This window comes from Acomys minous (genome assembly GCF_964271855.1).
Source record: "Acomys minous genome assembly, chromosome: 2".
Classification (NCBI taxonomy): Eukaryota; Metazoa; Chordata; class Mammalia; order Rodentia; family Muridae; genus Acomys; species Acomys minous.
This window is the reverse complement of record NC_140484.1, coordinates 38,265,357-38,409,535: the sequence shown is the minus strand read 5'-3', so window position 1 is coordinate 38,409,535 and position 144,179 is coordinate 38,265,357. Positions and strand designations below refer to the sequence as shown.

General features: G+C 42.3%; 1 protein-coding gene and 1 pseudogene across 3 annotated transcripts; one reads left to right on the top strand and one right to left on the bottom strand.

The window, feature by feature from the left end:
- Positions 1-11,610: 11,610 nt before the first annotated feature.
- On the top strand, positions 11,611-12,323 carry LOC311583355 (cell division cycle-associated protein 4-like; annotated as a pseudogene). The gene has a single exon. The product of its transcript is annotated as a cell division cycle-associated protein 4-like (transcript).
- A 29,552-nt stretch (positions 12,324-41,875) lies between these two features.
- On the bottom strand, positions 41,876-120,963 carry GDA (guanine deaminase). 2 transcript variants are annotated; one of them, XM_084771750.1, is made up of 14 exons: positions 120,696-120,963; positions 86,906-86,994; positions 81,642-81,813; positions 78,704-78,791; positions 76,660-76,765; positions 71,970-71,997; positions 69,127-69,234; positions 65,432-65,539; positions 63,184-63,281; positions 60,666-60,733; positions 50,836-50,982; positions 47,857-47,987; positions 46,543-46,570; positions 41,876-45,755 (listed from the first exon to the last, which is right to left on the bottom strand). In XM_084771750.1, the coding sequence occupies exons 1-14, from the start codon at positions 120,816-120,818 to the stop codon at positions 45,685-45,687; spliced, it is 1,365 nt and encodes a 454-aa protein (XP_084627876.1). In that variant the 5' UTR covers positions 120,819-120,963; the 3' UTR covers positions 41,876-45,684. The 2 variants fall into 2 exon arrangements, with proteins under 2 accessions (XP_084627876.1, XP_084627877.1); XM_084771751.1 differs by having other exon boundaries at positions 86,906-86,990; positions 120,696-120,956.
- Positions 120,964-144,179: the final 23,216 nt, after the last annotated feature.

Genomic DNA, 144,179 nt, shown 5'->3' with positions numbered 1-144,179 from the left:
AGAGAAATAGCACTACCAGATCAGGCCCAAACCTCAGAGCCCCACTGTACCTTAATCAGGTCTGCCAAGGCTGAATCTCTCAGTCCTGAGACAGTAAGAGCTGGAACATTAACAAATGACTTGGGGGAGTGGGAGAGGGATCCAGGACAGTAAACTGGGTTCCACTTCCTTGTTGAAAGTAGAACTGAAGTTTGATGGGAAAACATCTTCCAAGCCCTCGGGGGCCTCCCAGTTTCCCCACTTCTGCCCTGCCAGGAAGCCCTTTTTGGGTTCTTCCTTAGTACCACAGACACCTAGGCCACTAGTAAATACATAGTGGGTGACATCCGGGTTGCCATGCCAACTACCTGGGGGCACTGAGACAGGGTGGCACTCTGTGTAGCTGAGACTGAAGTCCAACCAAGCTCATTCTGTCACACCTAGTCACGAGACCTCCAGTCAAGTTGTGTGGACTTCCGTGTATAAGAGACCTTCAGGAGCGTGGCTGCTTTAGTCAACTGCGGGTTCCTCTGCGGATTTCAGTGTGGAATCCATTGCCATACTGTGTTCTACCCCCTACCTGTAGTACGTGTTGTTCTTGCAGGTGTGCTGAAATAACCTGAGAGATGAAAACCTGAGGAATGAAGGATTTATCTGGGCTGATAAGTTTCAGGGTGTGGCCAACCACAGTGAAGAAGACAGCCAGCAGCAGGAGTATGAGGCAGCTAGCCACATCGTGTCCACAGTCAGGAAGGAGAAAAAGGTGACTGTTGGTGCTCAGCCCATTTCCTCCCTTCTCTTCTGGACCCTCTCACCTTCAGGGCCCGCCTCCCCACTTTAAAGCTCCTGCAAACACCCATGTAGACACACACACAGAAGGTGATTCCATGGGGATCCTACACCAGCCAAGCTGTCAAGGAAGCTAAATACAACCACATCTCCATTGTTTCTTGCACTCTACCCTTCGTCATTCCAGGTTCAGCTGAAAGTGCCATAGAGTTCTGACAAAGCTCCCTCCAAGGTCATTCACAGGTCCCCAAAAATCTGAAACCAATTCCACCCCCAGAGGATTCATTCCCTTACAAACCCTGATGTGTTCATAACTTGAAGGGAACAATGCCATTAGCTTCTGATACTATTTTCTTTAGCACACAGTGCCCTGTAGGTTAACCAGCTAGACTCTGCAGTCAAATTGCCTGAGGGTATATCTATGACTTTAGAGTAAATACTTAATTTTCATTTTACCTGTATTATTATTATTACTTTTTTTTTTTTTTTTTTTGGTTTTCGAGACAGGGTTTCTCTGTGTAGTCTTGGCCATCCTGGACTCACTTTGTAGACCAGGCTGGCCTTGAACTCACAGCAATCCACCTGCCTCTGCCTCCCGAGTGCTGGGATTAAAGGCGTGCGCCACCACGCCTGGCTTTACCTGTATTATTAAACACATACATTTTTCCTTGTAGGGGTGAATGAGTTAAATTAATAATACACATAAAAAAGTTCGTCATTTTGTCTAACATTCTTGTGAATTCAAGTTTAGGTTTTTTGTTTGTTTGTTTTTTTACAGTTTTTTCTCAGTCCTCAAATAGTTCCTTAAGCAGCATAATTCCTGATCTATATATTATGGGTAGAGAAACAGTTAAGCCTATATAATAGCTCAGGATCTCTCCATTATCAGGCCCTCCTGGAGGGTTTATGACCAGTCTGATCCCACTCACTGTGTTCCAAATCACTGTGCTCAGTGCATGGTATTTATTAGTCACGACCAATTAGTCAGCAGATTTTATATAGATATTAAATGTATTTCTGTAGGCGGAGTGAGAACAAAGATGTATAGGGAGTGATATTTTCCTTCAAGACTTTAGAAATGGGCTTCCAGTATATTGCTCAAGCCAGCCTTAGACACTTGGATTAAAGTGGTCCTGCATCAGCCTCCTGAACAGCCAGGATACCTCATCTAGTTTTTTCAAAAAATCCTGTAACTTCACTGAGAAAACTAGATGTACATATTTGAGGAAGGAAGCATAATAACAAGTCACGAAACACAAATAAACAATGGGAATGAAATTCACTGTGAGTTCCAAAGACGAAGAGGAACTGCTCATAGTGGGCTAGAGTCGTCAACGAAGGAAGGCATCACAGAGGCCGGCATCATGCCTGCAGAGTAGGAGCTGTTAAAGTTTGAGTAGCAAATGTGTCCAGAGACTCACGTGTTACGGCATATACGCCCAGATGGTGGCGCTGTCTGGGAAGTAAAACTATCATGAAGGGAAGTAGGTCACTGGTGGGAGGTTCTTGGAATTATCTTGTCCCTGGCTCCTTCTAGTTTTCCTTTCTTTTTCTGTCCATAAGTTAGCAGTTGCCCCCTACACCTGCCCCTCCCCCCATTGCTTCTACCAGTGCAATGTGACTCAAGCACATGAGATCAAATGACCTTAAACTGAATTTTTGAAATCAAGAGTCAGTATAAATATCCTTCCTTTAAGATGTTCTCTCAAGCATTTGGTACAGCCACACGAAAGAAACAAACATAGGAGATTTATAAATTTTGCATGGCTGAAAAATTAGGCATATATTAACAAATAGGAAGAAGTAGCAGGATGGTTCATATTAGTAATTTAAAATCACCCAAACACGTGTATTGGCAGATAGATTTAAAGCAAAGCTGCTTTTGCAAAGCCTCACAATGCCTTTAACTTCAGGGCACGTTTGAACACAGTAAGACGTTAATGGCAGCCCTGACTGAGCCAGGCCACATCAGCTGCCTGAGGGCTGACAGGAATCTTGACACACAGGCCAAAATTCTGTCCTAAACAGCTTAAAGAATAAGTCCCTGGGGAGGATAAAAATGCACTACTGTTTCTCAATGTGTTTTGCATAATTATAACCTGAAAGTGTCTAAAAATGACAAGCTGCATATTACTAAAACAACCAAAGGCGTGGTTGCAATTAATTTTACATTAACCCTATGACTAAGCAAGCCCAAAGGTTTCCAAACGAGCCAAGGGAAGGAAAGCCAGTCATCATGGTTGAAAACAAGGCAAGACCTTAAAAACTCCACCAGAAATTTAAAGACAATAAAAAGCAACTTTATTGGGTGGCTTGCAGAATTGGGTTTTACTGAATGGATTCTTTTTCCAGACAGCCTGCCTGTAACAGTGGGGTAGCACTGTTCAAGTCGGATGCCAGCACATCTCTTACCTTCCAAGGCTATTTAACAAACATGGCTTTCTGCATGATTAGGACACTGCGTGGGTACCAGGGCACAGCAGGAAGGAAGAACCCTTCCCTGGGACTAATAATTTATAGCTTCTGATTTGAGTCCCAAGATACATACCTCCCTATGGAGTTGATTGCTCCATCTGGAATTCAGGGATCCCCATACTTTCTTCAAATACCCTAAAGTGATTTCTAGGCTTTCCTCAGTCCTTGTCCCCACATCTGACCTTTGGAGAAGAGATAGCATCACTGGTATGGAACCTTTCTAGCCTTGAGTTAACTAAAGACCTGCTGTCTCTGTGGTGGGGACAGAGTTCACAGGGGCAGGCTCAAGCATCCAGATTGCTCACATAGAGTACCTCAAGACTAATTCAGGACAGAATGTTCATGGATGGGCATCTGTGCTCTATCGTGAAACAGAGTCTGATTATGCCAAAGGCACACCTGAGGTGCTGGGTGATTAGAAAGTATGAGTGTCAGGGTACAGCACTTATCAGTTTGCTTTACGTACAAACTACAGACACTGACACAATACTTAGAAGTATTTGGGGATTATAACTAGTTGATATAAAGTGTGGGTTCCTTTTATCTTCTTTCCCTGGGACCTATCACTATTTGTAACGTATCCAGATACAGAGTTTGACTAAAAGCTAAAAAAAAGGACAGGGAAGCAGAAGTGCTCGGTTCACCTTCTTTTAAATTTTTGGTTATGAGCCTAGCCTTTACCGGCCGAGCCATCTCTCCAGCCCAGTTCATCTTCTCTTAATCCAGGACACAGGTGGAGCTTTCTGTGCTCTGTGCACACATGAGCATGGCTTTTGTTCTTCCTCCTCTTTAGTTTACCTTGTCACAACCTCAATTCTTCCTTGCATGGACTGGAAGACCTGTCAATGTCCCCCTTGGGCACTGCCCCAGTGGTCATCCTCAGGTGTCAGAAGATAAATCACATTCACTGAGGCTTACAAAGGCACAGCCCTCCTTCTATCAGGGTGGACTTGTGTATAACTGTCTCATGGTCTAAAGCAGCTCTGTGTTTTCCTTGTCCTTATTCCCAAAGCTGGCATTTAACGCCGTCTGCATTAGTTTACTTGCACAATACTATATTTGAGTATATGATCAGTGCTAATCTTTGCTTTCAATTCTTGATCTCCTAACCCCTCTTTTTTAAAATTAATATCTCTTACTTTAAATAGATAATAAGCCAAAATCAGTGGTAAAAATTTCTTATAGCTAAACATGTCTTACACTTAGAATGTCTGAGAGAAACTCCCATTCTGTGTCTCTCTCTTTTAAAGTATTTTAAAACTATATTTTAATATTTATTTTATCATAGTTACATATGTGTGTGAGGGTATATGTGCATGTATGTGTGTGCAGATGTCTATGGAGGTTAGAAGAGGGAATGCTTGAATCCCCTAGAGCTAGAGCTACAAATATTTATGAGATGACAGATGTGGGTGATAGGATCCAAATTACAATCCTCTGATAGAATATTTAGGGCTGAATACTCAACGCCATTTATTTTCAGTACTTTAACCATTGACTAAGGATGAGAATGACACTAATCTGTGGGTATGAGCAAAAATATTTAGAATGCAGTTTGATAGCATTCCTGTTTAATAAAACTACATTTGTAGTTCCCCACCTCCACCAGGTCCTATGACTTCTTGGGTCATGAGCTTTTGACCAGATTCACAATACTAGGCATGAATTGCCCTGCTGTGTAACAGCCCTCAGATTCAGTCAAAAGTGGTTTGTTATCTCCATAACCTTCAGGCCACTATGTACCTATGGGCATATTTTGCTTGGTAGGTTGGTATTGTGGTACACAGGGTCTAATGCTAGGTAATACCATGGATGTCTTTTCTGCCCCCTGAAGCCTGTTTGGCACTTTCCAGCACCATGATAACTCTCCAGAAGTTTCCTGGTTGGTTCCAGCTTGATTTTTAAGTTTTGAAACCAAAATATGTTTTGCATTCAGCAAATGGCTGTATTATCCAGGGTTCTCAAGAGCAACAGAATTTATGAAATGAAATATATATATATATTTCATATATATGTGTATATATATATATAAATGAAATATAAATATATATATATATATATAAAGGGGATTTACTAGAATAGTTTACAGACTGTGGTCCAGCAATGGCCGTCGACCACAGAAGGTTCAAGAATCTGTCCTTGTTCAGTCCACAGGGATGGATGTTTCAGCTGGTCTTCAGTGTATGTTGAAATATCTAAGAAGTAGGCTCTCCTGCCAGTGAAGGAATGGTCTTGCTGTCAAGATGAGGGTAAGTAGGCAAAGAGCAAAATATTTCTTCTTTTTTGTTGTTGCTGTTGTTATTATTTTTTAATTATTTTATTTTTGTAATATACATTTATATTATTACACATACATACAATAGATTATCTATGGCAAGAAGAACTGTCCATGTCCTTATGTAGGCTTCCAACAAAGGAGCGGCCCAGATTAAAGGTATGTGTCTCCCTACCTTAAAGATCTAGATTAGAAGTGGCTCTACCTATTTCAAATTAAGCGGTGGGTTGGAGGGAAGAATCCCTCTCAGGTATGCCCTCTAGTTTTGAAAAATTTAAAGGTAATTCCCAATGTAGTCAAGTTGACACTGAAGAACAGCCATCACAGGGCCCCTTCCAGAACAATGGGAATGCCAGGTATAGTGGTACATGATTTTAATCCTAGCGCTCAGGAGGCAGAGACAAAGGGATTCTATGAGTTTGAGGTCAGCCTAGTCTACATCGTGAGTTCCAGGCCAGAAAGAACTGCACAATGAGACCCTTAAAAAACCTAGAGCCAAGCTGGGCGTGGTGGCGCACGCCTTTAATCCCAGCACTCAGGAGGCAGAGGCAGGCGGATTGCTGTGAGTTCGAGGCCAGCCTGGTCTACAAAGTGAGTCCAGGACAGCCAAGGCTACACAGAGAAACCCTGTCTCGAAAAACCAACCAACCAAACAAACACCTAGAGCCTAGAGGGCCTCCCTGAGGAGTAACTTGTTGTAGAGGTATTCCATACCTAGCCCTGAGATTTTTTGTTTAATAACCATGTCTTCTGGGAACAGCACTGTGAATCCATGCAAAATATCTTCATTAAAACTATTATTATTATTATTATTATTATTATTATTATTATTATTATTATTATTATATTTTAAAATGAGGTTATAAATAGTGGGTTTCTATGTAAATACATAATACTTTATAATACATTCTTACTTTGGTTAACCCACTTCCCCCTGTCTGTCCTCTCTCCCACGCTCCCTCCCCTATCCCCACTTAAAGCTATGTAGTTTGGAGTAGATGGCTTCCTACTTCTAAATCTTAGTTGTTGTTGTTGTTGTTTTCTAGTTTCAAAATGAAAATAGTATATATGAGGAGGGTTGCTGGATATTTTAAGTAAGATTGCATTTAAGAAAATATTTTATGAGCCAAAAGCACCTTGTGAATTTCCTAGTTGATGCTTTTTGAAGGTCATTTGTTCTCAAGTCTCAACCAGATGGAGACAAAGAATTTTTAGGTAAAAAGAAAAAAAAAAGAAAAAACTTTGGAAAACTGTTGAGGATACAGTCTAGCAAAAATTAGGTGGACAAAATTCAGGATTATTCCCTAAGGCATTTCTATATCCTATTAAATAAGAACTCAAAGTACTCAGTAGCCATTGCTGTACACACAAAGGGAGACTCCAGCAGAGAGGAGACTTTCGTCTCTTTTATTCACAGCAGGCATCAAGGCAGATGCTCACTGTGGGTCTTCTGAATGAAATGACTTAGTATGTTTACAGAGATTACTGCCATGACTTGCAAGCTAGTTCCACAGAAAATTTACTCATAAGTTTACTAAAACTTTCAATTCCAATGAAAAAGGTCTTTCATTTGTTTACAGTCTGGGCCTCAATAATTAATAGTATTTATTTACTTAGGGTTTTTTTTTGTAAAATAGAGTCTTGCTTCATAATCCAAACTGGCCTCAAATTTGTGATCCTCTTGGCTAGTTCCCTAATGCTTAGATTACCATGTCTAGTTGATAAGTCATTTCAATTTTTTAGATATTTATTTAAGTCTGTCTCTGTCTCTGTCTCTGTCTCTGTCTCTATCTGTCTGTCTGTCTGTCTGTCTGTCTGTCTCTCTCTCTCTCTCTCTCTCTCTTTCTCTCTCTCTCTCTCTCTCTCTCTCTGTGTATGTGCAGGTGTGTGCAGAAGAAAAAGGACAACTTTCAGAAATAAGTTTTCTCCTTCCACCATAGTTTCTTACAACCCAATTCAAGTCAACAGATTTCACACTCTGGCACAATAAGTGATTTTAAGATGGAAGACAAAACTGAAACTCAAGGTACTGCAGCTCACACTGTGGCTTCTGAGCAGATCGTCTCTATATTAGATACTTTTCACTGTGAGCAAGACCTTAACAGAAACAACTCGAGCAAGAGATTTATTTTAGCATAGAGTTTCAGATGTATCAGTCCAAGATGGTGGACAAACATGACAGAGCTGAGTACCGCGTATCATGGTGGCTGGGAAGCAAAAGAAAAACAATAGAGAAGCCCAGGCTAGATACAGTCCCCAAGGACACACCCACAATTAGCTACTTCCTTCATGTAGGCCCCACCTCATTTCATCACTTCCTAGTAATGACATCATGTTCTGATTTCACCAAGGATCAGAGTCCTCATAATCTAATTGTCATTGAAACTGCATCACAGACTCTCTCAGATGTGTTTCACTAATCCCTTAGACACGCATTAATCCAATTAGCTTGACAACCAAAGTAACCATCAGAGGCCCCTACCTACAGTCAGGAGCACAGTTGCAAGATCAACTGCTTCTATTTTTTAAAGTAACTTACGTATACTTGCAGCTTTATTATGATTTAAAAATTTATTTATTTTTATTTTACGTATATGAATATCTTGCCTGCATGTATGTCTATGTACAATGATGTAGTGGCCTTGGAGCCCAGAAGTGGGCATCAGATCCACAGACAGTTGTTAGCCCTAATGTGGGTACTGGGGACCAAACCCAGGTCCTGTACAAGGACACTTGTAACTAAGTGCTCTCAGTTACTGAGTCATCTTTCCAACCTCCCCTTAACTCTTTTAAAAAGTTAATTTGTATGCACCATCTTCTTTGATTAGACTACAGTTCCCGAGAAATAGGCAGATGACACTATTTGGATGCTTTGAGGAAACTAAGACCTGTTGAAAGAAAGTAATTGAAGATCAGTAAGAAGGGGGAAAGATAAAAACTCAAAGGTGAGTCTCCTGAATCCTTACCTCATCTATGAACTCCACTGAGGTGAGCATCTGTCACAAAGACACTGCTTACTAGTTGCTTCTCTACCAAAAGATCTTTAAGTGTTAAAGCAAAAGTAAAGCCAAACACGAGAAACCCCAATGATTTGAATTAAGCCAAAGGCATTTTTAGTTAGTGTAATATTTCAAAAAAGAAAGACACTGTTTTTTGCTTGGGTTTTCTGAGTAACTGCCTTACCTTCATCCTATTGTTCATGCTTGAACAAAACCCCTGTTAATGGCTCCTGAAAGTTAACTGCCTGTGGCTGCTGCTCGTTCTCACTCTGTTGGGAAGTGTTCCTTGAATTACTAATGATTTATGGATAAATGATTTATTTTCTTTCCTTCTGAATATTCCCTGCATCCCAAACACATTATGGTAGGTACACTAAAAACTAAAGTCTATTAAAGAGAATGTTAACTTTCTTGAAGAAAAATAATCTAAAATTGTGTCCTCGGCTGGAATGGCAGCATCATGACAATAGTGAGGAAGAGATTCAAAAGGACTGTGTGGTCTCTAATTAAGGGTCATTGGACACCCCACTTGCAAGACCTTATTGCTTTCAGTTGCTTGAAACTCACTACCATCCGCGTACGGCGATCACACACTGACTTTCACAGATTATTCATGAGGTCACTAGAAAAGCAAGTGAAAAGTTTGCCTCTCAAAAATTTGAAATCAAAACTTATAAAAAGAAAACGTACATCATATATATGTGTCTGTGTATGTTATACATACATAATATATAAATTCTGCCCTACCCTGCTATCTATAACTGAGAAACTCGTATTCAGCTCAAGTTCCTCTTTAAGCTTAGGCATACTCTCTTAAAGAGGATCGTTCACTTTCCTGTGCTTCAGAAAGTAGACTTTTTGTGATCACGTGGTGCTCAACTAACCCATGTATCTTTTGTCCCTAAATCATCTCAGAGACACTGAGTTGTGAAACAACATGTAAAATATTCTCTTAAAATCTGAGCTCCATATGATGTTGTAGAGATTTGTAGTTTACGACGGCTGGAATGTGTCTCAGAGAGCAGGTGACACACTACGTCACTGTGCTTCATCATACAGATGGGGAAACAGAACCTGTCAAACACCACAGCGATGCAAGTTCCCGCATGTAGGAGTGAGAAGAGTAAGAATCCAAGCTCTCTCTTCTGATTTCAATCAGTGGTTCTTCCCATTTCAGTTTACCCTGTACCTTTTCACAGGGAAGAGATAAGAGCGTAATCCTGTAATATGTACAACCACAATTTTCAGTGAGTCTGGTATCCTTAAGTCCCCTAAAACTTTGTGAAAAATTTTTATCTTCATATTTTATAGCCTTTCTCTATGGAGAAGTCCTTTACGTCTAAAAACTCATTCATTTATATGCATATGTATTTGTTAAAAATATATACCAATAATATATATATATATTCCTCAACAAAAAATAAAAATAATTGTATGTGGTGATTATGTGATTTCCATGAATACTGGTTGGTTTAACATCTGAAAATCAATGATATAACACACTAAGTTGATAACATTAGCAAAAAAAGGACATGATCATCTCAATAGACACAGAAAGACAGCTCCGTGTAGTGGCACACTCTTATAATTTCAACACTTGGGAAGTGGAGGCAAGAGAAACAGGAGTTTCGAGGACAGCCTCAATGCATAGAAACAGGAGTTTCAAGGATACCCTCGACTGCATAGTAAATCTGAGGCCAGCTTGGGTTACATGAGACCATATGTCAAAATAAACAAGCAGAACAAAGCAACGGTTTTGTTTTGTTTAAAGAAGAAAAGGAAAAAGCCTGGAGAAAAATTAATTCTACTTCATGATAAAAATACTCAACCAACTAGAAATAGAGGGCAGCCTTCAAAGCCTGACTTGAAACACCCATAGTCAACTTACAAGCCAGTTATGCTCAGTGGCGAGAGACTAGATGCTTCCTGCTCAGATCGTAAGACATGTACACTTACCACTCCTCTGTATCTTTGTACTTTAACATATTTTGGGTCACTATGCATTATTTTTCTGGAGTTATGTGAGAAGTAGAAACAAAGACCCATCCAGATGGAAAGGTAGATGTGAAAAGACTTCATTCACAGATGTCATGATTCTGTATATAAGGGTTTCTAAAAAATATTATCATCTCAAACTGCCCACTTCAGATACATCACAAACCGCTAAAATCTAACCAGCTCAGCATGTTCCAGAATATAAAACCAATAAGCAAAACACGGTTGCATTTCTATACATTAATATGGAAAATATGAAAGTAAAATTTAAAGAAACATCCTATTTATCACAGCACCAAGTAGAATAAAATACCCAGAAATAAATTCAGCAGAGCAAGTGAAAAAATTATTGACAGAGGTGGAAGAAGAGATAAATAAATATAAGTTTATCCCATGTTCGCCCACCAGAAGGCTTGGTGTTAAAGTGGCAATGCCTTCCAGTGGATGTGGACTACAGGAAAGCTCGTCACACTTTCATATAACTTTTGGTCAGAAAGCCTAAAATTGACATGGATGCTCAAGGAGTCAGAAATACTCAAAACAATCTGGAAAAGGAATAAATTCAGAGAACTCAGACATCATAGTTCCTAAATTTACTGTAATTCAAAATCAAGATTGTGTGGTCCTAATATAAAAGCAGACAAAAAGATCAATGGAATAGCATGGGCGCTGACATTTAGGGCGAATTGATTCTTAGCGGGGGTGCCATACCATTCAATAGGTACAAGAAAATCTCTTAAGCAAATGGCAGACACACTTGCAAAAGAATGAAGCTGAACTTCTACCTTACTCTCTTAAAGCAAAATTACTCAAAATGGATTGTATACTAAAATGGTAGTGCTAAAAGTATGACTCTCTCCAAAAGAAAACACAGAAGTAAATACTAGTGACCTTAAAACAGCAAAGTACAAATGATAAAAGAAAATAAAAAGACTGTATTTCAATAAAATCAAGACTTTGGGGTTGAGGAGATGGTTCATCAGTAAAATTCGAATCGGCACTTGCGCCGCCATGCCAAGGGACCATGGTGATTCTGTGGGTGCTGACTGGTCCCGGTGCCCGATGGAGTGGTGGGCCTGCCTTGCAGCGCAGGACAGGATGTTTGCTAGAGGACGGAAGAGGAAATGTGGTGACCAGGAGGAAGGAGTCTGAGAGTTTTCCACTGTCCCTTCCTATAGCCTGCAGCGGCAGTCACTCCTGGATATGTCCCTGGTCAAGCTCCAACTCTACCACATGCTAGCGGAGCCCAACCTCTGCCTCTCAGTCCTCATCGCCAACACAGTCCTGCACATCCAGGAAGAGATGTGCCCGGATGGCGTGTGGCATGAGATGGCACCCAGAACGTAGAACTGGCACCAATTGACCTCCTGGTGTCCGCAGAGATCCTGTGTCAGCAACAGGAGCTGAGGGGAAAGCACCCCACTTCTGAACTGCAAGACGGTCCCTTACAAAGCTCAGTTTCTGAGCTTCCCAGAATCAGCTCAGCACAGAGGCAAAGGAACCCTCAGAGCAGCCTACGGGAGATAGACGACCCACAACAAAACCAGCGAACCTTCCAGAAGTCACTGGGCCAGATATTTGAGACCCTGAGGAGCAAAACAACCCAGCTCAGTGGAGGAGCTCTTCTCATATGTGGACCGTTCCTACTATGCCCCGGACACGGTGCTAAGGGGAGTGATGAGGGACAGCAAGCCCAGCCTCAGTCACAGCCTTCGGGGAGCTTTGCTGCAGCTGCTATGTCTCCCAGCTCCACTTACAAGTCTGACCTGGCTGAGCTGGACCATGTGGGAGAGATTTTGGTGGAAACCTGAGAGGAGGCCCTAGTGGGCCAAGGACAAGGCCACACTCCCCATGGAGCTCACTTGTACTGTGGCCCAGGGACAGACAAGCACTTGTCCCAAGAGGGACCCTGACTCTTCAGCCAGGGCCCCCATCTCTGTCTGACTGAAAATACCCCGGACAGATTTTCCTCTGTCAGTGTTACAGTCCTAGCTGTTCCTAGCCTAGTTCCCTGAGGAAGACAGAGAAGATGGCGTCTCCAGGAGTTGAGCTCTCTGAAGCCCTGGCCTTCATTTTCCAGTTGGTGTGAGGCTGGGATCACTGGAAGGTGGTGTGCCACAGCTGTGTCTAGTCCATTTTAAATTAGATAGGCGAACTTTCTAAAATTACGTTTTAAATGTTTTGGGCAATATTTTGTCTTATGGTATATATTTTTTAAAAATGTTTTATACTTTAGATTTTTTTCAGCTATTTTCATAAAATAATTTTTTTTTCTACAAACATCCTCTGCTGCAACATCAGAAACGTTTATAACCTAAATAATTACAACTGGTGTGTGTCATTTTTAAGATTTAAATAGAAAACTTTGGCACGGGGGTGGGGTGGTGCTAATAAGTCTGTACACTCCTGAGGTGGCAGTAAATGTAGCCAGCCAGGTGTTTACATGAGAGGCGGCTCCGTTTTGGTCTGCATTCTATTAGACTACTTCAGGTAAGAACCGCTGTTCCTCACTGGGTCTGCTCTGCCTGCACTGTCTTCCTAGGCTTCAGGGTGCAGGATGGTTTTATTTATGCCTATTTATATGTAAATGCCACTGAAGGCTAAGGTCACGTGTCTGGAAATAATACCAGCTCTTCAGAGATAGCTCTGTCAGGCAGTGCCTTAAGTAGGACTTGTCCTTGGCTATTACTGTCTGGTTCCTAGCACAGCACTGTGTGTGACAGGAGGACATGACATCTTGACAACACCCAATACTGGAGTGTGTGCATGGAGGCTGCTGGGTACCAGGCATGTTTGTACTTGAAAAGGGTGTGTGTCCCCACCCGTGACCTCAGTAGGAAATATTTGTGCTTGCTTGCTTTTAAAATGGCGCTCAAATACTTTAAGGTTAAAAACAATCTGACTCGGTATAATTTTAGGACCCCTCAATCCTGGGGTGGCCCCTATGCCATCTGCTTGGATCTCAAGGCCCTGTTACCTGATCACATGTCAGACTCCCCCCCCCCCCCCCGCATGCATGACTTCTGTTTCTCATGTGCTCTCTTTGGACTTCCCCACCTGAGCCCAAGAGGTTTTATTTTATATGTGTGTATATGACTATTCTTTAATATCAACAATGTAAACCTTACTTTATTAAAAGTATCCAGCAAAAAAAAAATATATAAAAGAGAACATCCATTTAATCCCCTGCACTCATGTGAAAAAAAAATGAGTCCCTTAATCCCAGCTCTTGGGAGGCAGAGGCAAGAGGACTCCCCAGGCTTGCTGGTCACCCTGTCCAGCCTGAGCAGGGACCTTGGGGTCCATTGACAAAGTCTGTCTCAAAACAAAAGGTGGACAGAGAAAGGTACCTGATCCCAGCCTCTGGCCTCCTCACACATAAGCATACACATGAACATGTACACACACATACATAGATACAAAACCTTTTATGCTTCATAGAATTCTATCAGAAGTAGGAGGACAACCCACTGAGTGGGGTATATTTGCAAATTATATATCTACTACAAGTCTGTATCCAACATATATTAAACCACTTAAAATTCACCCAGGAAAGAAATCATCAAGTATTTGTTATTGTTTGGAGACAGAATCCACTCTGCTGCCCAGGGTAACCTCAAACTCATGACTATCCTCCTGCCTCACTCTCTTCAGTACTGGGATTACAGGTGTAAGCCTGTAACGGACTTAGAAAACATTAATCTTTTAATTAGACAAAAGATTTGATCAGAAGTTTGTCCAAAAAGAAGATATGCAAATTCTCAATGAATGTATGAAAGATGATCACTATTATTACCATTAAGGAAATAAAAGTCAAACACAAAGTGATGCCAAATTCTAGCTGTAGGATGACTGGAATTAGGAAAACCCCCCACAGTAAGTGTTAGTGAGGGTTCCCGTGCAGGGTTCCCTAAGAGTACGTGAGTGTGAGCACTTTGGAGATAGTCTTGAGGTTTAGAGTTGAAGGATTTTGCTCATGGCTCTTTCTGAAAAGAGCTTAAACTGGCCCGAGAGCTGAACTAACAGAGCTAATGTGAGCTTTTGGAGCTGGGGTGTAGGATTTGTTACCCTTAGTTTTAGACACAACACCTGACAGTAGTTTCTGGCTGGATGCTGAGACAGTGATAGAAAGGTGACAGAGCAGAACCCAGCGCAATAGCACACAGCAGCAGGACAATGCAGTACAATAGTCTCTCTTACCCCAGGTTTCCTAGGGCATATGTGGGCTTTGATATGTCCATTTCCATGGTAACCAATGTAAAGCGTTCTTCTGAAGATTTATAAGCCATGTGAATTTCTTGTTCTGAGAACATCTACTCAGACAATTGAACCATTTTTTTGTTTGTTTGTTTTGGTTTTTGTTTTTCGAGACAGGGTTTCTCTGTGTAGCCTTGGCTGTCCTAGACTCGCTTTGTAGACCAGGCTGGCCTCAAACTCACAGCGATCCGCCTGCCTCTGCCTCCCAAGTGCTGGGATTAAAGGCGTGTGCCACCACGCCCGGCTAACATTTTTAATTTAATTACCTGATTTTTTTTTTTTTTGGTCATTTTTGAGTTCTTTGTATATTCTAGGTATCAGTCTGGTTAGCTTTGATCAGTCTGTGCTTTATTCTTGTGTTGAACTATGAAACACAGTTCCTATTTATACACAAATTAGCATATTTATGCATATATACATTAATTATATGTTAATATACAATTTAAAAACATTCAGGGAACTTTAACTCTCTTCTTAGAACCCTGCCTGATATTACCTCATTCAGGTGCCTGAACTTGACCACAGCACCAGAATACCTGTTGGTGTTGGAGTAAAGGGCCTTGGACTCTTATTGGAGGCTGGTAGGAATAAGGGCATGGAGAACAGAATGGAAGATAGGGAGAAATTTGAGGGTAAATGCCATCAGAAAGGTGAAAATATGGAAGACTTATTACCTCATCCATGTGGGAGTCATCTGCTGCACAGCCTTCTACAGTAGCTGTTCTCAGAGTGTGAAGCAGGACTCAAGGGCAGTAGGGGTGGGGCCAGGGAGTCTGGAAAGTCAAAACTCTAAGGAACGTTTCATTTTTGACTCGCATCATCAGCATACCAAGATTTCCAGAGATTACATGGCAAGTCAGATTCTGAATACCAGGACAGATACTGGGTACTATTTCTAACTCACACATCAAGGCAGCTAATGAAATGTTGGTAGCTTTTCTTTAGAAGATATGGTGGGTTCTTTTGTTGTTGTTGTTGTTCATTTGCTTTGTTTGTTTGTTTGCATGTTTGGTCTTTAGAGACTTTAGAGGCTTCTTTGTGTAGTCCTGGATGTCCTGGAACTCCCTCTGTAAACCAGGTTGGCCTCAAACTCACAGAGACTCCCCTTACTTCTGCCTCCCAAGTGCTGGAATTTAAGATGTGTACCACTACCACCCAGCTAAATATTTTTTAAAGAAGATTTTGTTTTAAGGGTCTGAAAATTAGCTCATTAATTAAGAGAAACTGTTGCTCTTGGAGAGGACCTACATTAAGTTCCCAGTACCCACATGGTAGCTCACAACTTCCTGTTACTCCACATCCAGGGAATCTGGTGCCTTCTTCTGGCCTCCATACATGCTGCATGCATGTACATACATGCAGGCAAAACATTCACAGACATTTTTTTTTAAAGATGTCCTTTAACATCCAGTGGATTTATTTCTAGTCTCAAATAAATTAATTAATAATTGAACGTTTTGTTTTCATCTCTAGTATAGTAACTATCTAGATATCATCTACATAACTACAACTCTGGGTCCTAAATAATAGTTAAGTGTGATAAGAGACCAAAGGTTTAGAAGCATTTAAACTTTGCTGTGCACAGGAGCCAACGTAGAAAGCATTTATTTATTTATTTATTTATTTATTTATTTATTTATTGCTTTTTTTCAAAACAGGGTTTCCCTGTGTAGCCTTGGCTGTCCTGGACTCACTTTGTAGACCAGGCTGGCCTCAAACTCACAGTGATCTGTCTGCCTCTGCCTCCCGAGTGCTGGGATTACAGGCGTGCGCCACCACATCCGGCTCGTAGAAAGCATTTAAAAATCACTGTTCTAGTATTCCCTGCCCATAGACCTTACATAATTGGCCTGCTGTACAACTGGGTATATGGAGATTTATTCTTAAATCTTTCAGGTAATTCTAATAAGCATCCAAAGTTGAGGACCACTGCTTTTTTGGCTTACTTAAGGCTTTTATTGGTTATCTACTTAAACATGGCTTAAACTCTTCTGTTGAGGTGATCAAACACCATGACCAAAACCAACTTATAGATGGAAGAGGTTTTTTTGGCTGACAGTCATGGAGAGAGAAGCCATAAGGGAAGAGGAGGCGTGGTAGCAGGTGGCCAGAGTGAGAGGCTGAGAGACTACATCTCAGTCATACACAGGGAGTGGAGAAAGCCAGCAGGAAGTGTATTGAGGCTATACACTCTCAAAACTTGACTTCAGTGACATATTTTCTCTAGCAAGCCATTACCTCATAAAGGTTCCACAAGCTCCCAAAATAGTAACCAACTGGGGGGGGGGGGGTCAAATGTTCAAACACATAAGCACACAGGGGACACTGCTCATTTAAACTACTACAGCAAGAGACAAGAATGTGAGTATAATCCTTCCGCAGCAAGTGGGAAGAGAAGTGGGATGAACAAAGAGTAGAGTCATCAACTTATTCCTGATGTGCAACTGCATGCGAGGGATATGTTACAGCTCTTAAAGCTATACAAAGGAATTCTCTTTTGCCCATCCTGTTGGGTTTATTAAAATACCACTGCATACATTAAAATGCTATGGCAAGGAGGGTTGGAGTAGTTCTGTGGGTATAAAGTGATAAGAATCTATACACTTAGCTCCAAAGAACAGGAACCAACCCAAAGAATCAGCAGGATACTGATGTGGCTCCAAAGGAGCCGGGTAAGGACCAGAGAAATGCGAGTGTGCCACTTCCTTTTGTCATTGATTCAACAAAACACCTGACAAACAACTGAATGAGAGGAAAGATATTTTGACTCACAGTTCAGAAGGGTTGAGCAGCATACAGCACTCCACGGCTTAGGGGTACGCCAGCTACTGTGCTATGAAGACTCAGGTAGCCCAGTGGAGAAGCTCACAGGGAGGGTTGCTGAAGACCAAGAACCAGCATTTACCTTCCAGCCACATAAGCGAAAAAGGACGCTACTGCCCCAGCCAGGCCTATCTGGTCCACCCAATATTTTGGCAGCCACAACCATCTTTAACTTCAGGTACAGATGATTTGATGCTCTTTGATGATGACTAATAGGCACTGCACTCCATATATGTACCAACCCATACAGGCATGCATACATATACAAATAATTTAAAATAAAATAAGAACTCCATAGTGTTCACTCGGTTTACAATTTTATGTGCGGTCATATTCAAAGCCATTTTAGGGTGTTAATGGCTAATGGGAAGCAAAATGTCATAACCCTACCAAAATGACTACAACCTTAGCTCAGATTCAAACCCCTTCAAAGACTTTGAGCTAAAATGCCCTGCAAATCCTATCCCAGGTCCTGGGCCCACATAAGCCTCTTGCTGTACCTCCGTCCTAACAGAATAGAGACTCTATTACCTATCTCGACAACGTGGACATTTATGCCCCCCCCCTTTGTCTTATAAGTCCCTCACTTTTGTTTCCTGGGATCACCTCCCAAATAAAGTTTCTACAGCTACGTTCTTCTCTTAGGCTGTCACTTTAGGTTCAATCCTAACAAACACAACATCGTGATTATCTTGGTTTGGTTTCACACATTCATAGCGCATTTTATTAAAAAATAATTAAGCTGAGTTGGGCAGGCATAGTGAAGCACAGCTATAATCCCAGCACTTGGGAGACAGAGGCAGACGAAGCTCTGTGAGTTTGAGGCCAGCCTTGTCTACATAGTGAGATCCAGGACAGTCGGGGCCACATAGTGGGACTCTATCTCAAACAGACAACCAAAGCAAAACCACACATGCAAAGAAAAACAAGCAACCGTGATGATGATGAGGATGATGGTGGTGGTGGTGGTGGTAATAATTCAATAAGTCAAGTAAATTAGGTTGCCCTTTACTGTTGGAGGAAGGTCCAACTGTGTTTTCAAATGCTGATTTCAGTGCCTTGAGACCTGATTGCTACCCTGCCGTGGGCATTGTTGTGAGTGTTGTACTATCTCCTGTAACCACGTGATGATGGGGAATGTTTCCCAATTATCCCTGATTGGCTAAATAAAGATGTTGAGGCCTATGACAGGGTAGAAGAGAAGGAGGTAGAGTTTTAGGTTCCTGGGCTTGGGTTCAAGAGAGGGAAGGGGAGGAAAAAAAAAAAAAAGCAGAAGAGGTAATAGGGGAGAGGAAGCCAGAGAGAGAGAGGAGTCAATATAAGACAAGATGACAATGAACAAGTGGCATTAAGGACAGACTGAGGGAGCAGAGATGCCCAGGTGTCATCAGATTGGCAAGCCATTGGCTTTTATGTGGGTTTTTAAGGGATTGGAATAGCTCAGAATCTGCCCAGCACAGAGCTTACAGCTTAATAATAATTCATACCTCTCTGTGTTAGTCATTGGGGAGCCAGCCGGTTAAAGGAAACTGCAGCTGTAATAATTTCCTGTATTGATTAATACAGGAGGAATAATTCTTCTTTCTACACTTTACCTGAGTAAATTTAGTTCAGCCTTATAGGGTTTTAATGTTGCTATTGTTTTTATGTCGCTGAAATTCCAACAGAATAGAGTTAGGAATTCTTCAAGGCTTCACCAAAATCATAGACATTACTAAAAGGGTTTTGGGTTTGACCTCATGGGTGTTGGTCAGCAGTTTTCAAGCCTGAACCTTTCTCACTCTCACAGCTGCCATTACAAAGCCTGTTTGAGATAACAGTTGCTCAGGACTTCAAGAGCAGATTCCCTGACAAGCTGACACTTGGCCAGCATGACTACCCTAGTCAGACTGTAGGAGAGCCAGGAAGAACCAATATTTGTTTTGTTTTGTTTGTGTAAGAATTAAAAAAAAAAAAACCCAACAGGTTTTGTAGACGTACTCTAGAGATTTCTTAGTTCTTTCCTGGAGCCACAGTCACCTCTTCCTTTAGCCTTTGGTTAGGTCATGAATCGTACCCTGAGTTCGATCTTTGGAAAACCTGCAGAGTGTGAAGGTTTTGGTGGTTGTTCTCAGTAAAGCACATTAATGTGTTCTGTTAACTGTACTCTGAGCCGGGCTGTGATGAATGAGGGCATGCATGTGTTTTCCAACAGGTTTTTCCCAGATGTTCACCAATGGCATAGAATCAGGTGTTTGGCATGAAAAATGTATATTTCCCAGGAAAGCAGCTATTTCTTTTCTTTTTTTCTTTTTCTTTTTTCTTTCTTATCTTTTCTTTTTTTTCTTTCTTTCTCTCTCTCTCTTTTTTTTATTTTTTATTTTTTGAGACAGGGTTTTTCTGCGTATCCTTGGCTGTCCGAGACTCACTTTATAGACCAGGCTGGCCTCGAACTCACAGCGATCCTGCCTCTGCCTCCTGAGTGCTGGGATTAAAGATGTGTACCACCATGCCCAGCTCAGAAGCAGCTATTTCTAGGGTGATCAACTCCTAACATTAATATCCCATGCTCCAAACATGCCAGGCTTCAGAATGTAAGACAGTTTGTCACACTAGATCAGTGGTTCTCAACTTGTGGCTTGAGACCCGTTTGACAATCCTCCATCTCCAAAAATATTTAAATTATGAGTCATAACAGTAGCAAAATTAAAGTTATGAAGTGGCAATGAAATAATTTTATAGTTGGGGGGGCAGTTACCACAACATGAGGAACTGTTTTAAACAGTCACAGCATTAGGAAGGTTGAGAACCACTGACCTAGATATTTCTCTTTCTAAGTTGATTCACAGGAGCCTAATAATCTTTGACATAGCTAGAAATCTACCCAGATCTCAGATAAATCCTAAATCATGGATAAGACAAGATTAGATACTGCAGTGAGTTTAAGAATTTCTAAGCTGGCCAAGGAAAAGGCGAGATGGTAATATTTCACAGAGAACTCGCTGAGGTAAGGATAACTAAGGAAAGAAATGTTTCACACCAGGATGCCATCCAAGGACAGTACAGAAAACAGGACCATCACAAGAAAGGGAAAGAGATCAGGGGACCCTCAGGAGAGAGGAGAATTGGAGGGGTGGCCCACATATCTAGGCAATGTCACTCAAAAAGAAAAGTGTCTGCCTCAGAAGGTACCAATGGGCTCTGCTATGTTGGACTGTGTGAGTGGAGGGAGTGTACTTACTGTGCCTTGCCCCTGCCAGCAAGCATGCTACCCCAGAGCTACACTCTCAGACCGTCTGCTGGGGGTTTACAGTATCTTCCATAGGACTAGCAGATGTCAGGTGCAGTTCCTCGGGATATGCGATGCAGGGCAGGCTCTGGGTGGCCACACGTGTGCTTCTTCTGGGGCATAATAAAGCAACAGCTGGAAAGCATTTGTGTCTGGCACGGACAGGCTTCTCCCACCAATCTCAGCCTGCTGTGGAGAAGTCAATGGCACAGAAGGCAATATGCAGGGCCCATCTCTGGCCTGCTTACGTTACTCGCACATTCATATTTCTGGCCACGGGGATCAGCGCATAGATTACTCCCTTTGCAACCCTGAAAATGAGAGCACTCCTCTACAGATGGCCTTCTGCCTCACGTCTTCCCTCTTCAAACGCCAGTGTGGTGAGCCTCTCATGTGACCTGAGGAGAAAATTTAACTGGAAGGAGATAGCAGGAGTAGGTTGGGGAGCAGAGTTAGTGATGGACAGTGAATATTTAGATGAACTGTTGGCATAACCTAAGGCAGGAAGATAAACTGAGATAAGACTTTTTTTTTTTTGGAACAAAATTGTTGTTCTGAGCTCAGGAGGAGCTATAGAAGAAAGCAGAAGCCAGAGCCTTCCCAAGGCAGAGATGGCTATTATAAAGCTTTTATTTTAACTCAGGCCCCATATCTAGTCCATCTGTCTTGTTTCTAGGAACTCTCCAATCTACACGGTGTCGGTGGGATGTGTTACCCAACTCTTACTAAGAAAACTCAGGATAAAGTCCTCATTCTTCACTTCCATTTCAGAAATGAAACCATGTGTTACTTCATTTAGCATCATCATTATAAAATGTATGAGGCTGGGGCTCTTCCTCATGAAAAGCAGTTTATTTAGCTTTTAGATCTGTAGGCTTAAGACTCACATCTAACCAATGGTCTTGCTGGCAGAGTCCCAAAGGTGTCTTAGAGCCATCTTGTATGGTATGTTGTATGCTCATGTTTCCATGTATGCTTGTATGTGTGTTCTGGGTCCTCCTCTTCTTCTTATAAAACTGCCAGTATTCAATCCTAGAGGCACCATAATCCATTTCCAATTCTAATCACCTCCTAAGTGCCTCAACTTGAAACACCACAGTGAGATTAATTCTATTGTCCTGATGCCTCACAATGGATGGGAGTTAATTTTCTATTCCTAAAGCCTTGGGGATGCAACAAACCATACCCAGTCTATAACACGGTCTGTGACCCACACTGGGTAATCAGGTGGGATGCTAGGACAAGCTCCATGGAAGCACAGCGTTCAGGGGCTCTAGTGCCCGTCACCACCTGTGTTAAGCAGAGCTGTTGCCAACAGGCTCAGCACTGACTGTTCTCAGTCTTGTTTTGACTGTGGTTGCCAACCGTCAGAGCACACTGGACCATGCCAGTATCTGGTTGTCACATTATTCAACAATCTTTGTTGTTAAAGCGGCTAACCTTAGGTTAGCCTAAACTGTTTGCAGTGAATACTCCTGATTAGGTTAAGCCCCTCCCCACATTTTGTCCAAAATTGTAAATGTCTACGTGTTTTCAGCAAATGCAGATCTGTCTTCACAATCTTAAAACACAGGCAGATCCGGTGTTTGTTCCCCAAAGACGAATTCTTTCCAAGGACTATTAATACTTGAAATGTAATGGCAATTCTTATTAGGATAATAGTGTGTTTGTCAAACTTTTCTTTTGGTGGACAGAAAATAATCCATGAATTAGAAATGTAAAAATATTTTTATTGACATACTGATATACAGTAATGTAAGGAAAGCAAAGCACTTGACATTGTTTCCAATTATTGTCACAGCAAGATGCCTCTGAAATTCATGTAATTGGGTTGAATGACACTGGTGATGAGTCTTCAGATACGGGCAGATCTGTCCCTGCACACTAAACCTTGCAGAAGCAAATCAATGTAACATGCTTTGTTTTGTTTCTGAGATTAGCGCTGGGTTCCAGCCCAATTAAACACTATGTTCAGATGTGCTCTCATTTACATTTTTTGCCTATGAAATACTTTCCAGTTCTGCCTGACTGCTAGCATCATTTAGAACTGTGGCTGTGTCAGTCACTTCTTAGGTGGGAGGACGCTCGTTGCCTTTGTACTTAGATGAAAGATTTGACTCAAAGGGTGATAATAAATCACACTTGACCTAGAAAAGAGAACATCACATCTTGCAAATGCAGTCTGCTTAGGTTGGGCAAAAGGTTTTTCTCCTCAGCCTGTTATAGCTTTCCCCGAGAACAGGATCTCAGGGGCACTGCGGGACACGGTTTTTCATCCTCGCCACTGATGAGTGAGTGTGTATGGATGATTGTGTATGCATCTGCCTTACCAATACTAATAGGATATCAATTATTTGTCTATTGTCAATAAAGAACAATTTACACTTTATATGTGATTATACAGAGCAAAAATGTGGGAGTAGAGAGCTTGCTTGGTGGTGGAAAGCACTCGTAGCCACATCACACGGCTTACAACTGTCTCCAACTCCAGTTCCAAGGGATCTGATGCCTCGTCTGACCTCCGTGGGCACCTGCACTCGCATGCACATACTCAAGATACAGATGTAATCAAAAATAAATATTTTTTAAAATGTGTGCCTGTGTCAAAGTACAGAGAAGCCCTGCCATTTTGAATCGGTTGGAGCCTGCAACATAGTTACTCAGTGCAAGCAACTAGCCATTCAGACAGCAAGGAAAAACAGAAACTTAAAACCCTCTGGACAACCTTGAGGGACATACTAAGTAAGATCTTGCAGAGGATGGTGTAGTTTGGGTTCACACCCAGAGAAGTTCACTTGGTTGCCTGGGTCACAGCTGGTCCCCAGTCACCAGACAAACAACGCAAATTTCCAGAATATGGGTCCATTAAGAATAGTAGCAGCTACTGAGGGAAATGGTCACAAGGCTTAGACAGAGCTCATAGCATCACGTCATGAATAAGATGAGGCTGCTGGCTGCCCACCCAGAGGGAGTATGGTCCTAGTGAAGATGCTCTTGGGACCAGGAGCTAGACAGTCCTTTCCTGAGCACATCTTGGGCTGGGCCAGCCATAGGTTGATGGGTAGAACAAGGGTTTTGGAAGGTAGGCTCACTAGATTAGCAGGCCCCAATCTCACGAAAAGGTATGGGAAACAAAATCCAGGCATGTGTGTGGCTTCACACCGGTGGAGGCCCTTGGTCATGTGACCACTGCTTTAATGAAGAAGCAGAGAACATACATAACACACAACTGTGGAGAAATCGATGTCATATCTACCTAGTGACAGACTAAATCTAGAGCAGTTGTTCTCAGCCTTTCATGGGGCTGCATAGCAGATATCCGGCAAATCAGATATTTACATTATGATTCATAACAGCAGACAGAATTACATTTATGAAGTAGCAAAGGTATAAGTTTATGGTCCGGGTCACCACAGCGTGCGGAACTGTATTAAAGGGTCACAGCATTAGGGAGGTTGAGAAGCCCTGCTTTAGATGCACATCGCTCTTCAGGAGCCTAGCTAAAGCACCAACCTCCCTCCCCGCTGCACCCCTCCCCGAAGTTTTCCATCCTGGGGAGCAGTGTCTATCTGGAGTCCTCTACTGATAAACTTAGCATTACTAGCTGTCAGTTGAAGGCTCGGTCAAGGGCTCCACCACATCTTCTCAGATCACACCAAACAAGGGCACATTTGAAGCCGAGAGGCAGGATGCTCCCACCACCCTGTACTTAACGGATCCTCTGATTTCAGCTTTAAGGCAGGAGAGAACTGCTCGAAAGGGAGTGCCTTGTTGTAAGCAGCAACCTTCCCGTGAGTCTTCAGGCCGATGGAGTTTAGCTGTAGTAATGTGATGTTGTCACTCCGAGGACCGAGTACAGAGCCTCAACTGGGATAGTTCGGAGACTGCATACATGGCTTCTTGCAGAGATAATTGGAAGGCCGGGCAGGGTAGTAAAGTGCTCCCCTCTCCCTCTCTCCTCTCTCTCTGCCCTGTCTCCCTTCCCTCACTAACAATACTAGTAGTTACTCATCTCTATGTACTTTCTCACAGGTTCTGTCTACACAGCCTCTTTAGCAATAAGCCTCTCCATCTAGACTTCTTACATCATGGCTTACGGCTTCCAAAAGCACTAAAGCACACACTTCCAGGCTTTCTCAAAGGCTTAGGCCCAGAGTCAGCACACCACTGCTGCTGAACTCTATTGGCTGAAGCAAACCCCAGGTGTGGCCCAGCTTCAGTGCCTTAGAGGAGCAGGCACGCACACTGCCTGCGTGTTGTCTTTGACTGACACGCCTAGCCATCTGTTTTCTATAAAATGAAATTACTATTGATTGACTCGCAGTCATCACCATTTTCAAATAATAACCACCAGTAGCAAAGTTTTTTTATATATATATAAAGATTTAAAAAGACATGAGGAATGCCCCCGCCCCCTTCTTTTCCCTCCCCAACCCTTAGGGCATTTGGGAGTTATAGACTTTATTTCACGTGCTTCTATTCACACCTTGGCCACTAGGTGGCACACTGGTTAAACATTATCTTCCCCTCCACGGAGTGAGCTGAAAAAAAAATGCCAGTTTTACATCTTGTAGCAAACATCAGTCATTCAATTTCAAATAATATTTTCCCTTAGCTCCTGGCCCACGTTTAATACTTTCTTTCAACTTAGTAAATTCTTTTCTAATAATGTATGTTGTTCTATAGTGAAATGAGTTAGATAAAATGAATTTCCCATGAGTGGAGGTGTGCAGGTGAAGTTTGCCACAGGAAAGTTGCTAAGAGAAAGATATTTTAACCATTTTTATGTCTATTTTCTGAAAATGAAAGAATTATTTTTGAATGTCTGAAGCACAACAGTTAATACTGTTATTTTACCCAAAGGTCAACAAACTGTGACCAGAGAGTGACGTGACAGCCATCTCTTTCTGTAGAGCCTTTTAGCTAAGAATGAGTTTAGACAATTAAGAACCACTTGGCACATGAAATTCAAATTTCAGTGGACTGCACTTGCCCGTCATCTCCATCTGCTTTTGTGCTGACGTCGAGGAGCTGAGTGGCTGGCCAGGGACCCTCTAAGGTTTTCACACGGATCAGAACCTACATCTACAGAACACAAAACATGAAGTCTCTGGCTCTTTACAGAGACACTTTGCAGGTCTCTAAGCAAACCTCAACCAAACCTTGCTAACTGCCCTACCAATGCCCCTCCCTTGGTCTAGGACCCGACCCAGTTGCTTAGCTTCTGTTGTCTGAGAAGCTGATATTCTTTTCTCTTATATGTTTGTGAAGATGAAGTGAGTCAGGTCCAGAAATGTCTGGAATGATGCTCTACACGTAGAATCAGCACGCACTGTGCTAGCTACTGCTATTGCCCCAGTCCTGGTTTTATTTTCATTTTAAAATGCACCTATCATATAATAAGCAATACGTAAGATCACTACAGATTTTGGATACTGAAAAAGATGCAAAAGGGAAGGCTGTGAAACGTAAATTGATTTCCCAATTCCTGCAGAGGTAACTGCTTCAGAAAACTGCCACCAGCTCCAGGGGCTCGTGCCCCGTGCACAGGCTTGCAGACTGTTGGCAATTACCACGGCAATTACAAAAATAGATTTGTGTCTGTGTGTAGAATAAATTCCCCAGAGCTGAACTGTAGGGTCAGAGGACACAAGTATCTTTAGTTTTTTTTTTTTAAACCATTATTAATTTCTCCCTCTCCATTTATTCCCATTGCTGTCTCAGTAGTAACAAACAAGCACACCTGTTTCATGCCAACATAAAATGGTGTGTGTGTGTGTGTGTGTGTGTGCGCGCGCATGTGCATGTGCCTGTGCGTGTGTGTGTGCATGTGCCTGTGCGTGTGTGCGTGCATGCGTGCATGCATGTGTGTGTGTGTTGCTGGGGATTGAACCTGTAGCTTCACACACGCATACTAGACAAGTGCTTGATTACTGTGGTATATTGCAAGGCCGCATGTGAAATTATTTCATGGGTTTGAGGAACTATAATTTAATTTCAATGGTTCTTATTACTAGCAAAGATGAACACCATTTCTTACGAAGATTCAACTGAGTTTCTTCTGTGAATGTACTGCTCCTATCCTTTGACTGATTTTAAAGAATAATTGAACATTTTCTGATACTTACAGATTTGATGAGTTGAGAAAATTACTCCTTTACAGGAGCTGTACTATTCTACTCCCCCAGATGATCAGATATTTGTTCATAATATTTGTGGTTTTGTTCTTTCAGACAGGACCACATTTTGTAGTTTAGGCCAGCCTGGAACTCACTATGTAGCCCAGGATAGCCTTAGACTTCATGATTCTTCTTCTGTCTCAGCCTTCTGTCTGAACACTGGGAGTATACTTGTGACTCATCATGCCTGGCCACTTACAATTTTTAAAAATCAGTTTAAATTTGACATAATGTTAATATTTTATGGATGTTTTCAAATTAGCATAAACTCTTGGATTATTCTCTTGACTTTGTTTCCATTTTGGGGGGCAGGGTCCTCACAATTTGGTGTGTAATTTGCCTATCCAATTACACTGCACAGTGCCAGGCGTGGTGGTGCACGCCTTTAATCCTAGCACTAGGGAGGCAGAGGCAGAGGCAGGTAGATTGCTGTGAGTTTGAGGCCAGTGTGGTCTACAAAGTGAGTCCAGGACATCCAAAGCTAACACAGAGAAACCCTTTCTCAAAAAACCAAAACCAAACCAAACCAAAAAAACAATTACACTGCACATAACCCTGAGTGGTAAATATCTCTCTCTCTCTCTCTCTCTCTCTCTCTCTCTCTCTCTCTCTCTCTCTCTCTCTCTCTCTCTCTCTCTCTCTCTCTCTGTGTGTGTGTGTGTGTGTGTGTGTGTGTTTCTCTGTGTGTGTTGTTTCTGGAACTGAACCTAGAACTCTGTGCACAGTAGGTAACCATTTTACTAATATGTTGAACCCCATTATAATATATTTTGTTTTGCCAGGAATGGTCGTGCATGTTAATCCTAATCCTAGCACTTGGGAAGAGGGAGACAGAGTCAGGCAGATCTCTGTGAGTTCAAGGCCAGCCTTGTCTATAAATTGAGTTCAGGACAGCCAAAGTTACACTGAGAATCCCTGTCTCAGAAAAACAAAATATTTTGTTTTATTTTTGTCAATACAGGGTCTTATTAAGACTAACTGGGATCTTGTGGCCTCCTTGCTCCTGCCTCCCTAAGTGCTGGCACTACAGGAGTGTGCTTCCATGTCCAGTATCAGAAAACATTTTGGCTAATATTTTCCTCCTTAAATATGCTGGCTTTTTGCTATAATTTTCAACGCCAGAATCTCCCAGAGGGACTCACAGAGACTAAGAGTGCTTGAAGCAGACATACACCACATGAGCACACTCTGGCAGGACCTGCTCGCTGAGAAGACATTTTTTTGTGGCAGTTAGAAGGCCCTCCCTAGCTTCAAAGGAAGCTGCTGCTCTGTTCCCAGTTGTCAGGATCCTATGCGCTACAGTCAACCTTAATGAAGCCGTGGCTGTGCAGCCTTCCTGAAGGCTGCCTGGCCTCCACACCAAGGCAGCAGCAGGGTGTGAACCAGGTTCTATAGCATGGTGGCATCTAACTTTCCTTTAATCATTGTACAAGTAGAAAGTGCTTTGATTCATGTAGTGCACTTGGTACCTGGAAACACGGCTGGGTATAACAGGAGATGAGCCACATAGGAGCGCCATTCCACCTTTGTCCCACATTGGCACTGTAGGGAAGGACAAAGCCATGCCATGAATAACAGGGCTTTCTTGGACCACTAGCTCCGAGTAATGGCATGGAGACCTTTTATTAATAATGAAAACTTGGCCTTAGCTTAGGCCAACTAGCTCTTCTAACTTAAGTTTACTCCTGTATGCTAATCTATAGCCTGTCATCTGGCATATTACCTCTTGGTCTTCTGGTCCTGGCACTTGTTTTTTCCTCCAAGTCTGGCTGGTGAATCTCCTGTGCCTCACTCTTACCCAGAGTTCCTATCTCTGCCTGGAAGTCCCATCTATCCTTTCTCCTCTTTGCTATTGGCTGTCCAGTTCTTTTTTGAACCAATCAGAAGGTGTTAGAGGGGGTGTTTACAAAATATGATGCAGCCATAAGAATACCAATACCAAAGTCCTGTCTATACAGAACTCAACATTTGAATAATAAGGCAACTTCTACACAGTGCACAAGAGATTATCCCAACAGCCATGGCATCGTTCTCCTATAAGTATGTCAAGGCATGACTGTGAGGCACATTGCTGTGGAGGATCCCAGTAGCCACACCCTTGGGAGAGGCCTGCCTTTCTGAGTCCATGTGTCCTTCTGAAACAGAGATGCTTTATTCTAGAGAGGTCCCCGGATCCCCCTGCACTGGAAGATCCTCCACTTGTTGGTAGTTAGTTAGCCTGGATGGAACACAGCACTGAAGGGTCCCTAGAGGCATGTGTGTGTGTGTGTGTGTGCGTGCACACGCACACACACACTCACACACACACACATGCACACACACACACACATACACACACACACACACACAGAGCCTATACTAACAGTGTCTTAAGGGTCTGAATATTTCATGGATTGTCTTTGGGGCCAAATGTCCTCTTATCACTCATGTCTTTCTGGCTTGGGGAGATTTCTCCAGCTGTGACCGAGGAACACAGACATTAAGTTGTCAAGGCTCTCTGTGTTTTCTTACAACTAGTCTTCAGTCTATGGAGTCATCTTCGAAAGGATGCTTACTTCTACAGAGGGAATTGGTCATTTCAGCTGCTGAATTTACTCTTACTATTTCTGTAAGTGGCATCTGCTGATCTTTGTATCTTTCCACTCCCTCAGTCTTCTATCCCGAGTGACTAGTTCCTAGGCCACATACTATATGGAAGGAAGCTGGAGAGCCCATCAATCAAAGCTTCTACGATACCCTGAAGCACTAGGTTTGGGTGGCAGTTACCTTACACATATGGAGGACATTGGAAACAGCTAAGTTCCTGAAAGACAGCTATTTTGTTGTGTAGTCTTCATTCATTTATTTTAAAAGGACATGGTTGCTTAAGAGATAATGTAGGGAGGAGAAGGAGAGAGACCTGAAGTGAAGAGAGGAAGGCCGCCGTGGGTTAGCTGGAGGAGAAGCACATGGCCCGCGGCGTGGATGGAGAATCCAGCCCAGATGAAGAACATGAGCGCTGAGAGGAGGGTGATCTTTGCCAGCTGCAGATAGTTTAATTCAGGAGACGCTAAGAAGAAATAACTGCCGACGCCAGGAGAGAGACAGGGGCCTCCGAGGAGAAAGAAGGCTGCTGCTGCTCGCCCCTGCTGCTCCTGTGGTTTGATGGGAAGAAGAATTTGGAGCTATTCTGGAATGTTTAGGGATGAGGAACGGGGGGGGGGGGTGGCGGTGAGTGGAGACAGAGCCCACTCAGACTCCTGGGAATCAGACTCTGGAGACCAGACTCAAGGCGCAGCTCTAACTTTATTGTGCAGTGTAAAAGCCAACCAGACCATCCCGTGCTAGCCTCAAGCACCAATAGCAACCAATCAGGTTGGTGTAGCTATAAGGAAATGTGGGGGGTAGCGGGGCAAGGTTACGCTCAGGAGTCTTCCATAAAGAAGGGGGAAGCAGTCACCACCCTAGCATCGGATCCATTTTGCGACTTCGCTATTGCGCTGTGTGCAGTGGATCAGGATGGTTCGAGAAGTCTTAGGAGCCGCTGACGCTTCACTCGCCGTTCTCTGGGGGCCTCCAAAAGGCTCATCCTGATGCTCCCCACAGGTCCCCCTCTGTTCCGATTTTAAGGTTGAAAATCTCCAGTAGGAGAGCTTTGGTGCGCTGATTTTGGAGGCGTATATGATTTTTAACCCGTATCAGGAAAAATATCAATAAGTAAAATTATAATTGCTATGGCATAAACAAATTAACTACTGAGTGAAAATAAAGTGGTGAGTTTGGAAGAAAAAAAAAGAGAGATAATGTAGGGACTATGAAGATTTTTATGGCTTTCTATGGGATACTTTTCACCCTGTAGGCCAGGAGTTCTCTATCTACTGCTGTGACCCTTTAATACACTTCTTCATGTTGTAATGATACCCCATCACCAGCCTAAAATTATTTAATTGCTACTTCATAACTGTAATTTTCTACTGTTATTAATCATAATGTAATAATATCTGTGCTTTCTAATGGTCTTAGGTAACCCCTGTGAAAGGGTCATTTGAACCCCTCCCCAAAGAGGTTGTCATTTACAGGTTGAGAACCACTGATTTAGGCCAGAAAGAGGGGGGGAGGGGGAAAGGGAGAGGGGGGAGAAATCCATCCACAAGTGATTGTAGTATTGTCCTGGAGGGCATAAAACATCTGTCACCATTAAACCAACTAGCGAAGCCCAGATATTATTTTGTTCCATGCTCCGACTCACTGTCACAAGACTTTGCTTGGAGCCTATCCTGACACTGAATTCTGCTCATGACTCCAGTCGGGGGAGTTTATGAAAACATAAACCAGTCCAGAATACTCAAGTTGCCAAGTGCAATTCATCTCGCATAGCTCACGAGTCAGAAAACATGTTTACACTGAATTTTCTGAACCTCTCCCTTTATCCTCTAGAACGGCAAACTTTCCTCATCCCTTTAACCAGCTCATGTGCTTCAGTCAAGCTTTCAGAGCTTCTCAAGCACAGACCCTGCACTTGCTCTCCAGCTCGTGTGGCTACAAGCAACTTCTGCTGAATGTAAAAAAAAAAAAAAAAGAGGCAGAAACAGAAAAGACCAAGGCTGTTTTAAATCTCTCAGGCCCAGGAGTGGAAACTCAGAAATTAAGAAAGAAGTGAAGAATAAAACTCTTCCTTGGGTTGTTCGTAAAAGGCTATGGTTTAATTTGACGGAGGAGGTCAATTTGAAGTCTGTCCAGGACTATCATATCAGGGTGGGGCTCAGTTTTGCAGGAAGCACAAGCACCCGTGTTCACCCGGGAGCACAGAACCTTCTTCAGCTCCAAGTAGCAGTGATTCCCAGGCCTGGCTTTCTCCTGTGTCTGGCTTCAGAACCCATGACTTTGGCTCTCTTCTTAGAGATGCGTTGTGCTGAGTTTGTCTCGGGACAGCCTGGCAGAATTGGGGCAAAAGGCTATGGGCTGGATATCCTGCACATTTCTGTTTTTGAAAATCTATTTTTTTGCTCTGGAGGGGTAAAGCATTTCTTTTCTGAGTTATCATTGGATATATTTCCTAGCAAAGCTGTCATCAGAGAATGCTTTTAACTGCCTGTCCTTATTCCCACTCTAACCAGATCCAACCGTCACGGAAGTACAAAGCTATCAAAAGGTGTACAACAATGGTGTACATTTGGGGCATGGCTAGAGAAAGAAATGGTGCCTGACTCCATGGGAAAGATGAATTACTATTAAAAATGTCATTTTGTTCTTTTAAAGAATAGAGAATCCTTCCCCTTAATCCATGTTTAAATTTTTGATACAATAGATTTTGATCATATTCTTTCCTCTTTCCCAACTTCTCTGAACCTCCCCGCCTCCCTACCCACCCAGCTTCATGTTCTTTCTCTCAAAAAGAAAAAAAAAATAACAATAAGTACCAAATCACATGGACTTAGACCCTCTGCTCAGATGTAGTAGATAGGCAGCACAGTCTCCCTGTGGGTCCCATAATATGGGGAGTAGCAGCTACTTCTATATGGACTCTGGTGCCCACACATTGATCACTTCCCCCTGGCTGGGCAGCCTTGCCAGGCAACAGAGGAAGAGGATACAGGAAGTTCAGATGAGACTTGATAGGCTGAAGTCAGATGTTAGGGGAGGAGGGCTCTCTTTTCTGAGGACCAGGGGAGGGAGGGAGAGGGTATGAGGGAGGAAAGGTGGGACAGCAAGACTGTGAGGGAGGGGACTACAATCGGGGTATAAAGTGAACCAAATAAAAAGCCAACAACAGAAAAGTGGAGTTTGTTGTTAGCCAACTATTCCTGGCCTGGGGGCCTGACCTGGAGTCTATGGGATATACTCAGTGATACTCCATCCTAGAAAATGGATTTTCCATTGCCAGCAGATATCACTTAAAAATCACTTCTTGGATGGGGTGAGACCTGTGTTCACCTGCCCTTGTCTGTGCTAAGGTTTTGTCTGGTTTGAACACGTGCAGGTCTTATGTGTGCTGTCATTGTCTCTGTAAGTTCGCGTGCATCAGTCCTGTTATGTCTGGGTGATGCTGTCTCCTTGGAGCCACCCACCACCACCGGCTTTTACTGTCTTACTACCCCGTCTTCTGCATAGATCTCTGAGCATGGAGGGGTGAGGTTTGACAATGACATCCAGCTTAGGGCTGAGTGATCCAGAGTTTCCATACATTGTCCATTTGTTTTACCCCGTCTTCTGCATAGATCTCTGAGCATTGAGGGGAGAGGTTTGACAATGACATCCAGCTTAGGGCTGAGTGATCCAGGGTTTCCCGCTTTCCATACATTGTCCATTTGTTTTAATTATCATCTACTGCAAGAAGCTTCTCTGATGAGGATGGGTTAAGGTGCTGGTCTATGAACATAGCCTTAGATCACTGGAAGTCATTTCATCGCTATGTTCCAATGGCGGAATGGTGTGGTAGGCTTTGCTCGAGGGCCACTGAGCTGTATCGTCTCAAGTTCTTGGCCACTTTAGCAGTTTCTGCTACAGATCTTATGAAGTGGACTTTTATAATTTGTACCACACAACACCAGTATATTTTGCAGGCAGCTTTCTGCTGTAGGCCCAGGCTCTGTAGCTACTTGGAGACCAAGTGGGGAGAACTAACACCAAAGGCCTTTTGGAAAGCCACATGGAAACTTACTACAATAAATATATTCATACACACACACATATTCCATAATATATTCATACATATATTATATATAAATTCTAAATATATGTATATGTTGATCCTAAAGTGTATAGATACACTTCCTAAAGTATGTATTTACATAATATAAATATATACTTATTATATTATTATTGATAATTCACATTCATGAAATTTTTATTCTGTATACTTTTGCCTCAGCTGCTCTCTAAAAGAAAAAAGCCGGAGTTGGGTGTGGTTGTGCATACTTGTAGCCTCAGCACTCGGGAGGTGGAGGTAAGAAGATCAGGTCATTCTCAGCTACACAGTGAGTTTAATATAAAGTCAGCCTGGGCTACATGGAACTGTCTCAACCCTCCACACACACACACACACCCCAGAAAAGAAAAGTGAAGTGTGTAAGGCAGCTCTCCATGCCTGTTAGGGTCTCTATGTCTCTAATAAAACACCAAAGCAAAGCAGTCTGGGGAGGAAAAGGTTGGTTTCATGGTACAGCTTGAAGTGCATCTCCTGGGAGGTGAGGCAGGAATTTAAGGCATTGACCTGCATGCAGGACCTGAAGCAGAGGACATGAGGGAACGCAGCTTGCTGCCTTTGTTCCTCAAAACCCGTGGAGCTTTGTTGCTCAACCTGTTTTCGTATACATCCCAGAATCACCTGCCCAGGGATGGTGGCACCACCCACAGTGAGCTGGGTCCTCCCATATCCATCATTAAAAAAAAAAAAAAAAAAAAAAAAAAGAGCAGACAGGCATGTCCACAGGCCAATCGGAGAGGGACATTTTTTCTTTGAGCTTCTCTCTTCCTAAATGTCTCTACTTCATGTTAAGTTGACATAAGACTAGCCAGCACAATATCCAGTCCAGCGTGGGCTACAGTTTCTAGTATGTGCATAAGTCAGGCAAGACAAAACAACCATGGAGTAAGTCAAATAAAGAGACTTTATTCTCGTGGGTTCTAGGAGACAACATGACCAGAGGTTTTGCAGAAAGCAGGTCCCCCACAGTTTAGGAAAGCTACCTAGGGCAGGTGGAGTCTTTTTTTTTTTTTTTTTAAAGATTTATTTATTTATTATTATGTATACAGTGCTCTGCCTGCATGTACACTTGCAGGCCAGAAGAGGGCACCAGATCACATTATAGATGGTTGTGAACTGCCATGTGGTGGCTGGGAATTGAACACTGGACCTCTGGAAGAGCCATGAGTGCTCTTAACCTTTGAGCCATCTCTCCATGCCTGGTAGGTGGAAGTCTTAATGTACTTGACAAGTGCTTCAGCTGAAGTGCCTCAGGCTCTCTACCCAAGGGACTAGATCTCTGGGCCACCACATCTCAGAAGCCCAGATGGTTCCTCAGTATTTAGATGCTGCCCTTCCAGCATAGTGCACAGCTCTTCTGAGGAAGAGAGGGAAGCAGACTTGTCCTGAGAGCAGCTCTGGCACGGGGAATAGGGGTAAATTTACACACTGAATCTATGAGTTTAGGCTTCATACTGTAAGTTAGAAACATGAACATGTAAGACTATTGATAAATCATATGTGGAATATTTTGTGTACAGAAGACCATTAATTTTTTGATTAATATTGATTAACATTCAAAATAAGCTGATAAATATTGTAATGGTTTAATTAATCTTCAGCGTGTATGTGATTTTTCTGGTTCTGTCTACGGAACTGTGAGCACCTGGTGACTGGGTTGTGTGTCTTACATGCTGTCATTACTTAATCTTCGTGACCTAAGGATGGGCACTATTTGTCATAGAGAGGGAGGTTTTCTTTAAAAAACAAAACACTGGAGACATGGAATCTTACAGTGATGTGTCTACCTCCATCCCATCCCCTGAAGGGCATGGCCAAGCTTAGATTCAGACACTGGAATGGTCCTGATGCTGACACAGGGGCCTTGGACCTGACACTCCATCAGGTGCTCTAGAAAACACCAAGTTTCTAGAAACCAGAAAGTTACAGCGAAACACAAATATGTAATAAAATTTAGAAAACAAAATATAATAGTAAAAATATTCCAGGGCATCACAGATGAAGTATTATTTTATAAAATTATGCTTTAAATTTTCATGTCCATTTATGTGTATGAACGTATTTTTTAATTTCATACAAATAATAGTTTTATCTGACATTTTCTTACATGCATACAATGTATTTTGGCCATCCTCACCACTTCAAATTGTCCTCTCTCTCTCTCTCTCTCTCTCTCTCTCTCTCTCTCTCTCTCTGAGACAGGGTTTCTCTGTGTTAGCCTTGGCTGTCCTGTACTCACTTTGTAGACCAGGCTGGTCTTGAACTCAGTAATCCTCCTGCCTCTGCCTTCTGTGTGCTGGAATTAAAGATGTGCACCACAATACCCGGCCCTCCCCTTCTCTTGATCCCTTCTTTAGTCCAATAGTCTCCCTTCCCCCTTTATGTCTTTTGTCTTAATTCCACAAATGAAAGAAGACGTGAAACTGTCATCTTCCTGAGTCTGGCTAATTTTCCATGCCACGATGATCTAAAATTCCATTCATTTCCCTACAAGCAACATAATTTTAATCTTTCCGTTTTTCTTCCTTAGTTTCTTTCGTTGTTTTATGACAGGATCTCACAATATGTCCCTGGCCGATCTAGAACTTGCTGTCTAGACAAGGTTAGCCTCGAACTCACAGAGATCTACCTACCTCTCTCTCCTGAGTGCTAGAAGTGAAGATGCACACAGCCACACTAGCATGACTTTCTCCTTTTTATGAATGAAGCATACATATACACGCAGGACCCACATATCTTTACCTTGGCTATTGTGATTAGCGCTGTAATGCAGAACAGCTGTGGGGGTGGCTCTGTTATATGTGGAGGGCTTTGGGTATACATTAGGAGTGGGATAGCTGGGTCATATAGTAGTTACAGTTTTAGTTTTGGCGATACCGCCACACCGATTCTGATAAATGGCTGTGTTAGTTTAGCGCCCATCCACCCAACCATCTATTAGTGTTCCTTTCTCTTCTCTAGCATATATCCTTGTTTTCCTGGTTACAGCCATTTTGACCAGGGAGGCATGTGCCATCAATGCAGTTTCAATTTACGCTTCCCTAGTGGCTGAAGATGCTGCACATTTTGAGTCTTGGGTTTACCGACCGTTTGTATTTCTTCACTTGAAAAGTGTGCTCAGTTCACTTGCTCGCTTCTTAATTGGATGGCTTCTTTCTTTTGGCTTGTTTCTGGATAGCTGTATATCTTGAACACTACTCCTTTATCACATGAATAGCTGGCTAAGACATTCCGGCATCTGCCTATTGTTGTTTCCTTTGATAGGCATAAGATTTAAAATTCTGTACGATCCCATTGGACAGTCCTTGCTATTGTTTTCTGAACGACAGAAGTCCTAATCAGAAAGCCATTGTCAATGCCTCTATATTGATATATTTACTGTACATTTCCCTCTTACAATTTCAGACTTTAGGTTCTTAAATTAAGGGCTTTGAGCCACTGAATTGATTTTCGCGGCGAGTTAAAGACAGGGATCTAGTTTCATTCTTTCCAGCGTGGACATCCAGTTTTCCTAGCACTGCCTTATAAAGAGTCCATATTCTTTCTTTCTTCATTCTGATGATTTATTTGCCCTGTGTTTGAGTGCACACATATGTGGGTGTCTTCAGAAGTCTTCAGAATAGTGTCAGATCCCTGGAGCTCAGGTTATAGGAGGTGGTGGGCTGCCCAGTGTGGGTGCTAGGAAACAAATTTCAGTCCTCGTTACAAAAGAGTGTCACTGATCCATTTATCGAGCCCAGTGGCCATCTTATTTCTTATGCATATTTCTGCCACTTCTGTCAAAATTCAGATGCGTATAGCTGCATGGGTTTGTCTCTTCTACCTCATTGGTCTACATATCGGTGGTGATTTGATTAAGAGTGGCTCCTCTGCGCTCATATATTTGAATGATGCTTAGTCATCAGGGAGTTGCACTACTTGCGAAGGATTAGGCGGTGTGACCTTGCTGGAGGAAGTGTGTCACCGGGAGTGGGCTCTGAGGTTTCAAAAGCTCAAGCCAGACCCAGTGGCTCTGTCTTCCTGTTGCCTGTAGACTCTGATAGAGAACTCTATGCTACTTCGCCAGCACCATATCGGCCTGCATGGCGCCATGCTTCTCGCCATGATGATAATGAACTAAAGCTCTGAAAAGGTAAGCAAGCCCCAATTAAATTTTTTTTTTTCATAAGAGCTGCCATGGTCATGGTGTGTTGTAGACATACTTTTTAATCTACTTTATTGGGGTTTCTGATGCCTCTATCTCCCTTCTCCACCCCAATCCCTTCCAACACCCCAGAACCAGATAGGAGAGAAAAGTTAGTGGGGAGAGGGGTGTTGTTCTCTTTAGCTACTTCCTGCTGGTTAGGGTTGTCCCATTCAGTCTTCATAGTCAGAATATCTTCCGCTTCTTCTCATCAAACTGTAACAATAGCAACCCGGAGCAGCAGGAGAGCAGTAGGGGGAGCAGCAGGGGGAGCAGAAGCGATCTCCTACTTCCTTGAAGCCCTGGTCCCTCTCTGGCCTCTGTCATTTACACCCTCTCAAGAATTTCCCAAATTAAACTATCTGCAGCTGGCAAAGATCATGTCCTTCTCTGCATGGGGCAAAGAGTTTGCTGCTGTGGACAATCTAAAATAGCCTCATATCCCACACCTTTTAATCCCAGCACTTGGGAGGCAGAGGCAGGTGGATCGCTGTAAGTTTGAGGCCAAGTTGGTCCAAAAAAACAAGTCCAGGACAGCCAAGGCTACACAGGGAAACCCTGTCTGGAAAAAAAAAAAGCAAACAAACAAACAAACAAAAACCCAAAACAGCTGGGCGTGATGGCTTACTCCTTTAATCCCAGCATTCGGGAGGCAGAAGCAGGTGGATGGCTGTGAGTTCGAGGCCAGCCTGGTCTACAAAGCGAGTCCAGGACAGCCAAGGATAACACAGAGAGACCCTGTCTCAAAAACAAACAAATAAACAAAACAAAACAAAAAACCCACAAAAAAAACCCAAAAACATGTTTACATAACTGAGTTAAAAGAAAAGAAAAGAAAAGAAAACTACCACTATTGTGACCTCTGTCACATGGCTTGTTCTTGCTCAAAACTGGGGCGTTTCATGTTTCTGTATGGTGATATAGTCATTTTTATACTCTTTTAAAAAGAGATTTATTTTTATTTATGTGCATGATTGTTTTGCCTGCATATATGCAGTACTCTTTGTGTGTATATGTGTGTGTCTGGGGTCTGCAGAGGCCAAAGAAGGTACCAGATGGAGCTATGGATGGTTGGGAGGCATCACGTAGGTGCTGGGAACCCAATCTTCTGCGGAACCTCAAGTGCTCTTGAGTGCTCAGTCATCCCTACAGCCCCTTAGGTTTAGACTTTTAAAAAATTTGCTAATCTGCGAACATAGGAAATCTTTCCTTCTTTGGAGTCTTTTTTAAACTTTCTTTGGTGTATTTGAGTTTTCATCATAAATGTTTTTAACCTTGATTAAGTTTATCGCTAGTGGGTTTTTTTGTGGTTGTTTTGTTTTGTTTGTTGGCTATTGTGAATGGGATTGTTTTCCTGATTTCTTGGTCGGTGACTTTGCTATTGTTTCTTTTTTAACTTATGATTTGGTGTCCTGCTACTCTGCTGGAAGCATTTATTAGATCTAAGCGTCTTCTTTAAGGTCGACTCTTTAAGATATTTTAAGTATAAGATCATATCATTGACAGATGGGGGAAATGGACTTCTCTTTTTCCTATTTATAGGTTTTATTTATTTTTCCTTATTTACTCCATGATTTCCAGTTATATATTTAGTAAAAGAGGTGAAATTAGCCATCCTATTCTTGCTCCTGATTTTAGAGGCAATGCATTCTCGTTTCCCATTCAGTAAAATGTTGGTTATAGGGTTAGTGATTGTGGCCTTTATTATGTTGGTGTATTATTTTTCTATTCATAATTTCTTCATTTATTAACATGGGGCAATGCTGAACTTCATCTAGGGATTTTTCTTTATTTATTGAGTGATCACATGGTTTTTGTCCTTGCTTCTGTCTGCCGGCTCTAGCATGTTTATGGATCAGCAGATGGGATGCTAAACCACTCTTGCTTCCCCAGGGTGAGACCAACTTAGTCATGGAGTTAGTGTGTTGTTGAGTTAAATATGCAGTATTTTATTGAGCATTTTTGCATATTTGTACATCAAATAAATTGGTATTTCTGTTGTTGTTATTGTTGTTGTTGTTATCTGGTCTTTGTATCAGTGAATCTTCCTTCATAAAATGAGGTTTTGTTTCTTCCATTTCTATTTCATAGGATAGTTTGCAGAGCACTGTGTCATAGTTCTTTAAAAGTGTGGTCAAATTCATCTGTCAATTTTCCTAGTCCTGGGCTTTGCCTGATGAGAGACTTCTTGCTCACTCTTGTTTTTAGCAACTGTTTGTTTACATTGAGTATGTATTCTTGGTTCAACTGGTAAGTATATGTGTTTAGAAATTTGTGTATTTCACCGGGTACAGTAGCACATGGCTTTAATCCCAGCACTTGGGAGGCAGAGATAGCCAGATCTCTGTGAGTTTGGGTAGACCAGTACAGTCTACAAAGTGAGTCCAAGAAAGCCAAGGGCTATTACAATTTTATCTTGAAAAACAAACAAATAAACAAAGAAGGGCTGGAGAGATGCCTCAGAGGTTAAGAGAACAGTCTGTTCATCCAAAGGTTCTGAGTTCAATTCCCAGCAACAACATGGTGGCTCATAACTACCTATAATGAGATTTGGTACCTTCTTTTCACGAGCAGGCACATATGCAGGAAGAACATTGCATACACAATAAATAAATCCTTTGGGGGGGGAGGAAGAAATTTGTGTTTTTCTTCTAGATTCTTTTTCAGTTTGTCGGACTGTATGTTTTTAAGATAATCTTTAATGACTCTCTTTTTTTCCAGTGGTGTCTGCTGCAATATCTCAATTCCAATTCTAATTTTTATTAATTTAACTGTTCTTCTTTTAATTGGCTTGGCTAAGGGCTTGGCCTTTTCCTTTTCTCTCCCTTTTCTTTTTCAAAGAATCAAATCTTTAACTGTTCCTCTGTATTGATCTTTTGTTATTGTTGCTAGCTCATTAATGTCAACTCCAATTTTTTTCCTTCTATGGTTTCAGATTTCCTTTTGTGCTTGCTTCTTCTAAGGCTTTACAATATATTTGAGAGCTCCTGGGTTTTTGAAGCGCAGGTACTTGTAGCTAAGAGCTTCATCTTAGATGTGTCTTTCCTACATCCCAATGAACTGATTATGGATGTGACGTGTATTTCTTGCTCTGGGTTATAACTTTAAAAACACGGAGGTGGGGGGGGAGGCTGGAGAGATGGCTCAGCAGCTGAGAACACTTACAGAGGACCTGGGTCTAGTTCCTAGAGCCCACATCAGGAAGCTCACAACCACCTATATCTCCAACTCCAGTAGACATGGCATTTTCTTCTGGCCTTCACAAGCACCTGCACACATGTGATACACACAGAAGGCACTTGCACATACACATAAATGAAAAAACAAATATGTTTTAAATAAGAAGAAAAGTCAACTATGCTAAAACCAAAGGCATAGTGATCTGACTCTGAAGGGATGAGAATGATGATAGCTATGTTAGTGAAACAAACAATTAAATACTGTGGCTAATTTTGCTCACAGTCCCAGAGGGTTCAATCCATTTTACATCGTGGCAGACAAGAAGCTGAGTGGGAAAATGACAGAAAGAGGCCAAGGCAAGAACTGATCCCAATAACATGTCTCTAGCAATCTACATCCCCCCACCAAGCCACACCTACAACAGTTCCTCCCGATACTCTAGCTGCATTTTGAATCCATTAGTACATTAGACTGTTCACTAGGTTGAAGCCTGAGTGATCTAATCACCTCTCACACTTCCTCACAGACACAACTAGAACATGTTTGTACCAATCCCCTAATCAACCCAAACAACCCGACAGTCTAGAAAAACTATCACACTAGTGTCATTTCAAAAGCCATGTACAGTAAGTATAACATGATGGAAGGTGTATGTTGACCTACAGCTAGATATTATAGTCACTTTTTAAATCTGTTATTAAAAAAAAAAAGAAAAATGTGTCATTCTTACTTGTCATACTGATAGACCTTGGAAGAAAAGCAAACAGCAAAAACAACGGACACCAAGGTAAGCACAGAGTCTCATTTATTTTTATTCCTGATGCACAAGGAGCTCACTCAGTACATTAACAATAAGCAAATCATACAGTTACTCAAGGGAAGGATGTCCCTTGACTACATACACATATATGTATCTATTCCTAAAAACAGCAATCAAGAGGTTAACAATAACATAAGGAATGCTCTCTGCTGGGCTCTTTGGGTAAGAATCAGACAGATAAGTCACTGCCAAATAACAGAAGTTAATGATGATCCGTTACTCAGGTAACCTCGTAAATGCCTGCTTGGAACTTACATTTAATGTCATCATTGACTCATTTGGCTTTTGCATTTCACCAAATTTGGACTTTTCACCTGTCTGCTTCTTCCCAGGTCTTTAGAAATGTTTTCATGCCTTCCCTGGAGACATTATAAAGTGTGATGTGCAAAGTCGTACCTGCAGCAGCTTGTAGGTTAGAAATTACAAACATCTCCTTTTGGTCTTAAAAGAAAATCATAAAAAATCATAGAGCCCCTGTAATTCAAAACTTATTTCAAGTCACTGCCCATGATATCCTTCTCATTCTTCCTGCTAATAGTTAAGATAACTCTTTACAGACATCTGAAGATCCTAGCAGCAGCAACTTTAAAAGATGTCCACCAGGCTACACACACACACACACACACACACACACACACGGTGGAACTGATACAATGTACTTTCCAGCATGCCTTCAAGACTTTCCGTATGTCTGCTTCTGAAGTGAAAAAGCTTAAAAATAGGAACAATCTGCTAGAGAGTGAAGATTCCAGACACATTGCTGCATCTCACAATCATTATGTTTTCCCTGTAAGATGTCAGAGCGTTTGCCAACAGGGATATTCAAGGGCATGCTTCAAAGTCAGCTAAGCAAAGAAGGGGTTTCCTTCCATTTCCTTTTCTTCACTTTGAAAATTTCTCACTGAGGAAGAGATTCAATGTTCACAAAATTAACTTGGAAAGGCCTCTTCCTGGCTTGAAGGTGGATACCTTGTTGGATTCTAAAGTCATTGACAGAGCAACTAAAGAACTAGCTAAGATAATAATACAAGAGGAGTCCAGCCTCTTTGGTCCAGTAGATTAGGACTACCTGTCAGGTCCTAACCTCTTATCTTCAATGCCTGCCCCCTAATTTTTGAAAATAAAATTCAGTTTGATTAGTCTATGATTGTGTTTTGGTTGCAAGAATATTTTGTAAATATAATGTGCACGATAATTTTTTTTAATGCTTTTTAACCTTTTACAATGAAGTCCATCAAAAATTCTAGAGAAATGAGACAAAAGGTATAGAGTAGAAGAAAGGGATAATGTTTTAATCCCGTCCCCCTCTCTGCTCCCCCCCCCCCACTGTTTCTCGCTTCCTTTCTTCTAAAGAGAGCAAATCATAAACATAAAGTGACAACTGGACGTGCTTGGAGTGGTGCCTGACTGTAATTAGGAAAGTCAACCTACATTAGGCAAAGGTAACGTTTCAAAGTGCAAGACATCTGGCCCTATGTGTGGGGCACTCTAACAAGCATTAGTAAAAGTCACGAACACTTCACTTGGGAAACTAAAACATGTAAGTAATAAGGGATGCAGGGAGATCAAAGTACGTGTCAACTCTCCAACACACTGTTTTTATCAGACGTTCTTCTGCTCACAGCACACTATGAGGACTACTCTGGATGCTTGACAGGATGGTGTTATATGACCCTCATTCTTGCTTCCAGGATTACACTTATTTACATTACTGTGCGTGAATCTTAAGTTTAAATAAAAGCTGATGTTCAACATCAAAATGCACACCCGTAAGGAAGACTAGTGTAGGATCTGCAAAGGCTAACAGCAGCTGCTGGCTGGCAGAGCGCTCTCCACCACCCACAGAAGATCCTCAGCTGCCTCCCTCAGGTTGGATGCCTTAAAACTAAATTCTTCTGACAAGAGTCAAAAGACAACAGCAGAAAACACTTGCCCACCTCAGAGGGGACTGGGGGATCATTTTGATGTGGCTGAGATGCTAGAAACACTAAACATCCTGACTGTGGTTGGGAGTTGAATTTATTCACTTCGATGCCACAAAACAAACTCTGTCTTTAAAAAAAGCTAATAATAAAGCTAAGTAAGAACAAAAAGGTGTGCCATCTTTAGATGTAATGTATACACAACCAGACCTAAAAGTGCTTCTAGCAGGAAAATGGATCCAGACACATACTGCAGAGTTAGCAATGCTATGTGAAACTGATGTTCCCAGGACAGTAGGGGACCTGTGTATTCTTGATTTGAAAATATGGAATTCACTATTGCCTAAGGTTTTTCTGTTGTAAGATAATGTGGAAACATCTAAACCCTGGAAATGAAATGATATGCTTGCTCCCTGTTTTTGTTTATAGGGACATGGAATAAAGTGAGAAAAATATAGTATTTAAGTAGAATTCACACCAATGTTTCCTAAGGATTTGTCATGTAGTTATAATCTGTTTTTAATTCTAAGAAGGGACACTATATTAGGAAAGCTAAAAATGCCTTCTTTTGTTTAATATCTCTTCATGTCCAGTACAGGTAGGTAAGCCTTACTAATATAAACATTAAATGGAATTTCTATATCATTTTCATTATCCTAAGATTTTAATGCCAGAAAAATCTTAAGGAATTAAAGTGACAATGTGATAAATTAGAAAAACAGAGTACTTTCAATACACAGACCTCACAGAGCCTTAGCCATAGCTCTTTAAGGGACTTAAACTTGGCTTTGAAATTCTAGCACATTGACGGGAGGATGAACTTTACTGTAATAGTGACACACTGTACTGGGTCGATCCGGCACCAAAAAGAGCCCTCTCCTGTTGGCGTTAACAGTTTTGGGGAGCAGATTACTTCCTGGACTTTTGAAGACTCCAGGGTACACAGCAGTGTACATGGGGCTTGTTTCTCATCTAATAAAATAGAAGCAATTGTAACGCCACAGAGCTAGGAATCCAGGTGACTCTGAAGAGCACACGCACACACACACACACACACACACACACACAAACAAAAGGCAAAAAACAAAAACCACCACTACTTATGCCATGTGGCTATATGAATACTATCCCTAAGAGACTTTACATCTTTAATACTCAAATTCCGTCAAGCACTTTGAAGCGCAGAGCTATATTTGAAAAGTATGTGGCACTCGGGCTCCGACATTCATCCCTGAAGAACGCAAAGCAGAACAACAGAACTCTGAAATGCAAATCCACGAAGTGCAAATTTTCATACACAGAGGCAACCTAGAAGCATGTTTTCAAATCCAGTACATTCTCGTTTTACAAGGGAGTTCTCGGCATTTAATTTCCAGGCACAGTCAATGATTTCCCAACATCTTTTCACAGTCTAGCTTGCGCCCTCTCCTAAAAATCTGCTCATTGGTCCATACTGAGTTTCCTAATTTTCACTGTTGTTAGCTCAGAACCTCTAGCCGGTTACACAGGGTTATCTCCTCCCTCTGTATTTCCCTATGGAAAGGTTTTACTTCAGTATTAGAAACACAGTGCCAGCTGCTAACAAGGCCTTCCGTGTGAGCTTAACACAAATCTAAACAGCCCACAAGGAGGCACTGTCATGAAATTATAAATGCTCCAGACCAGAGTTGAGCAACAGTACACTTCCTTTGCACAATTTACCAAGTGAGCACTGTAAGTAGACATGGGAACAGAAGTCATCCAAGGAACACGGTACTTTTTTTTTTTTTAAATATACTTTCTAACCAGCACCTGGGCACAAGGAAGATTGCAGAACCATGTCATCCCAGGAGAACATCATGGATGTCCAAGGGTCTTACACTGAACTGGAGAACGGAACCACCTGCTTTCCACCCACATAAACCTCCTCAATATTTCGATCATCTCCTGAAAGGAAAAAAAAAACCCACAATGAATCATTTGTACCATGCTTTTGGGGCAGTAACTGCTTTGATTTCTTTTGAAAGAGATTTTTTAAAAATGCACTTTTAAAAGAAGAAAGTCAAGCAAAAAAAAATGTTTTTCTTCCAGATTATTTGTAATCTTTTGGGGATGACTTGATCAAAGAAAACAACATAGCTCATTGAGGATGGGGGGGCGGTGTCTCCATTCTGTGTCTGAGGAGGAAATCACATGAAGATCAATAAGCCCCTTTCTCCATCCACCCTTTCTGCTCAAGGGGCTGGCTGACATCTCCAGTCCTAGGTGGAAAAGTATAGCTATCTTTACTCCCAGAACCATGCTCAGCATATTGCGGTGAGCTGTCTGCGGAACGTGCCCTCTTGAAGCTCAACTTCATCCAGCCCTGAGCTCACGCAATAGGAAGGGAGGTGGAGCAGACTCTCCTTATCCAATTACCATAGGTCTCCAGGAATTGAACTCTTAACGAGAGTTCATTCCTGTTCCAGGATAAGGAGGTTGTGGGGCACAGAAGGAACATCAGAGGACTTGACATGAAGCTTCCTTCCCCTCTATTCCCTAGCTTGAGATTTATATGTGTTTGGAATCATTAGGCATTGTGCCATAGTATGCAAGCTCAGTGCTGAGAACTGTTTTTTGTTTTTTAATGAATTAACAAATTAACATGCAGAAGAGTTTAATGTAGTGTACCACAGACAGAGAGCCTTGACCAAGAAAACGACTGTATTGATCTGGGAAACACAAATCTACTTACCTAGATAGAGGAACTTCTGGATAACAGCCTAAAATGAAAAACAAAGGTGGTAAGAAATAGTATTTTGTATGTTTAGAAATGAAAATTATGGGGGAAATGCTGTTAGCAAAGTCCAGAAATTGAAATTTATTTCTTCATGACAAAATTTGCATTTTAATAAAGACGGGTCTTTTAACAAATGAAAACCTAAGCCCAAAGCAAGCAAACAAACAGAAATCACAGTCTAATCGCTACTAAGAAGTGTTTACCCATTACTGGAACTTCCTTCCTTTCTTCCTTCCTTCCTTCTTTTCTTCCTTGGTTTTGAGACAAGGTCTCTCTACACAGTCCTGAAACTTGCTATGTAGAGCAAGCTGGTCTTGAACTTAAGGAGATCTGCCTGCCTTTGTATCCTCACTTCTAGGATTAAAGACATGCACTACCATACCCTGGAATATTCTTGACAGACAGCCTTGAAACGGTTAGAAGCAAAGTAGTACATAAGTCAAAGAATCAATACAAAAACTATGCAAATAGGTCAAAAGGTATACTGCAGAGGAAAAATGACTAAATGAATGAGACAAAACGTATTTCTCAGAATGTCACTCTAATAACAGAGCAAAAGAATGAACAAATAGGAAAGCACTGACAATATAGGACACACTCTCCTAAAACCAAGAGCAGGAAGAACATTCTGACACTTTCCTTCTCTCCCAAGGCAGGTCATAAAACTCAGGGAGATCTTCTGGCCTTTCCTCAGATCAAACCCTATGGTGCTCCTCTGGCTCATGGGACCACGCGGATGAGAAACCTCCCTGTCCCAGGATCATTCCTTGTCTTGCACTTGAGCAAACAGGTCTTGCCAAGGCCTCCGATTTAATATCCTTGTACCAGGCCCAGTTCCCCACAGCTCTCCTTTCTCCATCACACCCAGCAGAGGAGCACTCGGGTTTATTGGAATCTTGCTTCCTTTATGACTTCTTGTATCATAGAAAACTTAGATCTGTATGCTTTGTTCTGGTTAATAAAACTTATAGGGATTCCCAGTTTTGAACCTGACAGGAATACTTTGCTTCCCCCTGAAGTAACAAATGGGACAAACTTCAAATAATCTGGTCACATAGTCAGACCTTGTCTAAAAACCAAAACCAAGAACAAAAATCCTAAGCTAAAAAGATTTAAAAACAACAGCAACAACAAGACAAACAATAACAACAAAGGCCCCCGATGGATTCATTTCTCACAAAATAAATGAATACATCTTACTAACTGGTTCAAAATCTGCTTCCCCCCGCCCCTTTACAAAGGCATTGTGTTTACATATTTTTTACTTACCTCAGAAATATCACCAATAAATTCCCCATAAAACAGATCTATGGGGGAGTCCGAAGCTTTGGGATTGATCAAGAGGGCATCAAACTCCTTGCCAACTTCAAAGTTTCCAATCTCACCATCCAGCCCCAAGGCTACAAATGGAAGAGAGTGAAAAGCAGTCAGAAAAGCTTCACAACATTCTGATAGCCTTGTTTGCCGGGACGGACTCTGCCAACACATAACTAGAGCCTCCAAAATTAGTGTCTTAACAGTGGAGCAGAAACGTCCTCCCATTCCAACAGTTCATGAGGCCTCTGTCTAGAAAGTGGAGAACGGAAATGCGGACAGCTCTGCCCATCACTACTGTCATAATCCTGGTGATGCCCTGACCTCAGCTGGTAGTGCACACCCCCAAACCCTCAAAGCAGCACGCTTGACACAAACCTACCTCATCCCTCCCCTTCAACCCCAACACTCCTAGCTTTGCCTTTTTTTTGTTCCATGAAAGAGTTGGTGATATTTATTTTCATTTCAGTGAATAAAACATCAAATTAAAAAAAAACCTACAAAGTTTTCATTACAGGCATTTCCATCATTAGTTCTTTAGTTTAAATCCTTTGAATAGAAAAAGGAAAGTCCCTTTTCAAAGTCCAGAGATTCTGTAACTCAAAAAAGTCCCAGTGATTTTTGACAAGAAGTCACTCTGTAACTTCAAAGGTTTTCTGGTTGCCCAAGAAAAATGGTTCCCTAAAATAGGGCACAGGCCAATAATGTCTACTGACTTTACACCTCTCCCATCTTACACCTGTAACTCATGTCTATGGTGATGGGGTGCTACAAAACACGTCTCATTGGTATAATTTATTAAAGAACTGCTGGTACCGGGCTTTGTCGCCAATGACACTATTTGATTGGCAGCTCCTTAAAGCCTGTATTCAAGTAAACATGCCTTGAGGTCATAGTTCACGCCTGTATTGTGTATTCCAGCATTTACTCATATTGTGCATCCTGTCACTGCCAGGGTATTTTATGCTCTGGAAATATTGGATAGATTTTTCTTTTCTGGTGTAGAACAGTACTTAAATGGCAACTCCTTTTCACTCTCAGAAAAGAAAAGGCTTTTTAACCTAAAGACATCTCATCGCCAGAGAGAAGTGGGGAAATAATAACTGTTAAAAGCAGCCAGCTGACTTCTGGGAGATCCTGGTGTGAGCCAAAACACTGGTACTTTGCTCCTTTACCACTTACGTGCTCCCTTTTGTCCTTGATAAAGGAGCACCACGCCATGAACCTTCTTGTTTTGTTTTTTGAGATAGGGTTTCTCTGTGTAGCCCTGGCTGACCTGGAACTCAATTTTTAGACCAGACTGGCCTCCAACTCAGAGATCCACCTGCCTTTGCCTCTTGAGTGTTGGGGAAAAGGTGTGCACCAGCACTGCCCAGCTTACAGTGTGAGTTTTTAATGATGCATTCAACATGAAAGTGTGTGCTTAGTAGGCCAGAGCAGCTGACACAGGTAGGAGGCTAAACTATTCATCAGAATATGGAAGGCTCAGAAATGAGCTAACGAAGAATCAGTGAACTTACAAATAGATTTAGACCACCATCTTTCCATAGATCCAACCATGCTGGTCAGCAATTCAAATGGTTTCAGGAAAATGCACTTCTTACTTTTGGAATGGAATGCTGGCTGTGTGGAGATGGCTAACAGGAAGTGGATGTAGAGGTTGTGGCAGAACTGGGAAGTGTCAGACTTTCAACAGGGATGTCTTCAGCCTGTTTCACTCAGGCTATACCACAGGCATAACCAAGAAGAGGAAACTTCCTTTAAAGTAGCCAGTGGCCCAACAACATTAATTTAGAAGCTAACTCCCAGGTGGGATGACTTGGCAAGTTCCCACAGCAGCTTGATCAGAAACAGCAACTTAGTAGAGCAAAACCCAGAGTCTGGGATGAAAAACTCCACTTCTGCTCAACCTGTTTTCATCCCTGGATGGCTATCAGATCACGGAGCTAAAGTATATAAGATATATAATGGTGCTGTGTGGGAGGGGCCGTACTTAAGAAATTCAGAAATGAAATAGAAGGCTTAGCAAAGTACGAAGGATGTAACTATGATTTCTCTCCCTTGAAATGTTCTTTTGCTAAACATCATATTCTAGAACACGCAAAGATGATATTGCTGGCTTTCCATGTCTGACTTGTGGCATCATCATACACCCACATATATCAGTGTGTGTATATATTTTAATTGCCCTGGAGCTGTGAGTGATTCAAAGCTATTTTCATTACACCATACTTCTAGAACAAACCCAAAGTGATGATTTCTGTCATGGTCACACATGAGAACTAGAGAGAGATGGTGAACAACATTCATCTGTCAGTCAACTACACTGTTACACCTTTCTCCATTTAAAGAAGTTTGCACAATCAGTGCCTGGTCGAGGCAGGGATTTATGTGGAGGACAGCCTAATGAGGTTAGAGCCTTCACTCTGCATTAGTGCTCTCTGGATTCACAACATGGCACACTGCATCCTGGCAGCCGTGTGTTACTCAGGTTCCTTTTCTGTAAAGTGAAATTAGCAACAATGGTTGGGAGGAGTGAACGGTAGCGCACGTCCAGGGTGTTCACCATGCTGTCCCCTGGAAAGAATTCAACTACCTTGGCAGTCTCTTCTGATAGCATTATCACTTAAGAAAAGAAAGCACTTGACAAGATGGAAGAAGGAATTGTCTTAACTCATGCATATGGCTAGGGTAAATATTTATTAAAATAATTAATATGACAGTAGTGTATTAAACATTATCCACCAAAGAGTGAATTCACTGAAAGAATGACTGCTTTGCCACATGGTTGTGCTTTGGGTGTATTATATGACACATATGAGTCATGACTATAGGATTTGCCTTAGCTCACTATGGTGCACCTTTGTGTTGTAGCCAAAGACACAGATTGGCATGGCAGTACATGGCATGAGAAAGGAAGAAACCGGTCATTACCTTGGCTTCCTCCAAGAGTGGCTAGTCTGAAGACTTCTTTGAGGGTGAGGCTTTTCTCATTCACCTTATTAATTAAGAGGATATTGGAAACCATCACTGCTCTTCTGATGGCATCGAGCATGGAGTAGGAGTAGCCACCAGCCACATCTACAGTAGGAAAGACAAAGCAAAAACAGTGATTTTTATGAAGATGGATGGTTTAACAGGTATATAAGCCACCACCACCCCCTCGGGTTTTAATGACAAATGTTCTATCTTTGAGTTTCTAAAAAGTTCTCATCTGTAATAACCACCATTTAAATGAATCACAAATTTGTCATTTGCATAAAAGCAGAAGGGCAAAGGAATGGGATAAATAAAAAAGGGGCACGAGAAAGGGGCACAAATGAGAACAAGTAAATAAATGGCAAAATACATATTAAAATGCTCTAACAAAACTCATTACATTGCATGATCGTTTTTAAAAACCACATGTCATTCACATCATATGTATTCCAGAATTAGCTCTGTGACTGCTCACATCATCCCAGGTCTTGTGACTTTTAACACAGCAGAAATGTCTTCTCTCACAGTTAATTTTGGAGGTCAGAAGTCTAAAATCTAAAAGTTGGCAGGCCTGGCAGGGAGTGTCACTCTGTAGCAGAATGTGTGTGGATGATACAAGGCCAGGGTTTGTACAGGCCTGTCACAGGCCCGTCACACCCTAGCACCACTAAGAATGTTGGCAAGGATCCAGGTCTCCAGAAGGTCCAGGAAGGATCCTGGTTTATTCCTTATAGCCTCTCATGTCTCATGGAGATCTTGGGTTAGGGCAGTAACTCCCATCTCTGCTCCATGATCTCATGGCCTTCTTCCCTTGGGTCTTTCCCATGTAGGCATTGATCCTTAGGAGCCACTTGCTCATAATGAGTTCATCTTGCAGGCTTACCTTAATTCTGTCTACAAAAACCTTCAGTCCTGATACGGCCATAGTTATAGGTTTTAGCAGACATCTTTTGGAGGTCACAACTCAACCCATTAGAATGTCCACATGGCTAATAGAGAAATATATATATATTTCTTGAACATTCACAGAACTTGTTCATATATGTCTGAATAACTGTGAAGTGGTTATAATACGACTTAACATAAACTCACACTTGCATCCACTAAGAAAATGTCTTAGAGTTATTACAATTCAGAAGAAATTTTTAGAAAAATTAAAAAGCCATTTTTAAACAGTAGTTCTTTGGGAAGCTTTAGAACGAATATATATTTTGGAAGCTTTGTATGACAAATAAGCAAAACTGTACAGACAGCTTTCCATTCTTGTTGACATAATGTTCTTGTTGACTGTGTACAGTTTACACTTCTTCGTTCAAATGCTGGTTTCTCCACCCCACTCTCTGGATCAATCCATCTCCAGTCTCAAGTTGGTGTAAACATGTCACCATTTGTTCTCTGTGTTGTCAGTAAAAACAAACTAGCCAATGCTGAGCAATAACAGAGAATAGGGTGGGACATCCTGATCCATTGAGGGGAGGAGCAAGAGGAGGAAGGAGAGGATGGGACCACCAGGAGAAGACTGGAAAACATCAAGAGAAAGGGCCTAGGAGATGATTTAAAAGGAATTATAAAGTAGGAAATCAGAATGGGAAGAAACTACACTAGCACGGAGGTTTAAGATGGAGTAATTGTTGTGCAGCATTGTGCTATAGGCTAATTAAATAGATCCTGATCTCTCTGTGTCATTATTTGGGTACAAAGCTGGTTAAGGAGTAACTGTTGATTTTACTAAAATAATAATTTGATATTAAATATTAAATAATCTTTCAACACATTCTAGTTGGCATCAATGAATGAGAAATGAGAGTTTTAGTGACTCTGGTTAATCCTCTATAATTATCTGAAACACTGCCTTTGGCAGAAACAAATGCATGTTATTAAATAAGTTGATGCAATGTCAAGTAAGATAGCATATTTTATCAGAGAACACATTTTATAGCTAAGCAAATAATCACCATAGCTTTAAATATTCCTATCATTTCTGGTACACATGTACGGTTATTAGTGCCTATAAATATTACAAAGATCAAAAGTAATTGGTTACTTAGTAGCAATTCTGGATTGCAGCTCAATTTCTTTGTTCATCTGTCCTGTATGTCCTTAGGTAAACTTGTATGGAGTTTTTTTTTAATAAAGCAATTTTCTTTATCTAGAACAGGCTAGTTAGAGGATCATCTGGTTCCCTGAAAAGTTTTATTACAGCTACTTAAGCTATTAGTCTGTATTAATAAGAAATAATCAGGACTGTGGAGATAGCTAAGCTCAGCCGGGAAAGTGCTTGCCACGCAAGCATGAGGTCATGAGTTTGATCCCCAAGACCTATGTAAAAAGCTGGGTGTGTTGGCACACTGGGAAGGCAGGGACACACAGATCAGGTAGCCTAAGTGGCAAGCACCAGGTCCTATTCAAAGGCTCCCCCACAGTGCCTAAGGAATGATACCTCAGGTTGACTTCTGGTCTCTGTATGCACATGTGAACACATGCATGTAGACTGACTCACACATATATACACCCGAGCATACATATACAAACACACACTCACACACACACACACACACACACCTCACATATGCACCAACATGTAGACACACACAAATAAATAATAATCACTCAGTCAGCCTTTTTGTGTGGAATTATTTCCTGTTAATTAAAAAGAAGCAAATTAATTAACATACCAAGAATCATTACAATAACAACACAACATTGACTTAATTGATCCTCAACACACACATGTAAGAAATCTGCTATTGTCAACTCCATTTTAGAGGCAAAAACATCAAGGTCATGGACAAAAAAATTTGCTTTTACCCAAGGTGCCATGCCACAGCAGCTAGTGGTAATGTGGTAATTCATAGAACCTCTAACAGCAGAGGCTCTCAAACATGAGTTTTTGTTAAAATTTATCTTGGAGACTTTTGTTAAAACAGACTTTGTGAAGTTGCTTTGTGAGAATCAGGGAAGGGGTAAGTTCAGGAAACTGTCTATTAAAATTATTTTTCAAGTTCATGGTTAAAAATGTATACATGGAGCTGGAAAGACAACTCAGTGTTTAATGACATTGGGCGCTCTTCTAGAGGACCTGGGTTCAAATCCTAGCACCCACAGAATGGCTCCCAATATCTGTAATTCCAGTTCCAAGAGATCAATACCATCTTCTGGCCTAAATAGGCACCAGGCACACACATGGTGTATAGACATACATGCAATCAAAACACCCACACACATAAAAAAAATTGTATGCATCTTATGCATACAATGCGTACACAGTATGACATTGGTGTTCTGTTTTGTTTCAGAGCTATGGTTGGAACTCAGGGCCTCAGCTATGCTACGCCAACATTCTGCCATCTTAGCCCTTCCTATGCCATTTTGGTGTTTGGATGCATCACGGTGTAGCTCAATCAGGCTACTTAACATATGCATACACATTATGTCCCCCCACTACCCAGTGAGACCACTTAAAATGTCCTCTTAGCACTTTTTGAATACATAATATGTTATTGGTTGTAGTTTCCAGAATATACAATAGGACTCTTGGACTTCTCTTGTCTAACTGAAATTTTGAAGTCTTTGACCAGTTGATTAAACAAAAGAACACAAGCTAATCTTAACACGGTCCATTTTGTAAAGTACTTCCTTTAAAGATCAGTTGTAAAGTTCAAAGCACCATTCACAATTTATTTTAAAGTGCCATTTACTCAGATAGCTTCTCTTGAAGATAGCTGAACTGCCTACCCACAGCATATGTGACATTGTTTGAGGACACTGAAGCATTGCTGTTGTTGTTATTTACTCATTTAGTTTTAGTTCTTCATTTTCTAATCCCTGAATGAGAGTCCCTCACTTGGTGTGATCAGTGCTCCAGACAACACAGACCTGAGTTTGAACACTCGTGGTGCTACACTCTTAGCTATAGACTGTCTGGCAAGCCAGCAGCCTCACTGAGTCTTAGATGACTCATCAGTAAAGCAGAGGAAATACTTTAAATTTGGGGATTAAATAAAATGATAGCTGTCAAGTAAAAAAAAAAAATAACATCAGCTATGTTTACTAAAGTAGTGAACTAAGAATACAATAATTTGGGAATAATGCACATTAAGTGTTCAACTATTTTGTCCTGTACTTTGTCTTTGGAGTTACAATAAAAGTGCTAAATGTAAGGGTAGAATGAAACTCTATTACTGTTTGGTCTGAAAGCATGCAAAGACTAAATATATTCCATTCTATGGAGATAAGGCCTTAAAGTGAACGTAGGATAAGAAAGCATGGAGTGGTGTGGACATAGATCTAAGTAATAACATTTATCTAAACTATTTTATTAACTATTATAGAAATGGGCCAAGTGCTGTGGAGTACACCTTTAACACCAGCAGAGGCCAAAAGCAGCCAGATCTCTCTGAGTCTGAGGCCAGCCTGGTCTACCTATGAGATGATGCTGGGAATCACATAGTGGAACATGCCGATGGCCTTTTAAATTCTGAATCCTCAGGAAGAGTAGCAGATACAGAGAGCGAGATGACCATATTTTTTTGTCATTCTTTCAGGAAGTGAAAAATTATTAGAAGGGCCCAGGAAGGACTAGATACCTATTAAGTCCAGTATTTCAGCCAGAAACAATGGCAGCATATGGCTTGTGGTAGAGACCAGTGGAAAACAAAGTGGATTCAGATAGTAGGAAGGTGACACAAGGCTAGACACTGTTCTGGCTTGGACATGAGGGAGGAGGATGAAGACGCTCAGGAAATAATATCTTGGTGTCTATGTGAAGAACTGCATTCTCTGACAAGGAGACTTAGGCCTAGATATGATTTGGGGGTAATAGAGGAATTTGAAGAGGAGGGAGAGTGCCCGCAACTGAAAATTCAGGCTTGGATTTCAAAGGAAGAGTTGGAATGCACATAAAAACTGAGAGGCTCCTGCCCCTGGAGGCGTTGCAGGTGTGGCAGTTGCATCAGTAGGTGGCAGAGAAGACAGAGTCTATGTCTACACTCAGTGTTCAAACCTGTGGACACCTGAATGACTAATAGCCTAACATTCCCTGAAAAAAGTGAGCCTGAGCTGACCACCAGTCCAGGGTCAGGGTGTCTGCAAAGACGCTAGCCTGAGATGACCACCAGTCCAGTGTCGGGGTGTCTGGACAGGAAGCTAAGCCTGAGATGACCACCAGTTTAGCACTGTGCAGGCCTGGGGGTGCAGATCACATTTGAGATGACCCTTGCTGATTGCCATAATGCCTAAGCAGGGCACAGCATTCCAGAGATGACCCCAGCCATTCAGAGACTTCAGGCACCCATTAAGAGGAGCAAGTAAGTGGTGAAAAAAGGAAAGAGAAAGAGAAACAGAAGGATGTGGTCACAAGAAAGAGAGGCAGAACTGGAGACCCAGAGGTAATGAGGAATAGCCTGATTAAGTAGCTGGTGATGCCACCTGGGACCATGGATCCTGGCCAGTGTTGCCACCAAGGGCCACATCTGGGTCTGTGGCCCTGCAGCAGCAGAGGTTTGTTACCACCAAAGGTCAGGCAGATTTTCCCTGGTCTGGGCTGTCGCCTAGGGACATGTTATGTCTGAAGGCTGTACAGAACTGGCCCCACCCATCACCTGGGCATCCTGGGGGAATGAGAGCAGGAGAGCTGACCCTTCCACTCACCAGATGAATAACGTAGGAGAGCTGCCCCACACCTTGCAGGAGTCGTGGGTGAGCCAGCTCTGAAGATACAAACATGAAAGACCTGGCTCTACCCCTTGTCTCCCTTGTAATCGTGTGGATGGAGAGACTTCCTCCATCCCTCCTGCCCCTCACCACCTGCGGCAGCTAGGAGTCATGAGAGCAGGGGAGCTGCCCCTGCTCCCTCACCAGCTGTAGCGCTTCAGAGAGCAGGCCCTGCACCTCACCTGGGCAGCATAGTAGAGATGACCCTGGTGGCAGGGGTGCTGTTGAGCCAGCTCTGAGAGCATGAATATAAGAGATCTGGCCCTGCCACTTGTCTACCTTGTGGTGAGGTGGGTGAGGACAAGATGACAACCTCCCTCTCACCCCTTGCCTCTTACAAGAGACAGGAGAGCTGGCCCTGAGGTCATCAGAGCAAAAAAGCTGTCCCTGCCCCTCTCCTGCTACAACACTTAGGAGACCAGGCCCTGTGCCTTGCCTGGGCAGCACAGTAGAGCTAGCCCAGGATGTACTGGCTGTGGGTGAGACAACCTGGGGGCAAGAGTGTGGGAGAGCTGACTCTGCCTCTTTTCTGCTATGTGGTGGCTCAGTGAGGAAGAGATCCCCTTCCCTCCTTTTTGCTCTCTCCACTGGCAACAGGTGAGAGAACTGGCCACTATGGGGTCAGAAGAGCAGGAGAGTTGGCCCTCTCCTTCGCCAACTATAGCACTAGTGTGAGTGGGCCCTGCACCTCACCTGGGTAACAGAGTAGAGCTAGCCCTGGTTTCCGAGGTTGCTGGTGAGCCTGCCCTTAGGGCATGAGTAGCAGAGCTGATGGGCTGACCAGCTCAGATACCTCACAGGCCCAGCTCCAGGGCTTTGAATTGGCCTACCCAAATATCTACCCCATCAGTGAACTGCTGGAGTGCAGATCCAAAACTACAGGATCTCCACGACACAGGGCAGCATCAGGATATCTGAAAGGAGTCGCAGTGAGGTTCCGGTATTAGCAGTGCAGCAGAAGCCAGAGGCCTCATACAAGACCAAGGGGGTCATTGCAATGAGCATCTGCAAGCAAAGAAGTGGGGACAAAAGGGTACACTGTGGGACACTGTGACACACCACAGCTTCCATGATGAGATTTTCTTTCTTTCTTTCTTTCTTTCTTTTTTTTTTTTTTTTTTTTTTTTTTTTTTTGGCCTACTGCAGGGAAGGTTGCAAGGATGGAGGGTTGCTATGAGGGCAGGGAGGGATGAGTGGGATTGGGGTGCATGATGTGAAACTCACAAAGGACCAGTAACTTTCTTTTGTTTTTGTTTTGTTTTGTTTTTAATGAGCGGCATGTCCAGAGTGGAAGACAAAAATTCCTAAGGGGGGAAAATGTGAAGTTCAAAGAAAAGATTGACTTAACTGAATCTTGAAGGCAGCTTGTCAGAGTATCAAGGAAAAGGAGAACAAGACTTCAGAGAAGAAAAATGGCCAGCCACAGGGGAAGATTTAAAAAAAAAAAAAAAAAAGACTCAACTTTTCTGACTCCCATGTAAGCTATTGAGACCAGGAGAAGTGTCAACTACAGCAGACCACAGAGGCATCCAGAGCTATGACAAAATGTCATCTTTTCAGAAGCAGCAAAGAGATCAAAGCTGTAGACAGTCACAGAAAAAAAAAAAATCAAAATGGCTTCCTTGATGGCTGGGCAAGAAGGGTGGAGGGGGGAAGAGCTTGCTTAGTTTTCTTTCCTATATAATCCTAGACCACCTGCTCAGGGTGGTACCACCCACAGAGGCCTGGGCCCTCCCACATCAATCATTAATTTAAAAGAAATGCCCCACAGACTTCTCTATAAGCCAGTCTCAAGGATACAATTTCTCAGTTGCAGCTCCCTTGTCCCCAATTACTTTAGCTTGTGCCAAATCACAGGGAATGGTGGCACTGCCAGGTTAGGGTGGAGAACAGTCCCACGGAAGTGGGACAGTGGCGCCATGTACACTGTTTTAATGAGTTTGTACATCTTGCTATATGTATTTGTTTTATACATTTAAGCTTTCCCTTCAGGTCACTGTTTGGGCCTTACCCACTGTTGATTGTGCCCTTTTCTTTATATTTTAGAGCCTACAGACCCTATTTTAATAATTCCTTAAGTAGTTTTCTTCATCCAGAGTAAACATTCTAGGTCCAAAATTCTGAAACCTCAAATTCAAGTTACAACACATTAGAAGATTCCACATTTGATGTCATGTGGTATACACATGTGAATAAAAAATTAAATTACCTCAGTCTATGTGTATGAACTCTATATGAAACACAACAAATGTCAAATGAACACCTGTGTCCATTCCTCCAAATATTTCTTCCTTACACAGCATACATCACTCAAAATTTGTATAATAACATGTTAAAAATATATAAATAGTATAAACCCCAAACTCAAGGAAAGATCTGATGCTCAGTTTCAAAATCAATTATCATGTGTTTCCACCAAAGGAATGTCTTCTTGACTTACCATGACTTAAACAACAACAACAACAACAAAAAAAACCAGATACACTTTTAACACCATTAACATGGTCTCTTTACAATTTCTAACATAATTTATCCAAGAAACTTTAATCATTTCTAGAGTACTCTTCAAACAAATTCACTTCTCTGAATTCCCTGATGCTGTCACTGCTCTCAATTTGAACCTCAGCAGAAATGTTTTACCTGCTCTGGTTACCCCTTCTTTTGTTGTTATTAACACACATTAATTGTACAAATGAATAGATTTTGCTGTGGCAATTCGATATGTGGATGTATCTTATCAAAATTTGGTCATGTCTATTTTCTCTTTTTTTACCATCTTCCCCATCCTCATGACTCCTTTCCCACACACAGTCCATTTTCTACACTTAGGAAACCTTTGTGATTTTGTTTTGTTTGTTTGTTTTTTAGTTTTTCAAGACAGGGTTTCTCTGTGTACCCCTGGCTGTGCTGTACTCACTTTGTAGAACAGACTGGCCTCGAACTCACAGCAATCCGCCTGCCTCTGCCTCCTGAGTGCTGGGATTAAAGGCGTGCACCACCACACCCGGCCTCACCTTTGTGTTTTTGTTGGTTGGTTGTTTTGTTGGTTTGTTAATTTCTACTTGTGGGAATGCATTGTGAACTTGTGTCCCTGTAACTTGGTGCTTGGCTGGTGACAGCTTCCCATGACTTCCATGTGTGTACTCACATTCCTATATAATAACCCTTCCTTTTGACTCATCACTAATGATAGAGACTTTCAAGTAATTATTTTCAAAGGGACCATAAGGGGAATATTTTCCAAGACTTTATATACCTGAGAAGTTTGCTGCTTTTACACATGAAGAAGAGATGACCCAATATATGACTAATATTTTTGATTAATAATCCATTTGCCTTCAAACTCTTTGCTATTATATTTGTACCGCAACAAGAACAACAGTCTAAAAGAAAGCTGGCTTTTTTTGTTGTTGGTAACATTTTACTCCCTGATTCAATGATGTGAGAAATAAAATATTTTGCCACAAGATGTTCAGTTATGACTTAGCACATGGGGTATACGTTCTCTCGACACTTTTCTTTCTCAAGCTTTGACCGCGACCTAGTGTGTCTATCCTAGTTCCTCATCAACCAGAAACACCTGTCTGCATGCTATGCCTTAACCTACCGACCCATGCTCATTGATCAGTTTCTGCCCCCTACACTATCCTATGACTCTAAGGTGCACTTGCTCAATTTTCGTCTCTACATCACTGTCTAAATTTTCAGCAAGAGTAATTTAATTCCTTTTTTAAGAACTTATTTTATTTTTTTAAATTATGTGGCCACGTGTGAGTTTGTGCATGTGAGTGCAAGTGCTCATTTAGCCAGAAGAAGGTGTTTATCCTCTGGAGCTGGAACAGACCATTGTGAGCTTTTGGGCATGGATGTCAAGTTTGTAAATATCAAGCAAGGGTAATGATTTTGGGTGGGTAAAGGCTTCAAAAATTCTCCATATTTGATGCTTATTATTGACACCCATCCATCCCTAGCAGCTAACAAAGCCCACATGCTTTAAGCACAGACCCAAGACCTGTAAATCCGTTATATCAGAACAGAATTCACCAATTCAGCTCCAGATGGAGGCTGCTTACCTGTCCCCAGCCCTATCTTCACTTTATGCTTCAGGACATCAAGCACGTTCAGTAAACCGCTGCTCAGCCTGGGGAGAAAGAAGACGCAAGAACAAGGAAGTCCGTGTGATTTGAGACCATAAGGACACTGCCAATGAAGGGGGTGATGTCACTGAGACCTGTGATTCCTATCCTTATTAGCCCTAAGGTTAACAGTCACCCAGACCAGGTCAGGAAAGTGTTGGAGTAGAGAAGACCACAAAAACGCTGCTTCCTGGCCTGAAGTCACTCCAGGGAGGTGCAAAGGAGCAAGGACTAGGGAGAAAGAAGAAGAAGAAAATCTACATGGAAAACGGTGAAGAATTAAGCCTTCTAGTTAGTCTGTGAGTCTAATAGAGTTAAAGGCTTTCTAGCCAACTTCTTCTACGATAGGAAATACAAGTTACAAAACATCGCCTTCCCTAGGTATCCAGAACAACATATTACCCTGAGAAGCAATTTGTGTTAGGACACAAAAATAATATCCTGGTGTATGATGCTTTTGCTTCAGAAGCAGCCTCAGCCTCAAGAGTGAGAGTATCTGCCTGACCTCCTTTTCCCCTGTGTCCATACCATGGAAGTCAGAAGTTCTAAGGCTGTGGTATAGCTCGGAGGAGCGCTTGTTTAGGATGCATGTGGCCCTAGGTTGATCCCCAGTAATAACAACAAACCAACTAAAATTTCTATTGTTTTCCCCTAAGTATTGCCATAATCTTCCATCCTTATGTCTTATGCTGGGCAGTGGTTCTTGGACATACTTAGTCTTAAAGACAGTCATAGCCTCCATTTTGGAAGAGGTCCTGCCCCCTTCACAGAGGGTAAACAATATGACACCAGGACCTAGAAGAGGTGAAAATGCCTTCTGCAGTATCCCAACTTGATAACTTGGCATTAGATCGAAATCTCTTTGTCCAGTTACACTTCTGTGTGGTTGTCATGGAGGGTTCTTTATATCTGCTGGTCTTCACTTAATGGTTCTATGCACATAAAACTTGGAGTAAGCATGCTTTCTAGGCTTTTCTCTCACTAACCAGTGCTATTTTTTAGAAGATTAGTGATGGCCTTGTGATAAATGTGAAAAGGTAATCTTATCCCATGTTTTTCTTCCCCTGTGATCACAGGGTCAAAGGTGGTACAACCAAAGAGGTGGAAGCCAGTGGATTGTGATCTGGAAGTGCAGATGTGCTGCTTCATATAGTAGCAACTAGGAAAGAGAGTTCCTGGCCAGAACTTTGAACCTTATCACCTTCATCCCGTTAGATCAATGAAAAGATAAAGGAAGCGAAATCATGTCATATGTAGGGGTTAAGATGTTTGTAGGTCTGATAGATGTTTTAAGTTGATAGAGATTAGCTGTGATAGATATTGATTTACATTAAAAATTGTAGGCTCACCAAGATAGAGAAGATGTTTTCTTCTAGGTTGCCAAATACAAATAGCCAAAACACTATGAATATAACATTTATATAATTCCTGATTGTTTTGTGTTCTTCTTGCTGTATGTAGTTTATTGTATATATGTGTAATAATATAAATATATATGCAAAAATAAGTTAATTAACTAAAAAAAAGAAGCCCAAGAAGATAGATGGTAAAATGACTTGCCTCAAGGATACACTGCACTACAATTTCCAAAGCACCAGTGTACACAAGGAAAACCCAAAACTCTCCAAGATCAGCATTTATTTGAAAAGCTGCATCATGTTTTAGTTTAGAGAGTATTTTACAGTTTGCCCACCGTGATAACTGCTTTGATGCCATTGACTTCTTCGCTGTGTGTTAGACTTCACAATAGCACTAAGATCACCTGCCCCCATACGCTACTTGTACAACTATAAGTTCGTAATCCAGCATCTATGGATGAGAATCATTACCCACAAGCTCCCTAAAGTTAGATACAATATTTTTTTTATATCTATGGGCTTGTTTTGCTGGAGATATAAGCCATAAGTTTCAGCTGACTCACTGATGAATAACCTTGAAGAAGGTTAAGGATGTGTTACAAATAAACCTTTAATATTCTGGGGAATATGAAATATCCTGGGCTCTCCTGTGGGAGCTACATCTCATCGCATGCGGCAACATGACAGAGTTCTGTACACCTGTAATTCCAATCTAAACTCGGGAGCAGACCATCTCCTGGAGACATGCATTCCTTCAATCTGTTCTCAGCTGTAAAGCATGAATGATGTTGATTTTAAGCTCTGTAGGTTCTACTTCCTACTGCTGCACACATGTGCACATACGTGTGTGAGTGTGTGCATAAATGAAGAGATTTCCAAAGATGTAGTGATCTTTAAATGGATACGCTACAAAAATGCCGTATTTGAAATGCCTTCTTTTTTCACCTTAGTATGCATCCACTTGGTTCCTTTCTCACTCAAACCAACTACAGAAACTAGACACTAGAAGGAATGATCGAGAAAACAAAACAAAACAAAAAAAACCACCAGTGTACACTACACATTAATAATCTACCAAATAGTTATTGTCTACTTACGACAAGTTAGAGTTGGGACAATGTGCAATGGACGCTCCTCGTTCACTGAAGATGTTAAGCTCTTCTTCAGAAAGGTAGCAGCCATGTGCCATCACCGTCTAGAGAGAAGAATATTCTGCATGAAGTTTACCATTAAAAATGGTTGCACTAATACTCATGGCTAAATACTGCAAGAAGACAGAAGCATTGGCCTCCATGAGCACAGTTGCCATTATTTGAAAGGACAAAAATCCCTACATTAAAATATATATTACAAAAGTCTCAACAAATTTGCATATTTTATCTATCTATCTATCTATCTATCTATCTATCTATCTATCTATCATCTGTCTGTCTGTCTGTTTATATATCCATCCATTCAGCTATCTATCTATTTATTTATCTAATGATTGATTGATCATAGTGTTGGCGATCAAACCCAGTACTCTACCACTGAACTCCATCCTAGACCTAGCTCTTGCTTTTGATTCTTTCAGCTGATTTACAACACAGTAAAGGGTCAGCCAGCTCATTTGTGGCACAGAAAATCCAGCCAGATTGAACACATTATGATTGTATCATCTCTCTTGTATAAAAATTTCAAGCTGCTTTCTTTTCTAAATCCAGTAGATGTGCTTGTTGTAGGCTAATACTTATTTATATTTGAATCAGAACTTTCTAAAAGTGCATGCAACTGTAAATATGATTTTGTACAATGGGTTACTTATTGTAGATGGAATATTTTGGAGGCAGAGTCTCTCTATATAGCTAAGGCTGGCCTTGAAGTCACTATGGGTACCGAGCTGACCTCACACACACAATCTTCCTGGCACAGCTTGTGAGATGCTGGGATTGCTGGCATGAGCCATTGTATCAGAGAGAATTGTTCTTTATTTCTGTTATTAGTTTTACTATAGGTGCCTGGACCATTAGTACATGAAATCAGGACATGTCATATCATAACAGCTTTTAGTTAAGGAGCTAAAACTTATTTAAGAAAGCAGGTGTCACACATGCCTGAGACCTCTCTAAACTTGCATCTTTGCAAGATTTGTGGGTTTTCAAGTAGCATTTAATTCTATAAAAGTTTTTTTTTACATTTTAATATAAAGTTTATATCCAATTGCTTTCTCATTTGGAAGGAATAATTCAATAAAGCATTCTCAGGCTCTGTGCTAATAAAATTAATATGAAAATGTAAGATTAATTTATTAATCATATGGTAATATATGTAAAGGAGGATGACACTTCCGAAGTAAATTTACATTATTTATGCAAATTACTAACCTTTTAAATCACTTGCATTCGTATCTCCTTTTGTGTAGTCACTAAGAAATTACTTGCTGCAGTAGACTCTCAAGGCATTGTGTTCATTTCATGGAAGGCCAAGGCCAAAGGGCATAATGCTCTAATGAGGTTTCTTGCCACTTGCATTAATTTTAATTAGTTATAAAAGTAATACATACTTGTTTTTCTAAACTTCAGTTTAAGAAATTACATTCACCGTGTATCTCTGGACAGTTTCTATGTGTGAAAACACACTAACACATAATGCGCATCCAAATACGTTGAGCATTCTTCCACGGAAGTATGCATGCTTTGCTCTTTGTGAATGCTGGATGGAATTCTAATTATGTATATTCTGTGACTTAACCAATTCCTTGAGGATAGTCATATTCAAACTTTCCTGTGTTATCAACACACCTACTTTTTATACTCTTTAAAGAATTAACTCTTAGAAATGGATCTGCTGCCTCAAAGGCAAAGACACTGATGTACTAACCATGAAAGAATCATTGGACAAAGGTCATTCTTACCATCCAAAAAAAAGCTTAGAATTCATGATAGGGATGAGATTTCAGGCCCATACTAGCTGCACACACATACACGCGTGCACACACACACACAACCAAAACCCTGTACTATGCATACATATATAGTGACACATACCGTGAACACACATATATAAATATGCACATACATAAACAGGTATGTAGGTAGGCAGATGATAAATAAATAAATAGATAGATAGATAGATAGATAGATACATACATACATACTTAGATAGATACATAGATACATAGACACATAGACACACACCATGAACACACACACACACACACACACTCACACATATCTATAGACACACACTGGGTTTACTCTAGTTTAGAAAATGCATGTGTGCTGCAGAACAGTGATAAATCTGAGATGTTGAAACTTTAAGAGTGCAGCTTACTTTACACGGGTCATATCACGATCCTGAACTTACCTTGTTCGTCAGAAGATTGTTTTTATCATAGACATCTGTGTAGTTTTTGTAACCAGGGTATAAGCTTTTCACAACTTCAACTTCTTCACGATTTTCACTTATATGGCTCTGCAAACAAAGAAATGCTTTCATTTTCTCCTATAAAATATTTGACATTATATCTCCCATGTTAACATGCTGCTGCTGGCTTCTGTTTGCTGATCTTGTTGATGTAAGAGGCTATGGGTGGAAACATGAATGTCTGCATTTGGGTCTCGTTTTAAATTGCTATACACATTATCTATGACTATATGCACAATGAAGAAACTGAATATCCTGAACATAGCCCTTCTCTCTCTCTCTCTGTGTGTGTGTGTGTGTGTGTGTGTGTGTGTGTGTGTGTGAGTGTGAGAGAGAGAGAGAGAGAGAGAGAGAGAGAGAGAGAGAGAGAGAGAGAGAGAGAGCGCTCAAGACAAATAATCTTTCCCTTAGGTCTTAAAACTCTAGTCTATAGGAAAAACAAACATAGATTATCTTTAAAGTGCCTTGCTTGTAGCCACCTGTCTATAAAAATTCAGTGGCTATCAGAGGATAAGTCTACAGTTTATTCAGAATAAAACTAAAATTTGAATGAAGAGAGCTGAAGACTAAGCTTAGTTATATGTCTTGCAGCAAGTCAGTTCTTTAAGCTTCCATTTCTCATCACTCAATAGAAGTTTAGGGCTAGTTTAGTGATTCTGCCCCATCTCCCCCCCACCCCCCACCGCCCCCGAGCCTTTTCAGGACAGAGTTTCTCTGTGTAGCCCTGGATATCCTGGAACTTACTGTGTAGACCAAGCTGGCCTTGAACTCAGAGACCCACCTGCCTCTGCTTCCCAAGTGCTAGGATTAAAGGCATGTGCCAACACTGCCCAGCAATTTTCCATCTCTTAGCTGCAGATGTGTTAGTCATATTTTGTGTGTGAAATTTTACAGAACTCAGTGCATTGGCGGGTGAAGGAAGACAGGGCTCAGGGCCTGTCTTCAATCTGCCTTCTGCCTTCTGAATGATGTTCTTGATGAAAAAAAAAAAAAGTGAAATGACAGAGCTGGACAGCCCTGCCTTCAACAGGGCTTATAGGAACCCTCACGCAAACCGAGTGAGTCTGAGGCAGCCACACCAACCATTCATGAGGGCACCTGAAATCTGAGGAGACACAAAGTGTCTTGCACTGGAGTAGCTACCCTAGTCTCTAAAAAACACCATTTCATACTAGCAGGCAATGAGAATAGACCATGTAAACAGTTCACAAGCCAACAAACACTTCTAAGACAATTCTGCTTTGCCTCCTTTTTCTGTACTACGAAAAGACACAGCAAGATGAATAAGAGAAAAAGTGAGCAACGATTCTAATACGTGCTTCTCCTAGATTGACCTCTATCCACCGTCAGGAGTAAACTCCAGTCCATCAGTGAACTGCATAGACATAACACAAGAGGAAGGACAACCAGGTGATTTGATTGCATAATACAAGTAAATGCACCTCATCCCTCCCTCTAATTTGTAGCCAAGGATAACCTTGTGTTTCTGATTCCTCACCTTCTGAGTGCTGTGCCACCAGGCCCAGGTCATGCAATGCTGAGGTTTAGCTTCAGGGGTTCATGTGAGCGTTCTATCACCTGCACTACGTCTGCAGCCTAAGAAGAGACTTTTTATATGTTTTTCATTTTATTTTTGTATGCATTTTCCTCTCCTCCTCCTCCTCCTTCTTCTTCAAATAAAGGTATTCTGTTTCCAATGTGGAAATACTGTCTGAGTGCTGCAGTACTCAGGGCACTGGGCCTTGCACTTGCTCAGGCAGCACAGTGGAGCTGGCCCTGTTGGTGGGCATGGGTGACCTGCCTCAGGTGACACAAGTGGGAGAGTGGTGGCCCACGACTCTTCTGCTGTGAGGTGGTACATGCAGAGGTCATTCCTCCCCTCCCCCTCACTCTTTGTCCCCTGCAGCAGTCTGGATAACTGAGCCAGTCATAAGAGCAGGAGAGCTAGCACTGCTCCTCACTGATTGTAGCATTCAGGAGAGCAGGCCCTGCCCCTCACCTGGGCAGAACAGTAGAGTTGGCCTTGATGACAAAGGCACCAGTGAACCAGCCCCAAGGGTATGAGAGTGGGAGAGCTGGCCCAGCCCTTCGCAAACTGCAGCACATAGAAATGTGAGGCTCTTGCCTCAACTGGGCAGCACAGTGGAGCTGGCTCTGCAAATGTTGGTTCAGGTGAGCTGGTCCCCACAAGAGCATGAGATCCTTCTGCAGATGGTGGCATTGGGTAGGTCAGTAGGAGCAGTGCTCACCTCGGTGGTGGTGGGAAAGTGGGCAATCTGGTGCACTGGCCAGTTCAGCTACTATCCAGGACCAGATCCAGGCCTTTGAGTTGACCTACCCCAAATCTACATCATCTGTGAACTCTTGGGGCGCATGAAAGGACCCAGTCCTACTAATGCAAAGCAATAGGGTCTCCGTGACAAAAAGAAACAGCAGGATAACTGGGAGGAGTCCCCGTGAGGTGTCACAGAAGCCAGAGACCCGGAACATTTGCAAGAGATGTATGGAAAGAGTGGTATACTGTGTGACACACAGCTTCCATCACAAGATTTTTTTTTATGCGTTGCTTTGTTTGTTTTTTATTTTCTTGAGAGAAAGGTTGCAAAGGTGGAAGGCAGATACAAGGGTCCAGGAAGATATGTGGGACTGGCATATACAATGTGAAACTCACAAAGATTCAATAAAAAGTTAAAAAAAAAGAGAGAGAAAAAGAAAAAGATAAAGATAAAAGCATTATTTTTCCAATTTGGAAATACTATCTGAATTTGGAATTTTATCACCACATCATAATTATTGGAGATGGAACCCAAGGTTCAAACATCAGAAACCACAAACAGTAATCATGGGAAAGGTGTGTTAATGGGTCCTATGAACATATATTTTAAAATAAGTAAATAAAAAGTAAGAAATCAATATGTTGCCTTCACCCCAGCTTTCCCTTCCCTCTAAGACTGTCAGCTTTGAAAGAGGGGACATTTTAGTGCAGTGTGTAATTAAGTTTGAATGGGGGAAGGGAGCTCCTAATTTTAGCCCAGCTGTGAGATTTTTAAAAGCATTTTATTGCTAAATTGCAACAACTTAATGATAAAGGAAGATATACTTTTTGTTCCAGGTTTTAAATTAAGAAACTCAGAACAAAAAGATTTTAAATGCATTTCTGTAAGGTAGAAATTAAGTTCTTTTTACTTTTCAAATAATAAATGGTTCCTCCACAAATGAAGGTTCTAGAACAGCAGGAAAGTGTCAAATAAAAGTAGGAAGGAAAAGTACTAAATGCATTTTACCAAGAAAGGGTAAAATGACCTTGCTATTCTTATAATGTTGTCGTGGTCTGTCTAAGATAGATCAGAGATTATTGAGGATGAAAGCAACTTCAGGCTTCTGAACCTGCAAAACTGACTAACTGGATTAGGTGACATTAGTCAGGGTACTTCTTGATGACATCAGTCAGTCATGTCACTTCCTCATGACATCAATCAGTCACGTCACCTCCTGGTGGTGTCATGTCAGGACACCTGTCCTGAAATTCTTTGATTGTAGCAGATCACAGGTACAGATTATTATAGATGACCTAAGGGTACCAAAAGATATTGTACATATAGCCGGAGGCACAAACCAAAGGGGGAAATGCCTACCTGGATGTACAGGTCATTGGTCTTGGCGATATTGCCAAGTTCACTCATCAGAGTCTCCGTGCAAGACAGGGTAAAGCGCGGGGTCACTATGGGTTTCACCCTTAAATACTGGAAATGATAAAAGAAATCGGTGAGAGAAATTCGGAGATTATGAACACATAACACATTCCACAACAAAACATTTATAGTTTTGATATGGATGAAAATCTCCACTTTTAGTCCACAGTGATTCTGGGTTCAAAAAAAAACAGTTTATGTCTGAGAACAGCACATTCTTCAGCATCAAGTTTACAGAAGAAAGTTTTCTCTCTAATTATCGGCATTCCCTCACCATTACCTCAGATGAGCGCTGGGGTGGGGACACCACATGTGCAGCGGCAGTTTATTGCTCTGCCTACATCTTGAGGAGGCATGCTGGCTGTACCCTCACTCAGCACTCTTTGGTAATACCTCAGTGGCTGGCTGACAGGATAAGATGACTCCTAGGATAGTACCTAATAGGGTCTACTTACCTGGAACATTCCTATGGTTTCTAATGCAACACTGAAGAGCCATAAGGGAAGGAAAGACTAGGCTTACTAGCCTATAAATCTGTCCTCTGGAGTCATACACCAATTTTCACACTGTGCTTGGAAGGAAGAAAGAGCACTGTCTTCACAGGCCCTGCAATGCCAGGGCAAAGATGATGCCTGGCTGCCTCTCCATGGTCCTGTGATGTGCCATTGAGTCTGAGCGTAGCCTGATTTTCAATCTACACTGGAGACTAGCAGTGGGCAGAACCAATGAAGAAGAAGCCATCAAACAGGTCCCCAATACCCACATGCCACCTATCTCCTCGGATCATGAAGCCCTCCCTCTACAGAGACCAATGTTACACAATCAAAGGCCCCCTGGACCAGGAAGAGGAAATGCAGTGGGAATGGGAGGACTGAGTTGAGAGGGTGACTCTCGAGGACTCTGGCTGAATTACCATACCTTAAATGATGATTTGTACCTTAAATGTCCCCCAAACTCACAGGAAGGGAAGGCTTTCGGCTGATAATGCTATTGAGAGATGATAAACCTTTGGGAGGAAGTTGTGGCTTCCTGGAAGCCATGAAGTAAGCAGCCTCCCTCTGTCTAGAATTTTGGCCATCATGTTCTGCCTCACTGTAGCACCAAAAGCCACGAGACCATGTGATCACAGACTAAAATTGTTTGAAACCAGAGTTAAAACAAATCTTCCTTTTTTATAAATTGCTTGCCTCGGGTATTCTGTCACTGTGACAGACAGCTGACCCACACACCTTAGACTAACTAAAAGCTTAGCAAACTTGGGATGGAGTTCACATACCTGACTAAACTTTGGTTCGCTGTTGCAAGTAGACAAAGGATAAGGGAACCAAAAATAGGTCCACACAGTATCCCTGAAGCCGTAAACAAGTTTAACAAACATAAATCTTGCAGTGCATTTTTATAGTAAATAATCAAATCCACTAAAGTCGGGTGACCGTTCCTGACTACAAAACTGTGCTTTAAAAAAAAAAAAAAAACCCAGAGAGGTCTAAGTATAGTGTCCTATGAGCTGTCGCTGGAAAGCAAAAGCCAGAAACTTCTATGAATTTGACCTTTTCAGATTGCACATACAAATGAGCCCACACAGCATTTCTCTTCTGAATGGTGTTTGTTTCATTTAACATAATATACTCCAGATTCATCAATGCTGTCTCAAATAGCAATATCTTTTTTAACAAATAAATAGTATTCCATTATACGTGCACATGTATATGTATACACACACAAACATAGGACATGGAAGACATTTAAATTGTATACTATTCCACTTGTGAATGTGTGTGTGTGTGTGTGTGTGTGTGTGTGTACATACAAACATATATTCATATTGTTTTTATTTATTTAGCCATAGACTCCTAGGTTGCTTCCACAGTTGGGCTATGGTGAATAAAGCTACAGTAAATGTAGGCACAGATGTCTCTCCAAGGTAGCAATTTTTATTTCCCTTAGTAGATAACCAGAAATAGGGTTTCTTGATCATATGAGATGCTGGCCAAAGGGCACAAGTTCTCAGTCATAAAATGAACTAATTCCCAAGGCTTCTGTGCAGCCTTGCCATTACACGTGTGAATTGATCTGACTGAAGTTACCATTTGACACGGCATATGGGTGACAAACCATAACTCTGTACACCTCAATACTCATGGTCTTTGTCAGATGATTTTGAGAAATTGTAAAATTATAAAATATAATACGCTTGCTTGCCCTGCCCAGAGGCTTCTCCCAGTTCTCGTTACTACTAGCCTCAGAGTTCCACCCTAGTTCCCAGAATAGCTACATGCGAGCTCACCATATCAGAGGTCCCATATGGTTTCTAGTAACCGCCCTAGGGACCCACACCCAAGTCCCCACAAGAAGTCTCCCACTGCCAATGTCCATATGGTTTAAGCTTGATAAGGAACCCCAGATGCTTTGTGGTTTTAACCTTTAAAAACTAGTCTGTAACAGCTACTCAGGGTCCTTCAACTCCCGAGGGCTGAGGGACCCTGGCGTGTCAGCAATAACAATAAACCTTTGCTTTTGCATCAGTGTGTTGTGCCTCGAGTGGTCTCTCACGGTGACCCCCCCTTCCCGAGTTGGGCGTGAGAGTCCAACAATTTCAATTTTAGAAATCTGACCTCTCTGATCTGAGCCATTGGGTATACAGTGTCAATAATTGGCGTTTCTAGAAAAACACCTCTTAGGCATCGACTAAGCCATGGGCACACAGACTAATCTATCAAACAACTTAACAAATCCTACAGCTAACAGAGAGGCACTCTGGGTGAACACTGAACAGATTCACTTACATTCCTTTGAAGCATCTCCGACACAAATCTGAAATGAAGTGACAAATGCAAAGTTAGAAAAGGTAATTATTTTCAAATAAATGTTTCCAACAGCACGGGTTTTACCACCACCAATTAGAGATTAACAATCAATAATTACTCAGCATTTTCACTAATAGCAAAAGAAGGCGAGGAAAATCACTGGGAATATTAACCTGTGGCATCTTGTGAGTCATTCTGAGCCTCCACACAGGTCCCAGGCTATGCTGGTGGCTCTAATCCTGTGTAGTGGAGTCTCAGAGCACTGTCTTCCGTGTTCCATGGATGACAGGGTCATGGACTCCCAGGCACACACAGGCATGTAGGAGCCTCAGACCGTGTACTTCTAATCCCCTCTTGTGTAGAGGCTACTTGTGCACACGGTATCATCATCAGGCTCCAAGGGCAGAGTCTGGCAGTGGGTATTTATTGGCAGAAGGTGAAGGAAGGTGACAGAGGTGGCTGTGAAATGTGGAGGAGATGGTACAAGTGGTGACTCTGCACTTCTGCCTGCTTGAAGTGGCTAGTTCTGCTCTGTCCAGAAAACAATGTCAGTTTTCTTCCTTCTGCTATGCTTTCAGACTAAAATGTGAATTGAGATCCTGGGGACATAGATCTGCAATAGACACTTGCCAGGCATGAACAATGCCCCTGGCTCCATCTTTACCCCATGAAAAACAAACTATGAATTGAGGTACAGTGATCACAGCAGTGGACTGTTGAGCACAAAGCTAGTGCTGAAGGCAGAGATGCTGCCACCGTCCCAGTCCCATGATGGTGCAGCAGCTGCTCACTGCAGCACTCCAATGTTGGGGGGTGCTCTGATGTATTTCGATGCTAATTACTGTTTACTGCCTGTATGACCCAGCTTTTGTTTAATAAAAAGCCATCCCACCTGGGCAGGGCAGAGGAGATAGGTGGGGCTAGGAGAGAGAATAATTCTGGGGGAAAAAAAAGACTGCCACGAGGAGAAAAGGAGAGAGACCTAAAGAAAAGAGAGGAAGGCTGCCATGGGTTAGATGGAGGAAAAGCATGAGACCAGCATGGATGGAGAATCCAGCCCAGATAAAGAACATGAGCAAGTATATGGGATTATGGATGGGAGATAGCTTGATAGAGGTCATTAGAAGCAGGTGGCATGGGATTGAGACAGGGATCCCATGCCTGCCCCACTATGGGAGATAATTTAGAGGATTGATATCTGCCCTGCCCCAGGTTAATTAAGGCTATTTTAAAACATAACAAGTGTCTGTGTCTTGATTGACTGCTACTGGGCCTATAGATAAGACATGTAATTTAGAAACACTACTCCAAATGGAATGTGCTTGAAGTGAGAAAGCCCAGAAAACAGAAGCAAAACTGATCTAAACTTATGCCCAGAAAAATAAACCTAAAGAAATTTCTTCCGTGTATCTATTGACATGGAATACAATACAGTGGAATTCCTTGTTAAATAGTCAAGGTACCATGAAAAAGCCATCAAAGATCACCTAAGAAAAGTACTTAAAGGTCAATAAAGTCCCCAATGTTATGTGAAACGGAACATAATGAAAACTCATGAAATCATGTAACACACAACCAAAAGCAATTGAGATGGTTGTGGATATGACCTGAGTATCTAATATGTACCTATAAAAGCATTACAGTGAAAGCTATTACTTTGTACAACTATTTTTTTTTTAAGTAATTAATGAGCTGGGCACCATGCTTAACAAATCTGGTCTTGTGGAGAAGTCCTGGCCTAACACAGGATACTATGAGGGTGATTTTTTTTTTTAATGAAGAATCATCTGTGGAGCAGAGGGGCTGGTGCAATGGGTAGGGGCACTTGCTATGCAAACATGCATACTTGAATTTAAATACCCAGTGCCAATGTTTAAAAAAGAGAGAGTTGGGCAAGCTACTCATGCCACTAACACCACAGCTCTCGGTCAGAGACAGGTGGATGCTAGGAACTAAAAACTTGCAGTTCAGTGAGAAACTGTATCTCAACAGAGAGTGGCAGAGCAGGACACTGGACATCCTCCTCTGGCCTCCATGGGTTTGTAAACTAGTACATGCACTTGCACAGGACACATGCATGAACATGAACAAATGTATATTTAAAAAAAAAAGAAACACACTAATTTTGTAAACTGGCCTAGTCCATGTAGTGACCTTGGCATTACTAGAAGAAGGACTTAATGTGTTTTTCAACATTAATTCTACATCTTGAGAAGAATCTAGAGCATGCCTCTGCATCTCGAGGTTCTTGGACTTTAAAGGATATTATTACTTCAGTTGTGGGGGGTCAAAATGGGAGGACGGGTACCAGAGCAGATGAGAGAAACACTATAGTACAGTATAAGAAAGGGATACATTCCGCTCTGTTCTTACAATGTCTTTATCAAGAATCGCTTTATTGTGAATTTTAAAGCAACCCTTTAAAAATATGCACTTAAAATTCTGACCTTTCCTACTCAACTCTTTAAAGAGATTATGCACTGGAACACACTTTCATTTTTCAAAATCACTTTTGGTGAAGTATAATTTACATATCATAAAGTTCACCCATTTTAAGTGCTCTATTCAATAATTTTAGCAAATTTACTGGGTTGCGGAGCTTTTGTAATAATACAGTCTTTGAATTCTCATCACCAGAGTGAGGTTCTCTGGGTCTGCAGGCAGGAGAGACAGTGCTTCCCCGACACCCACAAGCCTTTCCCGCTTTCTGTCTCATGCATGGACTTGCATCTTCTTTATATTCAATATATATAAATGAAAGTTTATAAAGTGTGCCCTTTAGCATTCTGTTTGTTTTTCTTAGAAGAATAATTCTAAAATTCATCATGTTGTGACCACTTGGCTTTTTCTCACAGCTGATCAATTTTCTCACGTACCACACTCTCGGCTTCCACACACCACTCTGTAGCTCTGTCAGGTGTGTGGCAAGTCCTCTGATAGCCTTGGTGACATGGCCTTCTGCCTCTTTCCTGTGACTCCCATGGTTAACTGAAAAGGGGCTGCAACTCTGGTCTCCACCTTCAGTGTCTCTCTTGCCTGTGTGCCACAGTTGAATGTGTCTAGCTCTTTTATTGTAAGGGCTCTACTTCCTACGGGTCCACAGATAAGGTCATGTAAGGATACAGCCTTCTTGTTGTGCGTCTGTGCTCCACTGACGGATCATGGAACAGTTCCATGCATGTGATGCAGTCATTGCAGCATGCATACGATTTTTTTTCTTCTTCCATGACAAGATAAATAAATGCTCATGATAGGTGGCTCTAACACATTGAAAATACATACATAGTGAATTTTGCACACTGGCGTCTTTGGGTGACTTAGCTAGAGAAAATATATCTGCTTTGTACCTCTTTGTGCTTTCCTGTGCTTTATGCTAGGAAAACACATATTCTTTGGTTTATTTATATATATTTAAAAAATCAACAACTTTGTTTTGGTTTTGAGAGAGGGCCTCACTATGTGGCGGAGGCTGGGTTAGACACCATGATCCTTCCTTCTCAGTCTCCCACATACTTAAGCCAGGTAACCTGCAGGCCTGTACTACAATGCCTGACCGAGCTATTTTTTTGCTGAAATGTCTGCCATTCATCTATAAGTGAAATGTTTTTCCAAAGCCTCTCATATGTCTTCTGTGCCTCCTCACACTATTACTCTTGAACATGTGCACGCAAAAGGACTGCTTGTACATGTCTTTCTTTTTCACACTAAGTATGATATGAGAAACATGTCAGGTGAAAAGAAACTCTACATTTAAAGTCATAGAGACTCAGTCTACTCAACTCTGACTCTGAGACTTTAACCTACACTACTAACATAGTTTAGGTGAATGCCTCCCAACAGCTCATGTGCCAAAGCTTGGTTCCCGGGTTGGTGTTATTGGGAAACGGGGTATGCTGGGAAATCTTTAGGACATCAGGCACATGGTCCTGAGAGGCATTTTGGAATTCTGGTCAGTCTTCTCTGTCTCTGTCTCTGTCTCTGTCTCTGTCTCTGTCTCTGTCTCTGTCTCTGTCTCTGTCTGTCTCTCTGTCTCTCTGTCTCTGTCTCTGTCTCTGTCTCTCTGTGTCTCTGTGTCTCTGTCTGTGTCTCTGTCTCTCTCTCTCTTTCTCTCTCTCTCTCTCTCTCTCTCTCTCTCTCTCTCTCTCTCTATCTTTCCCAGCTCATGAGGTAAGCAGTGTATCCTACCGTTCACTCCTGCTTCATCAAAGGCATGAAGCCACTATATCATGTACTGAAACTTCTAGGACAATACCCCCCCCCCCAAAACCCTTTCTCTTTATAAGACGATTATCTCTGACTACTATCAGAACAATGGTAAATAGACTACTCCACTGCCTGTGGACAAGTCAGTCAGGCTATGTCAGGCTCAGTTTTCTTATCATAAAAACAAGCAAGCAAGAAAGCAAAGAAAAACCAGACACCTTGTGGAGCTTCCTATGAGAGCTGAGAATGATAAGCAGAGGAAAGCGCTGTGAGCCACTGACCACTGTCAGCTGCTCCAGCCCTGTGTACTAAGGAGATCCTGCGACAGTCCTGCGGCAGTTGGGATAGCCATAGCCCGCCACTGTGCTCAGATCCTGGTGTCTACTTTTCTCTCTTCATTTCAAACTCCACCAGAAAAGCGGATGACTCATCCAAAATACGGATCAGAAGCCCCAGGCACACCTACCTCTCTGTCTCCTGGACCGATTCCTCTGTGGTCTCCTTGTATTCTGGAACAGCGTTGTTCAAGTCCATGCATACTTTGCCCACATACGCTCGCTGCCCAAATTTATCTGCGAAGCATACAAAGAGAGTCTGAAGATGTGGTTCTTTTTCAGTGTGTATTTTTTTTTTTGAGGACTCAAAAAGCACTTTTAAATTAAAATTATTCTTAAAAAAAAAGTGGGAATGTTCAGAATCATCTGTCTTCACACTATGACAATAACAAAGCCACTAAATTCGATGAATGCTAAATAGGCATCCACTCATCCCGTACCCTGCTCCCAGCATTCCAGAAAACACCTGGGTATTTTACACTTCTTATTTAGCTTCTCCTATTGATTATACAGTTTGTCTATATCTCTACTAATGTCATAACTATTTTGACACTCATCTGCACTCAAGGTAAAAATATTAATATTCTGTTATATACCAGTTTTTATCTTTCCCCCTCCTCATTTATTTCTCTCTCCTGCCATCGGGAGATGGAGTTCCTCTCCATGCGTGCTGTGTCCCTTTTCTAGGTAAGACACAGCATATGACATGTTAAGAACACAGGTGTTGGCTGATCGATGTGCACTGGGTTTCTTCCCCTGTGATTACTCCAAGATAGCAGCTTTTATCTAAGATCTAGACTCTGGTGTCCCAGAGTCCTCTGCACTGTGCAAGACTGTGAGGAATACACACGGAAAGATGCACGAGGCTCACGGTCCTTGGATGCCTTGTTATTGCTCTCCCTAACTGTAGCAACATAGATAGTGTTATTGTTGATGGAAGGCGTAGCGGCTGCTAGCAATAAAGGAACCTTCATCAGCTATGCGGGAGGAACTCTTATGTCAGTTGTGCTACACAGGTGGGGTTGTTTTCCAATGTCTCCTTCCGGTCCTAAGACGTTCAAAGGCATTCTGCCACTCTCACCCCTGGGAGTTATTTTAATATCTAGTTATCAGATTAATTCCTTAACATGCCATGCTCATCAGATCACACACCTGGCCTGAAACCTTCTTTTGAGCCTCTGATGCATATTCAAGACCGTCTGTGGTCTAAGCCGGCCCATCCCCTCTCCCTCCTGACCATGCAATGAATCTCTCCCCCTTCCTCTGAACCATGCTGTTTCCTGTCTCCATCACTAACGTCCTTCCCCTACTTCTCCATCCATCTCATTCCCTCTGCTTATAGCCTCTCCCTGTGTTGTCTTCCATGCAGTTAAAGGCCACTTCCACGGAGTCTTCCCAGACAAGCCGTCTTTGTCTCTCCTGAGAACTTTCATTATTGTTTTTAGTGCCAGCAGTTAGGCCTTTGGCATGAACTACCTTGGAAACCAACAGCATGGTAAACACATCACCAGGTAACAGTGCTTGTCAAGTGCCTGCTATATGCCAGGCGCTGTACTGGGAACATATGGAATCAGCCACCTAAATCCAGTCTCAGTTCTGCCTCCCAGCTATGGGGCCACGTGACCATCTTTGGACATCAGTTAATCTATCTGTGCAGATGTCAGACTGCTGTTTAGGGCTAAGTGTTCTGTACAGTGTTTGGTACCTAGAACAGGATCACAGGTGTTATTAAAATGATTAATCAATGTGTTAACTATCCTTTCCGGATCTTTAAGGACCAAGATTATCTCTCATTTCTCTGTGTTCCTAGCACCTCTCAAAATGCCCTGAATGTAATGTAACAAACTGTTGCCACAGCTACATTGATAAATGTAAAAAAAAAAAAAAAAAAAAAAAAAAGCCCCAAATCCATACACAGAATTCAGATGTGTAACCATTATCCTGGAATCAGAATCCACATAGAAATAGTTAAATCATTTAAACAACAAAAGTCCACTCCAGGGTCGAGGAAATCCATAGTCACTCAGTTACTTGCAAAAAGTGCAAAGGGCAAAGTGCAAACGCTCAAATTCCAGGACCCAAAGGCACGGCTTGCCACCGAGGATAAACTACCACCAAGCATGCTCCTCTTGTCTTTGCTCAGTATGCTCATAAATCCTGCTTTCAGCTGCTCACCTGTAATTTCCGCAAGGAGCAGGGATGAGTCAGTGTGAATTGTTCCAAAGTAGCAAGCCGTGGTCGTCCCATTCTTCAGTGTTCTCCTCTAAAAATAAACCACAAAAATCCTGAATCGCATGTGCTCAGAAAAGTCACATGGCACATACAAATGAAAATAGAAGTCTGGTTTTTAATTTTAAAATGTGTTTATTTAAAGGTATGCCATCTTGATGTGGAAGAGACCTAAGTAAATGGCAAAAGTATTTATACTCTAAAAGTGCGAGCTCAAGGAAAGGATGGTGTTTTTGGTTTCCTAGATTCACGTGGTTGTGTGTTGTCAGAGGCCACAAAATAAGATGCCAATTCACTCCTTGTTCCTTGGGGTGTTTGAGACTATTCGGATTTTATTGATCTGCAAGCATGCAAGTGAGATTTTTCTGTGTATGACCAAGTAAAATTGTTCAGCCAGACGTATGCTTCAACCTGGCAGAACAAAGATCATTATGCCTCTTATTGCCTTAGCAAATTGCCACTTGCACAACAATACCTGAGAATAACATGGATCAACTCCCAAGGAAAACACAAGAGCAGAGGAAAAACACAAGAACAGAGGAAAAGACAGAGAAGAACCCGGAAACCTTGGGAAGAGGGTGGGCACATGAGCAGCCAGCCGGACACTGGCTGGAGTCTGCGCAGTCGCTTCCTCCCTATACAAGCCAACACTTCCTAACCTGCTGTGTGGGGAGTCACTTCTGTAGAAACTGGCAAGTGTGGAAAGGGTACAGATCCCCCCAAAAACAAGATGAACAAAGGGTTTAAGTGAAGATCTAGCTGACGTCCAGGGTCCTCAGTCACTCTCCCCAGAACACCAAGTATGTCAAGGTTGAAGAATTCCTTCCAGGAGAACATGAGTGGCTAGAAGGCGCACTCTCACAGTGACACTGGGGCCTGTGTGCTCCCTCCCACCTTCATCCTGTGCTGAGGTTTGTCGCTCAGTGATGACGTGAGTGTGAGGAAAGCCTTCCAACCTCCAGCCATGAAGAAAAGCTTGAGCTGGGTGAGAAGCTACAGTTTCAAATTGGACTAAAATGAACTAAAACCACTAAAAATATGCAGAAATCTATGCAAAGTGCAGCCAAGTGACCAGATGGGGAGGACACAAGAGGAGGAGTGGGGGGAGGTGGGGAGAGGGGAAGGGAAGGAGGAATGCTCAATTCTCCTCAGCAGAGGTCACCTCCACCTTAATCTCTTCAGCAAGTGTAGGCCTGCTCAGAACCAGAACCAAAAGTCATGTTTGTCCAGCAAATAAATACTTGTCAGGAATAGACCAGTTTAGAACTCACTGACTTTAAATCTACACATTTCTGATAAAGAAATATGTCTGGATATCGTCTGAAGGACATATAGTCCTTGATGCTCTATCTCAAGTGTAAGCATCTGATATAGTTGGATCTCCCACTCTCCTTTCCTTCAACCATCCTTTACAAATGTATTTTGACAGCAATAATATTTATCCATATTAAACAATGCCAGAATTATTTTTATTACTCCAATATAAAGAATAGATATACTTTTATCTTTCCGTCAGCCGCACCCAAAGTGGCTCTGAAAACCACACACACAGTGTTGGTTTTCACTTCTGATTTCTCTGTCTATATCATGTGCTGGAAACATAGAGTCAAATTTGTGACAGACTCTACCAAGAGTGTGCCTTGACTTTGGGGTTTTATTTCTCCATTCCTCCCTTTTGCCTTTGCTGTGATTTGATGACTCATTTTCTTTTGTTTCACACTATGCAATTTGAAGCAATTTCAACCCCTTTTTAGGACAATGTGAAGTATAAATACATTTTGAGGATAAAGAGTTAGTGTGGTTAACACAATTCATTAAGACCATGTGCTAGCCAATTCATAACCAGCTTTTAGCCTGAGAAGATTTTTTCTAGTGTCACATGGATACAGGCTAAAATGTAAGCCCCACAATTATAATTAAGCAAGACAACTGAATGAATGTAAGTGCTCACTTCTATTCTTTAAGTCTGGAATGACGCAAGCCAAGAAGCTGACAGGAAGACTAGGCCAGCCCCTGCAGAAGGTGGATGGCCAGTACTGTAGAACAATCAGTAAGCCCCGCAAGAATCCAAGACCGCAGTCCCAAGTGTTCACTGCAGGAGGCAGAGGCCAGATGAAAAGTGTTTGCAGTCTACCATCTTTACAGCAGATGGCTATCTCTGCTCTTACTCTGGAGCTAGTCTTTGTGAACGAGGAGAGGGTGGGGCACTTTTCAAGCCACCAGCATGCAGTGGACACGCACCGCAGCCACTGTTCAGGGACTGAACTGGCTCCAGTGCTCCCACCAACGCTGTCAGTGCTCACATTGCACTCCCACCCGTTCTGCAATGTGGGAACGTATCTTCCTTCTCGCACACCTCTTGAAACAATGGATATCTTCCCCAAAGTAATTTGAACTTTATTTTCCATGAGAATTAAAAACTAATGAAATAAATGCAGCTCTTACCAGCTAAGCACTATTTTAAGGACCCCACAAATATTAACTCAGTGAATTATCATGACAATTCCAGGAAGTAGGTAGTATTGCTATCTCCGAGTTTTACAGATGGGGACAGTGAGTCACAGAGCCTGCTAAAGGTCACACAGATATTCCATATGGTCCTCAGAACAGCATTACAGGTTGGCTGCAGTGAAAGAACACACCCAGAAGACAAGAACAAGAGAATGCCGTAGAATCCACCAGGCTGAGACTAGGGCTTTTAGACTCAAACTCAGCCCTTGCTACTGTGAGGGTCGCATGCTCAGCCGATTATGAAAAGACTTAAAAGTGCTGCAGTGCATGCCAACCATAACTCCCTCCATTTTATGACTGAAGTCTGGTTCTAGACAGGAATGTTTGCATACATGATCAGACATTGGACAGCACCCACACACAGGATACTCACAACAACTCTGGTGTAGACTTCTTCAGCCACATCAGTGTTCTGGAACCTTTGTTCTGTAGGAAATGTGTACTTGCTCAGCCACTCCAAAAGTGGCAGGTCTACGTTGCTTCCAGCAAAGGCGTACTGGGGGGCATGGATGTGCGTATCAACAAGGCCCGGCATGAAGAACTCACTGAGAAGTAAGGGGAAAAGAAACTCATTTAATAGTATCTTTAGACAAGGGTTTCATTTATGTAACCAAATTACAACTACAAGTTTTCTTATTTTTAAGAGACCAGAAAACAAGAATAAAGTTCTACTAAGGGGGGGGACCTAAGTTGCAATGTGTGCAGTTCTAAGCAGAGATGATGGAGGAAAGGAAATCATAGAAGTCCATAGAAGCCAAGCTGCCACAGCAGAAGTAAAGAGAGGAGCCACGGACACTACTTTTACCTAGAACAACTGGAAGCTCACCCAGGGAACTTCAACTCAATTCTTGACATGACAAAAACAAAAACAACAACAAAAACAAACAAACAAACAATAACTCTCAGCCAGCAAATAAAATTTATCCATACACCCCCCCCCCAACCAGATGTAAGATACAGCCATGAGCAGTTTTAAAATATTTTATTTTATTTTCAAGACAGGGTTTCTCTGTTGTAGCCTTGGTTGCTATGGAGTCAATTTGTAAGCCAGGCTGGCCTTGAGCTCACAGCAATCTGCCTGCCTCTGCCTCCCTGAGAGCTGAGATTAAAGGTGTGTACCACCATGCCTGTCTAATATGCCCTATTTTTAAAAAGACAACTAGAAACGGCAATGTGGCTGTGGTTATATCAGCTAACACTGAATGTCTGTGTGCACTAGAGCTGGATGCAGCTGGACCCTGTGGCCCTTGTGGTAGGCAGCTTGCTACAGCAGTTATATATATGCATTCTAGGTCAGACTGCCTGAGTGAGGACCCACCATTATCCAGAAGTGGGATATGTATCATGTGATCTAATCTCTCTGTATCTCATTTTCACCTTATGAAAAAATAAGGAAACCATTATGACCATAGAGTTGTGAGGAGGACTGAATTATTGCATGCAAGAGTGGCGCCTAGGAAATGAACGCATAAATAAATGTCACTCCTGGCATGGAAATGTAATGTCAACATGTAGAGCAGGCGAGGGGCACCTTCATTGTATAACAATAAATATGAGCTCGGGAAATATCCTTAGCTTGAAAAAGCTAACCATTAGCTTGTGAGCCTTGGAGGGGAGCCCCGACCTTGGCAGCTTCCCCTGTAGGCTCAGCATTCTTGTTCACTATACCCCATGTGGCAAAGAATGGTGACTAAGACGGGCATCTACAAGTGACATGTGACTACAATGTGAAATGTGACTACAGTGTGAAATGCGTCAGTCACTGTCCTCTTTGGGGCTCTTACTCTCTCTACCACCACAAAGTGAACCGTGCAAGTGGGTGCTAATCAGTGATGTTTAGGAAACTCCGCTAAGACCTGCAGTGAGTCATCTACAGAGAAATAAGGCATCTTCTTCTCTTCAGAGACTTTATAATCATTCAAGATATTAGGGGAGTGTGTGTATGGGGGGTGGAGGAGGTGGGAGAGAGAGAGATCTTGGTGAGTAATTTCACTGTCTACTCAAGAGAAATAAAGCATAACTTTATAAAACAGATTGTGCAAGAATGTTTGCAGCAGTTTTGTTCATATTGTAGCCTCAAGTTGGAAACAATATAAATAACTGTCATGGGAAAATATGCATAAACAAACTGTTGCCCAATGGAATACTATTCAACTGGAAAAATAAAAGGCAACTACTCTAGCATTATGAATCACTTCCAGAACATAATGTTGACGGGCCAGAGAGATTGCTCAGTGGATAAAGGCTGTCCTGGACAAGCATAAGAAACAAAGCTCAAATGTCTAATACCCACATAAAAATCAGGTGGGTGTGGTGCTCACCTTTAATCCCAGAACAGGGGAGGCAGGGACAAAGGGCCCCCAGAATGGGGGGGCAGTGACAAAGGCCCCCAGAACAGGGGAGGCAGGGACAAAGGGCTCCCAGAACAAGCTAGCTGAGTAGATTAGCTGAGTTGGTAAGTTCTGGATTTCAAGAAAGGAACCCTACCTTAACTAACAAGGTGGAGAATGGCTCAGGAAGAGACTCAGTATCAAACTCTGGCTTCTACATGTGTGCATGCATATACCCCTATACAGACACACACAAAGGGCAAACATACAAGATAGAAGACTCCTGCAATCTTCCACGAACAAAGTTTCTGAATAAAGATCACAGTGATGGGAGGAGGAAAGCAAACAATGGTACACGCCTGTAATCCCAGCACTTGGGAAGTAGAGGCAGGCAGACCGCTGTGAGCTCAAGGCCAGCCTGGTCAACATAGTAAGTCCAGGACAGCCAGAGCTATACAGAGAAACCATGTCTCAAACAAACAAACAAAAACAAGAACAAACAAAAAAAAAAAAAGAAGAAGAAGAAGAAGAAGAAGAAAGAAAGAAAGAAAGAAAGAAAAGTAAATGATAAATATGAGAGGAAGAATTTAACATTTGACCAGTAGGTAGAAACAAAGGAGGTGAGTCAGAGAGGTAAAGTTTTAGGTATACAAGGGAGAACACACAAAGTAAAAGTACAAAGTCAGGTGTTCAGGGTCACATGATGTCAGCCTAAGCCAAATGTCAAAGTGTGATGCACTCCTCTATTTCACGTTTCTGCAACAAACTACCTAAGGGCGGATACCTCACTTTTAAAATAGACTTATTTAGCTCACACTTCTAAAAATGTACACACATGATCTAGGCAAGGGCACACTTTCTTGCATTGCAACACACATAGAAACTATAAAAATAGCCACCTGCATACAGAATAAGCCAACGGTACAAAATAGCATTCCTTTAATACAACCCACCTCTCACAAGAACTCCCTCTCCTAGCAAGGTCACCATCAACCATCTCCAAACAGGTCCCATCTCCCAAAAGTCCTAGCACCTCTCACCATCTGTACCCTGGGTCCACCTTCCAGCATATGAACCTTTGACGGCCACACTCAAACCATATATCTAGTGACTAGCTTGTGACCTCTAGGTGTCCAATAAGTTACTGATGATGTTGGATACGTGGTCACACGTGTTAAGGACAGGATTCAGGACTGAGAAGCTTCTCTACATGCTGCTAATGCTAATACATTTCTGGAGAAACAAACCAACGAAGCTAAATATTGAGCGGCAGTGTCCTCTTAAGGATAGAGGAGGAGAAGGCAATGATCGACATTGGCAGGACTGTTGTCAAGAAAGTAGAGGGAATCTAGGACACATATATCAGAAAGAGTAACAGAGGTGGCAGGGGAGTGACCAGTGACGAAAGTCTGAAGGCAAGGGATATGAAGCCTCAGAGAGACTCTAGGGCCTCTAACGCAATGAACTCATGGCATTGAACTTCAAAGGAATCCACTCAGTGAGGCTCAGACTGATTTGGTTCTGTCCAAGGTACTGAGGCGGGATGGGCTCCATATGTGATAGAGAAAGAGCTGGGCATGTTTCACTGCAAAAAGTCAGGACAGGAAGAGTACATGAGACTTTCTCCTTCTCTTCCTCCTCCTCCTTCTTCTTTTTCCTCCTCCTTCTCCTCTCTCCCTCTGCTTCTCCCTCTCTCCTCCTCCTCCTTATTCTTCTCCTCCTCCCTCTCCTCCTTTTCCTCCTCCTCCTCCTCCTCCTTGTCCTCTTCCTCCTCCTCCTCCTCCTCCTCCTCCTCCTCCTCCTCCTCCTATGCAAGAGAAACCTGTGTGTGCCTATCAGGAACAAAGGCTCAAGAGAAAGGGAGGCGCTTGAGGGTGCAGTCTTCAAGAACAGAAGTGGGCTAGGAAGGACTTTCTGTGGCCTGAGTGTGGCTTTAACCCAACACCAGAAGCTATGGAATGTGACCTCAGTGAATACACATACTCAAGGGTGAGTATGCAGTTTGCTGAGATAAAGACACAAGCATGTGAGGTGCTGGGGTACACCCCTCCTTTTACAGAGAGAAGATGCAGCTCAGAGATGGTTCCAGGCTTGTAACCTGTCAATGCCCCAGCCAAGGTTAGATGTCAGTTCACCATTCATAAAGTGACTTGGAGGTGGATGGTAGCTATTAAGAGCCAACTTCGGATGGAGCAGAGAGATGGCTGTACCAGAAGGAGGTGGGGGTAGCTCTCCTTCTCCCTTTACTTCTCAGCTTTCCACTTCTGACATTACTTATAGTCATCTTAATTCCCTTACAACATCAGCTTCACGTTTTCAACCTGAAGTGGTAGCTTAGCCTTATAAAAATAGAGAAAAAGAACAATATACAACCCTATCTACAGTAACCAGAACCCCTACCCATCTTCTATATTTCGTTATTTTTTATGTAACGTTACTTTTGCATCGCTGGGAATTAAACCCAAGGACCTCATCTATAATAAACATGTGTTCTATCACTGATCTCTGTCCTCAGTTCCATGCCCCACCCCACGCCCCACCCTGCTTCTCATTTCCTTTTTGAAGGGAGTCTCAGTATGTAACCTAGACTAGCCTTGAACTTGCACTTCTCCTGGCCTAGCCTCCCAGTGCAGGAACTACAGGCACTCCTCACCCTTCCACTCCTGCTAAACAGATGACAAACACTGAGAGAAACTGTACAATCAGAGCGGTTGACTGAGGGCCCCAGCCTGTGCCACCCAGCCTGTTTGAATAGCATCACTAGTTCAATGGCCTACCAACCACATTACTCTAAAGTCCCTTTCCAAGTTTTAAACGCATTTTCAGTATAAAAACAGCGGTGTCACCCTTGATTGGGCTTAAAAACACCGCCTGCTGGACTTAGATAAAATATTTGAGCTTAAGACAAGTGTTATCATTTGTTTAAAGCAAATGAACTGGGCTACGGAGTCAGTGAGCCCTCCACAGGAAGCACATTTCATATAGATAGTAAAAGCCATAAAAATTTCAACTGAAATGCACTTTGAACACAGATCTTCCCTAAAGACACAACCTAAAGACTTGTTAAGTTTCTAACACTGCACTCAAAATAATCACCTGATATTTGCTGAAGAAATAAAGGAACCAGCCAGCTTCTGCTCCTCAAAGCTTCTATCCTTGAGAATGCCTTCCTCTCACCTGCCTTTCCCAGTTATGGCCAACTGGTTAACTAGAAGGCCCACCCATCCCCTCTCTCAATGTACACTTCTCTTCATTTGAGCCTTGATACTGGCTCCCAACCAAAGGGAAGATGTCGGCAGAGACTTACTGGGGACTCAGCTCTCGGATCTCACAAGGTTTGAAGCACCATTCTTTGGCCAGCTTTTCTTGCTGAGATGATTCTTCTAGAAACACTATCTTTAACCGAAAGAAAGAAAAAAAAAATCAGATAGTAATAAAAATAGCCACTTGTTGACACTAAACACACACATGTTTTTCAAAAGAGAGTGATGTTGAATTAATTTTAAGAGATATTTGGTACCAGATGGGATTAATTTTGGAGTAAAAAAAAAATATGACAGTTTTTGCATTTGGTTATCCACAGAAGTAAAGTGCACACAACTTCTCTTCTGCAAATGCAGACCTGAGTCTCCAGATATGATCTTCTGAAGATTCACACTGATGGAGACAAGGAGCATCATTTATCCTTCATTGAAGCAATTAAAGGAAACACTGTTGTGGAAAGACACCCAACTTCAACCTAGTAAGAGACTGCTTTTAGGCTGTTATGGGAAACACTAGCTCATGCTTTATAAGGCTACTACAAAGAGCAATTATAATAATTCTGGTGATGAAATTAGCATATGCCTGGAACATGATCAAGTATGTCTATGTCTGTTTTGCATAGTGTGGCTGCTTTGTCTATCAAGTAGATTGTTCAGCAACAAAAGATTAAAAAGTCAAGAAGTTAGAATGCACGATATGTCCCCAGTCTGTTTCGTTTCTTTGCTTGCTTTGTTTTGTTGGGGATATAAGGATGCCATGGCAGGCAAGCACTCTACCACCAAGCCAGATCCCAAGGCCTTCCTGTTTTAGTTTTAGATGCAGTCTTATGAGAAAAAAGTATTTCACTGAAAATTAAAATTTGAACAAAACCCCTAGAAAATAAAAACTGTCTACCTAGTAGAGAAGTAAGGCAATATACCTCAGGACAAAATAATTTGTGGAAATGAAAAGAAAACATTGTTAAAAACAAAACAAAAAATTGGCTTCTTTGTTCATTGCTACATGTCTTTTAAAAATTATTACATTGATTAGAAGTAATTCCTAAGTTAAAACAATTAGATGTTTATAAAGGTATACTTGGATTAATAAACATTTAAAGATGAAAAATCAGCATTCATCAAAGTCTATATATAATTATTTATAAGCCATAAAATGATAATTTTATCAACATTTTTTTCAAAAGTGATCTATTATAAACTTCATAAGTAAGTAGTATGATAAAAACTTATGTATGCATATTTGACATCTATTAGGAATAAATGTTTTTGAGCAAAATAAAAACAACTTTCTTATGGAGAGATATAAACCAAATGGGGAAACTGAGGCAGTTTTGCTACTCCTGCAGGAAGCTCATGGTCAACAATAGCTCTCTAGGATAAACAGACCTTTCACAGAATCAAACCCTTAGGTGCTAATATTTTATGTGATACAAAATCCTTACTCCTGGCACCCTGTGACATTTCTCAAGTACTGTGGCCTTTGCTATCAACAAAACCAATGGATTGGCAAATGAACTAAATATTTAATACCCAACAGAACATTAAAGATAACTTTGAGAATTAAGATATATTTTCATCAAATAACTTAAAAGTTCAAGGAATCAATGTTGCCATAATAAGTTTTTCCTATCCCAATTCTTTTGATTTGTTTTAAATTAGTTTTCATCATCAATAGCCATGAAAATGGAAAATAAGAAAAATTATGCTGACCCTATTTTATGTCCCCAACCAGTAATAATCACTGACTTATTATGTAACTGCAGGAGATATCTTTCTATTTACATGTAACAAATTACCTTTCAATACATACAATAGATATATTAAAACTACTTCATGTTCCTGGGAAATTTTAAACATTTCAATTTTGCCTGTGAATGTTATAACAATAGCTTTTCAATAAGACTTCTAAGAAGAAAATATAGTCTATTAGATTAAAACTGCGTATAGATTAGACCAGAATTCATAACTCAGTAGGGAAGGGGGCTCTGTATAGCATTTCAGACCATTAAAAAGGAGAAAGTCTATACTTGAGTGTCACCATGTCACTCTGTCAGGTCCAGAATTGCACTGATGACCACTTGGCCTTGAACTCATAGAGCTTTGCCTGCCTCTGCCTCCCAAGTGCTGAGATTAAAGGCACATATTACCAAATCACCTCTTCCCTCACCCAGAACATTTTAAAGGTTAATATCATGTTTTCATTTGAGTGAATATTTTTTAAATGCTAGAAATAACACGTTTTAGGTATTTACATTCAACATGTCATATATACCACTAGTGTTTAAAAGTTTAAAGCCTTATACTATTTTTCAAAATTCTTTTAGGAAGATAATGAGGTTTTGTTTTAAGAGTGAAGTATATTTCTCCAGGCAATTCATAATGTTGGTATTCACAATGCTGATTTAATAGCTACCCTCATTTTTTCTATCCTCAATGTATACACAACACACAGTGAAAGTAATGATTAAAATAATGAAGATGTACTTACCAAATGGAAAAGCACCCTTTACATAATGCTAAAGTGTCTTTTTAAAAATCCAGGTTACTAGATACCCTGCATTTATAATGAAGTTTTTGATAGTAATACTGTATGGGTGTGGGTATCTTGCCCATGTGAACATGTATATTGAAGAAATGTTGTGTATATTAACAGTGGTTGTTGCTTTACAGAAAAGAAAAACGACGGTGATTTCACTTTCTTCTCACCATAAAGCTAATTCTACTTATAATGCATAGGGAAAATGTAAAACACAAATCCCAGAAATACGAAAGACTAGTCTCTACACTCAGAGCCTATGGCTGGGGGAGGGGGGGTGGGCGGGGTTTAAAATACAAACAGAGAGGTGAGGAACAAGATGGACATGGAGCGGCTGGAGAGATGGCTCAGTGGTTAAGAGCACTGTCTGCTCTTCCTAAGGACCTGGGTTCAATTCCCAGCACCCACATGGCAGCTCACAACTGTCTATAACTCCAGTTCAGTTCCAGGAGGATCTAACACCCTCATAACAATCACATAAAATAAAATTAAATAAATTTTTAAAAAAAGATGGACATGGAGAGGAAGGGAGCACGGTGAGGCCATTCCCCCACTACACCAGAGAGAGAAAAGGTCTCAAAGAAAGGTCAGAATCTGGCAGTACTAGGAAGGAACTGGTACTTGGTAAATATCCTGGGTGGATGAAAGGGATGGAAGGGGTAGTGACAGGAACAGTGGTGAGGAATCGAAAAGCAATGAGGCTCTGCAGATAAAGGCATACTGACCATGCTGTTGCAGCAGTGGATTGGGAGAGCTTTAATTCACAGTCCGTTTTTTTTTTCTTTCTCTTATTTGCATATTTGTCCATGCAGTACTGTTTGTGGACTTGTTGAACAGCATTATCACAGGGATGGGGGCAGTGAATTCATAGTGAATATAAACCATATGGCATTTTTAGTATGAAATGTTGTCATGGAGAATGAATAATGAATGTACTAAGTAACATAGGCGACGCTCCCTCGAAGAGATGCTACTTAGGCAGAGGTTTTCATGAAGGTGGAGGTAATTTTAATATTCTGAGAGCATCAAAAGGTCAACATGGGATGTGTTTTGGTGTGTTCGGAAAACCCCAAACATACCAGTGGAGACCCAGCACAGACACTCAGGGGAAAAGGAGCGGAAAGAATCCAGACCAAAGATAATCAGAAGCTGTAAGTCATGTTCAGCCTTCAGATTTATTTTTAGTAAATCTCCAAAACTCTGCTAGAAAATATGCCTGACACATTCCTCATGGTTCAGTGGCCTCCTTACCCTGGACCCATGATGCCATTCACTCGCTTGTAGGTTCAAGTGCCTGGCACGGCCCTCAGGCCTTCCTCCTTACAGGCCAGGGTCTCAGTCTAGGCAAGCTGTCAGTCTCATCCACCAATCATGAAAAACAAGGTTCCTGAAACCACAGAGCGTTCCAGCTGGCAGGGGCTTTCTCAGCCAACGCCTTAGTTTTCCAGATGAGGAGCTCGAGTCCCTTCTGTTAAGCAAACAAGTCCATGTGCCATGTGAAATAAGGGCTATTTAGGATGAGTAATAACGATAATGTCAGAAATACTAAAGCCAAAGGCAGATGAATAAGGACTATCAGCTTATGACACAAATCCCCGCAAGAAACAGGCTTCAAACACCAGATGGAAAATCTGGGCAAAAGGCTTGTTGCCATGGCACAGCGTAAACTTCTGGACAATTGTGAGCTAGCCCAACTCCTCAACAAAAGGAGGTAGCCTGCATCCATACTCATGATAGAAACCTACCCAAGTCAGGGTGACAGGAGATAAGACAAAGATATTTCACTTCAGAGGTTGCTGAGGCCCTTGGCAAAGACATACATTGGTGTATTAGTGCAATTCATGTCAAACTGATTAATGGAAACGTGAGATTGGCTTGAAAAACAAAAGTCAGCCTATCAAGGCAGAGTGGCGTGAAAATTACCACAATTATCAAAAAATGTCACGAAAGGCTTTGATTTTCTGATCTAATATTCTTTTTGTGAATAAGACTGTAGGTTGGGTCATGTGATCATGCCAGGTGCAGAGTGAACAGGAGTATTTGTGGGGCTACATCATCTGCCTAGAGGTTGTTCCAGGCAGCTGATTGCTTGTTGATAATATAAACTAGAGGTGATACAAAGCTTTTCCCAGAGTCTCAGATACTAAATATTTTAAGCATAGACACAATCAGATATTCTTCAGTAGACAATCAATAAAACATGGAGGAAATTAATTGAAAAATAAGCAATTTAAATCCGTTATAAAAATAAATGATTCAGAGCCAGCCGTAGTGGCGCACATCTTTAATGCTAGCACTTGCAAAGGCAGAGGCAGGAGGATCTCTGAGTTCCACGCCAGCCTGGTCTACAAAGTGAGTCCGCGACAGCCAAGGCTACACAGAGAAACCTTGTCTTGAAAAACAAAACAAAACAAAACAAAATCATGAAAATGATAAAAATCTATATCTGAAATTTGGTTGAACAATAACATATTTAATTATCAAAATATCTTTCCATAAAACTTATTCTACAAAGAAAGCAGTAGCTTCATAATGAAGAAACATGGCAAAGACCAGCCACATTGCTAACATCCCCATCACCTATAACAGGACATGCCACCACCTTGTGGCACGACTCACTGAGATCATCTTGTCACTTCCGACATTCCTACTCACATATCTAACCTGACGCTCATCATGAGGAAACGTGTGAACCCAAACCGAGGGCCAATCTAAGAGTTCTGCATCCTTGAAAATTACCTGGCACATAAAATATGAAGAAAGACAAAAGACTTGCCCCCAGGTGAAAGGCCAACTAAAGAAATGTGACACACAAATGGGACTTGTGATTTTGGAGCAGATGCTGCACCAGAGGGAGAAAGGGACATTGAGGAACATTACTGGAGCTATGAAAAAGGTTTGACAGGGGCTAAGGGCTGTGTGGTAGAATTACACCTACATTAACTTCCTAATCTAGGTGGTTATGGTTGTGTAAGCAAGCCCTCATCCTGTTTCTATAAAGGATACAATTAAATATTTAGACGGGAATGGTGTCTTAGTTTCTTGTCCTTGTGATAAAATACTCTGACAAGGTTAACTTGAGGAGCTGACTGACTTAGAGCATAAACCAAACTGACAGTTCGTTTTACTTTGCTACATTAAGACACTGACCAAAACCAACCAGGAAAGAGTTTATTTGGGTTATACACTCTGGTCATAGTCCACCACTGATGGAAGTCAAGGCAGGAACAAGAAGCAAGAAGCTAGATAAAACAAACAACCAAACAAAACAGAAACAAAGATTGTAGCAGAATGCTGCTTGCTGGCTTGTTTTCCAAGCTTTGCTCAGCCAACTTTCTTGTAAAACTCAGAACCACCTGCCCAGGGGTGGTCCTTCCTACACTGAGCTGAGCCTTCCCATAACAGTCATTAATCAAGAAAATATCCCCTTAGCCTGGCCGACTGGCTAATCTGATGGAAACATTTTCTCAATTGAGGTTCCCTTTTCCCAGATGACTCTATATTGTGTCAAGTCGATTAAAAAAAAAAAAAAAAACTAACCAGCACATAGACCGTCCACCACAGTGGGAAGTCACAGCAGCGGAAGCCTGGGGGGAGATGGTTGCCGCTTAGCTACCATCAGGAACAGAACAAGGAATACAAACATGCCTGCTTGCACTCACCTCACTTTCTCCACTGGAACACATTTCAGGATCCCACCCCTCCAATCTGGGAACGGGATCACCCACAGTGAGTGTGTCTTCCCATCTCAATGAATGTAATCCAGACAGTCCCTCAAATGCAGGCTAAATTAATCTAGACAATCCTTCATTGGGAGTCTCTTCCCGAGACACTCTAGATTGTGTCAGGTTGGTACAACTAAAAGCCATAACTCTACTACCCCATACCAACTTGACACACAAACATGTCACTTTGAGCCATAACCTTCCACTCCTTGTCCCAAAGTCTTGTTTGTCACACAATGTACAACACAGCCCACCTTTTAGAAGTCCCCATGGTTTTACTCTTGCTCTCTCTTCTTACTCTTCCTGTCTCTGTCTCTCTCTCTCTCTGGGGTACCCCTCCCCTCTTCTCTTCTCCCCTCCCCCCATGCTCATTTAATAAACTCCTCTCCAACATAAAAAAAAAAAAAGTCCCCATGGTCTTAAAACTTCCATCTTTAAAAATCCAAAGTCTCTTAACTATGAGCACCTATAAAACAAAACCACGTTTTAGATTTCCAACATAATAATGGCACAGAATAAACATCTCCATTTCATAAAGCAAGGAATGGAACAGAGCAAAGAGGGATCAAACCAAAACACCAAATCCCACAGCTCTGTGTCCTCATCTTGTAGTGGAGTCGGCTGGGCTCCACATACTGGGGCGGCCTTGCTGCCTCGGCGTTGCCACCTGTCGCAGAAGCAGCTTCTCAGGCTAGATCTACTCCAAACCTGCTGTTCTTCTTTGTATATCTCCCATGGTCCTGGCATCCCCAATATCCTGGAGTCTCAACTGCAATTGAGTCTTTATCATCCCAGCTTCACTTAATGGCCTCTCAGAGTCTTGCCACGGGGTTTCAAACCCTGGCGCACAGAGCTTTAGCTGCTGTCCATGACCCCTCGATTGTGTATCTTTCATGTCTTCAAAACAAGTACCACATGGATGATACTTATTGCCCAGTTCTGCTGCCAGCTCAAGGGCCTCCACGGACCACAGCTGCATCAATTTCTGTATGATGAGATGACTAGGGAACCCTCCCAGGCAGCTGCTTTTGAGATGCAGGAAACACCTTTAACTTAGGGGATCGAGCTTTGCCTTCAGGATACTTGGCATTCTCCCTGTGTGGTGTGGCTTTTCTAATCCAAAATTCTCTCCACACAACAGTTCCAAAAGCCTAAAAGCCAGGTGCTTAATTTATCACAGCAACACCCACTTCTCAGTACCAACTTATATCTCAATGTCCTTTCCTATTGCTGTGATAAAATATCCCAACAAACAAACAAAAACAACTTAAAAGAGAAGAGGTGTTTGGGGCTCACAATTCCGGGTTAGAGTCCGTCACTGTGGAAAGTCAAGAAAGCAGAAACTTGAAGCATCTGCACATGACGTCAGTGGTTGAGAACGAAGACCAAGTAATTAACGAAAGCACACTAGTGCCCCAGCACTTGCTTTCTCTACTCTTATACTTCTTGATATCCAGCCCAGGGAAGGTGCCACTTACAGGCAAATGGTATGTCTATCTATAATTTACTCTCAGCTCAAAATCGCATAACTTGTGTGTATGTGAACGTCTGTCAAGAGCAGCAGTTCTCAACCTGTGGGTCATGGCCCCCACAGGGCCTGTATATCAGATGTTTACATTAAGATTCATAACAGTAGCAGAATTATATTTATGAAGCAGTAAGAAAATAATTTTATAGTTAGGGACTACCACAACATGAGGAACTTATTAAAGAATCACCGCATTGGGAAGATTGAGAACCACTGGTGAAGAGACAGTGGAGGAAATAAAATAAAGCTGGCAAAATGTTAACCCTATGGGAAAATTTGAGAGTTACGTATGTGTACTATTCTTACAAATTTTTATCAATCTGCCGTAGTTTTAAGATTGTGTTTTAATTTAAAACTAAACATTATTTTACTTAGAAACATAACTCTGTAAAGTGAATGTATGAGGACAGCTAAGACCAAGAACATCTCAGAAATAAACAGCATAGGAGTGATGGGGATACAAACAAAGATGGAGTGAGCACTGGGAGTATCCCAGATGATGAAGGACTGCTTCTGTCTTTAGTCACTTCGCCTAACACCAAGAAAGTGTTCTTTCTTCTCTTTAAATGAGTTAACAGAAGACTCACTTAGAAATAGAATAAGTTTACCGATATTATAAATATATGAGCACAAGCAAATTCTCTATTATTTAACAGAATACAATTTTATTTTTTATTTTTAAAAAACCCAGGATTTGTTTCTTATGACACACACACAAATTGCCATCTATGGAACACCCATATGACCAGAAAGAAACACCACAGGAGGGATACACACAACGGCAAAGCAGAGTGACAGGTAAGCGCGAAGGAACATATACAGCATCCCGGCACCAGCCATCAGAAGTCAGGTCCCGTTCTGCCCCTTGGCTCTCCAAGCAGGTGGGACTATGCGGAACACTTGGATGCACCTCACATGCTGCGTGTACAAAATGTTACACCCTCATGTTTGCTGCCTGCACTTGGAAACCCCCTCATTCCTTAACCAACTATGGAGGAAAGAAACTGCTCAGATGGCATCAAATTAGCACTAAGCATTGAGTGAAATTCCCCACAAATGTCAGACAAAGTTAAATGATGCGTTTGAATCCTGAAATCATTAAACAAATGAATAGATCCAACAGCTGCCTCCAAAAAAAAAAAAAAAAAAGGATTCAGAAACTGTATTCAGCAAGTTGCAACTGAGAAAGAATTAGAAAGTACTGACTCTGTCTTTCAAAACTAAATAGCCAACTGACCATAGCAATAGACCACAACAGACACAGTGATCTTTATAGGAAACTGGGGGTTGGATAAAAGAGCTTCTTACATAACTTCTCTTATGGTCATTTGGTCAGACATAAAATCTACCTTATAACTCCGTTATAGGTTGAATTGGATGCCCTCTTTCCAGATCTTATGTGGAAGCCCTAAGCCCTCAGTAAGCGATGGGACTTGGTTTAACAATAAAGTCTTTACAATGATAATCAAGTTAAAATGAGGTCACTGTAGTGACCCTTAATCTAACATGACTGGTGTCCTTTGGATAGAGAGACACAGAGAAGTAGGATGAAGTGAAAGACACAGAGAGAAACACAGAGAGAAACACATCATCTCTGAGCAAGGAGAAAGTTTGGAGTGCATCCTTTTCTGTTCTTAGAGGAAATGGCCCCAGCTGCTGACTCCTTTATCTTGGTCTCCCTTACTCTAGAGGACAACAGCTTTCTGTTATTTGAGCCACTAGCTTGTGGTACTTCATCACGGCTACTTTGAAACTAATACACGCCCTACAGGAAGGTAAGTCCTAAAATTGGTCTCGACGAATGACTCAGCAATAGAAAAATACTGCAGCAACTCCTTTTTACTTCCCTGTAGGGACCTCATTTGAGAGTCCGAATTTACATGATAATCAAGGGTCTGTTGTTTACTGGCTCTGTTAACATAAGCAACCTCTCAAACTCTCTAATTTACTATTCATTAGATTTGGTAAGCTAGCACCTCCAACCACAAACTGTCATTTCCTACTCAAGATAAGGCAAGAGAAGCGTGGCCAAAGACTCTTGCAGCATCCGAGGAGCATATCACCACACCATATTCTTGATAATGGCTTGGATGGAAAAGAAGTAACAGTCAGGAAAGGGTGGTTGGGCCATAAACAGCATAATGTAGCTTTTAAGACAGCTAGACGCTACATCTAACAAGAGGACATTTAGCCGAGTGTAAATAAAACCCTACTTTGGCATTTTATAAAACACAGATTTACAGGTCAATGATACAAGAAACTTGCTACGAACTTGGGCCTGGGGAGACAGTTCATTTGGTTAAGTGTGTGCAAGACCTGAATTTAATCCCCCCTGCCCCACCTCCCAAAGCCAGGAGTGATTGCACAAACCTGTAACTCCAACACTGGGAAGACAGAAGCAGGCAGACAGATCTGTGGGGCTTTCTGGCCAGACAACCTATCCTGCTTTGAGAGTTACAGGCCCCAGGGGGACCCTGTCTGAACAAACAAGAAGGTGGCCAATACCTAATGAATAATACCTAAAATGATTGTTTTCTGGCTTCTACAAGCATGTGCTTGCACATGAAAAGACACACACACACACACACACACACACACACACACACACATACCACCACCACCACCACCACCACCACCTCCTCCTCCTCCTCAGAGAACTCTCAGAAAACTATTTTGGAGATATTTTATAGCTATCTTAGAAATATCTCAAGAAATATTGAGACTCATAGGTTATGATGCTGGGAGACCATCCTGATTTCTGAAGCAGGATGACAAGTTGCTAAGACGATGCATAGACGCTCACTCTGGAAGTTACACAGCGAGAAGGTGGTAGCGAGCACTGTTTAAGCTATTCTTGTAACTTTTGGTTTATTTCTGCAAAAGAAATTTTAATTTTCAATGCTTCAAATATTTTAAGTTATAGAGTACCAAATGAGTACTAGTTTAACACTTTTGTACTTCAGTTTGAAACGTGTGTGTCTATGTCTGTGCGTGCGTGTGTGTGTGTGTGTGTGTGTGTGTGTGTGTGTGTGTGTGTGTGTGCAGGATCTCACTGCACAGCTACCTGGAACTCACTATGTAAGACCAAGCTAGCCCTGAACTCATAGATATCCTCTTGTCTTTGCCTCCTGAGTGCTTGGGCTTAAAGTGTGTGGCAACCACTGCCATCCCAGTTTTAATCTTGTAACAGAAAATAGTAAAGGTCACAGAATTATTACTATCTTTGTCACTAATTATTAAGATTCTTTATGATCTCCATGTTCACAGTTGCGTTTCCTGGCCCTCCATTCCTTGTGCAATGAAGATGGTCTTACTTGAGGCAGAGCTCATAATACATTTTCAGGTTTGAAGGAATAAAATGCATTGGAATCTTTTTAGCAGGAAGTGACCAGAACAACAACAGCAACAGCAACAAAAATAAAATAAAAGTCTTGCATGGACCAGACAATATTTTGTCTGGAGAAGAAAGAAGTCAAAATTATCATAGTTATAGTTTCTAGAAAAAGAAATCCCATAAAACCGAGCCAGCTTCAATAATGAAAGAACCAGCAACAGTGTTCAAATTCATGAATAGAAGCTTCTAACAATTATAATGGGATCAAAATGAAGCCCACTGACTCATACACATCATGAGGCTGAATGGGCATCTGCTGGCATGCTAGAAGCAGCATTCAGACTCCTTTGGAGGAGAGGGAAGGTCCCACCCACAATTCAGACCCCAAACCATGCCCACAGGCTGTCTGACATGCTCTTTGCAAAAATTGGAGCCTAGCGCCCTCCCTGACGCTGAGAAATGTCAGATGTATTGACTTGCTCAAAAAGAGGTGTTGAGCACACGGTGAGGCTTCCCAGGATTCCCGACACAGCATGTCAACATACAACGTGTGAGTGAACTTAACTGAGAGTTAAGTTATAGTGCGCCCTGCAACCCCAGTCAACCCTCCAGACACCTACAGGCTCATGGCCTTCCTGAGCCCTTGACCTGCAGTTCTCTAGAACCCTTGGCCCATAAAAGTTGTAAGGATCATGGCATTTATCATTGTCTTAAGCCCAGCGATTTGGAGCATGATTTGCTGTACAGCCAATAAATGTGATGCCTGACCTGAGGGCTGAGGTTACATTTGAATCTTAAGAAGCTGCTTACCAAGAGTTTCCATTTAATAGATTCAGACAGCAACTTCCAAAACTAGCTCCTATTGATGAAAGACCGATAATTACCCATCCAGTGGTATTCAGTGAGGAATCGCTAATGAATTCCTCCCACTCTGCCTTCACATCGCCTTCACATCTTCTACAAAAAAAAATTAAAGCAGGCCTCACAAACAGGATCTAAAATTCCTTTCATCAGGAGAGACATATTCCACATGCTTATCTTCCAGTTGTCAAAAGCCAGCAAAACAAGAGCTGGGCTCTGTTACCCTACACGTTAAAGTCCTGTTTCATTTAGCACGGCACCATCTATCCCACTTGGACTTAAAAGGTCACCACAGGTTTGGGGTCTAGAGAGATGTTGCCGCAGTTCAGCCAGCAGTAACTCCAAGTCCAAGGAGGTTCAACACCCTCTCTGCCCTCCATGGGTACACACACACACACACACACACACACACACACACACACACACACACACACACGAGGCATGCATTCACACACACTGGCCACACATAAATCCTTCCCAGCCTTCTCCTATGGACTTCATGTCCATATATTTGACATTTGCTTTGATATCTTATGTTTTCCTCTATCCCAAGGCACCTATGAGTTCTACCTTTGATATGGGCTAAGGAGCACCTACTAGATTAATGAGGCACACATCTGAGTGTCGGTAAGGGTATGTCTAGAGATATTTAGATCATGGGGGTCTCTGACCTAATAAACTATTAATCCTTTGGTGGGCTCATAATATGACAGCATTGTTGAGAAACGGTGAAAGGTAAGCTGTGGGGCCGAGATGGGGACAGGACCTGCCTGTCTTTCCCTGACCCTTTTCTACATCCCTTTTTTCTGCTTCTTATGTAGCAAGAAGGCAAATAAGAGCATCACCTCCATGACATTCTGTTCAAGAACCATACACTAACCTCTCTGAAACCATGAACCAAATCCACCTTCCCCCTGCTTGTGCAAGGTACTGGCCACAGCAAAAGCCATCCATGCAGCACCCTAGTCAGTGTGTCCAAAGCCAACACCTAAAGGTTGGTTTTCTACTAAAGCTGATCCATTTTCAGAGCTCCTGAGCTAGAAAACAAACCCACAGTCCACTCAGGGCACCACCCAAAGACCTGTAATACAGTCGTCTCTTATTCCCAGCATAAAATTTCAGTGACTTATCATTTTGTTTAGGGTAAAGAAAAATGTCCAAAACATGGATTATTAGCCAGAGATGGCTTGACTCTTACCTGTCTCTTCAGCCTAAATTTGCCTAAGCTCACACCTTGCTCTGTCACTCAGTGTCACTTAATGGTGCCATATCTAACTGTCCTTCTCACCTACTCCCCACTGAAGGCTCCCACAGCAGTAGACATTTCTCAGTGTATCACGATGTATGTGAGGCATGCATACAAGTGTGAGGGTGCATTCACACTGGTACACTCAAGGCCAGGGTATCGTGGTAGTGTGTTTGTCTGTCACTTTCTATTTACTGTCTTGGGACAAGATCTCTCATTGCGATAGAAGCTTGCTTGCTTTTTTTTTTTTTTTTTTTTTTTTGTCTAGGATAGTTGACTAGTGAGCTCTGGGGATCTTCCTGTCTCCTCCCACAATTCTGGAGATACAGGTATAAATAACCATGACTAGTGTTAGACATTCGAACCCAAGACCACATATTTGTAGAGCAAAGGTTCATATTGACTGAGTCATCTCCCAAGACCATCTATGCCTGTTTTCTTATCTAGAAACTACAATACTTGTGAACACATGAGAATGAAATGAGATTGCACATGCAAAGTTCTTAGTTCAGTGCTCATGCATGGCCAACATCACATAACTCAGAACTATCATTTTTTATATGCAATTTCATTATTTCACATACATTTTCTTCATATCTGCCTTTTCCATTAGGTGGAACATTTCATTAATATAAAATACTTCTTTCTAGTCATGTCACACTCCCAGGGCCCAATGCAGTTTCAACGGGCAAAAAAGAAATACTAAAAGGCTTCAGCTGTGGAAGATTGGAATGTAACACTAAAGAGCCTAGAATTTATTCTCTACTTGCCATTACCAACCTATTGCCTACAGGCTGCGTGCATTTCAGGATAGCTATGAGTATGGTCTTATACAAAATCATTTTAGAGGTGTTTATTTTGTTATTTTTTGTGTGTGAATGTTTTACCACATGCATGCAGTGCTCATAGAGACCAAAAAAAAATGATGGATTCTCTGGAAGTAGAGTTACAGATAGTTGTGAGCTGCCATGTTGGTGCTGGGAATTGAACCCTCGTTCTCTACGAAAGCAACCAGTTCTCTTTTAAAAAACTTTAAAATTTTTTATTATAATTTATTCAAATTTCATCCAGATTTTTATCCCCTCGACTTTGTCTTGCTGTTTCCACCCTCCTTCCCTCTTCTGCCCTACTCCCCTCCCTTAGACCTCTGCCTCTGACAGAAGGGGACCTCCTCACCCATCTCATCTTATGACCACAACCTATCAGGTCTTATCAAGATTGCCTGCTTCCCCTTCCTCTGAGTGCCTGCTGGGCCTCCCCACCACAGGGAAGTGATCAAATTAGGAGCATCAGAGTTCATGTCAGAGGCAGTCTTCGCTCCTGCAATAACTATGGAGAATGAGCTATCTATTGGCTATATCTGAACAGGGGATCTAGGTTTACTGCATGCATTGTCCTTGGTTGGTGCAATAGTTTATGCAGGCCCCCCTGGGTCCAGATCTACCAGCTTTAAAGGTTTGGGGCTCCTAAACCCTTTGGGTCCTTCCATCCCCCCATTTTTCCATACCACTCACAGCACTCCACCAGGAATACAGCAGTGAGTCCCAGCATTTGTCCCAATCCCCTGCTGGGTGGAGTCTCTCAGAGGACATCTATGTTGGGCTAATATCTACTTATATAAGTGAGTATATACCATGCGTGTCTTTCTGGGTCTGAGTTACCTCACACAGAATGACCATTTCTAGTTCTATCCATTTGCCTGCAAATTTCAATATTTCCTTGCTTTTAACAGCTGAGTAGTATTCCATTGTGTAAATGCACCTCAGTTTCTTCATCCATTCTTCAGTGGAGGGACATCTAGGTTGTTTCCAGATTCTGGCTATTAGAAAGTCTTCTTAACTATTGGGCCAGTTCTCCACATTTAAACACAAAATCGTAAGCATACTTGTAAGTTTTAACATTGTGAGATGTTGTAAAGGAGTTTTCTTGTGGCTTGATTACATAGTTCTCAAGACTTAACTTTTTGTAGATGATAGTATTGTGAGACAGAATCCAAAAGAAGACACATTCCTTAGGTAGTTTCAAACAAGAATCACATATGAAAAGGAATGGTTGAAAAGTAGGTTAAATGGGAAGCTTAGGGGCAGCCCTTTGTCAATCTTTTGAGTGTCAGATGCAACAGTATAGAGAAAAGAAGAGAGAGAAGAAAGAGATGTTTGAATGAAAACAAAGACAAAAATATCAGACCCACGGAAGGCAAAGAAAGTGGGCTTTGGGCGTGTGGGGCAGAGCTAAGCAGCAAGTGTGGCTCAACAGAGCTTGCAGCTCCTAGCCCAGCCAGGTCTTGGAGACAGGAATCACCTGTGCAGAAGTGAATGTGAGCTATAAGCAAGATGCAACACATCTGGGGAAAGGCTAACGTGACACTTCAGACTTGGGGCTGACTTACAGTTTAGAGGAGTGAGGGGAGGCAGAAAGAAACCAGAGAGTCACTAGCTCAATCCGTATCTAACCAAAGTCACAGAGGAAAAAGAAAATCGAGGAAGGCAATGCCAGGAGAGAAAAATGGCCCAGTTTGTCAGAACTAATGTAAAATAGCAAACGGAGGCCACAGGCGTGGAGTACCCACTGAGCAGAGTGAACAGCATAAAGGAAGGCACAGAACAGACATGTAGTCTCAAAGCAACAATAGAGGCCTGAGAACAATTGACAACGATTTTTTCAAAATGCGCAGAGGAGAGTAATTGTCCTCTTAGATTTTTCCGTCTCCGGCAGAACTATGTTTCAAGGACAAGGGCATAATAAAGACAATTTTTGGCGTTTAAAAGCTGAAGGAGACAGATATGGGATAAGTGAGTGGCGAGTGCCTGTTGCTTCAGACACTGACGGGAAGATCATGAATTCAGGGCCATTTGGGACTAGAGAGTGAATTTCTAGCCAAGACCTTGCCTGAGCAAAGCTAACTAATTAAATAAATACCCAATAAAAATATGAGACCAGCAAGCCTGCACATTAAAAGAATTCTGGAAGATAGATTTCAAACTATCCCCACAAAGTTGGACACTATGGGAAGCACAGTAGAACGCGAGGCAAAGAAGGCTGAGAGACTCAAAACTGTTAAAAGATTGATGCATGAACATTATAAATGTTCTCACCTAAACTACTAATGAATTAAAAAAGAGGCTGAGAACTACCATGAATGAAGGCCACAGAAGAGTAACAAGGCTCGGCCGCATTTGCAGGCTTTCACAAGCCCTGGCCTTCCCTTCCGTTTTGCCATCTGGCCACTTGTCCTTCCAGGTGTAGACCGCCATTGTTTCAGCTCTTTGCTGGTGCTCTCTCTGCCTTAGGATGCCGTTTCCAACCTACTAAACTTTTATTTAAAAAAAAAATCACTTTTTTTTTCTGACCAATATATTCCAATAAGAAATATATCATCTGGCTTGATGCTGTCTCCTTGTTCATGATCTCTTCATGGTGGCTCTGAAATAGGTTTGGTGTTGGGTTTCACAAGATCAACACATTGTAGGCTTTATTGAATTACCTGCTTAGCTCAACAAGCAACTCCTGCAGCTAAGAAAAGAAACTCAGAATGAGCTCAGCTCCTGGCCTTGCAAATTCTCCTCCTATGTGCAGTAGAACACAACTTTTAGTCGACTCACCTATGCTCCCCAAATCTTAAGCCCACCTCCGCTAATTCTAATGTCTGAATAGGGGGCTCGGTGTATGGCTAGAGTCAGGCCTAGCATGCATGAAATCCTGGGTTTGAGCCTCAGCTACGAAAATACAAAGTAAATAGATTTATAATAGCAGATGGCTCTAACATGCACCGACAACATGGATAGCAGCATTGCAAATAATTAGAAATTTGATTTTTTTAAAAAAAAAGGAAAATTAATGACCTTGGAAGGATCGTGTGATGCTTCAGAGCATTCAGTGACATATTGTCAAAATGCCTCAGGAGTTTGCCCCAGCAAGACAACACACAAGGGCTGATGGCTGTATCCTAAGATGATCATGCACCTCCAGATATTTAAATTACAAGTATAATGTTCAGTTTATTTCCATAGCAGAGCAGCTACAAACAGCTTGTAGAATCAGGCTGTTAGACTGGATGTACCTTTAATAAAGAACTCAAACTAATGGCAACTCTGTTTCCTCATCTAAAAAAATTAGATATAAACAGCACTCAGCTCACAGGGGCCCTTCAATGAGCTATATAAGACAATAAATTGAATTTTGAATCAGTGCCTGGCATATGATAACTATATTGGCCAGCTTTCCATCACTGTAACAAAACACCCAAAACAATCAGTTTATAAGGAAGAAAGGTTTATTTTGGGTCCCTGGCTCAGTTCCTGCATATGTGGGCCTATAGCTATGCAGTACTTTGTGGGAGTTGGTGTGTGGCAGAGAAGCCCTGCTGGCCAAGAGTCAAAGAGAAAGGGAAGAAAAGACTGCGGTCCCAATATCCCTTTCAAGGCCATGTTCTGATTCCGCCCCCACCACAAGACCCCAATTTCTAAAGCTTCCACCACCTTCCAGTACCACCACAGGCTCCAGAACAAGTCTGGGGGTGACACAGGGTCATACATTGATTTCCCATTACTAGCAGTAATCATTTCTAACCCATTCCACATATGTTTGAAGAGCACGTTCTAAGACCATGATGACAGGCCCCAGCTGTAGAGCAGGATGTACTCAATGCATACTTTCAGAATCTATAGACCGCAGCAGTAGCAACACCCAGAAAAAGAAACTACTTTTATAAGAGTGCATCTTTCTTATTCATAAATTATCTAAAAAAAATATTGCCTTTCATTAAATGTTAAGCTTTGGTTGTTTTTCAACTGCTTTTTCTTCCCTTGATCTTAGCCAAAAGGCTAAGAAGTGAACCGACAGCTTTTTCTGTGTGTGGGCAGGGGGTGGGCGGGGAGAGGGAAGAGGGGTGCGCACATTGCAAGTGCCCTCAGAAGCCAAATAGTGCATCGAATCTCTTAAATGTGGATTTACAGGTGGTAGCGAATACCTGGTGTAGGAACTGTGACCTGAACTCAAGTCCTCTGGAAAAGCATCACGTGAAGCATCATCTCTCCGGCTCTTTCAACATTCTCTGGAGAGTTACCACATACATGCCAGATAAGGTTACAAAAAGATGCTTCAGCTACACAGCTAATAAAAGGACAACAATCAACAGACACAGGCAAACATGACTATACATTGTCTTCCAGGCTGACCAGTGAAAAGGCCACACCTTGTGTATGATATAGTCCTGACAATCAAATCATTGCATCTAGAGCCTGGGAGCAGAAATAGCAAGACTGGACATAAAAATTACTAACATGTTCTTTTGTTTGTTTGTTTTGTTGGTTGGTTGGTTGGTTGGTTGGTTTGTCGAGACAGGGTTTCTCTGTGTAGCCCTGGCTGTCCTGGACTTCCTTTGTAGACCAGGCTGGCCTTGACCTCATGGAGATCTGCCTGCCTCTGCCTCCTGAGTGCTGGCATTAAAGGCATGCGCCACACTGCCCGGTGACTAACATGTTCTTGAAGGCCAGAAAGGCAGCAAATCAAAGAATCAAGTATTTCTTGTGTCATATGCCCATCAAACTGCTAAAAGTTCAGGCAAATGTACAAGAAATCATCTTGAGGGTTTACTTTCTGGCTGAGGAAATGAAATCCTCATGAACCACTGAAATTGAGACTGATGCATTTGTAAGCGTGAGATTGGCATCATGGGCTGAGTTGTGAGAGCTCTCAGAAAGGTCAGTGCGTGTTTCTGAGAGATGAGTGAATAGAGAGAAAGGTGAGAAAGAACACTGAGGACTGTCGGAACATGGTCAAAGGAATGGCCCAGGGTGGACAAAGCCTCGGGGGAGCTGTGAGAGAGGCTCCAGGAAAAAAGACAGAGGGCCCTTCACCTCGGGTACATCTTGTTCCCTGGATTGTTCTGGGATGTGATTTCATGCTTCCTGCAAGAAACATCTGCATTTAATTTATAAGACATGTTTATTCCTGTTGGATCTTTGGAGCATAGCTATTAAAGACCAGTCTGGTGAAAGCTACTGAGTGTTGTCCTCAGTGTACCCGGAATCTGGATTTGGCCTTCTGCCTTGCTTTCATGCCTTCCCAGATATAATCTCTAGTACGTGCCAGGCTGTTGTGTTTAAATTGTCTGTCCAGAGAAAGTTCTGGGTAAGGGCTGCTCTCTTAATGTGTTTACATGCTTTTCCATTTTTTTCCTAAACTCAAACGCCCTTCCTTGGATTATTGCTTTCATTGTCACATTCGTGGATAAAAGTACAATGAAACTGAAGTAAAATTCTCTACAGGATTAGAGTAGTCTGTCCCATTCATTAAGGCCTTCAAATCCCAGGTCTCACAGACAGATCTGCACAGACTAAGGAAATCAACAGACTGACCAAAATACAGGAAGTTCAAAGTTATGAAAAAAAAATCTAAGTTGGTACAGAGTTTGTTTTGCCTGGCTTGTTGCATTATTTCCCCACCTCTCTTGTTTTCTCTCTCTCTCTCTCTCTCTCTCTCTCTCTCTCTCTCTCTCTCTCTCTCTCTCTCTCCTCCCTCCCTCCCTCCCTCTCTTACTCTCTCACTCACGCACTCACTCTTTCCCTCCCTAGCCACATGCCACTTTTGAAGCTCCTAAATCCTATCTGGGTTGCGAGATAGTTTTCCTTATTCTCAATTGCCATAAATCTAGCACGAATCCTGTGTTCCTTCTTCTCACTATTTGGACAGATGGGGATTAGAGTGAGTGTAGAAGCCCCCATTCATGCAGCCAAAGGTTGTGATTTCCTTCTTAATATGAGTCATTGGTGTGTTGTTTTGCTCATCTGGATTAAATCATTTTCCAAGTACAGTCAGCACTCAGGAGGGAGGTAGGGAGAGGCTAGGGAGGGTGGTTTTGTTTTGATGAGCTGTTTGTTCTCAGTGCTAAGGACTGAAAATAGGGCTTGGCACACACTAGGCAAGTCCTCTGTTATTGAACCACATCACCAGCTCTGCAATTCTGAATAATGGAAACATCTAATTCTATCCTTTTACTTGGTTTTATTTGTTTATTTTATTTTTAAAACAATCTCAATTTTATAGGAAAGCATGCCTGTTCGACCTTCAGAGGTGAATACAACTTCACTACTGGCATACTATTGTTTGAAACAAAGAGGCTGACTGTTTCTAGCATTCCAGTGACACAGAGGTACCAAATTCTACTTCTGAGAAAAAAAAATATTTTTATCAGTTTATCAGTTTTTGACTGTGTTTATGCCCATGAACCATATGCATGCAGCATATGAAGGCCAGAAGATGGTGTCAGATCCAGAGAAATGGAAGTTATGGGTACGAGTGTAGGTCTGTGTCAGGGGATCTCATAATCAGTGATTTGAGCACATACATGTGTGTCACTTGAAATGAAAAGGTCCATAAAACATTAGCAGACTGAAGTCTCCAGGGCAGCAAGGTAGGTACTGTAACCCCAAAATGGCATCACACAAATATTTGTGTAAAGGTCCCCTGATAAGCATTGAGACAGAGAGGCTCACTTTATCTCTCTGGCCCCATTTCTAGACTTTCTTTATATTTTACTAAAAGTTCCTGGTTTCTCTTCCCACTGGGTCTTCGCTATGGGCCTTTCCAATCTCTCTCTCTCTCTTTATAATTAATACCTACATAACCTTCAATCAAGCTTAAATGTATCTTCTTGAAATACCTCCTCAAAGAAGGGCAAGTCTTCTGGACTCAAATCTACACAGCATTCAGCACTTCCCACATGGTAAATACTATATGCCAACTCGCATGCGTTTGATGGGGGCGAGTCAGTGTCCTAGTGCTGTGAAGAGACACCATGGCCACTACAACTCTTAAAAAAAATAGAAAGCATTTAATCCAGAGCATGGCAGGGAGCACGGCAGGGAGCACGGAGACATGCAAGCAGCCACTAAACAGTAACTGAGAGCTACATTCTGATCCGTGGGCAGAGAGAACAAGCCTGGGCCTGACATGGGCATCTGAAACCTCAAAGCTCACCCCCAGTGACATACCTCTTCCAACAAGGCCACACCTCCTGATATTTCTCAAACAGTGCCAATCCCTGGTGATTAAGCATTCAAACACATGAGTCTATGAGGGCCGTTCTTATTCAAACCACTATGCTGAGTTAAAAAGGGGGGAGTGCTGCCTCTTTTTTAAATTATTTATTTAAATTTTAATTTATGAGCCTTGGTGTAGGGTGTCAGATCCTTGGAGTTACAGACAGTTGTGAGCTGCCATGTCGGTGCTGGGAATTGAACCTGGGTCCTTTGGAAGAGCAGGCAGTGTTCTTAACAACTGAGCCATCTCTCCAGCCCCTGCCTCTTTTGCTTATCATTTTCTCCTATGATCTTGGCATCCTGGCCTTTTGTCGTCTACCGTCAGCTCTGAAGAACTCAAAGTATATGCAAATTCGTGAAGCGTTCCATATTTTTGCTCAACCATGTTTATAGCAGCCTTATTCATAATAGCCAGAACATGGAAACAGCCTAAGTGTCCCTCAATAGAAGAATGGATAAAGAAACTGTGGTACATATACACTATGGAATACTATTCAGCTATTAAAAACAAGGAATTCCCGAAATTTGTGGATAAATGGATTGAGCTAGAAATGATCATAATGAGTGAGTTAACCCAGAAGCAGAAAGACTCAAATGGTATATACTCACTTATATCTGCATATTAGCCCAAGGGGCATGTCCCACGAAAGCCTTCACTTACCAGGAAACTGAGACAGAGGGGAGGACATTCTAGTGGGACACTAGATGAGAGAATCATGGGAGAATGGCAAAGTAGAAGGATCCAGAGGGTCCTAGAAGCCTACAAGTAGAACATTATGATAGGCAGATTTGGGCACAGGGGTCCCGCACAAACTAAGGCACCAGCCAAGGACAATACAGGCGGTAAACCTTAAACCCCTACCCAGATCTAGACAATGGACAGAACACTCTCCACAGTAGAGTGGAGAGTGGGATATTACTTTCTCACATACTCTGGTGCCTCCCCTGGAGGGGGAGACCTGGTGGCACTCAGAGGAAGGACAGCAGGTTACCAAGAAGAGACTTGATACCCTATGAGCATATACAGGGGGAGGTAATCCCCCTCAGGAGCAGTCATAGGGGAGGGGAATAAGGGGAAAATGGGAGGGAGGGAAGAATGGGAGGATATAAGGGATGGGATAACCATTGAGATGTAACAAGAATAAATTAATAAAGGAGGAAAAAAAAGAAAGAAAGAACTCAAAGTATAACGGCTCCGCAGGCTCTGCAGGAACCATAAAGTATAAATGGATCTACTGAGCTGGGCACCCAAAATAACTTCCATTTAAAAAAAAAAGCGGTTCAGGCTCTGAAGCAACCACTCTCCACATGCACCTGCTCCCCACATGCAGAAAGAAAACAATTGCTGGATTAAATAGTACAAGACAGAAATATCTGCCTTGCTGTGTAGAAGGCGCTAATGATGCTACTTCCTAGGGTTGAGCACACTGGTCACAGTCCAGCCAAGACTAGTAACTACTCTTTGACGACTCTATACTCAGAATTACACCCCACTCTAGCCATTCTTCCATTGCAAAGCCCCATTGGATGCCAGTTTTTGGTGTGTGTGTGTGTGTGTGTGTGTGTGTGTGTGTGTGTGTGTGTGTGTGTGTGGTTTTTTTTTTTTTCTTTCGAAAGTGCTGTCAAATACTGTGAAGAACAGGAGATGGCTAATAAGAGCTCTTATTTGTAGAGGGTGTTACCATGTTCCAGGGCCATAAATTGTTAAGTGGTGATTTGCAAGCAGCACTCCAAGTTAATTGCCCTTTCATGAAGAATGAAAGCCTTTACCACAATACAGAACTAAAGAAGTAAGCAGGCCTTTGTGATTTACTTTATGCCTTTCAAGTAAAAGGCGTTGAGAACTGTGATGCTTCAGGGTCTAATTAAAACCTGCTTTAACCAAGGGCCTTAACTGTGTACCAGGACATGAGACTAGTGAAAGCTCCCCTTTGCCAAAGACACTGTTATTGAGTATCTAGACTGTAAAAGCTCAGCGTTCTCATTCTAATCATTTGGAAGATAGTTTTTGCCACTGTATGCTTGACTGGTGTCTAAAGGCAACTTTTCCATTCGAGTTATAATCCATGGTGAAAAATAATCTAACCATAGTTTACCCAACATATACTCATCTAAATGTCTATCTGATTTGGGTACTGCCTACATTAAAGTGTTAAAGCCAAGGAAGGACCTATATTCAAGGTTAGGCATGGGGGATATTCCTGAACTCAAAGAAAGGCAAAAAAAAAAAAAAAAGTAAGCAGAAAGGGATTGGGGGGTAGGGAGTGGACACAAAGAAGCCAGGGGCCAGCCCTGCTGTGAAATGAAGGTCAGGAATGCTGTCAACAATGGTCTCATTAAGGAAATGACACTTAAATTAGCAGATTTTGTTTTGATTAGTTTGAGATAGGGTCTCATGTAGGCCAGGCTAGTTAGTCTCTAACCTACTATATAGTTGAGCTTGAGGCTGGCCTTGAACTCCTCCTGGACCTCCCACCTCCATCTTCTCAATGCTGGGATATTAAGTGTATATAATTAGGCTCAACTCAAGTTGAGCCCTCAAAGGTACATTCTCATCGCAGGCGGAAGGTAAAAGAGTATGGACAAAGACAGAAGATATGGAAAGCTGGGGAATCAGAAAGGCCAGATGTACCCCATGATGAGGCAACTGGGAGCCATAAAATAGTGTTTTCTAAAACAAATTGGTTTTCAGAAATTGTCCATAAAATGTTCATAGAGACATTGTTGACAATAGCCAATGGGTGTAAACATCCCAAATGTCCCTCAGCTGAAGAACAGATTTTTTTTTTAATGTGGCATAACCAATGAAATGGTGTTGAGCTATAAAAAGGAATAGGGTTTGGAACATGCCATGACACACTTGAAACTGGGCTAAGTAAATAAAGCCCATTCATTATTGTGTTCATTTGTTAACAAAAAACCCAGCTTATACAAGATTTATATAAAGGAAGCAAGTTAGTGACTCTAGTGGAAGAGGGAAGTTAGTTTGGTTAGTTTTGGAGATAAGCAATTCCAGAACTAAACACTGATGATGGCAGTGATAAATGTCCAATGTTTTTAATATAAGGAGAGAATCATAGTCTTTAAACTGTGGAATGTATGTTGCATATATTTTACCACAATTAAAAAAAAAAGAAAATATAAAGTTTAAAGTAAAAGCTCACCAGTTCAAAAAATTAACAACACAAAGGGTTAAAATTACCCACAATATGACTGACTTTTCAGTCCTACATTACAAAATAAAGCGTTAGTTTGGTTTTTAGTATTTTTATAGAATTTTTTTTGTGTAAAATATATTGTTGTGGGTGGTATGAATATATGACCAAATGATACACTTCTTTCCATAAAAGTTGTTAGAAAAATTTGGATCTTAAAATATTTATTTTATTATACATAAGCCTTGAGGAGCTCAGTTTAAATTAGAACTACCTTGGTAAGTAACTGAGTTTTATGTATTTAAGGCTTTAGTATGGAGCTGGATGATGAATGTTTATCAAAATATTTTTAAAAGCTAGTAATGGGTAGAGAAGAGAAAGGGCAGTGTGGCCACAGCTGCAGGTTCTATGGTGATTCCAGTGAGAGACAGAGAGGATGGCATGGGAGGTGTTGATGGAGAAAGAGGCTCTGGTCATGATGCCTGAGGAACAATTTCTCAAGAATTAAAGAACTCTTCACAAGCAGAGATGTTTAATTCAACAGTCAAAAAGGTTTTGAAAAGCAGATTAATTAAAAGTTAAGAATAATATAATTTATCATCTCATATTAGTAAGTGAATGTGATTATGGCAACTAAATAATACTTCCAGTGAAGAAAGGGGAGAGAAAGGTCTTCAGAAGGCAGGACATAAGGTCAAAACCACACAGAAAGCAGCTCTTCTGAAAGGTGTTTACACATGTTGCTCAACCTTAGAAAGCATATCAGAAAAAATGGATCTATGTTTGGAATTAAATACAGGAAGCATATGTCATTCTGTTACTTGGCCATATCAAAACAAAGAAAACACTAGATAGTTATCACAAAAGTAAGGTCAGTATTCTAAGCTTGTGTTCTTTTTTTTTTTTTTAATAGAAGAAGAAAGACATCATTTCCTCCCCATATAGTGGTCATGGGGACTCCTGAGATACACATGGAAAACATTTAGAACTAGCCCAGAATATCAGAACATCATGTGTGTTCAGGAACATTCATGTATTATTGCTGCTAACATCATCACTACCGTCATCAGTCTGGTTTGTACCCATGAGTTTGTTACTCAGTGTCATAAGACAAAAGCCACCATGAAATGCTTGAGGCTGATGTGTGCATGGAATTTGTTACTTTTCAACCATGTAACTTAATACACAATTATCCAAGATAAGAGATGTGTTACTAATATTTTAATTGATCAGTTTCTTAAATCTTATCTTAAATATAAAGATTATCATTGTGGTCAATCATCAAATGAGAATTTACCTTGTATTTTTGTTTTTAGTGTCTTAAGTGAACCAGGAAAAGATGAAATATCATTCTGCTTTCTAGAAGGGAAGCGAGACATGAAGATCACATGACCATGTAGGAGGATAGGATATGGAATGGCCACAGAATGTGTGTGACCATGAGGAAAAGGGGAGCAGTGACTATCGTGGACTCGGAAGGAAGGGGCTGTTCTCACCTAAGAACCAAGTGGCTGGAAAATCTTTGTTCAAAGGTGAAGAAAAGATCCCTGGCAGCAGCAGCTCCACCCGGTTCAGAGCTGCAGCCCTAAAACAAAAGCAATGCCCTAGACATGGAGATTCTGTCACTTCCTGGTTATGAATGAATGAATACTTAAATTATAAAATTCCCCAGAAAGAAAAGGAAGCAAGGTTCCAAAACAAGTGACATTCGTTCTCCAATAATTGCAATTGGAACTCAAATTTATTTTCATAAACTTTGGGAAATGCTTAAAAAGTAGAAGGATTGGTACACTTCTAGTAAATTGTTCCAGTTTGCCTTATGTTGCTGTGATAAAAGCAAGTAGGAGAAGAAAGGGCTTTTTTGGTTTATAGGTCATAGTCCATCATTAAGGGCAGGAACTCAAGGCAGGAACCTGAAGCAGAGATCATGAAGGAACCTGGTTTGCTTCCCTTGTCTTAATTACCTTTCCTAGACAGTCCAGGCCTACTTGCACAGGAACGGCACTGCCCACAGTGGCCTGGGCCCTCCCTCATCAACCAGCAATCAAGAAAATGCTTCTTGGGCATGTCCATTAGCCAATGTGATCTGAGCAGTTCTTCAGTTGAAGTGCTTTCTTCCCAGTGACTCTAAGTTTGTCAGTTGACAGCTGAAGCTAACTATGGCATATATCAAATACCAAAACACTGAATAATGGCTGGACTTGGACACTGAATGAGTTAAGTGGCTCCACATGGGGTTCAACACTAACCTAGAAGTTACGGTCATTTTATGCCACTCTTTGAAAAGTTTGTAATCATTTTGTGGAAAAATACACATGGTGACAATGGAACAATGGTGGGGCCAGGAGTAGCAGACAGAGAGAAATAGAGGCGAATGGGTTTTAAAAGCAAGAGGAAGATGTGTCTGCCTTTTGACCCACTTTGAATCTAGCTGAATTCATTTATTTAAAAATTCTCTTAGGCTGGGCAGTGGTGGCACATGCCTTTAATCCCAGCACTTGGGAGGCAGAGGCAGGCAGGTCTCTGTGAGTTCAAGGCTAGCCTGGTCTACAAAGAGTCCAGGACAGTCAAGGCTACACAGACAAACTCTGTCTCAAACAACAACAACAACAAAACAAAAAAATCTCTTATTAACTTTTCATAAAACATATGAACACACACACGCATCCCTTTCTTAATCAATTACACATTGCAATTAGTGCTTTAGTTACTTCAGTTGTTGCTATGACAAATCTGGTAAAAAGAACTGAAGGACATGGGACATGGGACATGTTTGAGGATTTGATGGTTAGTTTTACTCGTCATATAGAATCAATTGAGAAGAGTCTCCATGAAAGACCATCAGGTTGGCCTGTGGACATGACTGTGGAAGATTGCCTGGACTACACAGTTAGTTAATATGAGGAGACCCAGTCCACTGTAGGCAGCATCATTTCCCAGGCTTGGGTATGGAACTCTGTAAGAGGGGAGAAATGAGCTGAGTAGAGGGATTATGGGTGATTGTCTGCTTCATGTTCCTGCTCTGACGTTCGACAGTGATGGACTATAACTTGGAACTGTGAGATAAACAACTTCTTTCTTCCCTAAATTGCTTGTTTTGGGGGCTATTTTATCATAGCAGTGGAAATGAAAGTAGGACAGAGAGTATCCTCTATGTTGATGGAAAGTCATAACGGGTAGCTGTTACATGGTACCCACAGTCAAGCAGCAGAGAGAGGGGAAAAATGCTTCTTGGCTCAGCTTTCTTTTATTCAGCCCAGGATCCCTTCCCAGGGGATGCCTATGTTTTTATTTGGTTTTTCTGAGATAGGGTTTCTCTGTGTAGCCTTTGCTGTTCTAGATTCACTTTGTAGACTAGGCTGGCCTCAAACTCACAGCGATCCACCTGCTTCTGCCTCACCACTGCTGGGATTAAAGGCATGTGCCACCAGACCTAGCCCTTGGATTCATCTTCTGTACTGAGCTAAACCTCTCTGGAAACCCCTTGAAGGACATGCCTAGAGGTGTATCTCCTAGGAGACTTTCAATAGAGACTGTCATGGTTAGATTAGTCTAAGGCTACTAATTCTACATTCATGGTTTGGAGAAGGCTGTGGATTTTTTTATATAGCCAGGTGTTGCTTCGATCTGTTGGTTTCTGGGAACTGATAGACAACCAAAGGAAACAATATGGAAGGAAAAGACCAAGAAAGAGGTACCACAGTTCCAAGGAGAATGAACCAAGAAGGAATGACACAACAGAGATCTTAGACACCACTGCAGAATAAAGGATGGAATTTCTCTGTATAGAATTAAAGGTATGTGAATAAAGGACAGAAAGAGAAAGTTAATGTTTCAGTGGCTTAAATATACTGAGGGCCGTGTGAGTGTGTGTGTGTGTGTGTGTGTGTGTGTGTGTGTGTGTGTGTGTGTGTGTTTATGAGTGAGTATGTGTACATAAGCCATGATACAAGGAGGGTTGTAGAGGTCAAAAGATGACCCAAGGTATCCTTGCCTTCAGTCTTGTTTGATAGAGGGCCTCTTGTTTTTCTGCTGCTTACAGTAGACTCCCAAGGCCAATGTCCATTCTCCTGGTAGGGACTTACTGGGATTACAGACATTTGTCCTACTTTTTCTTGCTTTTACTCAATTCTGGGACCCAGAGCCCATGTCACCAGGCTTGGGAATCACGTGTTTTAGGTACTGAGCCATCCCACAGTCCTACTGGAAGGGGTTATCTTTTAATCAGATCCAGAGAGAAAGGAATGCTGAAGAGGAAACAGATTTTGGATTCAAACCCCAAGTTCATTTTGTATCCCACTAGGAAAGCCACACCCCTCTGAGATTTATGTTACTTGCCATTATACCCAATGATGGCATTAAGTTTGAAGTCTAACTTTCATTAATGAAAAGGGCAAGGCTTCTGCCTGAGCTTTAATGGAAAATCTATAGTGCACTGAAGTTGAAATGTGTTGCTTCTGAGGCATTAGAATCTAGGCTTTTTTGTTTTGGGTTTTGGGGTTTTTTTTTTTGTTTGTTTGTTTGTTTTGTTTTTTTGGTATACCAAGCATGTAGCATACAGCAGGCACACATTATCTGTAGAATAAATTGTTAAAAGTAGGATATATTATAGGTGGTAGAATCAAGAAAAGTAATTTCCAATTCTTGTGCTTTGCCATAAAAAAAAACCCTTAAAAAATAACATAATTTCCAAAGCAGAATGGATTTAATCATCATCGCAGCTTCTGAACATTTATATTTGTTCAATAAAAATCACTCCTGAGACCATACTAAATTACATCCGATGTTGTTCTTACAAAGGCACGCGAACAAGACAAATTGTATAGCGGTTGGTGCAATTTTTTAGAACACTGAATAAATATTTACTGAACACCTATACTATTTGAAAAAGCCTGTGTTTCCCAGAAAGCACTGAATATTTTCTGCTTTTTCCAAGCACAACATGAAGAGACATTTACAGTTTGAATAAGAATGTACACAAATCAGCTACAGCAAATGTGTATGTGTCTTCTATAACAAAAACAGATGACAAAGGACATCAATGGAGGAAGAAGTAATTTTTAAAAACACTAAGATTTATGATGCTGTTTAGTTGAACCTTAAGCAATGGCTTGAGCACAAGCAGAAGGGAGACAAAGAGCTTGGACCTGGCATACCTTCGATCTCAGTCCATTTCTGCTGCTGGGTGTACATCACCGTGAGTGGGTAGTTATTTAAAAAAAAAAAAAAGAGTTGGCAGAGTTCTGAGGTAGTGCAAAGCACCCCAAAGTGAGACAGGGCACGTGTGTGTGTGTGTGTGTGTGTGTGTGTGTGTGTGTGTGTGTGTATGCGCGCGTGTGCGTGTGTTGTGTTGTGTTCTGGGCTCTCACTTATAAGGACATCAGTTTTAGAATAGGAACTGAACTCTAAGGACCTTATCTGATCTGACTCGTATATGTCAAGGACGCCACCTTCCAAACCTCATCCTCAAATCAAGTGTCTACCCTCTTAGTATCTCACAATTGACATTAAACTTCAAAACATTAACCCTTAGCTGTGGAGGCTTAGACACATAAGAACATTTGTTTTGGGTAAATGAAAGATCTGGGAGTTGGATTCATGGTCTGGCTTTAGAAGTCGTCTCTTAATTACAAAAAAAACCCATTTATTCAAAGTATATAAAAATTGCATGGTCTGAGGAAGACTATTTTATTCAATTGGGAAATGGTGGCCAGGGAAGCTTTGGAGAAACCAAAGGCGAGCTTTAAAAGCATAGGACTTCAATTTGACACAGGCGCAATGGAAAATGGGATGTAGACTGAGAGATTAGCACACAAAACATGGAGATATAAAAGGGCTTGGTGTGCTAGGGAACCATGGGAAATTTATCGGATCATTCCTCAGCTCGTGTCTGCATCTTGGTGAGAGTGCATCATGGTCATCCTATTCCATTTGACAGAGAGCTGACATTAGAAAGACTATTAGAAAGAACGCCACGGCACGCCGAGAATTCCTCCTAAGACATTTGGACCTTACTGTCCACAGTGAGCCACGGGCGGCTGCAGAAGAACTACCCATAACCCAAGGAAACAGCAGTCAGTCATGTGGAGAAAACACTAGAACAGGGAGAGAAACAAGAGGCTCCAATGGTGTTTTAGTCGAGAGACAAGGGAGAGTTGGAAGTACAGAAGCAGATAGAATATGGTCTTTGGTCCATGTTTCAAAAGCAGACTATACTATCACATCTATCGATGCATAGTTTCCCTAACCAGCTTCTTCATTGTAGTGGGAACAACACTGTGAAGATTCAGAAATCTCTGGCAATAACATTCTAGTGGCCTAAGCAGCACAGAACCCTGAGATCTTTCCCAGGTACAGCTTTGTGTCATGATGCATGAGTGGCTGACACAACCACAAAACAAAACAAAAGCAAACAATCAACAACAACAAAAACCACACAGCCAAGGCCCAGCAACTCTGCCTCTTCCCACAAGGTTTGCCCTGGGCCTCAGCTTCCGTCTCCACGACTTAGCTGCACAGGTGCCACCATGTGGAAAGACACAAAAATGCTGTGAAGAGCAAGAGGCTCAGGGTTTACTAGGGGCAGAGGAAAGGAGGGGGCCAGAATCCTGACAGTGTCTAAGTGCAGACATTTTCACACCTTAGTTCAATCTGTGTCTGCTTTAACTCTGACTCTAGAAAGGAGGAAGCTGAGGCTTGGACAGGTTCAGCGTCTCTGTTCACAGTCTCAGTAACAAGTGAGCACTCCTACCCAGGGCTTCATTCCTGCACAGAATTTGCTTCTACCACCCAGAGCACCACCTCCAGTTTCTCATGTCTGTCTAAGTGCGCACTGCGAGTTCCAAGCCTGACGATTCTTTAGGGTCATCTTGACCCTGTTATATGGGGGAAGAACTAGGTTACAGGAATATTTGAGCACACTCTGTTTCAAGATTAATGAAACATTTGAAACGTTATACATTTTGGAGTCTTTATTTGAAAAAGGCTGCATGCTGCTTGAACGGAAAAATTAACTCTGAGTTCTAAGTAATACCAAAATGTTGGCTACAGAGGGCTTTTTGTTTTGTTTTGCTTTTTTGTTGTTGTTGTTGCTGTTGTTAACTCATTTTTAAAAATGTGCTCTACTTGAATGAATTAGAAGTAGTCATTACCATTCTCTAATCCTAAATCAAGTGACATGAAATGAGGTGGTTAGATCTAGAAAAAAAGACAGGGAATACTGTCCCTTCCCTGAGATGCAGCCTCACTGTAGGTCTGAGTGAGATGGGGTTTAGACATTTCCCACAAGGGATCCACCAGGACCTCTCAGAACATGATTCACACGCTGCCTCAGCTGAGTCTCCAGAGACGCCTAGCCCAGGCTTACACTTTTGGGTTTTCTGAGGATGCTGCCTTCCCAGCCAGGATTTTCACAACTGCTTCTAGATAGCCCCAATCCAGCCCAAGCTATGTCCTGACAGTAGCTTCCAAGAACTCAGTAAAAAAATCAGAGGCACCGAACGATCCCAAATACTAACTCGTTCACTTCAAGGACATAGTAGTTTTCATGTACCTTCAAATGTTTAAATAGTAGTATGTAAATAAGCAATTTATCTTAGCAATCCTAAATGCGAGGCACTCACTACTTCAACGTGGGAGAAATCAAATACTGAAATACAACATCTTCTCCCTTTAGGCCCAGGGAAGGAGTAACTTACTGTCTGGTACCCACAAGGAGAACAATAGTTAACAAGCCACTGTGGGGTGGGGGGACGGGCTCACCTCTGTGGCCAATTCCTAGTTAATTTTGTCTCCTGTGGGAATGGCACACTCTGCAAACTGAGAGTCTCAGCACGCTCAAGAGGCACAGGGGCTCTGACTCAGCCACTAATTACACGTTCACGCCTCATCCTCTTCTGTACAAACTCAAGGAAAGATCGATTTTTCTGATAGCTTACTTCCGTTTCTTACTTATTTCCATCACGTCCCCAAACATACTGTCACATCAGTTTCCCTATCTATTGGAATTGAGGGAATAGGAGATTATTTCCTAAAGGAAAACTATGAGCTAGAAAGCTTCTGTGGCCAAACTAGCATCTCCTCTCTGTCACGAGTCTCTGGGTGTCTTGGTTTCTTGGGACTTATACCAAGTCGGAGTTCACCAAAGTGGAGGGTTATACCCACAAGTGTGGAGTGGATGTACAGGTCCCCAGGCTTACTGGAGTTTCTTCTTAAGATGAGCTCTGAGACTTTCATCACCTTGGAAACATAACATCATGCATTCCGATGTAAAAAAAAAAATAAAATAAAATAAAAAATAAAAATCAAGTACCACAAGAAAACAAGGTTTTGGGAGCCTGTGTGGTGGCTTTGCAAGTTAAGGTGCTTGCCACAAAGCCTGAGGAACTGAGTCCAGTCCCTGGAATTCACGTGGAGAAAGGAGAGATTCAACCCTCACAGGTTGTGCTCTCTGACCACACATGCTACTTGGCACATGTGTGTACATGTACACACACACACACACTGTTTTTGTTAAATCTTTAAGAATATCAGGAGGTTTGGTTATTCCCAAATATGCCATAATTCCACAGTGTCAGTTACTCAGTGGCACCTGTACACAATAACAGTGTCTTCAACTTGGCAGACCACAATCTGGAATACTTCGAGAAAGAATTAAAAATTCCATTCTTGCCCAAAATGAAATGACTGGCCAGGATGTTGCTAATGTAAGTAGTAACCATCTGTATGGACAAAGAAGTAAGCATCAGATATCAAATGACACTTGTGGAAATCTAATTTGGGGGGAGGGTATAAAATCTATAATCATAGAGGTATTTTGAACCTTAAAATGAAACATCTTGTTTTGATGCAAATGGCTCTGTGTGTGTGCGTGTATTTGTGTGTGTGTGTGAGAGAGAGAGAGAGAGAGAGAGAGAGAGAGAGAGAGAGAGACAGAGAGAGAGACAGAGAGAGAGACAGAGAGAGAGAGAGAGACAGAGAGAGAGACAGAGACAGACAGAGAGAGAGGAGAGAGAGCGATTTTCCAGTTATATCCCTTCCAGCACTAAACTTGTGTGGCCTGTAGCATTAAGGCATTATTCTACCTGATGAATTCAGTAAACAACACTAATCAAATAATGCCCCACCCCAACCCAGTCAGCTCTGTAGCAAAAAATTCAACCACATTTTCCAGGGGTGCCTACAGTATGGTGTGAGTAGGCTACCTCTCCCCACTTCCGGGGTGTCAGTCAGCTCTAGCCAGGCTACAACCTTAGTGACCAGGCTGTATGCCTTCCATAAGGAGCCAAACGCTCAAGTTCAACTCCGGAGCCACAGTGCTCGCTCTGTAGGAGAGAACCCCGAACGCGCAGTGCCTCGCCAGGGTCCCTCCACCTGTCCGCGGTGCGCGGGACCCCGCGCCCACTCACTTTGCCGCTGTCGCTCACGCCGAGGAGGTGATCGCGAAGCACCTCCATGGGGCAGGTCCAGGTGGAGTGGACGAAAGTCCCTCGGAAGATGAGCGCCAGTTGCGGCGTCCGAGCCGCACACATGGTAGCGGCGGGGCAGCGCGAGTCCACGGGCCGAGGAAAGTGCACAGGGCGGGCGCAGAGCGGTCCCTGCGGTGGCGGAGCGGGAGCTGTTGGGGCTCAGGGTTCGTCTTACCCCCGCTTCCCCGGGCGATCGCCTGCCCCCTGCAGGCCGCGCCCAGGGGCTGGCTTCCTGCCTCCTGGACGCCAATAGGATTTTTCTCCCTGGAGTTGGCTCCAGCCCCGTGGGGTGTGGTTTCCTCCCCACCCCTGCGTGGGTTTTGGATATGTTAACTCCTTGAGTTATCGAACTCAAACCGTTCTACCTTGCTTTCATTCTACACCTAGACTGTCCTCTCTTAGGACTGTTCATTGCCTCAACTTAAACCCCAGGTTCTGAACTTGCACAAACTCGGAGACAGATGAAAGGTCAGTTGGAGCTGTACAGCTTGTGGCCAGTTTCCTTTCCTGAGTCTGCTTGACTTACAGAACCTTACAGCGAACTTCATCACCAAGGGTTAATCTGGATCTCAAAGTCCCTCTCTTCCACTAAGGTCAATATTTTAGTCCTTGTGCCCACCCACATACAATATCCAAACCAACTTTCCTTGCGTCTAAGGTAAATGGTTGGATTTATTCACTTGAACAAGAGGAGAGAATAGGGTTCTCCGCAGCTGTGAGCCGAAGTACAAGCGTAGGACTGTAGACACCACCAGCGAGCTATGCCCATGAGGTCCTCGACTCCCCTTTTCGTGGAAACAGAATCTGGGCCAGACTACAGCAAAGCCTGTCCAGGGTCCCCTCCCCAGACAACGGCCCCAGGACCCCTGTAGTAAGTCCTGCAGGTAGGGGACCTTGTGGTTGCATTCAGAGTGTGGATCCCAGCTTCTCTCTGCTGCTCCCACAGTAATGGGCTTCCTGCGAATCTGAATGGGGCAGCTCTCTTGTCATTGCTTGGCCTCAAATGGTAACTTCATGTAGTGACCATGCCTGCCCAAGAGTTAGCCGGCCCCTACCAGAAGTTTCCATTCCAGGAACCCATGCTTTTCCCACCTCTTCGCTGGTCATATCCATCCTTATTGTTTGCCCTATTGAATGCCCTATTGTTTCCCACTTGCTTGTTACCATTTCTTCTCAAGGTCAATATTTTATTTCTTTGAGAATTTCATACAATGTATTTTGATCATATTGGCCCACTACCTCACTCTTCCCCCCTCAACTCCTCCCAGATCCACCCACACCCTCTTTTCTTCCCTTTTGTTTAATTACTATTGCTGCACACATACACATACATAAAAATGTCAAGTATGACTTGTTAAGTCCATTTAGTGTCACTCATATGTATATGGTTTTAGGAGTGGCCATCTGGTGCCAGAGAACTAATTACAGGGCCCATCCCTGAACAAGACTGACTCTCCCTCTCAGCACCCATTCATTAATCGCCTGTCACTCTTTATCTAGAGGAGAGGCCTTGTGGACTTCTCCACCCCCCCTCCCAGCTCTCTTCTTAACGGATGTTATTGTTCAGGTCTCGTGTAGGCTGCTCTACTGTTGAGATCTCACAGGTGCAGATTTCCCGCAACGTAGAAGACACAATCTTGAAGCAGGCGTCTTGCTGCTTTTGGCTCTTAAAAAAATCTTCCCACCCTCCCTCTCCCTCATTTTCCTCAAGCCATCGGTGTAAGAGCTGTGTCGTAGACATATCTGCTGGAGCCGGACACTGACAGTCAGTTGTTCTTTGCTTTATGGCCGGTTGTGGATTTGTGTGATGGTCCCTTTCTACTACAAGAAGAAGCCGTATTGATAAGAGGGTGAGAGCTACGCTTACTTGTGGATCTGAAGGTAAGTGCTTAGAATGTAGTTCAGATTTTTACTGGCTTGGTAAAGTTGGCAATAGTAGATTCTCCTCTAGGGCACGCGGCCTCCCCAGCAGTCGGAATTTGACCAGTATTCACAGTATCAAGCACGAATTTCTTCCTACTGAGTTGTCCTTAAGTACAACTAGGTAGCTGTTGGTTACCTCCAAAATGTAAGTGCCACTATTGCACCTTGAGTCATAGCTTGTCTCCCTGGTCATTGTTGTAGTGTGTAGGCATTGCAGCTGGACACAACTGTGGATTGACTTCTCTCCCTTGGCAGCTTGCCCAGCACCTTCTGGGAATATGAAAGCCAGTCCTTAAAGAGGCTTCCCAGTCAAGCCCAGCTTGATTCTTACAACTCCTGTGACCAAACTGTGTGGTGTCCTTAGCAACAGGGACATAACTTCATATCTGGAAGGCAGCCAGGAACAATGCAATAGCCTCTACTCTTTCTGTTTTTATGGGGGTCTCTTGGATTCCCCTGAACAACTTGAAAAGAGATTTCTCATGCCTCCTAGTAATTTATTTCCACCTCTACCATCCATATGCATGTGTACTGGTGCATTAACAGAAAAGCTGGAAGAGCTAAGAAGTTGCCTGATGATTTAGCTGGTGTTCCCTGCATATTTGTTAAATGACTGGGTGTACTTTCCTTTTCCTGTAAGCAGAGCATGAATATATCCTTTGACTCCCAAGTAAAGGGTGAGACCTCATTGCAACATGTAAGCTGATTTCCTCAGAAGGGAGGCTTTTATGACACAACCATGGCTTACATTTAAATGATTCCTTCATTCCTTTCTCAGTGCCTTAACTTCCTCCTTGTAAATTGCTCTGAAACTTCCTGGTTTCAACACATAAGGTCTCAAGATTTGAGAAAGCCCAGTCCCAGGCACAGAGAGATGGCTGCACCCTGCCACAGAACTCAGAGCTCCACAGGCTGCACTCTTTAGGCATAACTTCTTAGAGACTTCAGCCATGTCACCATTACTTTCTCTTGACCCTGCAAGCCAGCTACCCTCCGTGTGTCTCTCTATTCACTATACTGGAAACACTACGTTACCTTAAGTGTATGTAAACACACAACCTCAAGAGGAAAGATGTGGAGAATGGCTGCATTTAGTATGGGAAAGGGTAAAGGTTTCCAAGGGGTGCACTCGTACCTTAAAATAGATACAGTTAATCAGGTTTTCAATGAAAGCACCCTCAGTTACAACAAAGGAGACTAGATTCCTGAGTTATCACATAGTATACACTGTAGCTGGCCACAAGGACACAAGCCCAAAACCCCAGCTCCTGGGAAGCCAAGGTGGGAGGATGCCTTGAACTCCTCACCTCAAGACCAATCTAAGCACAGTGTATTGTGCAGTTATTAAAATAACAGGTAAATATGGAACATGTGTGAAGCATAGTTCCACATTAAGTTTATAAAATGCTACCTGTGCTATAATTCAAGTCATGAAAGGCCATGGGCATGTAGAATTAAGGAACACCAGAAAAAATGGAAATTGTTCTGCTGAGATAATTGAATCAACATAGAACTTTGTTTTCATGCTTATTCCTACGATTATCGTGTGCTTAATAGGATGAATGTTTATTAATGGGTAGCTTTATACTGAGTGACTTTTAATCAGAGAAATGGCATGGGCCCCCTGTATGACATGAGTTAGCATTCTACAAAAAGAGTCAAGTGTTGGTTCCTTTGAGCAATGCACGGTTCCTTTCTATTCCCAGGCATGTTGTTGGCACACAGGCTCAGGCTTCAGAAACCCAAGAGCCAGCCTAGAAGTCGTGATCTTCCCACTCATTTCTGACTCCCCACCCCCAGACTTGGGGGCTCCCTGCAATTTTGGATCTCATCCCGGTGTCCCTGAAGAAAAATTCTCCAGGATGCTGAGGCTTTGGAGGAAGAGAGGAGTACAAAAATATCCTACTTGCCTTCAGACCACAGTCTTAGCATCTCCAGGGGCTGAGCCCCTGGGCCAGCTGCTTTCACATTAATTTTGACACAGGCTAGCATCATTTGGAATACAAGAGTCCCAGCTGAGGGAAATGCCCTCACCAAATTGGCCTGTGGGGAAAGCCTAGTTGGCACTTTTTAAGCTTAATGATTGATGTGGGAGGGGCCAGCCCAATATAAGTGATGCCCTGGCCACTTGGGACATATAAGAAGGCAAACTGAGCAAGCCATGAAGAACAAGCCAGTAAGCAAATTCCTCCATGGTTTCTGCTTCAGTTCCTGGCATCAGGTTCCTGCCCTGACTTTCTTTAATAATGGACTGCGATGTGGAACCATAAACTGAAATAAACCCTTTACCCAAATTGCTTTTTGTCACGGTGTTTCATCACAGCAATAGAAACCTAACAGTCCAAATTTCGCTTTTCTTTCAGGACTAAAAGACCTCTGCATTGGCAGGGAACGTTTCTGAGGTTAGCCGCTGGTCCCCCCTTCAGACTCATTTCCCTTCCTTCTCCCACAGGGCATGGACCGGCCCTGCTCATACCTCCCCTATCTATTGTACCCTTTTACCCATTGGTATCGCACCTGCATCTCTCCTGACTCCCCACCTCTAAAAGTCTCAGCTGACTCTTCCTCCCCATCCTACCCTCATCCAGGGCAGCTATATACCTCTGCTCTCTTGGGTGTTAAGTGTTCCTTGGGATGCTGTGCTTCTTTACTCGCTATCTTCATAAGATTGCATTTACCAAGGACTGTATCTCTTCCCTTCATTCATTTCCATGGATCTTCTTCAAATAATGCCTGGTTGATGTGGCGTGCTCAGAAGGTTGTGCATGGGGAAGCTGGGTTCCTAAAGAAGGCTCCATTGGCCGTACTGTGGTGAGTAAATGTGAACAAGCAAAGTAGTGAGTTCAGGCTAATGGTGAGCGACTGCCACTTAAGACACACCTGGATCTCATTCATTCTTTTTTTTTTTCATAATTAAAAATATTCAAACACAGAAACTGAAATGCATCATTACTCAAGATCACAATTCTCCTCAATGTACATGGAGCCAGAAGTGCCCCCCCCCGACAAATCTCCCCCCAACAAATCCTTAAATACTGGTTGGTTTAAGTGTGTTCTAAGCCTTCAGATTGGGAAGGCAGAGCACTAGATTGCATCATGATCAGCTGGGACATCTGGCTATCCGATTGTCCCTGCAGCTCCCGCCTGCTAGCTAGAGCCTGACGTGCGGAAAGGCTTGCCTTCTGCCATCCCACTTTGGTCTCACAACAATCCTGAGAAACAACAAACATGTTGTAAACATTTTACTGAGGAGCCCGAGGGTCCCTGTCCAGTTAGCACAGAATGGACTGAGGCCACGGCTCTGACTTTCCTCCCACACAGACTTGCTGTGGCTGACTGCAGGATTGCACTGTAGGTTCAACAGAAGGTCCCTTGGTCACTGTTGAGCGTTGTGTCCTCTGTAGGTTTCACACACAACCACATTTCTAACAGTTACTGGTGACACACAGCTAGCTAGCTGGAAGGGAACACAACGTGTGACTAGCGAGTCTTGAGCGGAACAACAGTCCCGTCATCACGGGTCAGTAGAAGGGTCCGGTAAGAATGGATTCCTGTTTTCAGAAGGCACAGATTGAGCAGGGCGAGCAGGTTAAATGCCAGCTGCTTCTCTCCACCCATCTAGGAGAGTTGTCAGTGCACAGTCAAGTAAATGCCTGCCTATTTTATTTATTCTTTTAGTGTAGCTAAATCTATCAGTTTCCATGGAGCCCGGTGTTCACCATGGAAACTCTGACAAGCTCGTTATGCTTTAAGGGGAAAAGAGCCACCAAAAAATTTGAGATGGGATAAATGGAGTCCTTTTAAAACTGTATTCTTCTGAGTGGGAAGCTTTGATGAGGAGCAAATCATAACTCTCTCGATTTTCGAGTTCTAAAGTGAGAGCACAGGTTTACCTAGCCATTTAAAAGGTACCCGGGAACCCTTCCCCCACTGCTTTATCTGACGGAAGATATATCTGTATCTCACGTATTCACGGACTGCTAGTAGAGAATCGGCCTAATCTTCCCCTTTGCTGGTTTTTGTGAGACAATAGTGCAAATAGCTAAATATTTTGTCCAGGAAGCCTTTGATGTGCCTCCCTTCCCTGGGGGCCATGCTAAGGGCTATGGTTACACCCTGTGTGCCCCCAGATACTGTCCTGTCCATGTTGAATGTCCACTAGCCTCCCTTCCATGTGACAGTGTCACAAGGAGCATGAATGGCTTTCTTGGTGTCACCATAGCATAGCACACCTGGTGAGTGGTGTAATATCAGAAATGTCACATACGAACTTCTAAATGACATGAACACAATGAACATAGCAGCACAGACTAGTGCTGAAGTGACATATGGACAGCAATGCAGGCATGTACTTTAAAAAAAAAACATTTTAAAGAAGCCTGATGTTTTAAGAAGCTACTTTGTTACTTTTGTCAAAATGGAGTATGTTCATTTTTTTAAAAAAAGGTTGAGCATAAAATTAAAAAAATAAAAAGTAAATAAAAGCACCTACCATCTCACCACCCAGATGTCCCGTCTCCACTGTCACCCTCATCAGTTTCTGAATTTTCTTTTGATAAGACAGGATAGGCTAAATTCATGAAAGAGAAAACTAAACTAGGGGAAAAGCCACCTCTAGTTTGGAGGAGAACAAGTGAATGCATAAAATGGCTGCAATTTACCTGAGTTTTAATAAAGGAAGGAAAACTTCTCAATGAAGGGGTTGAGTTGTGATTTGAGCTTTATGCCACTCTAAGAAGAGGGGATTTCCCCCTCCCCCCTAGGCTGGAGGACTTTAAGGACTCAGCAAACACAAGTCTTCTGCCCAAGTCATTGTTGGTGAGGCTCAGGAGAACAGCTCAGCTAAGTGCTGGTTTTGCCTCTCTCAATGGGACAGCAAGCTTGAGGTAGACGCCACAGCTCGGGCTCCCTTTGTGCATATTTGCTCTCCAACAAACAGATGTTTCTACTACAAAGGGACAAACAACACACGGTACCATTGGATTCCCCATTCCAGCTCAGCTACTGGCTGGTGCTACTCAGAAACGTCAGTCCATGTGCTAGGCAGATGGACTCTGGACCTGGAGGCCACACACTGCCACTGGCCCCGCCCACTTCTTCCCTCCCGGAAACCCTCACTCTCCTTTTGCTGGCACAGACGTTATGTTTCAAGAACATGGTGCCTATCCAAGTGGGTAACATAAAAGAGATAAAATAGACATTCACCACATTGGCTAAGCATGTGAGTATGCCCAGTCAGAGCTTCTGGCCAGCATAAACTGTCCAGCGCTGTGTTGAGTTCAGCCAATCAATTGATACAAAAAGCCGAGCCAATATTTTATTTGACTTTTGCAATCTATCTCTGGTTGGAAAATTTTATCAAAGCCGTGTGAAATGTTAGAACCGCCTTAGGGAATGTCTGAATTTATTGGATAATCCTCAGCAGCATCCTGGACACTATTCCACAAACACTGGAGTAGACTTGGGAAGCCAATAGCATGGCTTCTTACATTTTTGGGGGGAGGGGGGAAATCTAGTTGTGAATCTTTCTGCCTTAAAATAGAAGAATGCATACACTTCCACTGTGTCGCCTTAACTACTAAACTCTTCAGGGTGGCACAAATACTATCAGTTGCTAAGTTTTGAGACAGGAGAGAGAGAGAGAGAGAGAGAGAGAGAGAGAGAGAGAGAGAGAGAGAGAGAGAGAGAGAGAGAGAGAGGAGAGAGGAGAGAGAGAGAGAGAGAGAGAGAGAGAGAGAGAGAGAGAGAGAGAGAGAGAGAGAGAGAGAGAGACCAGCTCAGCCACAAAGGTCAACCAATTAAAGACAACAGCCCCTCTGCAGCAGGAAGGTGCTCAGCCCACTGACGAGCTATGACATGCTGAGTTGCTTTGTGTGTGCACCTCAACTTCACGTTCTTAGAAACCACACTGCATTTGGCCTCCAGCTAATCAAAAAGCCAGACACTGCTGTCACAACAGAAGCTGCACCTCTGGTGCCCTTTCTGCATAGGAAGATAGGAAATTGATAAGGAACATGAAGACCAATAAGCATGTGGTGGTTTTGTTAAAGAAAACAAAACAAAACAAAAGGACTGGAGGGATTCTAGCAATACTACCTAATAAAAATAAAATTAAACAAACTTGGACGACTATAAATGGATTTCAAGACTTCTATTGAGGATATTTCTACAGGTTTGGTTTTTAGTTTAATTTATAGATAACTCTTCCATGTAAAACTTAACAGTCATTAATTGTCTTAATCTATCCTTAATGGAAAGGAGAGAACGTTTCTGAAAGAAAATTTTTAGCTGTTGCTCTTTTAAAGTTCAGTATGGTGTTCAGAAATGCTGTGGAGTGACACATAGTAGGGGGAAAGCTCCGTAAATCGTAGGTAAGTTAATATGATTTTAGCTACACTGAAACTCCAAATCGGGGAGGGGGGGTTCATTTTCCCTCTGGAACGTTTAAATAGTCATAGTGCACATACTACACCAATATGCTGGTAACGTAGGAGTTTGTCATTGTGCCAGGGGGTGGGGGGGGGGAGGTGCACATAAACTGCAATTCTCAGAAAATGAGGCCAAAGTCTGAAGGCCACTGGAGATGGTAACATTCACCCATGTGTGAGGTGACTCCTACAGCCACTGCGTCCAGTCACTGCATGCCAGCCTCCCAGTGCTGGAATAGCTTCCACCTGTATCTGCAGCTCTCTGCACCTGTCTTGGACTCTCTCTCTCTCTCTCTCTCTCTCTCTCTCTCTCTCTCTCTCTCTCTCTCTCTCTCTCCCCCCCCCTCCTCATCCCTCTTCCTGTCCATGTGTCTCTCCCTTTGCTTCTTTTCTCTTGCTTCATCTCTTCCAATTCTTCTCCACCAAGATTTTATTTTCAGACCTCTTTTTTTTTTCCTCACAGATACAAAATGGCACCCTCAGTGCCAGACTTTATATTCTGTTCAAGTACAGGAATAAAATGAAGCAATTGACTTCTCAGAGTTCCAAGGTTTTGTGTGTATGGAGTTTATATATGTGTATATGCCTGTGTGTGTTTCCTATGTGTAGGGGGGCACATATGTGTGTGTGTGTGTGTACACATATATGCATGTTTCTTCATGTGTGTCTTTATTTTAGCCATGACACTACTTGCCTCAATTGGACTACATACTCAATCCAGAAAAAATAAAATAAATCTTTTATCAGCAGGGCAATATGAATGTGAATGGTGATACTGTGACCTAATTACACGTCTCAGCTCTCAGTGGAGGTTGGGATACTGGAACTTAAAGCAAGAAAAGAGTGTTTCCCCAGAAAAACAAGGATACTGTGTTCTGAAGGTAAATAGATGCTGGGTCCCAAGACCAGCACATATTTACTAGGGTATGATGGGTGTAGGTTTCTTTGCTCAGTGTTGTTGGCTTAACTAACTGTCCACAATTCGGAAGAAAATAAGCATAAGCATTAATGAAGTAAGATGGAACACTTCAAGCACACAAAATAATTTGAGGCCTTCTTTTTGTCCATCAATAAATCAAGTTTTCTACTTATAAAGCATAATGCAACATGCTATGTTTTGCAAATAAAATGACCATGAAGGTGTCCCTGCAGAAGAATCAAATGCACTGAGTGAAATGACTCCTAAAGTTCGTTCAGAGATTTCCCTCACTTTACATATCAGATATAAATGCATGGATTTGGTTCAAAGACTGCTGCGCCTCGCTCGACCAGCAAGAAAGACGCGACCATCAGTTCTTCTCTCAAGCAGTTTATTCAGGCTTTGTTTCTTCTTTCTCGGAGAATCCCCCGAACCACTCCCGTCATGCTCATTTATACCACCCCAAGCAGCAAATCGCACTAAGCCACGTCTCACATGCTGATAGGCTCGTAGAGGCAGAGCTAATGCAAGCAGCGGGCATCTTCCAAATAAGGACTTGTTTACCTCCAACGAGGCAGCTCTGGCTGCATGCCAGGCGCCATCTTGGGGCGAGGTCCACAAAGGGTTCTGTGGCTCTCCACACTTCCTCCTTTTTGTTTTATTAGCGCTGACGCAACAGGTGAGAGTAGAGGTCTGATCTCCAGGAGGACACTGATGTATAACAGCCCACAATCTAAGCCCTCCACCAGATTGAGTGCTGAACCCATCCTGTTGAATGGACACTGATGTACAACAGTACTTAGCCAAAGCCCTTCACTTGGCTCAGCACTGGACCCGTCCGGAACCTTTTTTCTGGAGGTGGGGTCTGGGGTACCAACCCACATGCAATCAGACTTGCTCCCCAGGAGGCCATTAACTGCAAACAATGTGCCTCCTGTGCAGTACTCTGCCTTGCACCCTGAGCGTGACGAGGTGATCAATTCTTCAGGACCGACATCCACACTTGTGGAGATTGCCCCGCCTCAACTGCTGCAAATGCCTGAGCCATCATGAGTACGCATCTGAGACACACATAATCGACAAATACACCAAAGGCATTTGCATCAAGAACTCCAGGGCTCCTATTCCCGCCCACTCTTTCAGGTGGTTCATCGCTGCCGACATCCAGGGGGAGAAGCCCAATGCCATGGGAGGATCCACTCGCGTTGAATTCACAATGACAATGGCGAGGCGCAGATCTCCTAGGGTATGTTCAAACTCTGTGGACCAGTTCCCCTGGAGATAAGCTGAAAGACTCTTAGACAAATTAGCAGCTCGTGTAAAATTGTTATATGGCACAGATGTAATGCATAACCTTGACATTTCCATTCGCATCTGAGCTGAACCACCTGTAACAGTATATCTACTTGTTCTTGTACCAGATCAACGCGTTGATTTAAAATCATGATGCCACCTTTCAAGTGTGCATTTATGTTGGTCTGAACCTCTAAGGCGGTGGCCACGTTCGCTGACAAGTTATTCAAAGTGGCCGCTGTTTGGATGGTGGCGCCCATGGCGACTGCTGCTGTGGCAGCTCCAACGGCCGCCAAAGAGGTGGCGACTATAATGGCTGCTGTTAGGCCAAAGTCTCTCTTCTGTCTGAATAGACTCATGGAACTGGGTGCAACAACTGGGACAGGCAAATATCGAGGCATTCGGGTAACCACAGCGATGGGAAAATCGCTAGCATTCCAGCACAAGGAATAAAAACAAGTATCCTTATCACAACTAATCCTATCTTCATACTCAACATTACCATTATATAGGATAAACAGGAAAGGCAGCCAATCGCATACAGGAGTAGGGCCAAAAGAAACATTGTGTCCTGTAGCCACTAAAGCATTAGAAGTTTCAAAAAGGTCAGATGTATTCCAGCTGAAAGTAGTATTACCAAATGCTCCTCCATTAATCATGGCCATTGGCGTCAGCTGCCATTGACCCCACAAAGGAGCCAATTGTTGAAAGGATTGGACGGTATCGTTTGGCCTGGGCCTTGCCAGGTCCAATTGTATCCAGCCCATGTATGATTAAATGAAGTGCTAATATATGGTGAGAAAGTAAGATATGACCTAACGGCCCATGCACTTTTGCGGGCCTGCCATCCAGTCCATGGTGGTAAAGTCCCATCCCGAGCTCCGCGGCAATAAGGAGCCCAGCAAGGTTGAGGGGGTATGGTAGCGCTGTCCCTGAGCATCCTGGAACACTGGAAAACCCAAGGCACCAGCTCTAACATCCCTCCAAACTTGCAGGCAGAGAGACCAAGCGCTTGCATTTGCCTCTGGCCCTGGATTAGGAATGTAATAAGGATGAGGTGTGGTAACTTCCACACCAGTTCTAGTCTTCACTTCCTCCTTTTGCGACTTCCTCTTTTTAAATGGAGTCAGGTCTGGACTTCTCCATTTTTTCTGCTAACTCCTCAATATCTTCTTCTAAGTCTGAACTGTCGCTTGATGTATCCCCTTTCTCAAACTTGAAAGACCTTTCTTCTTTGAGCTGCTCTAAGGCCCGTTTCCCTGCCTCCAGAGCCTATGAGCATCTGGTATCCTCCAAGCAACTGTGTACCAGCCTCCACATAGGTCTTATACCTCCTTTCAGATCGCCTTGTTCCCAGGCAAAGTCTAGATCTCTACCTAACTTGTCCCAGCTCGAGGAGGCTAGTTGACCCGATACAGCAAACCAGGGGGCTACAGTATCACATTCTGATAAAAAGGTTTCCAAGGTTTTACTCTTTAACTTGATTCCCTTTGATTTTAACAGCTCTTGAAGAGCAGCGAAAACCGGATGAGACTGTGACGCACCCATATTTTCACTTTCTTTTCCACGATAAACCTCGAGTATTGGCTCCCTTCCGGAGACTTAAGAATTAGCTCCCTTCCGGAGACCTAAGGATAGCCTCCCTCCCAAGGACTTTCCCCTTCCCCAGGGGTTGTAAGCTCCACTTACCAGGAACTTACCCGCCGGCAATCCCTGACCACTTGGAGTTCTGAACTTAACGGTGGGGGAGTAGGGTCCCCGTACGGGCCATCACTTGTCGCGCCTCGCTCGACCAGCAAGAAAGACGCGACCATCAGTTCTTCTCCTAAGCAGCTTTACTCAGGCCTTCTTTCTTCTTTCTCAGAGAATCCCCCAAGCCACTCCCATCACGCTCATTTATACCACCCAAACAGCCAATCACACTAAGCCATGTCTCACATGCTGATAGGCTCGTAGAGGCGGAGCCAATGCAAGCAGCAGGCGTCTTCCAAATAAGGACTTGTTTACCTCCACCGAGGCAGCTCTGGCTGCATGTCAGGCGCCATCTTGGGGCGAGGTCCACAAAGGGTTCTGTGGCTCTCCACAAAAGACTTGTTCACAGTGCCTAGATGCAGACAGACCCTAACATTTTTGTGTCATAAGAAATTTCTCTTTCATTTTGCCATGTGCTGCCTTTTGGTGAATTAAAGTACTTCTGTGTACAGAAACTTTAATGTGATTATTTTCTTTTTCTCTGCTTTGTTTTTATATTTTAATTCATTCTTTGAAAGTTTTCCTATATGTATGTAATGGGTCTTGATCAGACCCATCGCCATACCTTTCCTCCAAGTCCCTCTATGATCTCATTCCACAATTCACTCACAACTTTGTCTTCCTTTTCTGGAATTTTTAAATTAGTTTGATATTGTGCGGGTAGCGCAGCTACTGTGGACTCATATGTGCAACCATCATGTTATGTTCAGAAGTCAGCATTTCACAGCCTTCCTCTCATCCCCTGGATTTTATGTTCTTTCCACCCCCTCTTGCATGATGTTTCTGAGTTTTGGGGGAAACAGGTGATATAGATGACCCACTTGTAGCACTCAAACTCTTGTTTATTCTCAGTCCTTTGGATAGCAATAAGTTTCTACATTAATCACCATCTACTGTTACAGTAAATTGTATCGTTTTGGCCTACAAAACCAATAACTGTCACAGGGAGACTGAAACTTACTTTAAAGCTGCTAGCACTAAGTGCCCGGCAGAATCTTAACTGATACAAATCTACTCGTAAACAAACTATTCTAAACCTCATTACATACATATATCCCAAACACTTGCCACTATGAACCTTGGGCCATTTCTCTCCCAGTCCTTGTGAACTGTAAACCATCTTCTCCCTCCCTCTCAACTGTCAAACTTGGCTCTGCCTCCTCTCCAGGAAGTCCCACCTTCCACTTCCTGTCCTTCTGCCCAGCTTATTGGCTAACCAGCGCTTTATTGACAGTTGTTACACCCAGTCAAGATATTCCTCCACAATCTAGTGCAATAAGAACTGTCTCTGAGCAACATTGAGAACAGCACAAGTTTACAGATATAAACACTAATATCTCAGACAGTTTGAGATGACCATTCAGAAAAACAACATCAGTGGTTTCTCCCCTAGGGCTTATGATTTTTCTTGGGCATAGATTTGGAGCATGTGTATCCTACCAGGCACAAATTCTGTCTAGTGAAGGGCATAGGCCTCACCCAATCAAGTGAGCGATTGAGTCTTGCCATTATTATACTAGCTGACACAACTTGACTGGAATATTAGACTTATAGCATGCATCATCCATCCCTGAGTAATACTATTATTGTATATTCTCCCCCAGTAGCCTGCATAGTACCTTCCAGCAGAAAATGGGCAGGCACATGGAGAACTGCAAGGAACTGTGTGGGAGATTTGCTTCTTTCCCATTTCCCAGCAGTTCCTCACCCCTATCCCAGCGTCCACCATACTTATATGGCCTTTTCTCCTTTGACAACGGAACTTAATGCAGCGCTTGGCAGGCATAGACACTCAGTAACTCGTTTTAAGATTCACCAAGCACAGTAATGAGTTTGTAATGCTTACAATATAAATATTTAATAAACTCCTTATTGATGATTTTATCTTAAGAGATAGGTTGCGTAGACAGAGATAGATCTGAATTAGTGACTTCAATCAAGAGTGGTTCTGCTCCCGGAGGAATCTTGACTGTGTTTGGAGATATTTTTGATTTTCACAAGTGGGAAATGTGGTTAGCATCTAGTGGACAGGCCAGGGATACTTCTGAGCATGCTCTGAAGTGAGGGACAGACCTGCCATGAGCAGTTGTCCATATGTTGATACTAAGGAAGCATTGTCAAGTAGCTGACCCTCAGCTATGGACTATTCATGGTTTAATGATCTTTGAGCTATGAGAAGGACCATATGAAAGAGGCCCATATGATAGAGTTGAAAACAATCATAACATTATAAAGGATTTTAAATTAGACTCCAGCCCTCAACCATTATGGTTTGTTCTCTCATATTCTTAGAAAATAGCCTGCTATCAGTCTTCCAGGGCAGAGAACTCTGTTCTTCAAGGGATGGCCATTTATTTTCTAAGTTTTAATTTTGCTGTGTATCACATATTGAGCTAAAAGTTGCATTTCAAAACTACATTCCAGAGCCAGGTGTGATGGCACAGGCCTTTAATCTAGTACTTGAGAGGCAGAGGCAGGCAGATCACAAGGCCAGCTTTGTCTACAAAGCAAGTTCAGAACAGCCAAGATAACACAGAGAAACCCTGTCTTGAAAAATTAAAACAAAACACAAACAAACAAAACTGCATTCCATGTTGTACCAGTTTGGGTGTTGAGTGACTTGCGGAATGTAAGGTGAATTTGAGCAGTTGTGGATGCCATGGGTGAGACATAAAGTATCCAACCAAAATACTTGTTGGCTGAAGGCTTAGTCCTCAGCTAGTGAGGCTAGTGAGATATGACTGGATCGTGAGGGTGCTCAGTGGGGGAGACTAATCCACTGATAAACTCATAACTGGTTGGGAGTCACTGAGGTATGTCTTTGTGGAAAATCAATATCCCACTCTCCCTCCTCCTGCCCTCCCTCCCTCCCTCCCTCCTTCCTTTCCTTTTCCCACCCCATCTTCTCAATTTCTATGAGATGAGCTTTTTGGTTCCATACAGTCTTTCTTCCATGGTGTTCTAGAGGAGCAGTTCACAACCTGTGGCTTGTAACCCTTTTGGCAAACCTCTAGCCCCCAAAATATTTACATTATGGTTCATAACAGTAGCAAAATTACAGTTGTGAAGTAGAAATGAAAATAATTTTATATTTGGGGGGTCACTATAACATAAGGAACTGTATTAAAGGGTGGCAGCATTGGAAGGGTGAGAACCACTGCTCTAGAGAAGAAGTGTGTATGCCTACACCAACCTAGTAATAGGAATAGGAATGTCCAAAGCTCAGTGAGTTTCATGAGAGTTTTCAGAATTATACGTTTAGGTCTCATGATTGCCAAGGGGTCAGGCATAGTACCTTGCCTGTCATGGATAAAGGAATTGGGGTCAATGTTGTTATGTCCAAAGTCACAATATTAATTCTTTGAGAACCTGAGCCTTTGACCAGTAGTTTAAGGCCATTTAAAAATACTCTTGGCTTTTTCTGTGGCCAGTGCTTCAGCACCAAAAGTCATCTGTCCATGTTAACTGAGTGTCTTGCCTTTCCGTGGTCCCTTCCTTGGCCCTTCACTCAAGATCTTCCTGCCCCTTGTTAGCCAGTGACCTCCACGCTTTTTGATGCCAGAGAGTCTGATGGTTCTCATACACTAAAAAGGAAAGGGACAAAGTTAAATTTGTAACACTAAACCAGACTACTTAACACTGAAATCTGATGCTAGCACATTCCTCTGAGAGCACAAATCCTCTTAGAATAGGATTATAAATTGACCTCAGTTCTCACAGCAGGCTCTAGCACACACACACCCTGAACCTTGCATTAATGCAACACTGCATCATACAGAGCGGCTACTTTGGACCCATTCACAGAGTTCCAGGAGTGTTTTATTGATGTCTGTAGCATCCTTTGCAATATTGCTAAGAAGCTAGTTTGTGCAATGAGGGCGCTTTGCTGTTTGTCCTTCTGTTGTAACTAGAGTAAACATCTATTATGCCCAGGAGAAATGAAGATGAAGGACTACCTTAAAGTTTAAAAACAAATGATTGGAGGATAAGTGCTCTATGTCTTGAGGTCAAACAGATACTCTATGAACAAACATATTCAGATAATCCCAAGAGCAAGGCCACACAGATAAAAGAAGTCCACATCATATCAAAATTGTTCAGCTGACCTTTGGAATGGGAATTTGTGCAAGGACATAGTAGATGTGCTGGAACCTGTAAATCAATATACAATACAGACCGAGCCAGCAACAGGGAGCTCTCTGGCTGCTTCCTAAGAAAAAATTGCTTCTTGTTATCAGAGAGATATGGTCCTCCTGAAATTGACAGTCAGCATGAGACACTTTCTCGCCCTGCTGCACTTTGTCCTTGCAGATGATAAGCCTGATCGCCTGGTCGGGTGCAGACATCCTGCTGCATTGCCGGGTCTCGAAACTGAAACCAAACTTGGGACACTTCAGCTAGGCACATGTTGAAGCTGGAGTATTGAAAGATGAGGTAACTAAGAACTGTTACCACCCAAAGCCCAGAACACCAGAATACCCTCAGTGGGCTGGGAGTCTCCCTCTGGGTTCTTTAGCCATATTCACGTGACTTGCTTGAAGTCTTCAGAATGGTATAACAGCAAGTCCAGGGTAAGACTACTGCACTTGTCACTCACTGTCAAAATAGGAAAGGTTAAACAGATTCATCCCTGTGTCTACTGCACAATGCTACCTGTCAACAATCCATTCTTTCCACCCCACTTAGTTGGGCGCACCATTTTCCATGCCTGTAATAGACATTCTACAGCATACTCAGACCTTTCTCAAGTTCCTGTCAGGGAATTATTTCAGCCTGTGTCATGGGGGAGTGTACTAATTTGGGCACTCTTTCTTATCCAAATTCGTCTTTCACTCACCTTGGTTGGTTCCCTTGGAACTCAGCCCTAGACATATTCTCCATCACTTAGTCTTGAAATAGGGCTAGAGGGAATGCAAGTTTTCCCTTTCTTACCAGCCCCAGTATATTTTTGGAAGAAATTATTTTTATTATCTACCTGCCATTTCTCGGCCTGGTGGTTGGGAAAGGAGAGAGCTCTGCACATTTTCCTCAGATCACCTATGAAACAGAACAGCAGCAGCCTGTTCCACTGTCCTTTTGATTTGTATAGCTCCGCTTTCTCAAATGTCTGACCTGCTGCACTTCCCTCCGTGGACATACATCCCAAGACAACACCGGTGACAACATTAACAATTGCATAGCTGCCTGGGTAGCCCTGGAACACCTATAAGTTCTGAGGTGTCACTCAGTGTCTGCACTCACAGACTAATCTTGGTGCCTCCTGTCACAGGTGGGGGTCACTGTACATGCCCTTGAGAGGGAACTTGGTGTTCAGAATGCTTATCTGGGAGTGTATTTGGCATTCAGTCTTGTTGGGGATAGGGTTGGGGGGTATTGAGGTAGAGAGAGAAGAGACTCAGGGAAAGCTTGGGTTGCCATAACCACAGGGAGCCAAGATGGTAAAGATGTCTCTTCTGAACGGATCTGCATAGAGGGCTGGGGAGCCCAGTCTTTATACACACACCCAAGTTACTCAGTCAGGAGTGGAAGAACCCAGGAAGAATCAGGAACTTTGGTTCTCTCTATCAGCTCTCTATTATCATGGCAGAAGGCCGACAGCTAAGCATTACCTTTTGACAACTGAGGAAATAAGAATAATCAGGGTAGCACATCAGAGCATCCACCAAGCACAGTGGACATTGCTAGTCACTTTAAGACATGTTGCAAATAATCACAATGGGACTACTGAAAAAAAAAATACTAGAGCACATAGGGTTAAATACCATTATCTCAAGAACACATAACTTGGGAGACCAGAACATCTCTGAAATTACTCTCTTGGCTTTGAATACAACCGTAGCTGATACTTAAATGAATGAGGACGCTTGTATTCCAGTAAGACTTGACCTTTTAAAATGTGGCAGCCAGAATTGACTTGCAGACATACAGTTTCCTGACCCTTGCCTTAAAGGATGCGACCTTAGACAAATCTCTAAGGGTAAGTATGTTTTGTGGCAGAGCTAGAGGAAGGCCATTTCCACAAATGGGAAGACGTGTATAAACTCAAAATGAGCAGCAAGGTTAGCGTGGTGACCCAAGAACCGTTTGGGATATCAGGGGCACTGCAAACTACTAAGGGGGCGATGGTTGAAAATAGGATAGGAGGTGAGAAAGATAGCAGCTAGAACTATCAGGAACATCTGCTTGTCCAGTCCCTTTCCTCAGCTGGACTCTTTCCTCCACATTACCTATCTAGTTAACTCCATAGTTAACCGTACTACTCAACTCACACAAAAGCACACTTGGCCCTCAAACCCTCCTTCTGCTTCTATGTCCCTCCTTGTTATTCCCAAGGCACTTTTAGTGACACCTATCGCATAATGCCATCCCTAAGCATCTACTAACATATGCTTGGTTCACTCTACAAGTAGTTTTTATCACTCTTCCCAATGTCAGCATTGTCTGGGCAGGGTGATTTTGTGACTCGGTACCTGGCACGGTCACCGTTTAACTCTCCAGATGACTCTGAACTGCTACTCAGGTAGGCAGTAGCTGCACTGTGTTGTGACTCCTCTAGATAAACAGATACTGTAACTCCCATCTACTGCTCAGAGCAGCACATCGTAGGTGCTCAGCAAATGGTAATGCATCTCTGGATGATTAAACAGACGCTCGTGGATATCATGATGGGAATCAGTGGGTGGAGATGTTTTTTTTTAGAAAAACGCTTATCTAGATAATGCTGCTCACAGCAGCTGCCTGTGCATCTTCTTCCATCTTTAAAATGTATGTGTATGTAAGCACATGTGCACACAGGTGCTTTCAGGGGCAAGAAGAAGAAGAAGGAGAAGAAGTAGAAGAAGAAGAAGAAGAAGAAGAAGAAGAAGAAGAAGAAGAAGAAGAAGAAGAAGAAGAAGAAGAAGCAGCAGCTGTGGGAGCCTCTGGAGCTGCAGTTACTAGCAGTTGTGAGCTGTACAATTTGGTGCTGGGAACTGGGCTTAGGTCTTCTGCAGGAGGGGCAAGCACTCTAACTCCTGAGCCATCTCTCCACTTCCTTCTTCACTCTCTTGCTTTAATTCAGGCTCTCCAGTTCCTCTAGCTGAGGAACGTCTTTTCTGTAAACCATTCCTTGATGGTCCAGTAGAATTATGCTCTCCTCTCTATTTCATCACTGCATTTTAAACCTGGCTGACTCGTGGACTAGAGTATGATATTGTAATTGTATGATTAAAGCCTCCTGCAGTGGATTGAGTTGTTGAAAGCACAGACCATGTCATTCATCTCTGTTTCCCCTGGCTAGGCATGCTGCATATCTCATTGACAGTTCAATGAGTATGGTATGAAATCACTCATTTCCCAAAGGGATGAATTAACCGGAGTCTCCAGGCCTTCTTTTCCATCCTGTTTTTCTCCCATGGATCAAAGATGATAAAACCAAGAGTGTTTACGAGCCAACATGATTGAAGTAGCAAACCAAAAAGAGCATAACTTGAAAGCTGCTAGCCAGATCTATAAGGGTGGCAGAAATGGAAATTTGCAATGTAGTCCTCTTTGTGCCCCTGGGCTTGCCTTCTGGGATCCCCGTGGGTTTTTGGTTCATTTGTCCCTACTGATATCTCAGTCTCAAACAGATCCCTTCTCTCCCTTCTTTCTCAAGCCAGAGCACCCTCCTATTATTAGGTAAATGTCAACAAGAAGATAGGAGAGTCGCCTGCAGAGAGAAAGGAGCATTAAGAAAGAAGAGCGAGCACAGACTTTGCACCTGCTTCTAGCCATTTGTGTGGGCTTCTTACGTAATGTTCTAAATGATCAGGTTCTGTAAATCAAGCATTAGATCTCACTAAAAACTGATTCACTTAAGTGCACTAAGTTATAAGGATTAGATAGGCTTAGCTTCAATGACAGTATCTATTTGGTAAGAAACAGACAAAAAAAGAACACACACTCACACTCAATGAGTCCACTGTGGTGCCATACACTTTGTAATCCCAGGACTTGGAGGCAAGGGCAGGAGGATTGCAAGCAAGAGCCTACCTAAAAACAAAACAAAACAAAACAAAAATAAACAAAATAAACAAAGACAACAATAAACAATCTCTTATTCACTCAACTAAGGCATAAAATGACATCAAAGCCTGTCAGTTTGGAAGTCTTCTCCCTTCCACATCTTTTCCTTTATCACCTTAACACCAACTCTAGTTCCTTACAAATAACAAAAGAAAATCACAGCGTTGTATTTCAGAAACATGACCACTCCCTACTGTGGATGCTGTTAATGTAAAGGCAGCCCGTGACTCTGGGCTGTGTCTGTTGTTCAGTGTCTGTTCAGTGTCCTGTGGTGGGGGAGACAGAAGCCAGAGAGTAATGTCAGCATGTGGCCACCCTAGTCCATCAAGCGCACAAGATCACAAACAGAACAGGAAATTCCCAGAGGAGCAATGTCCTAGCTTAAAACTTTACCTGATCCCTTCCTGTGACAAAGATGAGAGGCCTGGCCCTAGTCTCATGTAACCTGTGCCTTAACCATTCAATTCTTTCTGCTCCACCTCTCTCACCCTCTTGCCTGGCTTTCTTGCTTACTAGGAAACCCTCTGACCAACATTTGGTTTATCATACAGATTTACTGGCAGAGAGAGAGAGAGAGAGTCTTTGTTTGGGGGCATTTATATTTTTTATGATCAATCAAATGCCCAGCAGTTTGAATCTTCTGTAGAATGCATTGTAAGATAAACGAGCATTTATCAGTGATCTTGGATACTCTGGAGCCCTAATAATACCGTCTATAAGAGACTGAGTCCATAATACATCATGTAGAAAACACACTGCCACAGACAACATGAGCTGGGTAGATCTCCTCCCATAGCTTTTCCTCAATGACTCCTATGTATGATTCAACACTAATATGTTCTGACTTGGTCTGGAACTAGCAGGATGCCAATCATCCCAGAGGTGTGGGGGACCAAGGGTCTAGGTATAGAGTATGGGTGACACACTCAATTGGCCAGGAGGATCCAGGCACAGTCACTGCAGGTCACAGCCTTACATCATTACTCTCAGCCTTGCTTGAGACGTGTTCAGTTGAAAGCAATAATTTTCTCACGAAACACTGGAACAAATTTCTCCTCATCTCTCATTGCCAGGTAACAGTTTATTTCAGACACATTTAAAAGGCACAGCAGTGAGACCCCGTTCAATGTCTGAAGCATCTTCAAATAGGTTTGATTATATTGACTTTTCATGGTTTTGTTTTTAGCGCCTTGTGTCATAATCTGAAAATAAGCTAAAGTCATGGGCCAAAATGTGATTCGGACTCAACTCCTGCCTATATAAGGATGTTGTCCGCCAGCCTGTCCCACAGGACTCCTACTAGAGGTCAGAGCCCTGGCTTGAAAACTGGTAAAGAATATACTCAACTGTGGTTCACTGTGATTGTGTTGCTTTGTGATGTTGTTAAATTTGTATGAGGGTACTCTAGATACGGTGGTGCATGCCTTTAATACCAGGAGGCAGAGGCAGCCAGATCTCTCCGAGTTCAAAGTCAGCCTGGTTTACATAGTGTGTTCCAGGCCGGCTAAGACTATGTAGGGAGAGCCTGATTTTTAAAATGATTCTGAGAAGGATGGCATGGGATTGGGCGGACAGGGGGGCAGGGAGGATCTTGGAGGAGCTGGGGAAGGGAAACCATGATCAGAATGTATTGTATGAAAATTTATTTTCAATAAAAAATAATTATAACCTCCCCCCAAAAGAAAAAAACTGGTAAAGAATGCACTCAAGGTGGTTTCAAAATATTAAGGAAAATAATTAATCCACACTAATTCTATTACCATTATATATTTATCATATTATATAACAACACTGGAAAATGAATAATATTATCTGGCTTCCATAACTGCTGTGAAGGTAATGGACACAAAATGCCTAAGTATGTGGGAGGAACACAAAAATAACAATGGTTGTTTTAAAAACTAGTGTCATTATTGCTACTAAAGGAGTATCAAGATGCTTCTGGAAAAAAAATGGCAAGAGATTTCTCCAGAGGGCTCCAGCCACCACCACTTGCTTCTCCCACTGCAGTATTTGAGCCACTTGTGCGGAAGCCAGAGAAGAGCAGAAGAGAGCACAGAATGTAAGTTAACCACATTCGCCCCTTTCCATCCCTTACGAAGTAGGGACGGCTTCATAAACACATCAGAGGTAATGCGGTCATAATAGGTCCAGAAGCAGGCACAAAATTGCATTTAATCTGTTTATTTCTTTACCATTTGCGTTCATGTCATACTGATGTGCAATAATTTCCTACTTATCATAGGTCCATTTTCTCTGGGGGATGTGGGTAACAGATAACCAAACCCGTAAACAATGCAACCTGGAGCTCAAATGAAACCGCCAGGCACAGCAGTGGTGCCATAGGATTCAAAGTCCCCTAATAAATGGCTTAATGTCTCCCACAGATAAGAAGTAGAACACAGAGGCCAAATGTAAGAGATAAAGAGGATAAAAGTTAGCCGGGAAACCCATCCTGCGTCTTTCAGGCCAAATCAGAGCTGGCTGCTCAGCTCTCCGTGGCAGTGGGGCCTGTCCTGCCTGCTCTCAGGGTCTCTTCCTCACCCAGCAGTGTGCTTCCAATGGCAGAGGAGCGCTAACACCTTCGACATGTTGGCAGGTCTCGAGGAAGACTTCCCTTCCATTCTTTTTTCTCGGTTCTGTTTTTGTTCCTTCTAACTTGTTCTTTTCTGAAAAGAGCTGTTTTCTCATTAGCTAATTTAAATTTAAAAACTGATTTCAATCCAACCCCATTCAAATGTTTATTTGAAAAAAAAAAGAGTCTACTCTATTCCATGATTCCATGTAAAAAGTATCACAGTATTGACAGGATCCTTATTTACCGAGTATTGATCGACCTAGATTCAACATGTTAGTAAGAACTAATTTATATAAAATTCTGTGATAATCAGGATTTACTTTCTTTATTGTTTTTGGCCCAGTCATTTTCTGTACTTTCTCCTCTTCTCTCCTCTCTTCTCTGTTTCCCCACCTTCAACTCTCTCCTCCATATTTTTGACAGTCTTATTATATACAGGCTGTCTTAGACCTTATTATACAAGCCCAAACTGGCCTTGGACATAT

Excerpts from the sequence above, each read along its gene's own strand:
- GDA (XM_084771750.1), bottom strand. The coding sequence starts at position 120,818 with ATGTGTGCGGCTCGGACGCCGCAACTGGCGCTCATCTTCCGAGGGACT. Across the intron at positions 69,235-71,969 it reads CGGAGATGCTTCAAAGGAAT|TATTTAAGGGTGAAACCCAT; the intron begins GTAAGTGAATCT and ends TATCATTTCCAG. Across the intron at positions 45,756-46,542 it reads CCAGAAGTTCCTCTATCTAG|GAGATGATCGAAATATTGAG; the intron begins GTAAGTAGATTT and ends TTTTCCTTTCAG.